We start from the raw sequence: 144,179 nt of genomic DNA, 5'->3' as shown, positions 1-144,179 counted from the left end.
ACCAGGGAACTCTCGAAATTGTTGCCACCCTCACAGCATAGCATGAGTGGCGATATAAAAAGAAAGAGATACATCATGATCCGGAGCCAGGGCTCGAAACTAAGATATATCTAAAAATAACTCAGAGTCGCCATCCATGGATGCGCCATGGAACCAAAACAAATGCTCTGTTTGCAATGGATAACCAGAGATACAAAATGTCCATGTCTGATGACGAATGGAGAAGGTCTGAAGAGCACCCCCAATTCGCCCGAGTGCGAACACTTGGTCTCTTATGCCATTTATTTATTAACTTCGAAGAGTTTTAGGTAAAATCATGTGAAATGGGAACAAAATATTCCCGGGAAGACGTCTACCTAATCATGCATGACCAGGGGATGAAATAATAAGCACATATAAAAAAAAAATGTGTCGCCTAATCACAACTAGGTTATGAGTGACATACCTAACTGGTGTCTAAGTTCTGGTGGACAAACACATGCATGCTACAACTACAGGTATAAGATCAGTACAAGAAAGTAAGAAAACAAAACAAAATATACAACAACACACCTAAGACTCTAAACGATTTAGCCCTAGTCCTCGGATGGTCTCATATTCATCCAAAGAAGCCTACGTATCCCCGCCTCCACGAGAATCAAGGCAACGTAGTTCTTCGCCCCTATTCTAAGCTATGATGCCTAAGACACCTAGACCTCTATCTTATACTCGATCTAAAAGACCGGACTAGTTATTAAAGCTTCTTGAACGGTTATTTAAATTCTAGTGGATTGTAGATTTTAGGACACCCTATATGCCCTAACTAAATGCAGGTTAGCCCTAAGCTAATGCAGGTGGTTCCTACAACCTATGTGTAACTAGGCTGTGCGTCCTAAGGAAAACAATGGGATCACTAATGCATCTTAGACCTAGTCATCAGTCGGCGATGTGAATCGCCAACTGACCGGACGGAGGCGCTCCTATAACTCTAGGACAGACCCCTAACTCTAAAACAAGCACATAACAAACAAAATAAAAAACCTATCAAAAGAAACCCCTAACTCTAAAACTCTCTATCTAGGAGAAACTCCTAACACTAGAGGAAGAGCTTTTTGAAAAAAACACGGTTTTAAAGAAAAAAAAGTTAAAGTATATTTATTTACAAAGTTTGGCTGGACCTGAGATAAGAATCTCAAGCTGCACTACGTACCTCTTAGAAGAGGATCAAGCCAACGTAGTTCGAAAATCGAACTCTCCTAATACGCTAAAAACTCAACACTTTAGATTTTTTTAAAGGTTTTTGATATTTTCAAATGCTTTTGATGTGTTTTTTTATATTTTTGACGATTAAAAATGTGTTAACACCCTTTCGGCTAAAGAGGATCCGATAGAAGAGCCTCCTTACCCACCATGTCGCGGTAGAGTAATTTAGAGGGAAACGGGATCCCTAAAGCTAAAAGGGGGAAGAAACCAAAACAGGGGGGACTAAAATTCCAAAGAAAAGAACAATCTCGAAGAGACGAAAACAAAACTAACGAGCCCTAATCAATCTCCAAAGGAGACGATATCTAACCTGCGAGGAAAAATCCTAAATAAACGAGAGATGAAAAAGCTTCTAACCCAAAGGGTAAACTTCTAAAAAAGGGGAAAGATAAAAACTCTACAAAAAGATCTACTAAACGATCAGCCACTTAGGAACAGTCCTAACTGGCTAAACACTCTAAGAGGAGAGAATCCCTTGACTTACGAAGACTCTAAGGCAGGAAGGGAAGAGGTTGGCTCAAGAAATGTTCCATCGTCGCCGCCTAAACCCGAGAGAAGTGTTCCCAAAATCGATGGCGATCATGAAACTCGAAAAAGGATCCTGAGGAACGTGCGAAGAATAGTCCCGGAAAGAAAGGAGACCCCTCAAACCTTGTGAAGACCCTACGATGGGAAAAATGATAAGAAGGGCAAGGGGTTGGCTCAAGAAATATTCCGTCATCGCCAGAACCCCAAGAGGAAAATTCTCAAAATTGATGGAAATGTCAAACACTTGTGAAAAACTTAAGCTCTAATGGAAAATCAATATGACAAGGGTTTGCTCAAGAAATCCCAAATAAACCCAAATATTGATATCAAAATCCACATAGTTAAAGAAAAAAAGAAAAAAAGGGGGGCTTCGAGTAGCTTCATCATAGCCCGCTCCATCTTATAGAAAAACAAAACCAGTCATGCCGGAGACATCATCTACTTAACACATGCCATTTTCAAATCAAAATATAGAAACCAAGGGTTAACTCAACCAGAGAAAGGTTCAGGAAATATATGAAAATGTCAAACTCCATGAATCTACAAATGCTCCAGAAATAAGTGAAAACATATCCATCCAGTAATACCCACAACATAGGGTAAAGAAATAAAAATCAAGTGATACACACAAACAAACCCTCGACATGGGGTCTCCTGTGAAATCAGATAGTACTCATACCCATGACATGGAGTAGAGTAATAACCTGATTTCCTATATCAGTCAAGCATACATCCCTCCACCATCCGTTCATCACAGAAAATAAGATTTGCCATCTTGCATTCAAGAGTCAAAATAACATCCAAAGCATAGCGTAAAAATGGGCCGCATAAATGATAAATTCAAATTAAAGAATTTGATTCGGATTCACATCAAAGATCTGATCCAGATCCAAATCATAAAGCCAAATGGGCTGCAAATACGAGAGATCTGATCTGGATCCAGATTATCACGCAAATGGGCTACGGATGTGAGAGATCCAAATTCAAGATTTTCTCGGCATCCAAATAGGCCTTAATGGTGAATAAATTTTTTTTTTAAACATGATCTGCAGAGAGGGTGATAAGATTACCTGTTGAAATGGTGACGATCAGAGGCAAGAATCAGATCTATGCGACGATTACGCTCTTCCCTTCTTGTTGCAATAAAATGAAAAACTTCCAAAGCCTGAGATGAAAAAACAGAGAGTGGATTTAAAGAGGGTTTGGGCGAGCGAAGATGATCGGGATCAAGGGGGTTTGGTCAGATTTTTAGGGGGGGTTTGAGAAAGGCACAGGGGATGAGAAATTAGAGAAGACGGGGTTAATGGAGGAATGGCCGGAGATGGGGTATTGGCCGGAGAAGATGGGTATCGGCCGGAGGAGAGGGTGGTGGCTGGAAGAAGAAAAAGAAGAAGAAGAAGAAAAGAAAAAGGTTTGGTTGAGTGGTGGTGGTTGGAGGTGGGAAGATGCGGTCGCCGACAAGGAGCCTGGTGGCTGGTGGCGACAAGGGTGCTCGGAGAAGGTGGGGTGGAGAAGGAGGTGGAGGTGAGGGCGGCTGGCCAGAGTTGGTTGATGGATGGCTTCGATGGAGAAGAAGATGGGGTGCGGAGGTGCGAACCAGATGCGGCTGCTCTTCTCCTTTTTCTCCTCTTTATCTCTCTCTGTTTTGGGAATTTTTTTAGCTAAAATGGAATCTCTCCCTCCTCTTCAAACCCTAACCGAGTGACCTTTATAAAGAAAGAAATGCTAACTTTAGCACCCCACAGCTTTGATAACTTCACCCATTCAAATAGCCCTTCTCCTCTTTTGCTTATATATGCATGAGCATTAGTATGGGCACACCCTCAATCCGATAATTCATCCCCTTTTACTTCTTTTAATTAAGCAAAAATGATATATTTAGCCCCTCTTTTCTTCCATCTCTTGTCCGATTTTTCTAAAAAATTACGGGGACACTCTCGGGGACATTAACCACTTCTGGGAAAATTTGTAGCAATTAGCGAACATTGCGGGCCAATAAAATTTTTGGGTTTCCTCTCATTTGGGCCCATTCCGTCAGGAATTCGAGGATTCGGTTCAGAACCTCAACTCATCTTCGGGATTTTATTCGATTTTGAGGGAAAATGGTCCGGTCAAAATGGGGTGTCTACAGGGTCAAATTACAGAAATGTTGATATTACGAATGCAGGACACCTGTAAAAATATTGATGAATTCTGGGCACCTTAAGAGGAACAACAATCATGGAAACCTCTATAGATTGGAGGGCTAGGATCAGCCTATGGAAATGATTTTACGGGCACAACCTATTGATGTTGTGTTCCATCACATGGACGGTTTAGATCAACCTATGATGTGGTATGTACAATTTTAAATGGATAGCATGTGCATTTTTACTAGTTTAAACAAAAGCAAAAAAAAATTACTTTTAAGAAAAACAAAAAACAATGCCCATAAACTAGGGAAGAAGCTGATAAGGTGATAAATAGTAGCAGAAGACGGCTAGGAAAAAAGGAAATCCTTTTTGTAAAATACAGATAGGATCCTCATTGACAACAAATGTGCAAAAAAACAAGGAAGAGAGCTTGAATCCCTGCCAAAAGCCAATGAAAATTTAAAAAGAAAAATTATTTTGCAACTGATTTAATTTTCTGCATTCTGTTTTGGAAGTGTTTTCCATAGTGGTGATTAGGGGTGCAACTTGGGTCGGATTCAACCCGAAAAAATGCCGAGTTAGATTGGGTGTCATTTGGGTTGGGGTTGGGGTTTCCTAACCCGGATGGAGTTTGGGTCGGGTTTGGGTCGAGGGCTTGGGCAGTCCGACCTGATTGAAACCCGACATTTTTTTATCATTTTTTTTAGTTTTAGTGATCTTAAAAACTCAGGTTGGAACTCAAGTTGGGTTGGGTTCGGGATGGAAAAAAGGGTTCCTCGGGTTGGGTCGGGCGGAACCTCATCGGGTCGGAACTCAGGTCGGGTCGGTTTCGAGTTGAGTAAGTGGTTCATCAGGTTGGGTTCTGGTTGGTGTCAACCCGACCCGAGTTGCACCGCTAGTTGTAATAGCGTTTACATTAGCAACCAGTTTCAACTTCCAATGCAACTTTAGTCCAACCCAAGGACCCAAAACCTCAGCCTTAGGAGGATCAACCCTATCCCAACCCACGTTTAAATATCACAACCCTACCAAATCCGTTTTACCTGATATTTTAAATCGGGCCGGGCTTGGTCGGATCGGATCGGACTAGGTTTGGGATCGGTCGGGTCATGTCAAGTTGCCGTATCCCTCAACCCTAACTCAACTCAAAATTAAATTGTGTTAGCATTTCCCAACCCTAACCCAATCCAACCCTAGGAATTGCCAACCCAACCCGAGCCAGGTTGAATCCGTTGAGTTCGAATTGAGGTGACCCGAGTTGCACCTATATTGTCCAAATCACCTCGAGTTGCACCTATATTGTCCAAATTAATTTGTACAAATATTATCACTGTAACCAAACTCTCCTATAAATGATTTATGTTCGGATTTCAATTATCGGGATTATGCCCATCCAAACTGATTTGATTTGAGCAATGGATTATCTAAACCATTGTTTGATGGGTCCCACATGTGACACCCACTAGTTCAAGTTCCATCTTGAAAGATTAGACTCATTTGAGCAACTAAAGTAATGGACTGGATCATTTGCAGCATTGTAAATTTTCTTCAAGTTTATTTCATGTGGGGACTATTCTCCATGGCATAATAGCCAACCACATCCCTCTTTATCCTTGTATAATAAACCTCAGATAAGATAATTCCAATGTTTAATTTTGTTCAAGCAGGATAGCCAATAACAGGAACAACTCATCCAAGAATTTCTAACAGTCCTCAATTGCATTCCCCTTCTGCAGAAGAATAGAAGATAAGCCTCTCTCTCTCTAGCCATGGCCTTTTCTCTGCAACCAATCTCCATCTTCCCCAAACCCTCCTCTTTCCTTAACCCACACCCCCACCCTCTTAACCTACACCCCACAACTCACAAAACCCACCTCAAACCCATCTCTGCAACTCCAACCCCAACCCCTCCACCCAACGAAGTCTACCAACCCTTCCGCCCTCCCCCTTCAAAACCCACCTCCCAAATTGATACAGACACCATCCTCGAAACCCTCCGAAACCGCCTCGGCCTCTGGTTTGAATATGCCCCTCTCATCTCCTCCCTCCTCCAACATGGTGGCTTCTCTCCTTCCTCCCTCGAAGAATCCACCGGCCTCTCCGGCGTCGAACAAAACCGCCTCGTAGTCGCCTCCAAAGTCCGCGACTCTCTCTCGGATCTCGACCCTGAGACCCTATCTTTTTTCGATCTCGGTGGGGCCGAGATCCTCTACGAGCTCCGGTTCCTTAATGCGGCCCAGCGGGCTGCTGCAGCCTGCTGGGTCGCGGTGAACAGGGCCGATGGCCGTGGCGCGGGCGAGCTCGCCCGCGCCATGAAGGACTTCCCCAGGAGGCGCCGGGAGAAGGGTTGGGAATCCTTCTCGGCCGCCCTACCTGGGGATTGCCTTGCTTTTATGCAATTCAGGCTGAGCCGCGAGCAGATGAACCAGGCAGAGAAGGTAGTGTGAAACAACCAATTACTCCAAAAGCTCAAGGCTATGTTCCTTTTAGATTATGACATAGAATTTTAAGTCCGAAACTAAAAATTACACTTAAAATTGAGTCCAATAATAGGTTTAGGGCAGAGCCTAAAGTTGTTAGACTTGGTGTTATCTAATCATTTATACTTTAACACTCCCCGTCGTGTGTGGGGGAAGGGCTGGCCATAAGGAATTGTTGGGTTTTGAACCCAAGACTGGCCGTGAGGCAATAGCTCTGATAGCATGTGAAACAACCAATGGAGTTGTTGGAAACAACCAATGGAGTTGTTGGGTTTTGAACCCAAGACTGGCCGAGAGGCATTAGCTCCGACACCATGTGAAACAATCAATTACTAAAAAAAAATTAAGTTTTAGATTTGGAGTTATTTAATCATTTGTATTTCAACAGGTGGCAGTGTTGGAACAGGCGATGGAGGTGGCTGAGACGGACGCGGCGAGGCAGAGGGTGGAAGGAGAATTGAGGAAGGTTTCAAAAGGGGAGCAAGAGGGTGGGGGTATCAAAAGTGGGGTGGAGGTGAAGGTTCCAGTGGTGAGGTTGAAGATGGGGGAGGTGGGGGAGGCGAAGAGAGTGGTGGTTTTGCCGGTGGTGGAGGCGGGGGAAGGCGAATTGGGCGTGGTGGAAGCGCCAAAATGGAGGGTGGAAGGGGAATTTGGGGTGGTGGTAGGGGAGAAAGGGTGGAGGAGGTGGGTGGTGTTGCCGGGGTGGGGCCCGGTGGTGGACGTGGGGCCGGGGGTGGTCGTGGTGGCGTTTGGGGATTCTAGGGTTTTGCCTTGGAAAGGGAAGAGGGGGTATGAGGGGGAGGGGATATTGGTGGTGGCTGATAGAGGGAGGAACGAGGTGGTGGAAGAAGAAGGGTTTTATTTGGTGTGGAGAGAAGATGTGGGTTTGGTGGTGGAGAGGGGAGGGAGGTTGATAGAGATGGGAGTTAGAGAAGGGTTGGGGAGTGTGGTTTTGGTGGTGAGGCCACCCAAGTTTGAAGAGGAAGGAGATCAGTTGGATGATGAAGATTGGGTGTGAGTGGAGTTTTTGGTCATTTTTGTAAGGAGTTGGGATTGATTTTGTGGGGGGGGGGGGGGGGGGGTTGTTTTGAGTCTTTAAGATCAGTAATTAGACAATGAAAAGTTTGGAATTGGAAGGGCAATAATTTGGTTCAAAACAAGCATTTGATTGTTTTGGGCTTATAAATTTTGTATACTCTGTTCAAGACAGGCATTGTTTTGGGGGCTTAAATTTTTTGTTGAAGAATAATGCTATATGGCAAGCAAAGACATCTTTTCACTCCTTTTTCTTCATCCATATTATCTTTGGTTGATGTTAATATTCATCTGCAAAAGATGTGTGTGATTTCCTGTACAATTTATGTTAACATTCATGACATGGTCAAGTAGTACTGGTACAGACAAAGCTTATATGCCTTAATAACCTTCTGACTTTTGGACATCAGGATAGTATCTTGGAAGGTTAGGGTATACCGTGCGGACATTTTTTAATTGCTAGAAGAAGAATAGGAAAATTGGACTTTCCACATTTTTTTTATTTTCATTTTTCACATTAGGTTTCTGATATAAATGCCATTTGCCTACTTTTTATCTACTAAATATCATGATGCCTCATTCATTATCATCCTTTTCCCATACTGGATTTTAGCTGTTAGAAATTGTTCAAGGAAGCATGGCTTATCATGTTTTCATTTTAGATGAACCAAGGGATTGCGTTAAAAAAAGCAGCATTGACCTAACACAAAAATAAAGGATTCAGATTCAACTATGATCCCACTCAAAAACACTATGATTATGCGTCAGGGTAACCTACTCAGCATGTGAATGTAGAAAGAAAAATGCAGGCATCACAAGTGTAATATCCCATCAGCTTTAGTAAACATGGTTCTGTATCTGTTTAGTATTTGCATCAATGCAGTGCATCTACTGGTATATGCAATGCATATTTCCACTTTTTTTTATTGAATAAAGGTATAAAAAATGTCAATCTCATTCGGAAGTCTTCCAAATCTATGGACCGCTATTAGTTAAGGCATTTTCAAATCTTGCTTCCCCATTCTCCCGAAAGTGCACGTTCTTTCTCCCCAACCAGAGTAGGGTGTAACCGGTATGAGACTGAAAATGAGCTTTGAATTGGCTTCAGACAACTATTTCGAGATTATTCAGTGGATTAGATAGGGAGGACGAGACAAGCATGCATAAAACTCCTTTTTCTCATGCAACGCTATAATGTAACCATACATCCCAGACGAGCCTCTCCTTGTTGAATCGAAGATCTTCACGATACGACCCATGAATCTCGAGAATTGAGCATGGGGATTTGATTTTCCCCAACCTTTCTGTCTTCTTTCACCAGTGAGCCGTATAGTTTCCTTTTTATCTAGCAAGGTAACTCTTGGATTCGGAGTTTGTTCCAACCTCTGTCACATGTGAGATCCTGATCGCATTCCTCCAAGTATTCTTGCCTGCTAAGGGACGGAAGGAAAGTAGGGTTTCCTTCAAGGACCGGAGAACATCAAACTCTGGGCGAGCTGCAAATTTTTGCCGACGCTAGTGTGACAACAAGGTTTTTTCGGTCTTTATGCACAATTTGGTTTCATTTTTCAATTTTCAAAACTCAATGCGAAAATGTCAATGTTACCAATAATCCCCACATGAGCAAACCCCATCCTCAAACTTATGGAACCTATTAGCATCTCTAACCAGCAACACTCTCTTTAATATCTTAGACAAGCCCTTTATAAATTCATGACAATCCCCACAAACCCTCAAATTCTTGAAGACCCTAATCACTCCTTCCTTCTCCAAGCCACCCTGAACCAACCCCAACCCAATAGCCAGCTTCTCACTATGCATTCTCAAGCTATCCTCCTTTGACTCCTCCTCTATATCATGCATAGAAAACCTCACCCCGAACTCATAACCCATGTCCTCCTTCATCCTTCTCTCCATCTCTCTCAAAATCCCACGAATTTTCTCAATAAGGGGGTGTGAATCATCCCCACCATAGAAAAAGTGCACCTCCTTGTCAATCTCAATCCAACTACATCCTCCCTCTTTCTTCAATCCCTTCCTCTTCATCAAACCTCTCATCCTCTCACACTCTCCCCACTCACCTCTATCTGCATAGAGGTTCGACATCATCACATAATTTACAGGGTTCTCCCCATCCAAACTCAATAGAACCTCTCCTACCTCTCTTCCCATTTCCAAATCTCCATGTATTCTACAAGCCCCTAACAATGTCTGCCATATACCCACACTTGCTTCTAATGGCATGTTCTCTATGAGATTCTTAGCTTCTTTTAAACGACCCAATCGGCCGAAGAGATCAACCATACATGCATAATGCTCTACTTTTGGTTTAATCTTATCATCTTTACACAATCTTGAGAAATACTTATTACTTTGTTCTAGCAAGCCAACATGACTACAAGCTGAGAGTACTGCCAAGTATGTCACTTCGTCTGGTTCAATATTTTCTGATTGCATCTCTTCAAATAGATGGATTGCCTCTTTGCCATGACCATGTTTTCCAAACCCAGTAATCATAACTGTCCAAGACACCACATTTTTTTGTGCTATTTCACCAAATCGCTGTTCAGCTTCTTCTGTTAATCCACACTTCAGATACATATCCACTATCGAATTAGCAACCGAAACATCTAAACCAGAAGGGACTTTAATGGTATAGGAATGAACTTGTTTTCCTTGCTCCACAAGAGCAAAATCTGCAAACATGCCCATCATACTCGAAAGAACAAATCCATCGATATGAATTCCACTTCCCCTCATCTGGCTAAACAAATCCATGGCCTCTTGTAAATTTCCTTCTTGAGCATAACCCGCGATTATTGCTGTCCAAGAGATTACATTCTTGTGCACAATCTTATCAAACACTCGTCGTGCTTCGACTAAACACCCACATTTTACATAGAGATCAACAAGCCCACTTGCCATAATGGTCTGACCTGAAACTGAAAACCCATTTCTGATCATAAAAGCATGGATCTGGTTTCCTTCATGAATTGCTCCTAAACCACTACATGCTTTTAATACACTCGACAATGTGAACTCATCAACTATCTCATCTTGTTCTTGCATTTTCTTGAACAAAGCCAAAGAGCTCCTCCAATGTCCACAATAAGTATACCCACCAATCATCGCATTCCAAGATATTAGATTTCTCATTGGCATTATATCAAACATTTGTGCTGCATCCTTAATTCTTCCACTTTTCGAGTACATATCAATGATTGAATTACCCACTACAGGGTACCATTCAAACCCAGTTTTGTTACAGAGAACATGGATTTGCTTTCCATACTCAAGGATGCCTATTAAGCTGCAAGCTTTTAGATTAGTTGAAAGGGTGAATTCATTTGGCTTAATTCCATAAAACCCCATTTGTGAGAAGAGAAATAAGGTTTCCTTGCTATTGCCTTGCTGTAAATACCCACCCATTAGAGCTGTCCAAGAAACAACATTTTTCTCAGGCATTCTATCAAATATAAGACGTGAAATATCAGTTCTACCACATTTTCCATACATGTCTATAAGATCATTATTTAAAATCAGATCAAATTCAAAGCCCATTTTCACCAAAGCTGCATGCAGCCGAATTCCATGATCCAAAATCACTTCTTTTGAACAGTTCCTTAGGGCCTTTGCAATTCTCTGTCGCTCTAACATTGAAGGGAATTCAGTCTGTTTAATTACAGTCGAAGTATAAATGATTAAATAACACCAACTCTAACAGCTTAAGCTTTTAGAATAGTAATTGATTGTTTAACATGGTATATTGCCTCGTGGCAGGGTTCAAAACCTAACAGCTCCTTAATAAAAAAATTCACATGTACGGCCAACCCAAACAATTTGATCTCTAATCATAAATTCCATAAGAATTTTTTTGCTCTCTCCTAGGCGCGTTTGGTTGCACAAAAGCTCAGCAGCTGTAGGAATTTGGCTTGGATTTGGCAAGCCATTCCACGTTTTGGACATCTTGTTTGGGTTGCTAGAATTATGTTCTTATTACATCCTAGATTTGAATCGAGTGGGCTGATGTATAAAAATACCCTTCATATTTTTCCGTTCATTTATGTCAAATAGTAACGGATATTTTTGTCACGTTTGGAAACCCGAGAAATTATATGATGCCCGACCGTGAAGGTGGTACTTCAAAAGTACCACCCTTGATATTTGATCCAATAGTAGCCTCTTAAAGAGTGGGCTGCTGTTGGATCAAATATCAAGGGTGGTACCGTTTTGATGGTACTTAGACGGTCGGGCACCATATAAAAACTCTAGAAACCCTACTCAAAATGGCAAATCCTTTACGTTTTGATGAAGATTCACCTCTCTCTCTCTCGGCAACAATTTATTATAGCTGTGAACGTGATACACCATTTGGGGACAAGGTGTCCCACTATTGTACTACAAATACAGCAAAAGCCAACAAATTACTTCATAAACCCGAACCTCACTTTATGGCACATTCCATAACAGAAGGTCCATCTAGTACACCGGCCACCCATAATGCATACCCGAACCCATTTCTTGGAATTGCTCACCCTAGTCACCTCATCAACTGAGGGTCTACAGTCCTTTACCACAGTTAAGCTACTGGAGTTTCTTGAACTGACATACTATGCCTCCTATCTTCCACGAGCAGCTGAGGACTTATTGGGGCAGCATAGATTCATAACCCAGAACTGTTTCATTGAGCTTTAATCTTCTCCCCGTCACTCTCGATCCTGTGTTGCAATAAAAACTATCTCATCTTCTTTCTCCATCCTCTCTTTAGCCAATTTGTCTGCACGTTCATTTGCCGACCTTTTTTGGTGTTGCATACGAGGCTCAAATCTACGGACCAAGTCTTGTATTTTAGAAATAATACTTGCTATCCTCCAGGGACCAGCAGCCTTACCATTGGCCCAAGAAATGACATTGGTCGAAATCGGTAATCAAAGGGCCAAGATTTGCTTTTATATACCATTTTAGCCCAAGGTCCTCTCTCTCTCTCTCCAGGGACCAGCAGCCTTACCATTGGCCCAAGAAATGACATTGGTCGAAATCGGTAATCAAAGGGCCAAGATTTGCTTTTATATACCATTTTAGCCCAAGGTCCTCTCTCTCTCTCTCTCTCTCTTCACACTTTCATCCCTAATCCTAATCCCAAACTCCACTTAAGGAAGTCCTAGGACACTTAGAAGGATAGCCTAATTTGAAACGGATTGTTGCTGGGGTTCCATGCAAAAGCAAAGATCCCACATCGGAAAAGTGAATGGATGTGGATGGGTACATGGTCGCCCTCCCCTTAACAGCTAGCTTTTAAGGGTGAGTTCTACCCTGGTCCCAACAAAGTGCCATCATAGCAGGAGCTTGGTAACCCTGGTTTACCCTCGAGGATGGAGAAAATCCCTCGAGGCGGATCTCGATAACCCTGGTGTACCCTCGAGGATGGAGAATAGATGGAGAATATCCCTGGAAGATCTCATAGTTCCCACGTTGCTCCCGTGTGGAGGGGTGAGATTGTTTGATGCGTGGAGCGGGAGATTATTGGGACACGAAAGTAAAGATCCCACATCGGATAAGTGACTGTATGTGGATGGACTTATAAGGACACGGGCACCCTCTCCTTAACGACTAGCTTTTAAGGGAGAGTTCCACCCGGGTCCAAACAATTGTGACCTAGACTAAGAAAGTAGGATAAAAAAAGCACTCCGAAAAAGGAATTGTCCAACAACAGATTCAAATGGATTGTAATCAAGACATAGCTAGATCCGATTCGAAGAAGCACAACACTCATAAAATAGAAAACTAATGCCCCATATTGGCTTGCCAATATTATATTTGTTTAGAAAAATAATATGAAGGATGTTTGAGCTAGGACGATCATTAGAGAGGAGTCCAACATCTGGGCTAGATCACGCAAATGGTCGAGCGGACATGTAGAATGTGGAAGGAATGTGTTTACCTCCTTGTGTTCAAGTAATGTCCGTATTCTTATTATGACCATAGAGTGTTCCGTCATTTCGGGATATTTTTCTGTTCGCTCTTTTCTCTACATGTTAGTTAGTGGCGACGGAGCTGGTACTTAGTCCTCAAGAATTTGAAACCTCTAGGTGACTTCTTTTGGGTAGACGGCAGCTAACTGGCGGATCAACAGTTGGGATTGTCTCAAGAGGCAAAAAGTAACTCTCATTAGTAGATAACAACCTGTGCAAGGAAGAAGAAGAATCCATAGACCAGGTCGTGCTACATTGCCCCTTTTCTTTTGGCCCATGGAGGGCTATCATGAGAAGCTTTGATATTTTCTTAGGCACTGTTCGTTTTGAATTTGAGAATCGATTTTGAGTGCAATAACCAGTTCTGGACACAAAATCGAAATATATTAGACTCAAAATTAAATGTTATTTTGAGTCCAATAATCAGTTTTGGAGTCAAAATCCATTCATATAAATCCAATAAAAATAGTGCATTGACCTCTCTCAGTGAAATCCTAAATGAGCCTTGATTGGCAGATCAAGGGCATAGGATCGTCCAATCGTGTGTCCTCAATGCCATTTGCCCAGCCTTATGTTTGCTTCAAAGCATGTCATCACATAAATGGGGCAGCAGTGGTGCCCAATACTCAATTACATTTTCCAACCTTTAAGGGCTATGTTGATACATGGATTCTAAAATCCAGGATTTTACAATCCTAAATTAAAAAATCCATGTATCCAAATCCAAATGGCCCGAGTGATGAGGCACTTGTAAAGGGATTTGTTGGAAAGGAGAGATAGTCCCACATCGGAATGGAAACAATAGTAGACGACTGGCTTCTAGTATAAGTGTAGTAGAGTGGGTAAAGCAATAGTTTAAAAGGGTCAGTTGGCTAAATATGCCACGCTCGCCCTAGTTGGTGAGTGCTGTATGGCTATCAAGACATATGGCTGACATAATTTGTGGGACTCCACAGGGTTGGCTCGCTCGGCCGACCCTCCATTAAATCTCCAACATTTGGTTTTAAGAATTCAAAGTGATTGCCATTAATCATCTTAAACACCACCTTATGAACAGTTATCTATCCAAACTCTCAAATTCACACCAAAAGAATCCCATAAAAAGATGTTCTACTTTGAAAGAGCTGAAAATCTATCATGCCACCATGATCAAGAACTACACCCACCAAGATTCCTTCTTCATAACCAACTTCATCACAGCCTGTTCGTCTTTTCGCCACATCGATTACGCGATTCGAGTCTTTGCACAAATGGAAGATCCCAATGTTGTTGTGTACAATGCCATGATCAGAGGTTTCATTCATTGTTTTTCCCCAATTCAAGCCCTTCCATTTTACTTACAAATGTTAAAATCTCGCGTTGTCCCTACCAGTTTTACCTTCACTTCTCTAGTCAAAGCATGTACTCAAGTATCGGCTTTTGAATTTGGCGAAACGGTTCATAGTCAGATTTGGAAAAGTGGGTTTGAATCTCAAGTCTTTGTTCAGACCGCATTGATAGATTTCTACTCGAATTTTGGCAAAGTCGTTGAATCTCGAAAAGTGTTTGATGAAATGCCTGAAAGAGATGTTGTGTCGTGGACAACTATGATTTCCGGTCATGCCCAATTCGGAGATTTGAATTCCGCGAGGAGATTGTTCGATGAAATGCCGGAGAGGAATGCTGTTTCTTGGAACACCTTGATTGCCGGCTATGCACGGTCCGGGGATGTAAAGACTGCCGCGTTGTTATTTGATCAAATGCCTTGTAAGGATTTGGTCTCGTGGACCACCATGATCTCGTGTTATTCTCAAAACAAGCAATTTAAGGAATCGTTGGGAGTTTTTGAAGGGATGAAGATTGCGGGGGTTACTCCTGATGAAGTAACCATGTCCATCGTGATTTCGGCTTGTGCTCATCTAGGAGCTCTAGACTTAGGGAAGGAGATTCATTTCTACGTGGTGCAAAGTAGGTTTGAGGTCGATGTTTATATCGGGTCAGCATTAATTGATATGTATGCAAAATGTGGGAGCATAGAAAGATCCCTTGTGGTTTTCTTCAAATTGAAAGAAAGAAATCTCTTTTGTTGGAATTCCATGATTGAAGGACTCGCAATTCATGGGTATGCTAAAGAGGCATTGGGTTTGTTTAGTAGGATGGAGAGGGATAGGATCAAGCCTGACGGGGTTACTTTTGTTAGCGTTCTTAGTGCTTGTACCCATGCGGGATTGGTCAAAGAAGGCCGACTTAGGTTTTCAAGTATGGCCAAGGACTACTTGATCTCCCCAGGAATAGAGCACTATGGATGTATGGTTGATCTTTTAGGGCGTGCTGGCCTACTCGAAGATGCATTGGATTTAATAAAAAGCATGAGAATCGAGCCGAACTCTGTCATTTGGGGAGCTCTCTTGGGTGGGTGTAAAATTCATGGAAATTTGGAGATCGGTGAAGTTGCGGTTCAGAAACTGATGGTTTTGGAACCTGATAATAGTGGGTATTATGTTCTTCTGATTAATATGTATGCAGAAGCGAATAGATGGAGTGAGGTTGCTATGATAAGGATGACAATGAAGGAGAGAAGGGTGTTAAAGAAGAATCCAGGATCTAGTTGGATTGAAATGGAAGGGAAGGTTCATGAGTTTGTAGCTTGTGATATGTCGCACCCCTTGTTTGATGAGATTTGTTTGTTGCTGGTTGAATTGGATGGGCAATTGAAGCTTTCAGGGTATGTCCCAAACTTTGGGTTAATATAAGGATACAATTTCTTATATGAAGAGAAGCAAGAGGGGAATAATATTTTTCATTATTCAAGGGTTTTCGAAGAATTTCATTATGAGGAATGGTTAAATTTAATCACTTGCACCAAATTCTGTGTTGAGAGAATATTGCAGTTCATTCCTACTTCATTCTTTGATTAGGGGATCATACAGGGCTTTAATTTTAGGTCTTTATTTCATGAGAAAAAAGTAGATCATATTTACAGCTACTTGTTCTAATGCCATAAACCCCTCTTTGTTCCAGATTCCTTTATTAGTTCACCCATCGCATTTTGAATTTTAACATCCAAAGAAAAGACTCTAGAGAGGGGGTGTATAGTACCAAAACGAGGTGTTGTAACTATCATCTGTCTTCGTGACAAAACACTTAGGGAAGGAATTGATGTAGTGACGATTCTAAATTATTTCAAGAATCTCTACTTCAGAGTGGTGATGTGATGCCCAAAGGTGAGGGATATGAGTTCAAGTTGTTAGCAAATGAGAGCAAGATTTGGAATTCAAATTTGAAGAGGAAATTTGGAAAACGGTTTTGGCATGAGGAATGGTAAGGCACCATCAAGATGGATTTCCAATGGCTTTCTAATAAGAGCATTGTGAGGCTATAAACTCTATGAAGTGGGAATTATTAAGGCCCTGTTTGTTTTGGATTTTGAGAACTGTTTGAAAGTCTTAGACTGATTATTAGACTAAGCAGCATTACATTGCTAAAGGGCTAGAGAATTAGAGAATGTCACTGCATCCTTCTTTGCTCCTTTTGCTAACTTGTCAGTATGAGCATATTGTGACCACTTCATGTGACTAAACTCCTCGCATACAATCATGCATTTATCAAGAATCTCCGATATAATGTCGGCCAACTTTCATGGACTAGGGGCCTTGTTCCTAGCCCGTGCGTGGAATTTACATACCATCTCAAGCCCCATAAAAGAGCTTTCACTTGTGCCCCATTAAAATCACATACCCTAGCTGGTCAAGAGAAGATTGAATTGTGTGACATACTGTCTTGAAACAATCTCCCAACTCCCGTTCGTCCTGGATTCTCTTTAGAACTACCGTCAAAATTAAACTTTTATATCTTGGAGTAACCTTCGACCAATAATAGTCTTAGTCCCTTTTTAAAAAAATGACCATTCTTCAATTCCGTAGAATGTCCTCCATGCAACAGGACGATCAAAAGTTGAAATAAGGGGTGCAACATCAACTGAAGAGCTGATGGTCTAGTATTAGCTTTACGCTATAGGGGTGTTTTGCCTCAACCCGAGCCTAGCCTCCTGTTGAGGTTGGACAACCCTAACCCACCCCCCTCTAATTCTCTCTCACCCCTAACCCAACCCATCTAACCTATTTTTTCCAAATCGGGTCTGGTTAAATCAGGTTGTGTTCGGGTCTAGGGCAAAATAAAAAAAATATAATCCTAAGAAATCATGACAAAATTAGCAGAGGTCGGTCAGGTTGCCCAAGGCCTCAACCCTAACCCAATCCAAAATAAAATCAGGCTGGCTTTTCCCAACCCAACCAAAGCCAAAATCAGGCTGAACCCACTGGGCTAGGTTTGAGCCCGATCCAAATTGCACCCCTAACAGCAGTTACAGCACTACCTTTTTAGTAGGAATTTCTTCATCTCACTCTTGAACCCATAAATGAAAAGTCCACCAAAATGATAAAAGATGAAATCTGGAATAAAAATCAGAGATGACCTGATTCATGATCTTATATTCTTCAACTAGACTAGACTTCAACTTGGTGATGCAAAGTCGAGCTTCATTTATTTTTCCTCTAAAATCCAATTCTTTGATTCTTATTATTACCATAAACCAACCAAAAAATTACAAGGAGACATATTTTGAAAGCTCTGATGGTTCTCATAAACCATAAAATTACAAAACTACATTTAGCTCCAATTCTGTAAAATCTGCATATTAAGTTTGAAGAAACTGTGAAGAACTGTCAACAAAAAACAATCCCTAAGCTCCTAAATTGAAGCAAACATCTCTAACCACAAATTTCATACACTAAAAAACTCCCTACTTACCTCCAGTAACATCATTCACTCCCATCTTCTTCACCCATATCCATAACATCATTTTCCAGTGAACAGCTCTCTGTTTATTCTCTGTTTTTTTTTCTGACAGATGATCAGCTACTCTCTGTTATCTGACCGCAATCTTCGATCACAACTGGTGACTTTGTCGTACCACTTTCCGAACCCACCTTCTCCATCGCGTAAACAACATTAAAACCATCAACAATCTGCCCAAAAACAACATGCTTGCCATCAAGCCATGAGGTCCTCTCAGTGCAAATAAAGAACTGCGACCCATTTGTGTTGGGTCCCGCATTTGCCATTGAAAGCACACCAGGCCCAGTGTGCTTCTTCTTGAAATTCTCATCCTCAAATTTCAGCCCATAAATTGATTCACCACCTGTTCCGTTGCCCTTTGTAAAATCCCCACCTTGGCACATGAAACCTGGAATGATCCGATGGAAAACCGAGCCCTTGTATTGTAAGGGCTTCCCGGACTTTCCGATCCCTTTCTCACCAGTGCAAAGGCATCGGAAGTTCTCGGCAGTTTTGGGGGTGACATCTGCAAATAATTCCATCACAACCCGGCCAGCTTTCGCCTTTCCGATCAGTATATCAAAGAATACTTTGGGGTTCGACATATTTTCTGTTTTCTGTAAGAAAAAAAAATGAGGGGATGATAAAGTTTTGGCAAATGGGTTTCTGTTAAATTGAAGAATTTCAGCCTTTTCTCTATCTTTGCCTAGAATTAGTAAAATTACTATTGGATTATGACAAGGGAAAGGATATAGATTTCATACTGACAACAACAAGAGAAAACCCAAGAGCTGTAATGTACATTCCTTTTTCCATTTCTTGTAATGATCAAACATTGGATCAAATGCAGTAAAGGAGTAACAACTTCTAATGAAAATTTATAAAGCTGCAGCATCAAATTACAGATACAATCAAACCGTTTCATACAATAAAACAAAATTTTCATATAATGCCTGGCAGAACATTAGAAAGGGATGGAGAAAAAGACTTAAAATAAAAGCAGAAATAGAGAAAAGAAGATGCCAAACATTTCAGAAACAATTTGAATGAAGAAAATCGGATTATTTCTAATTGAAACTTTCATAGATATTTCGGGAGCATAATAAATGAAGAAAAGAGTACATAATAGAGCTCCAGGAAAACAAGATGGATAACCAATTTATAAAGTACGAATTTCCATCTTCCAGAAGTCCTCTAAAAGTGCAAAATAATGTAAAGAGGATACTGATAGAAAGACAACTTGAATCTTGCACAGCTTTTGAGCTCAACAGGCTACAAGAAAAATGACCTGAAAGCCTTCGAATGTGCTTTTTTTTTCTCCTTTTGAAGTAAAATCAACTATAAAATTGTGAAAGCAAAGGTTTCTATAAAAAAAATACAAGAAAATTTAAGTAATTCATCGATAGAGTGATTGTAAGCCAAAAAAATAGATAAGGAAATAGCCCGATGGTGAAATTACACAAAATCCTCATAAAATTAGGAACGAAAAGATGAAAGGACTGATTATGGGATTTCGGAGGGCAAAAAGAAAGAGAAGAGAGAGGAGAAAAAAGATGAAGAAGAAGAAGATCCCATTGTAAGACCTATCTGTGGCTGAAACTAGGGTTATGGTTTTAGTCTTCAATTGATGAGCAGTCTGGATCTATGTTATAGAATGAGGGGGGATCCTATCTTACTTAGTAATATATAGGTTACTAGGGAATAAAGATTTGTATGCATATTAGAAAAGTATAATTCCAACCACTATTATATATTACAAACTATATATGTTATTAAGCATGAGTAATTATATATGCAAAATTTTACATACACTATAATATACTAATATACTTATAATATACCTATATATTATAAGGTTCGGAATTGTGTTAGATCGAACCCAAACCAGACATAACTACAGAATCGTTCAGAGCGTCCTATATTTGATTGGTGACTGCTAATGTACAAAAATACTGCTGATATTGTAAATGAAAACAGGAACTTATGGAGTATTTTTATCATGTAAAATCCCTAATCAAAACCATTTCCCGTCATTTCTAAAAAAATGAAGTCTCAAGTCAACTATCTTTCTCTCTAGTTTCTTTCTTCTCTTTCGCCTCCTCTTCTACCCCTCCTCCTCCCAAGTTTTGAATCCCTTACCTTCCCAAAATTCAATGATTTGGGGTATTCCAAGTCCCACATTGAAATCATATCAGTTTGTCGAAGCTAAATGGGATGAATGATGATCTCGTATCCCAACTCTTCCCAATGAGTCTAACAGATGATGCCGGGGATTGGTTCCTTAGTCTCCATAGGCGAAATGTGATCTTGGCTGAAAATTGCACAGGAGTTTGTAGGCCAACATAAGTTCAACGCCTAGTTTGAGCTCACCCTAAGGGTCCTCAAGATGACCATGCAGAAACCCGAGGAACATTTCACTGCCTTCATTTTTCAATGGAGGGAAAAGTTTGCCAAACTCAAAGTAAGGCCCAGTGAAGTAGAGCAAATCAAACTTGTAGTAAAGAGTCTGATGCCTCAATATTCAACGGCATGTACTCTCAAGTGTTCACATAACTTCAAAGGATTAATGCAAATGGGGGTGCAGATCAAAGATGTCGTCATGAATAATAGCATTGTGATGGAGACTTGAGTTAGAGAACAAGAAGCCAAATAATAGATATAAGAATGAATAAATGTGATGCAGTTAGTCTCTCCTAGTGTGGCAAAAGTACAATTGAAGGTGCCCTACTCAAGGGCAAATGCAGCACGCCACACCGGAAATAATTCACTTAGGGATGACCTTGAATCCTGAGTGCATGCACCTTCCTGAAAAGAGCGTCATATAACTTTCTCAAGCCCTTGTTGAGGAATTACAATGCCAACGAATTTTGTGGATTTTATTGGAATCGAGGTCACGCTACAAATCATTGCATTAGGTTAACACATACAAATCAAAACTTGTTTGGAAAAGTAGTCCTATTGGCAAAAACCCAAGGTTACTCGGAACCTTCTACCTCTCCATGTCACCCCCTCCACTAGCCAATCTCAAGATGGTAGAGCGAATCCAGAACCGCATACAATTATAGACCAAGTTTCCCTCATTACTCCCGTCCCAAAGCACAATGTTATAAAAATAAGCTTATAAACACCTTGCACACAAGATTAGAGTCATACCTTATGTATACAATCCAAATGCGGGAGTTAGGATCTTGGCTTGAAGTTATGAGCCCCGTTGATACTGCAACCAATCCGATGGTGATCTCGAATTGATTCTTTGCTTCCATGTACGCCATTGATCTCGTTGTATGTCGTAGGGGAGGCTACTAGAGTCGCTCTCTTGATCTTCACGATCACAAGTCCGTTAACTTATGGATGATGGCTCTAGATAGAATCTAGAGAGATAGACCTTGAGAGACAGAAACTTAGCAGATTGAACCTTTATTCTCTTATGTAGGAGGTGTATATAGACTAATATCCCACCAAAAATCTAGGAGTCCAGGAGTCCAAGGGTCACATAGAAATCTAGGAGTCAAGAGCCACATGGAAGGAGTCCAAGAGTCTCATTCAACTTAGGAGTCTAGAAGTCTTAGTCAAACACTCCTCATAATTAATCGAGATTAATCTCTTTAACTGTTGGGGCCATCCATCCAACCCATGTGGTTGGACCATGGGTTCGGGTCCAGATAACCCGGCCACCATATTCCAACATCTCCCACTTGCACACATAGGGCAAGGGATCTTTCTCGTAAAAAATCTCATCTACTCATCTCCTAAGTTCCTCTCTATCTCAAGAGCTATCTCTCTATACTCTCTCTAGAGCCATAATCCATAGGCTTACGAACTTGTGATCGTGAAGACCAAGGTAGTGACTCTAGTAGCCTTTCCTACGACATACAACGAGATCTAGGACGTACACAGAAACAAGCATCCCTTCGAGGTTATTACTGGATTGACTGTGGTATTAACGGGCTCATAACAGCAAGCCAAGATCCTAACTTCTACATTTAGGTTGCTTACATAAGGGATGACGGTATGACCCACTAAACGTTGTGTGCAAGGTGTTTATCAACTTATATTTACAACACACGGTATCTACTCCATATAAACTTTGAATACTGCCATCTTAGTCCGTTCAAAAAATGAACTTCAAATACAACCCTAGGCATCTATCACTCTTCAACCACTGCCGTCTCATCCCCATCCAATCATCCTTGAACATCATACTGCCCAGCCTATCACCCTAGCTCTACTAGAGGATGTAAATTGTAAACCATATGACCACTAACAGGATATTTACGCCAATTGAACCATGTGCTGAAAATCCTACAAATGCAGGCAAATCTTAGGCTCATCCGACCCCAATGGTCTAGGATTTAGAAGAAAAAGTAGAAGATCCCATTATCAAGCATCTCAAGAAAACAAAAGCTCATTTCTGTCTAGGGCTTGCTCAACACATCCAAGCAACGTTGTACTGAACAATCAGGCTAAAATCCATGTATCTATAGCAACAACTTCGGACCAGCTATTTGAGTTCATTACACATACTCATATTACTACAAGAGTTGCTTTCAAAGGGAAAGATTGGCCACCTCAAGGTCCAGCCACACCATATCCCTCCATATCATGGTAAATTGCAACAAGAAAAGAATACCTGCGGTTCCCATCAATATGGCTTTAGTGGAGTTGGTCTCCTACTAACACCTGAGGAGCATGACGGCCTAAGTGGTCTCTTAAGAGAATTTACAGATTTGTTTGCTTGGTCCAACAAGGATATGCTTGGTCCAAAAGCTTAAGCTATTAGAGTGTGTTATTTAATCATTTATACTTCAACACTCCCCCTCATGTGTGGCCCCTTTTGGGTTGGCCGTGCACGTGGATTTCTAATATCAAGGAGTTGTTGGGTTTTGAACCCAAGACCTGCCATGAGGCAATAGCTCTGATACCATGTGAAACAACCCATTACTCCAAAAGCTTAAGCTGTTGGAGTTGGTGCTATTTAATCATTTATACTTCAACAAGCACCAACATCATGCAACATAGAACCCCTATGTACTAACATTAACCTACAAAATAGAGACTTAAAGTTGAAACCAATTTGGGGATGAAAGATAAAGAAGTGGAGAAATGACCGAACGCTAGATTTCTAGCAGTAACAAAATATCCACAAAGTTGGCCACTATATTGATGGTGCCTAAAAAGGATGGAAGAGTAAGGACGTGTGTGAATTTCGACAATCTAAATAAAGCCAATCCAAAGATGACTTCCCTTTGACCCACATAGACATAGTGATGAACAATATTGCTGGCCACGCCCTGTTATCTTTTATAGACAAATTTTCAATATATAATCAATTAATGATGGCACTTGAGGCAAGTGTAAAAGAAAACCAACTTCTAATGAAAATTCATAAAGCTAAAGCACCATTTACATATATAAACGAACTGTTTCATACAATAAAACCAAAAATTAATACAATGTCATAAAGAACATTAGAAAGGGAAGGATGTAAAGACAAAGTAAAAGGAGAAGAGAGAAAAGAGAAAAGAAAATGCCACTTAAGATGGAAATAATTTGAAAAAAGAGAAGCTGATTATTATTAAATTAAAATCACTACATAGATATTTTTGGAACTTAGTGCCTAGATGGGTCCCACTTAAGATGGAATTAATAAATTAGTTTAGATATTTGTAGTTTGTGGAGATCTCTATCTAGTTGTTTGATATGTGAACGAGTCATAGAGATATGGGTTAAGGTGTCTAGACAAGCTTGAAAAGGAGTTTTAGAGGAAGTGGTGAGTGAGTTTTCTATTTGATATAAATAACATGATAGGAGGACTGACCCTTCCCTCTAAGTGGGTCAAGAAGCAGATCTTCCCTCTAAGAAGATCAATCACGTTGCGAACAGATTTGAGTCTGTAACACACAATAAATGAATAAGACATGACAGGACAGGCGAAAAACGAGAAATAAAACAGAAAATATAAATATAAAGTACAAATTTATGTCTTCCAGAAGTCCTCTAAAATTGGATAATAATGCAAAGAGAATACTGATAGAAAGACAACTTAAGATCTTGCACAGCTTTTGAGCTCAACAGGCTATGAGAAAAAATCACCTGAAAGCCTTCGAATGTGCTTTTTTTCCCTTCTTGTTTCAGTAAAATCAACTATAAATGTGAAAATTGATTGTTTCAACAAAAAAAAACACATGAAATTTTAAGTAAATCATCAATAAAGTGTTTGTCACCCAAAAAAATAAAGAATAAAATGACCCAGTAATGAAATTACACAAAACCCTCTTAGAAATATGAAAGAAAATACGATATTGGATTTCTGAGGGCAAAAAAAAGAAAAGAAGAGAGATTTTGTTAGTCTTGCTTTCTTTTTTTACTTTATAATGTTAGAAGTAGATGGCATTTTCTATACAAGATCAGATGAAAAGGAAATTTTGAAAAAATAATAGATAGAGATTTCGTACCTTGGGAGTAGCTTGGGATGCTAAAGGAATGCCCACAGGTTTGGGGTTTTAGGGGCATGTGTATTTATAAGGCAGCGTGACTGAAATTAGGGTTAGGGTTTTATAAGGTGAAGTAATAATACATTCGCTCCTTCTTCTTCCCTAGGCCACCCCACTCTAGTGTATCACGACTACTTTTTTTACATTCAAAGGTGCTGGCCGGAGGAAGAAAATGGGGAGAATATATCATATCCCATTACTAAAGTAAATGGTGCCCATTACTAAAGGGAAATGTTATCAGCACTACTGTAATTTGATGAGGGCACTCCTCACTTTATTAAAATTTAAAAGTAAGGTATGGACCGCATCATAGGATGATCCAAACCGTCCATTAGATGGGCCACAACCTAAATAGGTTGTGCCCCAAAAATAATTTCCGTAGGTTGGTCCTAACCCTCCGATCGATAGAGGGTTATGATCAAAATACAGTCTATTTAGATGGATCAACCCTCTAACATTCAACTTAGTGGGTTAGGATCAACCTATAGAAATTATTTTTTGGCACAGCCTATTGAGGCTGTGGCCCACATAATGGACGGTTTGGATCATCCTATGGTGCGGTCCATATCATACTTTTAATAAAGTGAGGAGTGCCCTCATCAAAATACAGCAGTGCTGATAACAATTCCCCTACTAAAAGGATGAATATGTGCAATTATGCCCTTCGAATTTTATATACATACTTATAAGGGATTTGCGGATGGTTTGTTGCGAGTCAGAGCAGCCCCTCATGAATGAAGACAAAATCTGCTGAAAAGTGAGCTTTGGTGGCTGCTCAGACATGCAAGAGACCATCCGCCCTATTAAGGAATGGTAAAAGTAAAGGGATGCATCTTGTAGTTGGTGAGACGGCCAAATAGGGGGCACCCTTGCACCTGATTTTTTACAAGGCCCTCTTCACTTTAACATTCCTCTTATAATTGGGATTTGCCCTCCATCGCAGAAGGCATTTTGCAGACCAGCTGTTGCATATGAGAGAAGCCACATAGGATAAATAAAATGAATAAGACAAAAAATGATCGTATGTGGCTGCTCTCTCATCCAACAGCCGGTTTGCGAAATGCCTTATGGGGTGGCCCCTAGCAAATACCCTTATAATATACCTATATATATATCATTAGGTTCGTGCTCATGTAAGATCGAACTCGGACGTAACTACATAATTTATTTAGAAATAATAGATTTTTCCTAAATTTGATTGGTGTTGCTAATGTCCGAGAATATCTATTATATTCTAAATAGAAAAAAATATTTTTGTTATATTAAATCCCTAATCAAAACTATTTCTCCTGGTCGAACTAATGGGTTTAAAACTTTTGAGACGGGTGGAAAGGGGGCTTCGATCGGCTATATGGGAGTCTTTTCTTGGAGATGATTTTTCCTAGATCATTACTGTATTGACACACCCATGATCTAAATTGTGCCAGCCTTGCTGCGCCCCGCACTTGCCGTAAGTTCCGCGGAAGTTACTCCCACTGCATTAAGACGATGCCATGTGGCCATCATCCCAACATCTCCCACTTGGCCACATTGGCCGAGTGAATTCCCTTTGGATGCGTTTTGTTCATCGGAATCGGAAATAGGAATTGGAACCTGATTCCAAATCAGGTGATACCGGCGTTTGGTTGTATTTAGTGAATGGAATACCGGATTCCTAACCGAATGTGAAGCGGAATAAATGGCATCATTTGTTACCCCCCGTGGGAGGTGGTATTCTGATTTGAGAAAAGTACGGAATGTGGGCTGATGTTTGGTGAAATTATGGATTGCGGGCACCTTTTAAAACAAGAACAAAAAACGGGCTAATCTTTAAAATCGGCTGGGAAAAAGACCCTAATACCCTTCTGACATCAACAGAAACGTTATTCAGCTTCCTTTTTCATTACTGCCCATTAAATTGGCGCGTTACACGAGGCTTCTTTTTGTTCGCCTGAATGTGTATTTGAACTGACAGAACCTTAGGTTCGTTTCTATATTGGCCGTTGGAAATAACTAGAGAAGGATGGATGCCTGACAGGTGTTGGAAAACTTTTTGGAACACTGACAACCCAAAGTCAATCATTATCTTTTTTCACTTCTCTTTTGGCTTAGAACGGTAACGTTATTGAATACGTCTCTTTTGGCTTATAAACTTTTCACATCTCTTTTGGCTTATAACGATAACGTTATTGAATACGTCTCTTTTGGCTTAGAACGGCGACATTATTGAATATTTTATTATTTCTCACGTCTCTTTTGGCTGAGAATGCCGCCGGATTCTAAAGTACGCCGCCGGAATATTAATGGGTACGCCGGCGGAAATAGGGTGTAAGTGGAAATAGGGTGTACGCCGGCGGAAGTCAGGGGTACGCCGGCGGAAGTCAGGGGTACGCCAGCGGAAATAATGGGTACGCCTGCGGAAATAATGTGGTGCGCCGGTGGAAATAGGGTGTAAGCGGAAATAGGGTGTACGCTGACGGAAATAATAGGTACGCAGACGTAAATAATGAGGACCAAAAGAGAAGGGAAAAGATTCTAAGCCAAAAGTGGATACGCCGGCGGCGTAAATAATGAGGACCAAAAGAGAAGGGAAAAGATTCAAAGCCAAAAGTGGGTACCCCGGCGGCGTAAATAATGAGGACCAAAAGAGAAGGGAAAAAGATTATAAGCCAAAAGTGGGTACGCTGGCGGCGTAAATAATGAGGACCAAAAGAGAAGGGAAAGATTCTAAGCCAAAAGTGGGTACGCAGGCGGCGTAAATAATGAAGACCAAAAGAGAAGGGAAAAGATTCTAAGCCAAAAGTGGGTACGCCGACGGAAATAATAGGTACGCCAGCGCATAAATAATGAGGACCAAAAGAGAAGGGAAAAAATTTCAAGCTAAAAGTGGGTACGCCGGCGGAAATAATGAGCACGCCGGCATAAATAATGAGGAACAAAAGAGAAGGGAAAAGATTCTAAGCCAAAAGTGGGTACGCCAGAAAAAATAATGGGTACGCCGGCAGCGTAAATAATGAGAACCAAAAGAGAAGTATTCAATAACGTTACCAAGAGAAGTGAGAAAAGATAACGGCAGCATTCCAAAAAGTATTCAATAACGTCAGCGTTCCAAATTTTTTTTCCAAAACGTGTCAAGCATCCATTCGTCTCTAGTTATTTCCGACGGTCAAGATAGAAACGAACCCAAGGTTCTGTCGGTTCAAATACACATTCAAACAAATCAAAAGAAGCCTCGTGAAGCGCGCCAATTTAATAGACAGTAATGAAAAAGGAGGACTATGTCGATGTTAAAAGGGTATCAGGGTCTTTTTCCCACCCGACTTTGAAGATTAGCCTGTTTTTTGTTCTTGTGTTAAAAGCTGTCCGCAATCCGTAATTTTGCCAAACATCAGCCTGCAATCCGTACTTTTCTCTTCTTATTCCCATAATCAGAGCCAAATGACACTGGCTCGTAACACGAAAAAGTTCTTTTACCGTCTTAGCAGCTTTTCCTGGAAGTCTTTTCATCTTTTTAACAAGTATAAAAAAAGATGAGGTCGGCAACTGATTTCTCTCTCTCTCTCTCTCTCTCTCTCATGTATGGATTTCCAGTGTTTCTGCAATGCTTGGTTAGGGTATCGTAGAGATTCAACTTTTTTGCCTTAGTTCTCATTCTTATTTCTGAAATGTATTTTCGTTAATATTGAGAAAATAAAAGAGAAAACTCTTTCTGAACTTGTTAGGGAGGAAGTTTGGGCTGACTTAGGGCTTTGTTATGATTGAATGGGTTTTTCCTCACCATTACGAAATTGACACAGAGAAGCCTGAGAAGACGTTCCAACATGAGAGCTCGTTGGTGAATTTTTTTTTCAAATGCTCATTTCTTTTCTTGTTCTTCCCATTCTTACGTTGTTGTCTTGCAAGTGGATACTTTTTCTCCTCCAAAATATTATTATACTCATTTGGTTCTTATGATCACTTCTTTTCCTTAGAGGCAAATGAAGGATTGAACCCATGTCTAACTAATCTATTAGCTAAGAGGCAAGCGATGGATACCCTAGCAGTTGCCCTAATTAGTTTAACAAGTTACTTTGAATCCCAATCAATATTTCTAATAAACGTCAAAAAACTAAGTTTTAGGTTCTACTAATCTTATTAATGCTTAATTAGCCAAAAAAAAAGAAAGTCTTATTGATTGGAGATAATATGAAAAGTTCATTGAAAATTTGATTCCATTCCGACATTGGTTTTTATTGTACCAAATGCTAGATTTAAAATCATGACTAGTTCCCTTTGATGAATTCCAATGCAATCCAAACACTAGAAAGGGAAGTGCCATTCCGTTTACAGGTGGAATTGGAATGCGATGTCCATACCGATTCTTGATTCCGGCAATCCAAACGCACCCTTTGTGTTTCCTTTGATTACGCTTAGGATTTTGCTCACAAACTTTTTTCCCAACTCGGATATTTCCAAGTCCAATCAAGCTCATTGGCTTGATAAAATTTCTGCAGGAACTCCTCTTATCTAAGGATCGGCAATGTTACCAAAAAATTTTGTCTAGGATATTCTCCCATACAATTTTCCTTTTGACTCAAATATCCCCGGGTCCCATCAAACTATATGCTTAATGAATTTCCGCATGGACTCTCTTAAACCAAGGATCAACAATTATTTTGTCTGAATATTCTCTCAAATAATTTTCTTTAACTCAAATATCCTTGAGTCCCATCAAGCTCAATGCTTGATAAAAGTTTCTGATCATAAATTATACCGTTTGAGATATTCTCCCAAATAATTTTCCTTGACTTGGACACTCAGGATGTGTTCTTTAACCATTTTCGGGAGCAATTTTTTGATTTTTTTAGCATAAGAATAGCGAGAATGTCGTTCTTTATGTATTTTCTAACTCATATGAAGATGCAATCCTAATTTTTTGGCTATTTTTTCTGGAGCGATTTTTTCTTGCTGTAGACACCCCATTTTGACCGGGCCTTGAACCTCCCGTTTTTTAGCAAAACCCTATCAAATCAATGAGTTAGGATCCCAAACTGCACCCTAGGTTAGCTTAGGGTCCCAACTAGGTCCCTGCAAAATTTCGTCAGAATCTGAGCAAAATTACCAATGAAGATGAGCGAAATAAGAAGCGCAGTCTTATCTAAGCTTCACCCCAAAATTCCATGTATTTGAGGGAAATCCAGGTCAACCTAAGCCTCTAGGTGCCCATGACCACATTTTTGAAAACCTTAGAATCTTAGGAATCTCCCTGCAAAATCTCAGAAAATTCCGCGAAGAAATTGCACTAAAAGACAGAGCAAGTTGGTGCAGTTATCAAGCGGTAGGGGCGGGGGGTGAATTAGCTTGTCAGAATCGCGCATTTGTGCCGATATCAAATGGTAGTGCCAATATCCGCATCATCCTTTGCCTATAAATAGCAGGTTAACCCTCATTTTTCTTTGAATCTAGATTTTCTTAATCGAGAGAGAGAGAGAGAGAGAGAGAGAGAGAGAGAGAGAGAGAGAGAGAGGAAAGGGGCGATTCACAAACCCTTATATTTTCATTTTCCGATCGAAATCTTGTTCTCCGGTCAAGATTCCGGTTAAGATCAGGCAAATCTCTTGCCAGTAGCAGTATTGCTCTTGTCTGCTTCCTCTTTTTCTTCTTAACCTAGCATGTTATCCCTCTTTCTGAAACCCTAACCATTTTTACCTTCTTCTCCGGCGATCATTGCCGAAATTCGGAGCTCCGGCCGGTCAAATTTAGTTTGCTGTTTTGTTTTCCCTTTGCTATTGTTGTCTGCTTCACTGATTTCAAGCTAAAGTCTGTTATTAAGTCAATAGATCTAGAGCTTTCTTCTTTAGGAACCCTAGTTTTCTACTTTGTTTCTCCCACCATCTTCTCCGACCGAATTCCGGCAAGCTTTCGAAGCTAAACCTTTAGCTGAACTTCAAACCTTGAATCAGAGCTTAAAAATCTCAACTTAAGGAGAAGCAAGGAAAGGATGAAGAAGGAGAAGTGAATTTATTTTCCACATAGTATTAAATTTATAGCAATTTGTCTTCAGTTTAGGTATGTTTCATTACTGTTTTGGTAAGAATGCAAGTGCTTTTGAATCTGTGGTTCTAATTTTAGGGTAAATGTCTTGATTTCTGCACACACACACACACACACACACACACACACACACACACCGGTATTTGATCCCAGAGGGAAGTTCATGCCAAATTGGTCTGGTCCTTATATGGTTGATGAAGTTCTGCCTGGAAAAGCCGTTAGACTCCTCGATGAAAATGAAAAAAATTAACAGAACCTACAAACCTAGACCAACTAAAGAAGTACTATGCTTAGATACACCTGGAGGCTGTCTTTGGTCGATCAGAGCTTAAAAGCCAACAACCTCAAAGTCAAAAACCATTTGCAAACCCTTTGGGCCTAAAAAAAAATACCTTCTTTCTTTGATAAACTCAATCCAGGGGCATCTTTTATGACTTGCGTCATAAAAGATATTGAACCTGAACTACGTCATGAAAAAGAAAGAAACAAAACAAACAATCTTTGAAACCCCAAATGGGCGAACTACGCGGACCTGATTTCCATTTTCTTTGGGGATACGTAAACAGTCTGGAAGGCCAGATTCGGTCAAATACAAGAAAACAAACCAAAGGTTAACCTGTTTGAACCCAAGCCTACCTAAAAGTCCTTCTGGTGTATTTAGGCTCAGGTTTGTAGAGAAAAAAAATGATGGAGTCTTAGACCCGCTAGACTAAAAACCCACAAGGGCGGTGTAGGCAAAAGTTAGGGTTATTTGCTCGCTAAGATGAAAACCCGAAAGGGCGGCTTAGGCAAAAATCAGGGTGCTGAGTCTGCTGAATAGAAAATCTGCAAGGGCAGACAGTCCAGGCAAAATATAAGGCATGCGGTCCGCCAAATCGAAAACCTGAAAAGGCGATCTGGTCATGGCAGTGACCTCATAAAGGACAAAACCTCTGAAAGCCAGCAAGACTTTCATTTCTTCTGAGGCATTACTCCAAAGTCTGAGTGAGTGCCAGCAGAGATTTTTCTGACACTCTCTAAACTAGGGGGTTAAGACTAAGCAATACAACGGGATAGTAACCATGATGAAAATACTGGAAAGATGAATGAAACACCTTTAAATACGACTTTCAAAAGATTCTAAGAGTGGTAGACTGTACTATTTTAAAATACTTATCAGACTAAGAAACAGATTCAGTTTCTCTTCGAGTCTAAGTCATTGTGTCCGTCGAAGTCCTCGTTTGTTGGTAGTTAAAGTCTTTTCTTCGTCAAGTCAAGGGCAAGTTCCAGAGTTTTGTGTGGGGAAGCCTGTGTAGTCCTATATCCCTCCCAAAGCTAGAGTAACGAAAAGCAAGAAAGCCAAAGTGAAAAATGATGAAGTTGTGTTTCTTCAAGGGTGATACACAGCAGAACGGAGTTTAGAAGATGACGAACCCTCTAGTCCATCTGGCTGGCTTTCAAGCCCATCTGAGACGGTAGAGATCATCGGAAATGAAAGGAGATTGTCAGGCAGATACAGTCTGTTGTAAACCTCAAATCCTTGTAACTTTGAACATTCATGAAATGAAAGCCTTCTATTGTTCCTTAATGCTTTTTACTCTCTTATGAATTTGTCATGGAAGTAAAATCAAACTAGGGGCATCTTTTATGCCCTGAGCAATCAGGTCATAAAAGATATCAAATGAGCAATAATGATTGATATGGCTATTCTCAACAAATGGAAATAGGTGGAGCTTGAACACAGTCTTTGAATTCAATTCCTCAGTCAAAGTCCTTTGAGAGTCTGTCTCAGCAATCCTTTGAGAGTTTGTTTCACCATTCCACTGAGAGTCAATCTCATCATTTCATTGAGAGTCTGCATCATTATCCCCAGCACGAAATTTGTGATCAAATCAAGCATTCAAACCTAACCAGACTCTCCCTGAGAGCATCCACCCCGAGTGAAGAAACCGAATTATCCCAGAAAGCATCTGCCCCGAGCAAAATACCATATTCTCCCTGAGAGGATTCGCTCCAAGCATAGAACCAAATTTCTCCCTGAGAGCATTCACTCCAAGCGTAGAATCAAATTTTTTCCTGAGAGCATTCGCTCCAAGCGTAGAACTCATTTTTTCCCTGAAAGCATTCGCTCTAAGCGTAAAATCCAAATTCTCTTTGAAAGCATTCGCTCCAAGCGTAAAACTGTGGACCCCGATCCGAGAGAGAGGCGGCGGGGGACGGGCCCCACGTGCGAACAGTCTCAGGATCATTCACGTGAATGGAGAGCTCTACCAAGGAACTCTTGAAAGAAGAATGCCTCTCACAGCATGAGTGACGATATAAGGTGAGATACCTCTCGATTCGGAGACTAGCCCAGATTCGAGGCGTACCTTAAACAAAGAAGAGTCGCCATCCAAGGAAGTGGGCCAAGGATCCCATACTATGCTCCGTTGCAACGGATAACCAGAGATTATAAAAAGAGGGTTCGTGCCTGGTTACGAATTTGGAAGGTCTAAAGAGCACCTCATCCGCCCAAGTGTAAGCACCTGGTCTCTTATGTCATTTATTATTGATTTTGAAGAGTTTTGGGCGAAAGTCATATGAAATAGGAACGCATATCTCCGAGAAGACGTCTATCTAATCATACATGTCTCGGAGATGAAAAATAAGCATACATAAAAAGAAATGAAAGAAGTGTCACCTAAGAATAACTAGGTTATGAGTGTCATACCTAATTGGTGTCTGAGTTCTGGTGTGCAAACACATGCATGCTACAGCTAAAGGTATAGGATCTGTACATGAAAATAAGAAAACACAGCAAAACACACAACACAATTCAATTCTATACATGACTGGACAAAATGAGTCCTAACTCTAATACGACCTGACTCGGACCAAGATGGCCGTCCATCCCAGCTGCTCTACGTATCCCGGCCTCGGGAAGAATCGGAGTCAACGTAGTTCGATGCCCTATTCTAAACTACTATGCCTAACCATCTAGAACCGCTATCCTAGACTCGATTCCACTAGACTCGACTAATTTTTAAAGCTTTTTTGTACAATTGCTTGAGTTCATGTAAATTGTAATTTTTAGGACTCTATATGCCCTAACTAATGCAAGTTGGTTAGCCTTAAGCTAATGCAGGTGGGCCCTACATCCTATGTGTAACTAGGCTATGCATCCTAATGAAAACCAAGGGCTAACTATATGCTTCCTAGTCTAGCCATCGGTTTGACTGAATGTCTAACCGATCAACTTGATGCCTCCTAACTCTAGGGACACTCACACGACTGGACACACCATATCAATACAAATCAAGACAGACTCCTAACTCTAAAACAACCAAACGGCTTGAACAGACTCCTAACTCTAGGGAAGATCTTTTTGAAAAGGTTTTGAAGAATTTTTGTATTTTTTTTAGGGTTTAAAATGTTTATTTTGAAAGGTTTGGTTGGACTTGGGATATGAATCCCAAGCTGGACTACGTACCCTGTTGAAAGGGATCAAGCCAACGTAGTTCGGAAACAGAATTTTCTATCTACTCTCTTACTAACTCAAGATTTTTAAGATTTTTGGTTTTTTAGATGTTTTTGATGTTTTGGTTGTTTTATAGTGTTTTTTTTTTTTGAGTTTTTGACACAAGAGGATTGAATCCTATCATCATAATGGGAGGATAGACTCCTGGAATCCCGCAAAGGTCGGACAACATCCTATGCTTTGCGGGAGAAAAAGACAGAAACACGACTCTGCGAGGGTTGGACAGCATCCTATACCTTGTAAGAGCGGATAGAAAAACATGATATGATGAGAGGTTGGAAAGAAATCTAACCCCTATGATGATAGGACTGACTCCCTAGACTAAGGACGGATTCCTATGCTAGTGGACTATCAAACTAAGATAAAGCTCACAAGTAATAAGGAAAAAGAGACCTTGTACATATTTGGTAAAGGTAAAACACCCAGCCGGGCCGGACAGCTACCTAGCCCTAGGGTGTAACAAATGTGCAACCCAATACCCATAAGAGTAGGGGTATGTTGCCAAGCCGAGTAAGGTGTTCTCCCAAAACCTAACGACACACAAAGAGGAGGTTTAGCAAGAGAATGAGACTGAGTAAGTCCCTTAGACACAGAGGTAGGATAGAGAAAAATGCTAGCAAGATTGGGCAAGTCTCCCAAGCACAAGGATGGGCTCCAAGTAACCTTATCATTGCCCTACAAGAAAAGGGCTAAGAAGTCTCTATAGAAAGAAAAGAGAAGGGAGAGGGTATTACTGAGACTTAGTAATTCTCCCCTTTAAGATGGGCTTGGGCTATCGCCTTCATCGCCCTTGCAATGAACAAGGACAAGTTCTAAGGGTTTCTAAAGACTATGCAAGTCTATAGAGAGAGAAGAAGAAAGAAGGGGGTACTACCACGACCAGGTAAATCCCTCTAAAGATGGGCTTGGGCTAGCGCCTTCATCGCCCTTGCAATGAGAGGGGATTCTAGTATCTAAAGAAATTTAACAGAAATCTATAAGACTGTGTTAGTCTATCAAAGAGAGAAGAAAAGGCTACCAGATAATCGCAAATTCCATTCTATTCTTATAAAAATAAATCAAGTGCTAAGCAAAGAAGAATTTTCAATAAAATAAAAAAATCTATAGCAACCATAAAATGATAAACAACATTAATTAGTCCAGACCAGCCGCTGGATAGCCTAATAAAGTAAAAGAAAACAATATCAAACACTTCTATACCCAACCACAAACACCACCCCAATATGGGGATGAAATCAGATGATGCTAAAGTAATCATCTGATATCATATACACATGATAATATTTCTATATCCCGCCTTGAAATCAGACAGTACTCATGTCGATAATATCGAATAGAGTAGTCATCTGATCTCATTCTTCCTATTAAACAATTTATTTAAATAAAAAGGAATGAGTATAATAAACTTTGAGATAATCTTACCTGAACAATTCATTTATTACCGTCTTCGAACCCTAACTCAAAGCTTAGTATGAAAGAGAAATATTAAATTTATAAATACTGGACTATAGGCTTAATTTTGGAAATCCTTATCGAAATCTTCTCAAATTTTATTTCAAAGTACTCTTTATTCGGTTTTTTTTATATATATTTATCAAGACAGAGAAAAATGATTTTCTCATTTAAAGTTATTGGATAGCCAAAAATCTGCTTGCGGATAAATTATCTCAACTCCTTAAATAAACTTACTGTCATGTCATTATATCATCAGATAAACACTAAAAATGATAGCATGAATGCAAATCATAACATCATGACTATACTTCCACAAATTATAAAAGGAACATAGCAAAGGCCTAGCAGGAATAGTTACTATATATCATCAATCAAATACTAAAGGAGAATAACTCCAAATATTGAAGGGATTATCATAGGTTTGAAGCTAGAATTAAAGCTCTAATGCATGCTTTTATTTTATACTGAGATCAAATCTGCACACAACATAATCCTTTTCTTTGAATTGATCGACTGAAAATCGTAGTATCTAGAGAAATGCTAAACCAGTGATAAAATTTGTAAATTTCTGCTAAGAAGATGAGGAAATAAAATCAGGTTCAACCAAAGCAACGACATAAAATGCACAAGAAAAACCTATAATGATGTTCTAAAAATCACAATTTTCACAATAAAAAAAAATTATTCACAGGTTCTCCTCTTTTCTTCCAAACTCAAAATTCTACTCAATCAACAAAAGCAATGCAACAAAGAAGCAGGATTATAAATTTAGAAAAACATATTTTTGCAATCAAACAAAGAATTCATAATTCTTATCATCACAGGCATGAAGATCATCTCAAAATAGACATCATATTACCTGATGAAACAACAAATTCTGCACCTTCAATTTCTTTGTTTTTGCCTCTGATTTTAGTAATCAATCTACTAATATATGTCTTCCTCTTCACTAGTTGAAAGAACAAAAGATCAAGGTATTGACTGGCCGGAGCTTGTTAGAGTATGACCAGAACTTGATCGGAGAAGAAAATAGGCAAAACGAGTTAGGGTTTGGATCTGAAAACGGCAAACTAGGAAGATGAAGAAGATAATGACGAATCAAACAGATCTGGAGTGAAATACAGCAGTGGAAACGAAACCGGAGTTCCGACGAGCTTGCCGGGAAGTCTGGCCGGAGAAGAAAAGGTACGGTTTGGGTTTAGTGGTGGGAAATGAGGGTAGAAGAAGATGTGGATTGAGGTAATGGTGAAGAAATGAAAGGGAGAGAAGAAAGTAGGGTCGGATTTTGAGACAACAGCCGGACTCCGGTAAGGAGTTTGCCGGAAGAGATGATCGAACAAATCTCTCTCTCTCTCTGTGCGAATTTCTCTCCTCTCCCTGTGTGTGTGTGTGTGTGTGTGCAGATCCGATTTCTAAAAAGAGAGAAGAACTGGAGCTTTACCGGAGGCTTGCCGTTGATCGATCGGAGAAGATGATATCGATCGGGTAAAAAAAAAATGGGGGAAAAGCTTGGATTTAAAAATTTCTAGGGTTTGCAACAGAGATGAGAAGAAGTTAACAAATAAGAAAAACAAAGTCGTAGCTGGCCGGGGTTTGGCCGGAACTTGACCGGAGAAGGTGATCGGAAGAGGAGGGTTTCGGCAAGATCTGTTTTCTCTCACCTCAGATTTTCTCTCTCTAAAAAAATAGAAAAAACCTTGATTTTCTGAAAATGAGAGCTTAAGCTGATATTTATATAAATTTGGGCAGTTGATATCGGCACTCCCATTTGATAAGCGCACACATGCGCGACCCCAGCTGGCTAATGCACCCTCCCCACGCTTGATAACTGTACTAACTCCACTTGTCTTTTTCGAATTTCTTCGTCGGATCTTTCTGGAATTTTGCAGGGATTTTTCTGGGGTCTTAAGGTTTCCAAAAATGTATTCATGGGTACTTAGGATCTTTGGATAACTTGAATTTTCCCTAAAATACAAGGTTTTTTTAGGGTAAAATGAAAACCTAGTGGGCCACCCCCCATTACACTACACACACCAATTCAGCCCGTTTGCTGGGCAAACGCGCTCAGATCATGATGAAATTTTGCAGGGGGTTAGAAGAGACCCGAATCCAGCCTATGGTGAAGTTTGGGACCCTAATGTTGAGATTCGGATGGATTTGGTATGAGCCGGGAAGATTTAGGGCTTAGTCAAAATGGGGTGTCTACAAGAACCCAAATTTTCTGTGAGAGCATTCGCCCCGAGCGTAGAAACCATTTTCTCTTGAAAAGCATTCGCTCCAAGCGTAGAACCCAAATTCTTTTTGAAAGCATTAGCTCTAAGCGTAGAACCCAATTTTTTCCTGAGAACATTCGCCCCGAGTGTAAAATCAGATTTTCCCTGAGAGCATTCGCCCCTAGCGTAGAAACCATTTTATCTTAAAAAGCATTCCCCCGAGCGTAGAACCAAAATTTCCCCTGAGAGCATTTGCCCCGAGTGTAAAATCAAATTATCCTTCAGAGCATTCGCCCCGAGCGTAGAAAGAAGAAAATTTTCTTCCTTGAAAGCATTCGTCTCAAGAGTAAAACCAATTTCTCTCTGAGAGCATTCGCTCTAAGCGTTGAACCCATTTTTTCTTTGAAAGTATTCGACCTAAGCGTATAATCAATTTTTTTCCTGTGAGCATTCGCCTCGACCGTAGAAAGAAGAAAATTCTCTAGAGCGTAGAAAGAACCAAAGTCTCTTTGAGAGCATCTCTGAGAGCATCAAGCAAGCAATCCAAAATCCATTACATATCAAGACCCCTGAGGTATCTAATCCTTCCACAAATTCAATCTTCACAAAAATCATTTTCTTCATTCTTCATTCTCTCCAGTATATTTTGGGCCAGTCAAAATGTGATGTCTGTTCAGCTTTGACATTTGCGCGATAAGCACGCTTTGCCAAAGAGGGGCATCTATAGACATCCCATTTTGACTGTGCCTTAAACCTCCAGTTTTTTAGCAAAATCCCATCAAATCAATGAGTTAGGGTCCCAAACTGCACCCTAGGTTAGCTTAAGGTCCCAACTAGGTCCCTGCAAAATTTCGTCAGAATCCGAGCAAAATTACCAATTAAGATGAGCGAAATAAGAAGCGCAGTCTTATCTAAGCTTCACCCCAAATTTTCATGTATTTGAGGGAAATAAAGGTCAACCTAAGCCTCTAGGTGCCCATGACCACATTTTTGAAAACCTTAGAATCTCAGGAATCTCCCTGCAAAATCTTAGAAAATTCTGCGAAGAAATTGCACTAAAAGACAGAGCAAGTTGGTGCAGTTATCAAGCGGTAGGGGGTGAATTAGCCTGTCAGAATCGCACATTTGTGCCTATATCAAATGGTAGTGCCAATATCTGCATCATCCTTTGCTTATAAATAGCAGGTTAACCTTCATTTTCTTTGAATCTAGATTTTCTTAATCAAGAGAGAGAGAGAGAGAGAGAGAGAGAGAGAGAGAGAGAGAGGAAAGGGACGATTCACAAACCCTTGTATTTTCATTTTCTGATCGAAATCTTGTTCTCCGGTCAAGATTCCGGTTAAGATCGGGCAAATCTCTTGCCAGTAGCAGTATTGCTCTTGTCTGCTTCCTCTTTTTCTTCTTCACCTAGCATGTTATCCCTCTTTCTGAAACCCTAACCATTTTTACCTTCTTCTCCGGCGATCATTGCCGGAATTCGGAGCTCCGGCTGGTCAAATTTAGTTTGCTGTTTTGTTTTCCCTTTGCTATTGCTGTCTGCTTCACTGCTTTCAAGCTAAAGTCTGTTATTAAGTCAATAGATCTAGAGCTTTCTTCTTTAGGAACCCTAGTTTTCTACTTTGTTTCTCCGATCATCTTCTCCGACCGAATTCCGGCAAGCTTCCGAAGCTAAACCTTTAGCTGAACTTCAAACCTCGAATTAGAGCTTAAAAATCTCAACTTAAGGAGAAGCAAGGAAAGGATGAAGAAGGAGAAGTGAATTCTTTTTCCACAAAGTATTAAATTTATAGTAATTTGTCTTCAGTTCAGGTAAGTTTCATTACTGTTTTGGTAAGAAAGCAAGTGCTTTTGATTCTGTGGTTCTAATTTTAGGGTAAATGTCTTGATTTCTGCACACATACACTCACACACACAGGTTTAACTCGTCATTTAGTCTTATCCAAATCTCAATTAGTGTGCCTGTTAGGATACAAAAAAATGTGTTATTCAGGTTGAATTGCTATTCTTTAAAGGGGAGAACTCATTGATAGTCTTATTTTCAAAAACTTAAATTAGGAGCTGAATTGGTTTGATCATGAAATTAGTAAATGAACTTTCAATGGTTTGGTTTATCAAGCTGATAAATTTTTATATGTGAAGATTGGATCAATAACTTACCTTTTAAGTTCTGTTTGATTTGAAAACTAGGCTTTGGTATATAGAGAATTGGTTTGGAATTGTGTTCGTGTCATGTTTCTACAAAATTTTCCCCAATGAAGCATGACATGGGTTCTCCTTTGAGTCATTGGATTTCATCTTTACAGTGAGGTTTTCAACAATAGAATCAGGAGACTTGTGTCTCTTGTTTTATACTCTTGATTATGTTGAAGATAAGATTTATTAATGCATTTTTTTTTGGGAGGTGTAGACACCCCATTTTGACCGACCCCTAAATCCTTGTTTTGAATCAAAATTCCATTAAGCAAGTGAATTAGGATCCCAGGTTTCATCGCGAAGTAAGTTAGGATCGCCAGTAGCCTCCTATAAAGTTTTGTCGAAATCTGCTGAAAATGCCAAATTGGACGAACTAATTTGTGCGGAGTTGTATTTATATCATTAATAGAGGGCGGTGATTTAGAAATGAGATGGAGTGCCCAAGGAAGAATAAATGGGTACAAGTATATCATTCCCTATAAAAGAAGGGGCTAATTATCTGAGAGGGGTTTGTTCGTGTGAGAAATAAGGCCAGTATGTCATTTTCTTTTTGTAGGGGGGTTAATTAACTGCATAGGGGGTTGTCCCAAGGGGAAACAAAGGCACGAATTTTTCACCTCCCTATATAACCCAACGAATTAGGGCTAGAAAGGGGCTCTTCATTTTCTTCTCCTAACAGAGGAGCTGGATTTTGGGGTAGCCGCAAGAAAAAAAAGACATTTGTAGAGAGAGAGAGAGAGAGAGAGAGAGAGAGAGAGAGGATTCTCGATCAAAACACAGCAGAGAAGAGAAAGAATAAGGAGAAAACCCATCTCCTCCACCCATCTTCTACCTCCGACCACCCACCGGCTGGAATCCGCCAACACCATTTCAGCCACCACCTCCATCTATCTCCACCACCACGAACCACTACTCTCACCATCCTCCTTCCCCTCTGCAAACCCCATTTCATTTTTATTTTTTATTTTTCTCTTCAAACTCGCCGGAGCTCCACTCGAAGCTCCATCACCACCACCACCGAGCCACCATCTCCTTCTTCTTCTTCTTCCACCGCCATCTCATCTCACCTTCACCTTCAGCCACCCATCTAAGCCACCATCACCATCTCCACCGTCCATCTGCACCTCATCCATTACCCTCATCCAAACCCATCTCTATCTTAACCCATCTCTGTAACTCCAGCCGCACCACCCCTTTCTTCTCCGGTCGGATTCTCACTGGAATCTGACCATCCACCCATCTAAGCCGCCATCGCCACCCTCAGCCACCTCCTAACCTAAGCCACCGACCCAAACCCATTTTTATTTCCACTCACTTCAAAACCCATTAAACCCACTTCAAAACCCATCAAACCCACTTCAATCTCCTCAATTTATTCCGGCCACCACCCGAAGCTCCGATCACTCCACCCTTCAACCCCAACTCCGGTCACCCTCTTCGATCATCCCACCGCAATACGGCACCCGCAATCCGGCTATCCCATTTAAATCCGACCACTCCACCCTCGTCGTCTCAACCCCCAAACCCACTTCATTTCTTTGCCAAGCCATAAAAAGAAAACAGAGGGAGGAGGAGGAAGAGAAAAAAGGGGAAAGCAGAGAGAGAGGTAGAGAAAGCAAGAGGAGATCGAGTCCTCTTCTCCGATCGTTCGTCTTCCACCTTCGCTCAACCACCTCAGCCACCACCACTTCAAGCCGGAATCTGGCGAGGTCTCCTCCATCACCGGAGCAAATCTCCACCAAGCCACCTCCCATCACCGGTCCACCTCTCCACCATCATTTTAAAACCCATCTCATTTTTTATTTTTCCTTCCCCAATCACCACCACCTACCACCGAGCCACCGTCATCCACACTCCAGCCCCTTTATTTTCATCGAATCCCCATGGGAATTCCTCCTTATTCCATTAAATTCATCCTCTACAATCCTTAATTCCACTCATTGCCAGTTATCACTTTTCTACCCATTTTTTCCATCTCTTAACACCATTTCCATGGATCCCGGCGATTTAGCCTAGCTCCGACTATTTCTTTTGCCCTCTGTTTCGGATCCTAAATCCATACCCCATACCCTACCTCGAATCTGACTACCCAAACCCACATTAATTTCACCCCATCTCTCCCAATATTTCCGCCCCCCATTTGCAAGCGCTGCAGATTTTGGGCGAAATTTCGTGGCATTTTCGCGGATCTCGGGATGTGCAGAAGCAACCCCCGCTCGGCTCTTGATCCCTGCAATCAGGTAATCTTATCACCCTCTCTGCAGATCATGTTTGAAAAAGAATTTTATTCACCATTAAGGCCTGTTTGGATGCCGAGAAAATCTTGATTTGGACCTCTCACATCCGTTGCCCATTGGCATGGTGATCTGGATCCAGATCAGATCTCTTGATTTAGATCTCTCATATTTGCAACCCTTTTTACACTGTGATTTGGATGCTGATTTGATCTTTGAATGCGAGATGAAAATATAAGATTCTGCGGTGAATGGATTGTAAAGTGATGTATGCATAATTGATGTAGGAAATCAGATGATACAAGTATCATCTGATTTCACAGGAGACCCCGTGTCGGGGGTTTGATTGTGTGCTTTATTTGATCTCGTTTCTTTACCTCATGTCGAGGGTGCGGGAGTAGGAATTATTTGATCCCATTGTTTTTCTTTTTTCTTTAGAACATTCTTGGGTTTATTCAAGTTTGATATTGTTACAGTTAGATTGGTCATTTCCTTGCAAAATTTCTAGATCTGATTGATAAATCTTTTTAAAATTACATCTGTGATTGCATGATAGCTGATTTGTTGAGTGAAATGCCTGTGATTTCGGTCCTCTGATGGAGTTGATTTTCGAATCATACTTTAGTAATTGTTATGTCTGAGAATGCTATGCTCAGGAATGAATCAATTGTGCTTGGTCTATGCAACTTTATGATTAGTTTCCAAAACATTTTAGCCCCCAGGGTTTTGAGCTTAGATATGTTATCTTGATATAGTCGTTGAGTGTCTTAACGTTCTCAGAGTCTCGTGCATGTATGCTTGAAGATATGTTCATTCAAAGTTTTAAGATCATCTTCTCCGTTCGCGTTCTGTTCCTTTTATTCGGGATCACCCCTGTCATCCATGATTTACTTCATTTCTTCGGGTCTACTCTTTGTACGTTCCTCGGGATCCTTTTTGAGTTGCGGGATTCTCTCGATTTTGGGAACACTTTGTCGGGTCAGGCTACGACGGAATTTTCTTGAGCCAACCCCTTCCCTCCCTATTTTAGAGTTTTCGCAAGTTAAGGGATTCCCCCTTCTTAGAGTTGTTAGTCATATTTTGATTTACTTGCACCTCTTTTAGTGTTGTTTGTGTTGTTCATTTAGTAGTCTATGTTATAGACTATTAGTTTGTCCTCTAGTTTAGGAGTTTGTCTGTTAGAGTTGTTTCTCCTTTATTCAAGACTAACTCAGTCTTATTAGAGCCTTCCCTGCTTGGGATCTTAGATTGTTTTCTCTGTTCTTGGGACACTATCTTTCTTGTTGTGGTTTGTCTCTTTGAGACGCTAGTTGCTTATTTGGGGTTTCCCCCTTTAGATTTAGGGCTTTGCCCTAGTTTGTGGTGTTACTTGCGTGTTCCCTATAAGATTGAAAACATTTAAAGGTTCAGAGCATTGGAAAAGCTTTAAAATCCAAAAACATTAGAAATTTGAAACTCAAAAATATTTGAAAACTTTAAAAATATCAAAAACATTTGAAAAATATTAAAACCCTTAAATCATTTGAAGTGTTAGGTTTTAGTTATGAGAGTTCGATTTTCGAACTACGTTGGCTTGATCCTCTTTCACGAGGTACGTAGTGCAGCTTGAGATTCTTATCTCAGGTCCAGCCAAACTTTGTAAATAAATCATTTACCCTTTTTCTTCAAAACTTTGTTTTCAACAAGATCTTCCTTTAGAGTTAGGAGTTTGTCCTAGATAAGGAGTTTTAGAGTTATGAGTTTGTCTTTGATGTGTTGTGTGGTTTGTTTGTGTTTGTGTTAGAGTTAGGAGTTTGTTGCGCCTCCGTCCGATCAGTTGGCGATTCACATTGCCGACTGATGACTAGGTCTAAGATGCGTTAGCAATCCTATTGTTTTCCTTAGGGCACACAGCCTAGTTACACATAGGTTGTAGGAACCACCTGCATTAGCTTAGGGCTAACCTGCATTTAGCTAGGGCATATAGGGTGTCCTAAAATCCACAATCCACTGGATTTTAAATAATCGTACAAGAAGCTTTAATAACTAGTCCGGTCTTTTAGATCGAGTCTAAGATAGAGGTCTATGTGTCTTAGGCATCATAGCTTAGAATAGGCGCGAAGAACTACGTTGCCTTGATTCTCGTGGAGGCGGAGATACGTAGGCTTCTTTAGATGAACATCAGACCATCCGAGGACTCGGGCTAAATCGTTTAGAGTCTTAGGATTTGTTGTTTTGTTATGTTGTGTGTTTTGCTATGTTTTCTTACTTTCATGCGCAGACCTTATACCTGTAGCTGTAGCATGCATGTGTTTGTCCACCAGAACTTAGACACCAGTTAGGTATGTCACTCACAACCTAACAATATTTAGGTGGCACCTCTTTCATTTATTTTTTATGTGTTTATTATTTCTATTCTCAGGAAATGCATGTTTAGATAGACGACTCCTGAGGATTGTTCCCATTTCACATGATTTTTGCCCAAAACTCTTCGAGGTTAATAATAAATGGCATAAGAGACCAAGTGTTCGCACTCGGGCGAATTGGGGGCGCTCTTCGGACCTTCTCCATTCGTCATCAGGCACGGACCTTTTGTATCTCTGGTTATCCATTGCAAACAGAGCATTTGTTTTGGTTCCATGGCGTGTCCATGGATGGCAACTCTGAGTTATTTTTAAATATATCTTGGTTTCGAGCCATGGCTCCGGATCAGGATGTATCTCTTTCTTTTTATATCGCCACTCATGCTATGCTCTGAGTGTGGCATCCGTTTCGAGAGTTCCTTGGTAGAGCTCTCCTTCACTTTGTGGAGATCTTAGAGGATTGCAGGAGGGATCTCGCGTCCCTCGGCACCGTCCTCGGATCGGGGTCCACAGGAGGCCTGATGCTATTTTTGTTATTAGAGAACTTCTTTTCTCAGTCTTTCCCATTTGGCTTCCCTGCTTTAACTCTCCTTCAAAATAGTAGTGTTTTAGTCTATTTTGAAGACTAGCTCTTGCATTGTCCTGTATTGGTAGGGACACTACTATGTTGCCTGCACTATTTTAATGGATTATTGTTTGGTCATATTTTGTTTTGATACTTGTACAAAATCACCTCATCTCCCTTGCATTAAAATAGTATTTTCCAATGGACTATGCTTGTCTGTAGTCATGCTATAGGAATGGTTCCTTTAGAATAACCTATGGACACCAGTTGTAAAGGGGTGGGGAGGGCTTTAAAAATTATTTACTTTAATGGAATAGCTCGTTTTTGTTCTGACCCATACAAGATAAGGATTAGTTACCTTTATGTGTTTGATAAAATCCCAAGACCAATTTTCTTATTCCTGAAAATTGAACTTTATTTGTGTATCTTTGATTGAATTGAGATAATCCCGGGGGTGGTCTAGCAATTGAGATCAAAGTGGGTTTATTACCATTGAGGAAATGGATCGAGAGTCCTAAAGTCATGTTGATTTATCCACCCCAATGTGTGTGTCATTAGAGGGACAGAGAGATGTTTTAAGCCTTTGGATCCATGTCAGGTATTAATGTTGGTCTTTCATATTGCAATCTAGAACTCGGTAATTAGGTTTTGGTCTTGCCTTTAAGTCCATACTGTTTTTGCATGAATATGTACTTTCGAGTAATATAGGAGAAGAAGGGTTTTTAAAATAGAATTTACTAGTGGAATATGGGTTGCATTTTTGTCTTTATCCAAAAAGGGTTCGGGTATTATTCATTTGGATGTTCTAGATATTGGTTCTTATCAGAAATGTGAAATTTGCCATGTTAAGAATACCTGAAACATCTGCAATACATCAGTGGATATCTCATTATTAATAACACTTGGTTCATTCGTGCAATTATATTTACTTTGTAAATCATCTTGTAGTTTATGTGTGTGTTGAATTTTCTTTTATTTCAATTCCATAGGTAGTAACGAATTATCCTTATTTCGACATCTCGATAATTCTCATTTTTTCTGTTCATGAAAGTTAAAGGTCTCACATAGGCTCTGTGTACCCATCTTGAATATGATTGTAAGTCTTGCTTCCCCAAATTTTCTTCTTGATTAGATCACACTATCTTAATAGGAAGAGTCTGCTACTTGGTCATTCATTCTAAGTCAGTTTGGACGTAGAATTATCAATGCTTTTGATGTTGGCATTATGTTATGACTCGATAACCCCTTATTAGTGTCATGGATAATTTGTATCGGATATGCTATCATAATTGAGTGATTCCATCAGATTCAGTGGTTTGAAGCTAGTCAGTAGTTAAATGAAGTTGTGTATGCACCAGATTTTTAAAAAAAATGTCTTCATATTTTCACAAGTTATACATGATTGATGACTGGGTTGCTCATTCTTAGTTACAATTAGAATCTGGATGTTCCAATTCTTTTCTCATTTTTCTTAGGAGAGTTTCTCTAATTTTCTTTAGTTGATTACTTTAATGATTAGAGGCTAATTAATTTTCCTTCAGCTAATTCCAATTCATTGCAAGGGCAATGATAAGGTTACTTGGAGCCCACTTCTGTGTCTAGGAGACTTACCCAGTCTCACTAGCACCCTCATTTATCTCATTTTCTTTTAGGAGACTAGTCTAGTCTCATTAGCACTCCCCTCTTAGGGTTGTGCACTAGGAGTCAGTCCTTTCATATACAAGTCAATCTTTAGCTAGAGAGTCCGTCCTTAGTTAGAGAGTCATTCTTTAGCATAGGAGTTAGTTCTTTAGTCATTCAGGAGTCTGTCCTATCATCATAGGGGTTAGGATTCTGTCCAACCTCTCATCAAATCATTTGTTTTTTTATCCACTCGTACAAGGTATAGGATGCTGTCCAACCCTTGCAGAGATGTGATTCTATCCAATTCCCCCGCAAAGCATAGGATGTTGTCCAACCTTTGCGGGATATCAGGAGTCTATCCTACTCTTATGATGATAGGATTCTGTCCTCTTGTATCAAAAACAGCAAAACTACTTGAAAAATATCTGAAAAATAAAAAAACCTCAGAAATCTTGAGTCATTGTGAGAGTAATTAGGAAATTATGTTCCGAACTACGTTGGCTTGATCCTCTTCCACGAGGAACGTAGCGCAACTTGGAATTTTTATCCCAGGTCCAGCCAAACCTTTAAAAATAAACATTTCAAACTTTTCAAAAATACAAAACTTCTTCAAAACCTTTTTTTGAAAAGATCTTCCCCTAGAGTTAGGAGTCTGTCCTAGATATTTGGGGTGTTTTAGAGTCAGGAGTCTGTCCTATTTGTGTTGATATGGTGTGTCTTGTCATGTGAGTGTCCCTAGAGTTAGGAGGCCTCGAGTCCTGGTCGGTTAGACACCTAGTCGAACCGATGGCTAGACTAGGAAGCATTTAGTCAACCCATGGTTTTCATTAGGATGCACAGCCTAGTTACACATAGGATGTAGGGCCCACCTGCATTAGCTTAAGGCTAATACACTTGCATTAGTTAGGACATATAGAGAGTCCTAAAAATTACAATTCACTTGAACTTAAATAATCGTACAAAATGCTTTAAAAACCAGTCGAGTCTAGTGGATCGAGTCTAGGATAGCGGTTCTAGATGGTTAGGCATCGTAGTTTAGAATAGGTCATCAAACTACGTTGATTTTGATTCTTCCCAAGGCCGGGATACATAGAGTAGCCAGGGTGGATGGCCATTCTAGTCCGAGTCAAGTATTGCATTAGAGTTTTAGGGTTTGTCGTGTCGAGTCGTGTGTTGAACTAGGTTGTGATGTGTGTTTTGCTATGTTTTCTTACTTTCTTGTGTAGGCCTTATACCTTTAGCTGTAGCATGCATATGTTTGTACACCAGAACTTAGACACCAATTAGGCATGACATACATAACTTAGCTACTCTCAGGTGACACTTATTTTATTTCTTCTAAGCGTGCTTATTAATCATCTCCGAGACATGCATGATTAGGTAGACATCTTCTTGGAGATATATGTTCCCATTTCGTATGACTTTCGCCCAAAACTCTTCAAAATCAATAAATAAATGGCATAAGAGACCAGGTGTTTGCACTTAGGCGGATGAGGTGCTCTTCTGACCTTCCAAATTCGAAACCAGGCACGAACCTTATTTTATATCTCTGGTTATCTGTTGCAACAGAACATAGTATGGGATCCAGGGCCCACTTCCTTGGATGTCGACTCTTCTTTGTTTTAGGTACGTCTCGAATCTGGATTAGTCCCCGAATCAAGAGGTATCTCACCTTATATCGTCACTCATGCTGTGAGGGGCACATTCTTTCGAGGGTTCCTTGGTAGAGCTCTCCACTCACGTGGATGATCCAAAGAGAGAGAGAGACTTTCGGAGGGCTCGTCCCCCGCCTCTCTCGGATCGGGGTCCACACTTGCTCCAGAGAAATAAATCCAAAAGCAACATTTATCGAGGGCACGTTTTCTCATCTCTCCCTGTCTTCACGTTTTCTCCACGTCTCTCTTTTCACGATTTCCCCTACCTAGACCTCTTCGATTTCCCCCATTTCTCTTCCAATATCCTCTCTCCTGATCTCAAATCACCCTCCCAAAACCTATCCAATGTTGTAGCACTTGAGAGGATAACTGTCGCAACGCTAACCCCACACATACTCTGATTTGATCTCTTCAATGCTTGGTTAGCATCTTCATCTCCGAGACAATGATGTGCTCCAGGTAATTGTAGAAGCATAGGGTTCAAGAAGAGAAGCCGCATTTTGATTGAAAATTGCTAGAATCATGATGTTTCGTGAGATGTTCTGATGCAATCCCCTTCTCAACCATAGTCTCTGAACAGAAGTTGATTAGTCTTCTAATTTGATTACGGGTGTGAATCTATTTTGTAATTATTCTTATAAAAAACCATGTAAGATCTAAGTGCCTCTCCGGAAAAATGCGCATGCATGCCATTTGATGAAACCCTTCAAAGAAGCTGAGTACGCATACACTGAACAATCTATGTGGTTGTTAGTTGAATGGAAAATTATAGAAAATTATTGCTTCTATTCTGTAAAGCGCCAATTGTATGGAAAAGTGCGAGCTCAGCCCCTTAAGTTCCTCATTTGGACCCCATTCATAACTCCTAGACTATGGCTTTCGGTGTCGGGTTCAATTGGAAGATGATTTGGAAGGATTCAGTCTGTTGAGTAGTGTTGGGGTTCTATGCAAAAGCAAATAATCCCACATCGGATAAGTGAAATGGATGAGGATGGGTTATAAGGGAATGGGCACCCTCCCTCTAATGGCTAGGTTTTAGGGGTGAGTTCTACCCGGTTAAATTCCCTAACAAATGGTATCAGAGCTCAGGGCGTGGTAACCCTGGTTTGTCTCCGAGGGCGCGAATGTCCCTCGGGCAAGATCTTAGAAACCCTGATGTAGTATCTCGTGGTTTCCACGTTGCCTCCGCGTGGAGGGACGAGATTGTCCATGTTGCTTCCGCGTGGAGGGGGAGATTGTTGGGGTTCCACGCAAACACAAATAGTCCTACATCGGATAAGTGAAAAGGATGCGGATGGGTTATAAGGGAATGTGCACCCTCTCTCTAATGTCTAGCTTTTAGGGGTGAGTTCTACCCGGTTAAATTCCCTAACAAGTGGCAGCAATTTCATTTGGATGATTAGGAATTGTTTGATATGGCACTTGAGTGTAATAGTATGGATGGTCTTGATTCCTTATTAGCTTTATAAAACTTACCCTTCATTCTTTCTAAGGCTTTTGGGAATTATTAAACACAAGTAGAATGGTGCTGTCAAATTCAGTTTGGCCATGTTTGGATATTCACATTATTTTGATTTGGATTTCTCACATTTGCAGTTGAGATTTGGACATGGATCAGATCCTTAGATTTCCAAATCAGCTACAACAGTGAAAAAAATCCAAAATCTGTTCTACAAGACATTATTGGAAATCAATCTTTGTGGCAATTACCTTCAGCCTTGATGCTCTTCGACCTTGCTGCAAAAGCAGCCAGACCTCCCTCCCTCTCTCTCTCTCTCTCTCTCTCTCTCTCTCTCTCTCTCTCTCTCTCTCTCTCTCTCTCTCTCGTACAACGTGACCATCAGGTTGATTGATGTATTTTATATCCAAAACTCAAATCCAAATCCAAATACAAAAACATGAGGTATCCAAACGTGGCCCTTCAGGGCCTGAATTTTTATAGCATTAGAATATGCTATTTAACCCTTGAAATATTCCTCTTGTTTCATCAGATACAGCTTTCTATACAAGTTTGATCATACACTGTAAATGTGATTGATATCTAAACTAAAGATATTGCAATAACATAATTTCTCTTATAATGTTTTCTATGCCAATACTTTTTACAGTATATTTTCTCTTTATAAATTATGTCTATGCTGTAGGTTGTGTTGGGGGTTTTGAAAAAGTCAATGGACGTGGATTTGCTTATAAGGGATGGACACCCTCCCTCTAACGGCTAGCTTTTAGGGGCGAGTTCTACCCTGTTAAGAGTCCCTACAAGTGGTATCAAAGCCAGGCATGTGGTAACCTTGGTTTAGCCTCCGAGGATGGAAATACCCTCATAGAAGATCTTGGAAACCCCGGTATGCCTCCGAGGGCGGGAATGTTCCTCGGGGAAGATCTCGGAAACCCAGGTGTAGTATCTCGTGGTTCCCACGTTTGCCACCACGTGGAGGCCATTGTCCACGTTGCCACCATGGAGGGGGAGATTGTCCACTCGCCCCTAAAAACTTTTAATAGGTGTGGACCCCGATCCGAGATAGGCGGCGAGGGAACGGGTCCCTAACACCATCTGGATCATCCACGTGTGAAGGAGAGCTCTACCAAGGAACTCTCAAAACGGATGCCACCCTCATAGCATAGCACGAGTGGCGATATAAAAGAAAGAGATATGTCTCGATCCGGAACCGAGGTTCGAAACCGAGACATACCTGAAATAAACTCAGAGTCGCCATCCATGGATATGCCATGGAACCCTAAAATCAAATCCTCTGTATAATGGATAACCAGAAATATATATGGGTTCGTGCCTGGTTACGAATGGGGAAGGTCTGAGAGCACCCCCGATTCGTCCGAGTGCAAGCACTTGGTCTCTTATGCCATTTATTATTAACTCCAAAGAAGTTTGGGTAAAAATCATCTGAAATGGGAACAGTCCTCAAGAATCGTCTACCTAAGCATGCATTTCCTGAGGATAAAGATAATAAACACATATAAAATAAAATGAAAGATGTGCCACCTAAGCATAGCTAGGTTATGAGTGACAAACCTAATGGGTGTCTAAGTTCTGATGTGCAAACACATGCAAGCTACAGCAAAAGGTATAGGATCAGTACGAGAAAGTAAGAAAACACATCAAAACATACAATAACAACATAATAAATCCTAAGACTCTAAATTATTAGCCCGAGTCCTCGGATGGTCTGGTATTCATCCAAAGAAGCCTACGTATCCCCGCCTCCACGAGAATCAAGGCAACGTAGTTCTTCGCGCCTATTCTAAGCTATGATGCCTAAGACACCTAGCCCTCTATCCTAAACTCGATCTAAAAGACCGGACCAATTATTAAAGTTTATTGTACGATTATTTAAATTCCAGTGAATTGTGAATTTTAGGACACCCTATATGCCCTAACTAAATGCAGATTAGCCCTAGGCTAATGCAGGTGATTCCTACAACCTATGTGTGACTAGGCTGTATTTCCTAAGGAAAACCAAGGGTGGACTAGCGTATCCTGCTCTAGTCATCACTCGGCGATGTGGATCGCCGACTGACCGGACGGAGGCACTCCTATAACTCTAGGACAGACCCCTAACTCTAAAACAAGCACACAGCAAACAAACAACATATCAAAAGACACAACCTAACTCTAAAACTCTCTATCTAGGAGAAACTCTTAACTCTAGAGGAAGATCTTTTGAAAATGAAGGTTTTAAAGGTTGCTTATTCGAAAAGATTTAAAATGCTATCTACAAAAGTTTGGCTGGACTTGGGATGTGGATCCCAAGCTGCGCTACGTACCTCAGAAGAGGATCAAGCCAACGTAGTTCGAAACGAACTCTCCTAATACTACCTAACAATCCAAAAGATTTAAGTTTTTTAATGTTTTTCAAATGTTTTTGACATTTTTAAAGTTTTCAAATGTTTTTTGAAGTTTAAAGAGTTTTCACCCTTTTGGTCAAAGACCTAAGGGAATATACAAAGCAAAACCTTAGGGCTAAACCCTAGGGCAAATAGGGGAAACCCCTAAACAAATAACACTATCAAAAGCAAAGGTAAACGAATCAAAGATTCTCTAATAACATTCCTAAAAGGACAAATGAGTCAAAGACTCTCTAATAGCACCGCTAAGAAAGACAAAAGAGTCAAAGACTTTCTAATAAAACTACTAAAAGGACGAATGAGTCAAAGACTCTCTAATAAAATCATCCAAAGGACGAAAGAGTCAAAGACTCCCCGACAAGACCAATAAAGATAACTAGGTCAAAGACTCTAATAACACTATCTAAAGGACGAGCGAGTCAAAGACTCTCCAGCAAAATCAACCAAAGGACGAATGAGTCAAAGACTCTCTGAAAGAAACGGAAACACGATTCAAAGACGCTCTAAGAGAGAAAACACGAGTGAAAGACTCCACTGACAACAACTAAAAGATATACGAGTCAAAGACTCTCTAAAAGATGGAAACACGAGCCAAAGACTCCAAAAACACCGACTAAAGGATATACGAGTCAAAGACTCTCTAAGAGATAGAATCACGAGTCAAAGACTCCAAAAACACCGACTAAATGATATACGAGTCAAAGACTCTCTAAGAGATAGAATCACGAGTCAAAGACTCCAAAAACACCGACTAAAGGATAAATAAGTCAAAGACTCTCTAAAAGAGAAAGATTGAGTCAGGACTCTTTAATAACAACACCTGAAAGACAAATGAATCCAAGACTCTCCTACAACACTCCTGAAAAGACAAATGAATCAAAGACTCTCTAATAACGCCACCCAAAAGGCGAATGAGTCAAAGACTCTCTAATAACACTATCTAAAGGATGAATGAGTCAAAGACTCTCTAATCAAGGCTGACTCCTATGCGAATGGACTATCGACTAAGGAGAAGCTTACAAGCAAAAGGAAGAAGAGACCTTGTGCATATTTGGCAAAGGTAAAAAACATCCAGCCGGGCCGGACAGCTACCTAGCCCTCAGGGTGCAACAAATGTGCAACCCAATACCCATAAGGGTAGGGGTATGAAGCCAAGCCGAGTAGGGTGTTCTTCCAAAACCAAACGGCGCACTAAGAGGAGGTTTAGCAAGGGAATGAGACCGGGCGGGTCTAAAAGGAAATAAGAGACTTTGTGCATATTTGGCAAAGGTAAAACACATCCAGCCGGGCCAGACAGCTACCTAGCCCTCAGGGTGCAACAAATGTGCAACCCAATACCCATAAGGGTAGGGGTATGAAGCCAAGCCGAGTAGGGTGTTCTTCCAAAACCAAACGGCGCACTAAGAGGAGGTTTAGCAAGGGAATGAGACCGGGCGGGTCTAAAAGGAAATAAGAGACTTTGTGCATATTTGGCAAAGGTAAAACACATCCAGCCGGGCCAGACAGCTACCTAGCCCTCAGGGTGCAACAAATGTGCAACCCAATACCCATAAGGGTAGGGGTATGAAGCCAAGCCGAGTAGGGTGTTCTTCCAAAACCAAACGGCGCACTAAGAGGAGGTTTAGCAAGGGAATGAGACCGGGCGGGTCTAAAAGGAAATAAGAGACTTTGTGCATATTTGGCAAAGGTAAAACACATCCAGCCGGGCCAGACAGCTACCTAGCCCTCAGGGTGCAACAAATGTGCAACCCAATACCCATAAGGGTAGGGGTATGAAGCCAAGCCGAGTAGGGTGTTCTTCCAAAACCAAACGGCGCACTAAGAGGAGGTTTAGCAAGGGAATGAGACCGGGCGGGTCTAAAAGGAAATAAGAGACTTTGTGCATATTTGGCAAAGGTAAAACACATCCAGCCGGGCCAGACAGCTACCTAGCCCTCAGGGTGCAACAAATGTGCAACCCAATACCCATAAGGGTAGGGGTATGAAGCCAAGCCGAGTAGGGTGTTCTTCCAAAACCAAACGGCGCACTAAGAGGAGGTTTAGCAAGGGAATGAGACCGGGCGGGTCTAAAAGGAAATAAGAGACTTTGTGCATATTTGGCAAAGGTAAAACACATCCAGCCGGGCCAGACAGCTACCTAGCCCTCAGGGTGCAACAAATGTGCAACCCAATACCCATAAGGGTAGGGGTATGAAGCCAAGCCGAGTAGGGTGTTCTTCCAAAACCAAACGGCGCACTAAGAGGAGGTTTAGCAAGGGAATGAGACCGGGCGGGTCTAAAAGGAAATAAGAGACTTTGTGCATATTTGGCAAAGGTAAAACACATCCAGCCGGGCCAGACAGCTACCTAGCCCTCAGGGTGCAACAAATGTGCAACCCAATACCCATAAGGGTAGGGGTATGAAGCCAAGCCGAGTAGGGTGTTCTTCCAAAACCAAACGGCGCACTAAGAGGAGGTTTAGCAAGGGAATGAGACCGGGCGGGTCTAAAAGGAAATAAGAGACTTTGTGCATATTTGGCAAAGGTAAAACACATCCAGCCGGGCCAGACAGCTACCTAGCCCTCAGGGTGCAACAAATGTGCAACCCAATACCCATAAGGGTAGGGGTATGAAGCCAAGCCGAGTAGGGTGTTCTTCCAAAACCAAACGGCGCACTAAGAGGAGGTTTAGCAAGGGAATGAGACCGGGCGGGTCTAAAAGGAAATAAGAGACTTTGTGCATATTTGGCAAAGGTAAAACACCCAACCGGGCCGGACAGCTACCTAGCCCTCAGGGTGCAACAAATGTGCAACCCAATACCCATAAGGGTAGGGGTATGAAGCCAAGCCGAGTAGGGTGTTCTTCCAAAACCAAACGGCGCACAAAGAGGATTTACGAGAGAATGAGACCGGACGGGTCTCCCAAACACACAAAGATGGGCTCTAAGCAACCTTATCATTGCCCTTGCAAAGGGGGAAGCAAGGCTAAGACAACTAATTGACCAAATTGGTCTCTAATTAACAAATGAACAAACTGAGGTGTAATCTCAGAGAGGATTCTACAAATGAGCCTTGCCTCCAAAGGAGGATTGCCTAACGAGACAGAGTATGTCTCCTAGTACAGGTTATAGTATCTAAAGAAATCTAACAGAAATCTAAAAGACTATGCTAGTCTAATCAAAGAGAGAGGAAAACGCTACCAGATAATCGTAAATTCCAATCAATTATTATAAAAACAAATCAAATATCAGCAAAATATGATCTACAACTAAAGAGTGCACAATCTGTAATAATAGCAATCATACAACGATAAACAACATTAATTAGTCCAGACCAGCCGCTGGATAGCCTGATAAAGCAAGAAACAACATTAAACACTTCTATGCCCAACCACAAGTACCACTGCCCCGATATGGGGGTGAAAATGTGAAATCAGATGATGCTAAAGTAATCATCTGATATCACAAATACACAGGATAATATTTCTATGCCCGCCTTGAGATCAGACAGTACTCATGTCGATAATATCGAATAGAGTAGTCATCTGATCTCCTTCTTTCCTAAAACAATTTATTTAAATAAAAGACAAGTGTATGAACTTTAAGAGAGTCTCACCTGAGCAGTCCATTTATTATCATCTTCAAAACTTAACTCAAAGATTAGCACAAGAGAAGAATATATATAAAAAAGAAATCAAAATATTATGATAATTCTAATTTATACAAATTGTAGTGCGTAACAGGGGCATATCTGAAAGGTTGAGTAGGCCTACTAAACAAGAGAGGGGAGCGCTACTTAGATTGAGCGAGTCCCCTAAAGATGGGCTTGGGCTAGCGCCTTCATCGCCCTAATTGAAGTGATCTAAACCTATAGATCTAAACAAAAAAAAACTGATTTTCATTTTTTTAATAGAATAAAAATAAAGTTTACTTTGTCCAAAATCCATTCAATTATAACAACCCATAACAAAAAATCAAGCTATAACATACATATGTCCAATCCTCTAAATAAATAACTCAAGAGTAATTATTACAGGTATTATCCTATATACTCACACAAATGCACATACACATTATCATCAAGGTCAGTTTGCACATGATACTTATTTATTTTTATATTTTTTTTATATTTTTACCAATAACCTGATAATTCTTTCAGATATGAATTAAAGGGCTGCTATACTAGAAGAAAGAGCTGCTATGTGTTAAAACAGTGACATGAACTATGCACAACAGGGACTGAACTTGGAATTACATTTATAGGCAGAATTTATGTGCAAATCTGTGACAGATTTATGTACTTTTCATGTGTAAACTTGCACTATGATAGTGCAGAGAAGGATATCACAGATCACAGGGATTCTTGCACTAATTTTAACCCAGAATGGCTATATAACATCGAATACTTCAGCCAAAGCAAAATAATCATAGATCTTGGAAAGAATATCATTATTCTTAACAAAACATAACCATTGCACACACAAAGATACACACAAGAAAGTTCACTGTAAATCTTGAAAGAATTGCTATGAATTCCAGATAGAATCACGGTCACACACCATTAAATGAATATTGGGAAGAGATTAACAAAAACTAGCTTAAGCTAAGCGAGATTTAAGACAAGAAAAATCAATTACCTGCTTGAGCTTGGATTTCTCTGCAGATTTTGAAGTTGCCGGAGATTCTCAAAAGGTACCGGAGATGAAGGCCTCAAGAATACGATCAGATGATCTCAATTAATCAGATCTGTTGTAAGAACAATCGGATCAAGGCTAAAAATTACCATTAGATCTGCAGATCTGCAGATCTACAAATTAATCCACTAAATTTCGAGATTGTCGGAAAAATTGAAGATCAGAATATGAGATATTGCAGGAGGATCGGAGAAGAAGGAGATGGGGGTTTTGAAGGTGATCGGAGGTCCGATGATTCCGATTGGAGAAGACAAGATTGGATCAGAGAAGGAGAAGGATTATAAGGGAATCGGATTTGCAGAGAAAAGGGATGTTCGGTGGTGGAGAGAAACGGAGGTTCGTCGGAGATGATCGGAGAAGATGGGGGCTGCCGGAGAAGGTTGATGAGTTGGCCGGAGAAGGAGGAGTTGGAGGATGCGGCTGCCGGAGAAGGATCAGATCCGATCGAAAAATTCGATCGGATAAGATGATTGGCGAAGGGAGAAACCCGATTCCCTCTCTTTCTCTCTCTCTCTCTCTCTCTCTCTCTCTCTCGGATCTCTCTCTTTGCAATCTCAGATCTGAGATTTTAGATCTCAGATCTGAGAATCCAACAACGAATGGCCGGCTTGTGGAGGTGGATCGGAGTACAGATCGGATGGTGGATCCGGTGGATCTGCAGAGGAGGATGATGGGCGGTGGAGCCGGTGATTGTGCAGAGGAGGAGGATTGGAGGTTGCCGGAAAAAGAAGCTACCGAAGAAGGTGAAGGAGATGGCCGGTAGAGGAAGGCTGGAGGAGGAGAAGCTTGGTCGGAGGAGGAGGTTGCCGGAGATATTGAACGGCAATCTCCCTCTCCTTCTCTCTCTGTTTTTTTCGGATTTTTCACGAAGGATGAACAGTACCCTCTCTTCTCGATTTTTTTTTTTATATATTAAAAATATATGCTGATATTCGCACCCCCTTTTTGATAAAGCGCGCGAACTACTAGTTGCACTCTTCCCGCTTTGTCCTATTAGCGAAAGACAATCGGAATTTCGCACCTCAAAGGCGCACCCCCTCTGCAGATAATCCACCCCCCTTACAGATTTGCACTACGCTCACTACTTCGATCCGTTCACTGATCAAACATGCTCGGATTTTGACAAAATTTTACAGGGACCTATGGGGGACCCTAACCTAGCTTAGGGTTCAATTTGGGACCCCAGCTCACTAGTTTGGCGAGGTTTCGCACCAGCAACACGAACTTGGGTCCGATCAAAATGGGGTGTCTACAATAGGGTACAACCTGTAGGGACTCTTGATATCGTATAGGAGTGGAACTAATTCCTTCTTGGCCTGTTCCTAGCTGATTATGGTAACATCAAGATGAAAACCATTGAGATAGACACTGTCTCCTACTGACTTTCCATTAGGATCTGACAAGATAGCGCCTACTTCTAAGTCTTCGTCACATCGGATAGTGATAACTTTGTTACCTTTCATGAATTTAAGCTTCTGATGTAAACAAGAGGGCACAACTCCAACTTTGTGTAGCCAGGGTCGTCCTAACAGCAGGTTGAAGGATGATTTGATATCAGGTACTTGAAATTCAACATAAATTTTTTTGCCGCCCATAGAGATGGCAGTAGAAAGAGATCCGACCATATCTCGTCAGGAGTTGTCGTAGGCCATGATGCCTTGATTAGATGAGGAGAAATCACTGGGACCAAATCTGATGGCTGTGGCCGTGCTCAGCAGATAGATGTTCAAGGCAGAACCATTGTCCACGAGTAACAAGGAGAGGGTTGGAGTGATTCTTTCCTTCAGGGGTCAGATCGTGATCTGAAAATGAGAGGGCTGTAGAGGGTCTGACTGCTGCAACCAGATTCATAAACTGCTCGGGTGTAGTATCCTTCGACACTTGGGAAGTCTGCAAACTTTTGAGGAGAACTTCTCAATGTTTAAGAGATACCTTTGAGGTGCTTTGTACCTTTGATATATTTCAATATTCTTTTCATTGCTGCCCAATGAGCAGGACTGGGATTAGTTTGATATCTACTTACTAAGCCCATCGGATAGGCCAAATCTGGCGTAGTACACAACATTGCATAGACCAAGCTGTCAACTATTTGAGTTTACAGAACATTGAATCTCTATCTTGTCCTTCATGTGGACACTAACTCAAAGAAAATTTCTTATCTACCACTAGGGGTGTTTGCACATAATTATAAATCTGCATTTCAAAACATTTAAGTAATGTATTTAAGTACATTTCTTAGCTTAAACACAACATTTTATTATTCCTGTCCATAGTGGTTTTAATCTTGAGTACATAGGATGCTTCTCCCATGTCTTTCATCCCAAACCTTAGGCTGAGTTCCGACATAGTTTTATTAATCATTTCTATGTCATTTCTCACTATAAATATATCATCCACATATAGGGATAAGATTGCAAACTTGCTCCCACTTTTCTGCATATATACATAATAGTCTAGCTTGTAAACAACAAAGCCAAGTTCTAGAATAAATTGGTGAGATATCAAATACCATTGATGTGAGGATTGTTTCAGACCTTGTAAAGATTTCTTCAATCTATATACCTTTTCCTCCTATCCCTTCACCTAAAAACCCTCAGGTTGGTTCATACAAATTATTTCTCTCAATTCTCCAATGCTAGTATGATCCATAATGAGGAAAAGTTGACAACTGGTGAGTAAGTTTTTTGATAATTTACGTATTTTCTTTATGTGAACCCCTTGGCAACTAACCAGGCCTTGAACTTGTCAATAGACCCATTGGACTTGTATTTCTTCCTCAGCCCCCTTTACACCCTACGTCATTTCAGCCCTCAAGTAAGTCACATAGTTCCCATACCTGATTCTTTTCAATAGATTTAATTTCTTCTTTCATGGAATTAAGCCATTTTTCCTATTCTCACAATTTTATTGCATTGTCAAAGTTCATGGGATCTATAATTTCATTTGTGTATATCTTTGCTGAATAATCATTCAAACAGGAAGGTGGTACTCCAAGTCTCTTGTTGGCAGACAACTTTAGTTCTTTTTTGGGAATTTCTAATTTTATGGGTACATATGGGTGTACCAGGGTAATAGGTCCTTCCGACCTATCATTATCAACCCCCACTATTATCAAAGGTTCTTCATTCTCTAATTGTAGTTTTTTCATCTCTAGATCCTCTAGAAATTCAACTTTCTTACTTTCTATCACCCCACTATTACCAGAGGTTCTTCACTCTCTTATTATCAAGGTTTTAAATTTCGACCAAAATCCGAAATTTTGGGTTTCGGTCGAGACCGAAACCGAAATTGTTAATACCCGAAACGGTCGTTTATTTCGGTTGAAATTTTGAAATTTCATCCGAAATTTAAGCAATTTCACCCAAAATTCCCGATTTTTTATAATTATTTAATATTTTCCGAAATATCGGCTGAAATTTTGATAATTTCGGTCGACATTTTGTACGAGATAAAATAGTCATTATTTGATTTCGGCCGAAATTTCGGTTTCGGTCCTCACCGAAACGCATTCCGAAATTTGAAACCATGCTTATTATGGTTCATCAAGTGTATCAGGGTGATCTAGTTTTCTTTCAATCCATAGTTCATATCCATAGTTCATAGGGGGTAACACTATAGTAGTTCATGACTTTTGTTCTTCTAAAAGCAATCCTGTTCGAATGAAAGCCTTGGTTGAAGCTCTATATCAATGTTGGTTACGCAGCACATAAGTGTCACACCAACTATATCAATAAGTGAGACAAGCTTCAAGTTAGTGGCCACTTGATTTTGTTTTTTGAAAATTTCAATTCCCACTTGTCTTTAACCATTAAGTGATCGATCACGATGTCCACTTTCTTCATAATGCAAGTGTTATACATAAGGAGCAGCTGGACAACGATTTATGATGTGATATCAATGAACGAAGGTTTTCTCGTTCGGTAAAGGCTGTGTCTTTATGGTGTCTTTTCTCGCTCGGAAGAGATGAGAAAACAATGTTCCCTGTTTTCTTTTTCTTTTCTGCAACCATTGCCACTGGTTCTAGCCGTTTTCTGACAAAAAACGCACCCTAGAACCAGTGTAGAATTTGTAGCGGGTACAACCCTGTTTTAAAACTCCAGCATAGTCACGATCAGCACTCTTGAACTAGCTTGTGCCAAAGTGTCATCCGCTACAGCACGACAACGAAATTCAGATATGAATATCCACAGCCATGCGGAGTGGCTCGACCAAAGGATATCAAATGACAAACCGTTCAACGTCACCGTCAAAATTATTCCCCGGGCCGATTTAGGAGACATGTGGAAAACAAGAACAAACCCATGTTCGTTCTCACAACAGCACAAACTCCCCTTTTGTTTTATCAGAACTCTCATCAAAGGACTCTTCCACATCCTTTTTTTAGTATAAATCTACCTATGTTACTACCTCTTTCTTTATATATTCCATATTTGACAAACAAATAAAGCTACTTGCTTTGAGTTTCTTTATCCCAAGACAACCCTTCCTTTTTAATATTATGTCTCCTCTGCTAAGGAATTGAGATAATGAGTGACCAGAGAAGCCTACGGAAGAATAAGGGTGCGTTTTTTCATAGACCATTGTAGACGTACACCCCATTTTGTCAAGATCGGACTAATGGTAGGTAGCCGCGAGGATGACTCCTATGATGACTGCCACAGCTTAGATTAGTCATAGATAATAGATTAATAAAATTGAATGAACTGCATAGACACGCACTAATGGTAGACAAAATATTTTTAACAAAAGTCTAATCGTTTACAACGCAAGAGCTTACGACACTCTAATGGACATTTTGATTCAAAATGAATCATGTTTTGAAAACTGAAAGTCTGATTCAAAGAAGATTCTGAATAAGATTTGACAGATCAGTGATCCATATGGATCGTGACCTAAGCATAGGTGAATCCAATCTAAAATGGTTCCGCTGACACCCCTACATGCACGCCCTTCTTGGATAATATTCCTCCCTCTCCTCCTTAAAAACATGTGGCGCACACATACATTTCTCATCTCCCTAATATCTTGTGAATGTCATATTATGCGATTCAGAATGAAAAAAAAGTGCAAATGGGATTGTGCAATCCAGAATATGAAGCATGAGGGTTTGGCTTTTTAGTAACAGTAATAAGGACCAATATTAAGTGGTGGACTTACTTTGTTTTATCCGAGTTACTCATCTAATAAGCCCTTCCAATGTATTGGGAAGGTTTCCTTGTTTCCATGCCACTTTCCCTCCGGTTGGAAACTAAAACATGAAAGAGTGTCTTTTATACATTTTGGAAAACCTAAGTATAAAAACACATATCACGGGCTCATGGTTTGGGCGGCTAAGACCAGTAAGATAAAAATTGTGGGTTTCGCCTCTCAGGGCTTTTTCTTGGTTTTCCCTTGTGAATTTTCATAGGTTTCTCTTGTATACGGTCTTGGGTAGATGACAAGGAAAAGGTTTGAGGGTTTGCGGGTGGTTCGATGGTTTATCCTGCTGTAATCCTGTTGTAATCACTGTCTTTTGTTTTCTCATAGTGGAAGATCATGTTCTAGCCCGTGGATATGGCATCCTTGTCAAACCAAGTAAAATCTCAGTGTTTATATTGTGGCTTGTTTTACTTTATACATTTCGGTTTATTTGTGCACGATCAAATCAGATTTTACCTGTCGGGTTTTCCCAATATCCAACGTTGGATCTCCAATGACCCTAAGGTTGTGGAAATAGACAATATTAAACGTCCCATACAATGTATTTATGGTTGGTGCATGTGTGAAGGCAACACAACAGGTTATGAAAAAAGAGAAATACTTTTTTCATAGAATTAAATGATAAATCACACCTTCTTTCTTGTTCACAATTTCCTCACTTAAGAAAAGAAGTTAAGCATACATGAGATGGTGAGAGAGAGAGAGAGAGCTTTTAACCTCAATCCCCTATTTCTAGAGTCACCACTTGGATTGCGGTCGAGTACCTAATATTGGGCCTTAAGAAAAAGCATACTTTCTTAGTTTTAGATATCCGAGATTGCTACATTGACTCGAAAAATCGGCTTGAGTACCTGCGTGTTAGTCTTTTCAAAAATATCGAGCCGTAATCTGTCTTTTAGACTGACGATGAGGAGGAATCTTTTTTTGATGATTATGAGGAGGAATCTAACATTATCTTTGACCTTCCTTTTCTCGACTCATCTAAAATATTCTAGAAAAAGACGCTGTTGCCCTTCACTTTGGCCGCTTGACAAAGACAATCTCTGTTTTTTTTTTTCGGAAAACACTTTAAAAACGGGATTACGTTTGGAAAATAAAAACGGGACTGAAATAACCGTTGATTTGACCTTTTTAAACAATATATTGCTTTTATGGGGATTTGAGCTCTCCTATTGTCTTTTAGCATACGTGGCTCCAATCTTGATGCCCGTTTTTCTCGTCAAAACGGAATCCCTTTTTGCTAGCAAATCTCTTCTTCTTTTTTTCTGTGGGTACAAAAATCAGGAACCAGCGGCAAATTTTAAAGGTCCAAAGTCAAAGACGTGGCACGTTAGTCCTCCATCCCAAGAAGATATCTAAAACCACGTGGTCAAATGCCACCCATCCGATTTGACCAACCAAACGAAATCTGTGAGAAAGATCAATGGGAAGATCTATGGTCTCTAATCAACCACGTGTCGCATTACAGAGGTGATTAAGAGGACACGTGTTATGATCGTCGTAAGTCATTACCGTCCAAGTCGGACACGTCATTAGTTAACGGCGATTAACGCCCGTTAATATTGACGGATACGTCCGTCATAAAACTGGAGGTATGATATGAAGGAGAGAACATGGTTTTGGGAGTTATGTTGCCGTTGAGAAAGGCGTCATGTGGTCAGACCCGTACGAAACGTTTCTTTGACTGTAATCGCAATTAATCGGCTTGCGAGTTTGTAACGGGCTCGGCTTCAATCGGCTCTTACTATCTCGTGCCGATTGAAGCATCTTGTCTTGAACCAATTGACGAAAATGCCCCTGATTAAAGGGAGAGTTGAGCTAAGATAATTTGAGCTAAACATTTGATAAAGAAAGAAAAGTGTGAAGTGCTAAAGATATGTTAGGCTATTAGGCTTAGTTCCTAATATATATTTTATGGGTCGACTTGAGCAAAGTCTACCTGATCGCATCCATTGATCCAATGAGCAACCACAAGCCCAGCCAAATGCTATTGAGAACACCTCCATTGGATGAATACATGTTTTCAAATTTCATTTGAAATCCAAAATTTTGGATTTCGGTTGGAACGGAAACCAAAATTTGGTGAAATCCCACATTTTGGCCTAAATTTCTGAAAATTCGATTCAAATTTCGGAAAATTGATTTTTTTTTAAATAATGTTATTCTAAAATTTCGGAATGAATAAAATAATACTTTTTTTTAATTACAGGATTTCGGCCAAAATTTCTATTTAGCTGAAGCCGAAATTTAAAAACATGGATGAAACTAGGTCTTAATATTTTATGCCACTTTTTCAAGGTTTTGTGGATTTTTGTATTATGTATCTTACCCAAGAGATGTCCAATTAGCATAGGACTATGATCACATTGGTCACCTGGTTGGACCTTGTGACCCACCTGGAATTGATCACCACCATTGCAGTGTCTACTTAGGTCCCGTTCAATTTGGATTTTTAGAATTGATTTTGAGTCCAAAGTTGATTACTTAGACTCAAAATTAAGGCCCTATTTGTTTTGGATTTTAAGAAACGATTGTGATTCCAAAATTGATTATTGAACTCAAAACTAGTTTTGGACAAGGCTTAATTTTGAGTCCAGTAATCAATTTTGGACAAATAATCAATTCTCAAAATCAAATAGAACCGGTACATAATTTTAAGTCCCATTAATAATCAGTTTTGGACTCGAAATCAAGTCTCAAAGTCCTAATGAACGGAGCCTTAGTGGTTCTTGATATAGACTTCCATGACAACAGCATAAAAATCATGAGTCAACCCGTGTGGTCTTACTCTCATTCTAAATAGACATCCCATTCATAAAATAAAAGTGCTAAAAAATCAACAGTCTATATTTTGTTAGTAGAACCTTATAAGAAGCTTGATGGTCCCATACTAAATAATCACCCAAAGCATATGATAAAAAGGACTATAGAGCCAACTATCTAGGGTTTCTTGGTGAGATCATCCAATTCTTATCAATGGTCCAGACTTTTTGCTGCTGGTCCTCCCTAAAGGGAGAAGACCCTTCTCCTGGAGATGATAAAGATGAAGGCTCCCAAAAGAAAGACGGAGGAAAATCCCTTTAGAGAATCTCTCTCTGAAGGTCCCTTTAAGATCTCTTCTCAGAGACTCCCTACAGGGAGAAAACCTTTCTCCTCGATCAACGAACCCGATCAAGCTCATGTGGCATGAGTGGGCCCAAAAACTTACTTAAAAAACTGACTTTTAGCAAAAAAAAAATGTTTAACAGCATACCGTAACTATAGCATTTCCCAACTTTCCCAAAATAATTAAAGAGGGTTTTTTGGTCAACATAAGAAAGTTGAGACACATATCTTGTAAGGAACTTTAGCCGAGCCATTATTACAAGTTTACAACAGCCGGTTTTTAGACTTCTTCAAAGTTTCCAAACCCGCGACCGCACGTGCCGACCACACGCTCTCTCCGCTTTTCCGATTCAGCTATCTATATAATATCTTCATTTTCCCCCATACAATTCCTATCTCCTTTCATATAAACTTTCCTACACACAGGCTTTTGTTCTCTCTATTTTGTCTATCGATCTATGGCTGAGACCTCAAAAAATTCCGGCGAGGCGTCGAAAAATTCCGGCGAGCTCCGGCAAATTCCGAGCAGATTACAAAGGCGGGCCCCAGCATCCATAGAGGTGAAATTAGGATCCGATTGGAATATAGCTATCCCTCTATTGTCACCCTTAGTTGTCACATCACCACCCCCTTTGTTTGATGATCGGACGGTTGAGATTCCCAAAGAGGAATTGGGAGTGGATCGTCAACCGTCGATCAATCAGAAGCCGAATTTCCGATCTTGGCAACATCCCGCCGCTCCGTTTTACGCCGAGCCCGCTCCGGCAATGCCCCAGTTTGTCCCCCAGTGTACATAATTTTGCATTTTGTATCATGAAATAGAATGATATTTGTGTATAGCAAGTCTTCTTGTTTTTTCAATTTTTTTTATGATCATGAGATTCATGACTAGAAGAAACTGATATTGGCACCACTTTCTCTAATAGATACACCCCCTATCTCTTCTTCTTCTTACAAATATTAGGGGTGTCAATGGGGACCCAAAAGGTCCGAAGGAACGTTAATAGATAGGATTTGCGCACATGAATTGGATCCGATTGTGTCCATTGGATCCATATCCTAAGGTCTGAATATATTTTGGAAATACCCTTCATATTTTCCTTCATTTTTGTCTATTCAAGAGCGATAATTGTGTTACATTAAAAAACCTACCAAGAATAACAGTTAGCATTTTAGATTTTCTTTTATTTTTTCGCCTCATTGACACTCTAGGGTTGATTCTCCTCTTTTTCTCTTGAGTTTCTTCCCTCTTCCCTCCCTTAACCTGAGACCTAATTACCCTAATTACCAACAATGTAAGTAGGACCTAGGACACTCCAATTAGGGGTGGAATTTGGGTGGAGTTTGGGTTGGGTTGGGTTGGGTTGAGCTTTTGCTAAAAAATGAATTGGAACTAACCCTATTGTGACTTGATTTTATAGTAATAGCTCAACCCCAATTCCCAACTATAGACCTGAGCTGCACCCCTAACAACAATGGACGGTCAGATTCGAAATGGATCGTGATCTTGACTCATAAAGTAGGATGCGAGAAGCGCACCAAAATGGATCTAACCGATAAGTGATCTTAACGGATCCTGACCAAGACAGAGGTGGATCCTATCCGAATTGGATCCCTTAACAACCCTACTTAAATTAGAAATTTTATTGGTAAAAAAAGGGTGTGTCTATAAAAATCAAGGGTTGAGAATATCAGCCTCATTTTCCGGTCAAGGCACGGTAGTTGAAAGATGCCTTTCGCATTGGATGAGGGGTCTTTTTGAATACCACAAATTGTCGGTTCTTATTTGTAATATTCTTATAATAATAATAATAATAATAAATACTGTAAGGGGAGTGATATCTAGGATATTTTGACAAGGGCCACTACAGAATTTGTTTAAAATCTTTTCTGACTAGATGTCGATAGCATCTTCTGTATTTTAACATCTTTGAAAAGCTAATTAAAAATGTTTGATGTTGATAAAGTATTGTAATAGGCCTGAAAAGGGGTAATTTAAAAATGTAAAACAAAATTAGTAGTGTCATTATCAAAATATGGTACTACAGATATTAGTCCCCTTAATTTATGCAAATGAGGTCTTATCTAAATAATTTTTTATGGTGTCAATAGAGAGTTCTAGCTAGTTAACCCATCTTGGGATCAACCATGAAATTTTTGATTTCATATCACATTCGACAATTCGGTTGGCCAACATGAGATATAAGACTTAATTGGGCGAAAATTATGGATCAACCTGCGCAACCAAAATTATGGCAACTATTATCATTTATCAGCCTGTTTTTTTATTTGTGAGCCAATTTCCTACCTAAAATTTTAAATAATTTAATGCCAGTGCCATTGTGAGGTTTACGGGTGCAACTCGGGTCGGGTTGGATCGGGTTGAGGCCAACCCTAACCCAACCCGATCGAGATAGCATTCTGTCAACCCTAAGCCGACCTAACCCGAGCATTGGGTTGAGGGTGGTCAACCCTAACCCAACCCGCTTCCAAATCGGGCCGGGTTGAATCGGGTTGGGTTCGGGTTCATCTAGGGGCAAAGTCGGGTTGGGTTCGGGTTTATCTAGGGCCAAGTAGAAAAAACAAGAAAAAGAAATAACCCTAAGGGGACGTTCGGATATGCGGATTTTAGAATCCGAGGTTTCTTCAAAATTGTAGATGAGAGACAAGAGAAGAAACAGACCGGCCATCGTTTTCTGATTTCTCACCCTTCTTTCCATCAGCAAGAGGGTAGCAGATCATCCCATGTTTCCAGGTTCTTAGAAATCTCATGATACGGGAGAGATTTCTAAAACCTGGTTTTCTAACTTAAAATCCAAGAAACGATGTCATGACAGCATACATCAGCTTGATCATGAACCCTGTTTTACACTGTTTTCAAACTAAAACCTAGATTCTGAAATCCGCGTATCCAAACGGCCCCTAGGTAAACCATGATAAAACCGAGGGATGGAGGTAGGGTTCGGGTCTGGTCGGTTTGCTAAGGCCTCAATCCTAAGCCAACCCAAATTTAAATCGTGTTGGCTTTTCCCAACCCCTAACCCAACCTGAGAAAATACCAACCCAATCCAAGCCAAAATCGGGTTGAACTTGTCGGGTTCGGGTTGAGCCCAACCCAATTTGCAGCCCTAATCAAGTGGGAGTCCGCTGCTGTAGCTGTGCCTGCATCTATCATTGGTTCCGCTGTCACTATCATGCCAGAGTCATGGCATGGTTACTGCAATCACCACTATGAATTGCACCGAAGTGATTGAAGAACATTTCCTATGTACCTACATACATAATTTACTTACGTACATTATATACTTTAAACTACATTATTGTTTACTTGTATGTACTTTGGGGGAGCGGTTCGTGAGCTAGAGCTCAGCCTGCGCTAGAGCTTAGAATACCCCATCTCCCATAGTTGTTTGACTCATCCAACCCATCCATTCTATAAGTCCTCATATAGATAGGATCTTTCTAAGAAATCATCTCCATACCATGATCCTAACCATTCGATCTATAGAAGCATAATTTCTAGCCATCCATTTTAAACCTCCACAAATCATAACCCTAACCATAACCCATAACCCTAACTATAATCTATAAAGTGAATCAGTTGGATGACATCCATGTACCAAGAAGATACTCTCGTATATCTTATATTGTTGGATTTTTGTATTAATTATTAGAAATAAGAGAGCATAGATTTTCGACATAGGAACAATGATAGTACCTAATATGAGCAATAAGACATAAAAGAAAATAAATTTATGGAGCATTAATTATTAGAACCCCAACAGTTTGTGTTTGTTTGGTGTTTGCTCTTTTTTCAGTGACTATTTGGCTGGTCGCCTAACTAAACCAAGTAAACCATGAGCGTATAGAGGCTCATTGTATATGGGAAATCATTACCCCTAAAGTGCACATGTAATCCGTTCTTACTAATTGGGCCCTGTTCGGTTTGGATTTTGAGAACCAATCGAGTCAAAAACTAATTATTGGACTCACAATCCGTCCTCAAAATCTAAGACAAACCGGACCTGATTAAAATGATATCTAACGAATATAAAATGAAGTTTAGAAGAAAGAAGGTGTGGATATCAATTAGAAAATTAAAACTGAATTTTTTCTTGCTTATCAACTCTAGCATGGATCCCTAAGATGGTTTCTGACCCTCACACTTCAATCAATTAGTATGACATCTGCAACCCAAACTCCACCTGCCCTTGTATTGCTTTTATCAATTGCCTTTGGAATGTGGTCTTTGTCGTTGAGTAGCTCCTATCTTGTCTTCACGTGAATGCGCTGAGTATTCTTCTCATTGGGTCATTTTCTTCTTGCGTCACGGCTACGATTGCTAAGACTTCCCACTCATCTTTTTTCTAACGTCTTCTTTTGTCTCGTAAAGATTCCTTCCTTCGCCAATCAGCATCCTTATCATTATTGTAGTCACCCATTACGCATCTCCCCAGATGAAAACCACCTAGGTATTAAGCTTCTTTTACCTCCACACAAATACAACCTCGTCATAATAGTTATCCAATCCAACTAATTTTAAGTAAAACCATAAAATAAAAACTCTAAACACCTAAGTAACTAATAAAGGGAGATTTTACATGATTTGTGACTGTATAAACAACCATATTTTTTTAAGAAAAGATAAGGCACAGCTCACTCCATAGGATGATCCAAACCGTCCATTTGTTGGGCCACAGCGTAAATAGGTTTGCCCCAAAAATCATTTCCGTAGGATCCTAATCCTTCGATCTTTAGAAGTCTCCATAATGTGCAGTCCCTCTAGGGGTGTCAATGGATCCAGACGGTCCGATGGATCGTCCGAATCCGAATGTTAATGAACGGGATCTAAATATATGAATAGGATCCATGGGCATATTTCAGATCATCAAATCTGGGATCTGAAAAATTTCAGATTATGTATGGGCACGCCACAGATGCCCATTGGATAGTCACGATCCGAAATGTTTTACAAAAATACCCTCCAAATTTTGTTAATGCTAAGCGTTCTATGAAGGGCATTTTGGTAAAAACCTCTCTTATCACCCATTGAATTGGGTGGGAATGCGATTTCACTCTTTTCATTTCATACTTTCACGAAGGAAAAGAGAGAGGGGTTTTAGGGTAATTTATTCGTTGATAATAGTTATAAATTATATTCGTGTATGTAAGTTTGATTAGTTTTATTGTTTACAAGCATTATTTTACACATAGATTAAACATAGATAAAATTTTAATTTAGTTGAAGAAAATGCATAAAGACACACTAATAGTGGACTGTCATTCTAACTCTATAAAAAAAACATAATCGTTTACTTAGCTTAGTGGGACATAATAGGACACTCCGATGGATGGTCCGAATTAAAATGGATCGTGATCATGATGTGGAAAGTAGGTTCCGAAGAACAATCCGACTCCAACCCGACCGATAAGGAATTTGAATGGATTGTGATAGTGACATAGGTGGATCCGACCCGAAGTTGATCCGTTGACACCCCTAAGTCCCTCTATAGATCGGATTGTTAGGATTAGGCCTACAACTTGGGTCGGGTATTGCCGACCCACATCGTCCCGACTTGAAAATAGCATGGGTTGGGTTTAGAAATCATGGGCCTTGGGTAGGGTCGGGTTTTAAATTGGAAAACCCGACTCAAACTTGGGTAAGGCCGGGTTTGAAGAAAAGAAAAGCCCGAAACCTAACCCGTCTCATATGCAGTCCCTCTAAACAAATGAAAACCCGACCCGACCTGACCCAACCCGAGAAACTATCTTGGTAGGGCCCCGGGTTTATTAATCTTAGATTTTCCTATGAAAAATTAGAGCCAACCCAACCCGAGATAATTCTTGGGTAGGGTTGGGTTTTGGAAAACCAGACCTACCCGACTCAAGTTGCAACCCTAGTTAGTATTATTCTCCTGTGAAAAATTAGAGCCAACCCGACCCGAGATAATTCTTGGGTAGGGTAGGGTTTTGGAAAACCCGACCTGCTCGACTCAAGTTGCAACCCTAGTTAGTATTATTCTTTGGAATGATTTTTGTGGCACGACCTATTTATGTTGTGGCCCAACAAATTATGGTGAGTTTGGACCATCCTATGGAGTGGGCCGATATTTGAAAAATACAAATACATACTGCCACGCATCATAAAATATCTCCTAATAAAGGATAGCAACGAAAATGATTGGTGACGATCTTCACAGGTGTTCCAAGAAACGGTATTCCTCCGGCATTTCGTTGAACAATTTACTTGCGGATTTCAAATCTCCAAATTGGGCATGGCCCGAAATCGTCGTAGTCCATGACACAACATCCCTTTCAGGCATTTCATCAAACACTCTTCGAGATTCAACGATTTTGCCATAATTGGAATAGAAATCTATTAATGTGGTTTGAATAAAGACCACTTTTTCCAAATCCTACTATGAACAGTTTCACCAATTACACAGCAGAAACTTTGACATATGACTAATAAAGTGAATGTAAACTTGTAGAGACAACACCAGATTTTAACATTTATACGTAAAATCAAAGGGCTTGATTTCGGGGAAAACAATGACTGAATCCTCTGATCATGGCATTGTACACAAAAGTATTGGGATCATCCATTTGTTCAAAGTCTAGAATTGCATAATATATTAGACGAAAAGACAAACAGGTTGTGATCAAGTTGCTTATGAAGAAGGAATCTTGGTGGGTGGGGTTCTTAATCATGGTGGCATTGGTGAGTTTCGGATCTTTCAAAGTATAGAATTTTTTAGAAGTGGATTTGAGTGTTTGGATAGTTAATTGTTAATAAGGGGTGTTTAAGATTAATGGCAATCACTTCGAAATCGCAATCTTTTGAAAAACGAAATGGAGGGTCGACCGAGGAAGCCAACCCTATAGAGTCCCACAAGTTATGTCGGCCATATGTCTTGATAGCCATACAGCACTCACCAACTAGGGCGAGCATGGCATATTTAGCCAACCGACCCTTTTAAAATTTTACTTTGCCCCCTCAGCTACTCTTATACTCGAAGCCAATCTTGTTGAACACCGTAATATGTTCTAGAAGATTCCCGCTTTCCTGCATCTTCATCTCGTACAACTGCCATTTCAAATACAAATGGTTGGCTAATCTTTTTGACATGTAATGTTTTTCCAACTTCTCCCATAATTTAAGCTCTTCATCTTCTTCCATAACGTTAAACAAAATGTTATCTGCCAGACATAGCCGAATCGTGCTGACCGCCTTCGGCTCTATGTCTTCCTACTCGGCATCCGTCATCTTCTTTGTCTTGACATCCTTTCCCTTCAATGCCTTGGCCAATCCGTGTTGAGCTAGGAAGTCATTCACCCTCATCTTTCTTGGACAATCTTTCTACTCCCAAAGAGCGCTCTAATTACGATCCAAACACAACACCCACGATCACCCCACCCGGCCTGACGATCGCTCCAACTACAACTCCAATACCACTTGTTGAGAAAATTTGGTGGGCAAATCTGATCCAATCGTGCACAAATTAAACAGAAAAATAAAATAAAATAAAGCCATAAGATGAACTCCAAGATTTTACGTGGTTCGACCAAGCCTACTTCCTCGGACGAGAAGCACGATCTGCCACTATGAGAAAAATAATATACAAGGATTACAATGGATTAAACCCAAAAACCATAGCTCGCAACCCTTTCGTTGCCCTCTTAACGAAGATCATACACAAAAGATAACCCGAGAAAAAACCAAGAGAAAACCCCGAACAGAACCCCAAGAGGAACCTAAGGAGAAACCCAAAGAAGAAACCCACTTCATCGCTCTCTTTTTATCTCTCTCCTTGAGGTAGCTGACACACCTCAAAACCCTCTTGCCACTCACAGCTAGAGAAAACACGTTCTTAGTGCTTTTGTAACTTAGGTTTTCCAAAACTTTAAAAATACTTTCTATATTTGCATTTTTGCCTTCCAACACCATCGTGGAAATATGGCAACTTTCGCTGCACAAGCAATGCAAGGAAAGAATCACTCTGATACCAATTGATGCAGTCCGAAAACCCAAAAGGTTCTATGTTGCGCAGCAACGGAGCAAAAAAGATAATATAAAGAATAAAAGGGGCCCTTCGATCACCATCGTAGGGAATAGATTACATCGATCATCGTCGAAGGGGATGAGATTTACTTTGATCCCTTCGAAGTCGAGTTTCTCAGAGTGAAATGGGAAAATACTGAAAAAGTCTCAAAGAAAGGCAAATTTCCATTCAATAATTCAAGAAGTCACTTACAATGCTTTGATAATGTCTATTTATAAGAGTAAGAAACTCTAAAAGTTAACTTAAGGCCTAAGCAACTAATCCCATCCGCACATCTAAAGTAACTTAAATAAAAGCTAAAAGCATGACTAAAATAACTATAAAAATAGAAATCCCGTAATATACCTATACTATGCTCGTAAATTAGCCATAACTTCCTCAAACAAGTACAAATTGTGTGATCTTGGCTCGTTAGATAAGTAATTAAAAAACCTTTCTAATAATACCAAATCATGCCAAACAGACAATATTAGATGCCTGAAAAGTAAGCTACAAATAAAATGACAAAAATAGAAATTAATGAATATGAGACTTGTTCCACACCATATGTTCTTAGTAGTTTTCGTCCTCATCACTCATGATGTTCTACAAGATCAACAATCTTGATTGCACATACATATACGTGATACCTTAGGATTGATCGTCTATGTTGATCCTATACCTAGTCATTCTCAAAATTAAAATGTGCTTGTTAAGGATGAGAAGTGCTTGGAAGGTGCTAAGGTAGGAGATCGAGATCAGGAACGACCACTCTGTTCGCACCATGCATGAAGGTCTGACACATACGCATTCTAACCCACATGAAGTATACCTCAGCAGTGGTTCTTCGTACTCTAGCATCCTTTCTGGGCGTCTTCTTATCATTTTACGAAAAAAGCATATGATTGGCCATTCTATTTGAGGCAATATGTCTATCTATAATATATATTGACCATGTTTCTTTACTTTTTCATCCGCCTTTTCTCCAAGAAATATTTTTACTGTTAAAGGTTTTAAAATTTGTTTTTCACGCAACTATATTTAGAAATAGGGTTTCATCAAACCCTCGAAAAGATGGTTTTCATTCCCTATCACCGACTTCCGCCCAGATACCGCCATCAACAACCTTCGGCCGATCCTCCGCCCAACCCTCTCCGTTCAAACGAAAGATGAGGGTTTATTGTAGGTGATCATAAAGTTTGCTTAAAAGGGGACAAGGACACCATAAGTCATTTTAATTTTAATTTTAATTTTTTGTATTTTCTTATCTTTTTCTTCTTTTCACTCTCTTTTACCCCCAAACAAATGGTGGAAACCTTTCCAAATCCTGTCTCCTCCCTAAAAACTACCTATCCTTGTGATATAACTGCATCCAAATAGAGGCGTAGAAAATTGGTTTTGCGATTACTAAATTTGTTTCCCGCTATTAATTATATTTAAGTTTCAATTTACCAGTTACAAATTCCCACTAACATTTTGTTACGAACCCGAATATGTTCACAACATGATTGATCTTCTTAGAGGGAAGATCGACCTCTTGATCCACTTCGAGGGAAGGATCAGTCATCCTTTGTGCAAAAAGACACAATTTCTAAGATGATTTCTTCATTCCTTCATTTCCATTACAGTAGCATGTGCTTATATAAAGCACTCCAAGATAAACATAGAAAGATCTTATGATAAATATAAAAATAACTAAATAAAGATTATACTAATCTAAATTAGTATTCTAATCTATCAAGCTACTAAATATATCAGATCTAGCAAGATCTGATCTTATTCTCTAAAATAACAAAGTAATTTATTCCATTCTAAATGAGACCCATCTAGGCACATATCATTCCACCCCTGTGTCCCTTTCTTCCTCTCTTCGTCTTGTAATTAGTCATCATTGCGCATGTCATCATCAGAGTTTAGGCGGCTCTATTTTAAAACTGATATCATAGGGCCTTTTGTCAAAGCTCTTTCGTTGCATTTTTTTGGAATGATATGGATGGTGATGCACAGATGGTTGTGGGCGATGATCTTTACGTTGGCGTTGGACGGGCCGAGATGATTGACAGACTTTCTAGCGGCAAACTCGTCGAACTCGACTACGTTGAAAATCAACGGCGGTTTTCTTTTATGGCTTCTTCGATTTTTCTTCTATCTGCTTTCTTTCTCCTCTTTTTCTGTTTCGTCGTTTCTTTTTCACCGTGCAAGCCTTTTCGACCGTTGTGCCGATTTTGTTCAAGCCCTTCAACCTTCGACGTCCTTCCATCATTTCCAAAAGAAGTGCTTTAATCTCCTGCAGATCTTTACGTATTGATTCCCAAATCTCCAAAGACGTAGTCATGACTCATGATCAACTGCTCTGATACCAATTGTTACGAACCCGAATCGGTTTGCAACATGATTGATCTTCTTAGAGGGAAGATCGACCTCTTGATCCACTGCAAGGGAAGGATCAATCCTCCTTTGTGCAAAAAGACACAATTTCTAAGATGATTTCTTCATTCCTTCCTTTCCATTGCAGTAGCATGTGCTTATATAAAGCACTCTAAGATAAACATAGAAAGATCTTATGATAAATATAAAAATAACTAAATAAAGATCATACTAATCTAAATTAGTATTCTAATCTATCAAGCTACTAAATATATCAGATCTAGCAAGATCTGATCTTAATCTCTAAAATAACAAAGTAATTTACTCCATTCTAAATGGGACCATCTAGGCATGTATCACATTTAGTTTTCCAATTAATTGTCGGTGTTGCCAAAAATGTATTCACACATTTATCGATCTCCCCCAAAACACGTAAATCATACGAAATAAATAGCACATAATCAACTAAATGGAGATTTTGTATCCTCCCAAATCTGGGAAAATCGATTGTTATTCAGATTTTTCTCTCACCGTTGAGATGAAGGAACGAGCCTTTTGATAGATTCGCAAGATTTGATTTATCACATTCCTTTCTCTCTTTCAGATGAAAAATCCTTTTCTCTTCAGATTTTGAATGTTTTTTTTGTTTTTTATCCATTGCATAGAAGACGTAGCGATTGATCTTGAAGTCACATTATGTTTCTGTTATTGTGGTTATGGTTTAAGGACTTTTAGGTTTCAGGTTTTGGTTTCGGGTTTTTTCTCTTTTTTCATCCACGATGAATGAATTTAGTTTTTTCTCATATCCCTCTCTGCCTATCTTTCAGATGAAAAATCCATTGATCTGTGGATTTTGAATGCTTTTTTTCTCTCTATTCTCTATTACAGAGGAAGTTGGAATGGTGGATCTTGAATTTTGGGGTTTCCCCCCTTTTCATTCATGGTGAATCGCTTTAGTTTTTCCTCATATCCCTTCATTTCTTTCTTTCTAATGAAAAATCAGTTGAACTCTGGATTTTAAATATTCTTTTCTTTTCTCTTTTATGTTGCAAAGGATGATGGAGCAGTATATCTGAAGGGACAGTGAATTGCTTCAGAGTTCATATTTAGAGGCAGGTTTCTATTTCAGCTCTATATTTCTCACCATTACTTTTTTTCTTTTCACCTTTGGGGGGTTGTTTTTGTTTATCTTTCTACAATTAGTAATTTTAAATTTGGCTTTCATGGATATATTTTGCTACATGATGTATTTCTTGCTACAATATCAAGAAATATCAAATAAATGATTTGGAACAACAGGTCCCATTAAATTTGGTATTGTAAAATATAGTATCAAAAGATATTCAACAGTGGGTTCTGGTACCTTTTGGGTCCGTTTCAAAAGATGTACAACACTTGTTCCTAGTACCTTCCGGTTCCCATTAAATATGACACCAAAAGCAGTTCAACAGTGGGTCCTAGTACCTTCTGGGTAGACCTGGCAAACGGGTGGGCTGGGCCGACTTTCACCCCCGACCCGTACGGGTTTAGGTCAAACGGGCCTGGTAAAAAATGACCCGAAAATTTATGGGTCACTAATTGGTTGACCCGGACCCCACCCGTACAGGCTGGGTGGACCCGCAGGTCACCCATTTTTTTAATGATTTTTTGTTTTTTTTTGTTTTTTAAGATTTTTGTAGGGATTTGCTAGCCACCTTCGCCAAAGGCTACTTCGCGCCCATCCTTTGCAATTGCATGTGATCATGTGATGATAGCCATTTATGTTGACTTTTTAGCATGTGCAAACTGCAAAGGATGGGCGAAAGTGCTTTTCTGCAAAGGTGGCTAGCAATAATAATCATGCGGTGCTAAGTTTTGGAGAAACATTACGGTAAAAAGGCTTCAAATTGAAAAAACTATGGGAAAAATACCAAAAGAAGGTACCTCTATAGAGAGAGAAAAAATTGCTAATGGGGGACATCAAATACGAGAATTGCCAACGAGGGACACACTTTTGAAAAATTGTTAGAGAGGGACGAAATGGGGGTTATCAAGTCTCTAAAAGGGGGTTATCAACCCTCTAAATGGGGTTATCAAAACTCTCAAAAGGGGGTAATCAACCCTCTTTAACAATTTTTCAAAATTGTGTCCCCTGTTCACAATTCTTGTATTTTGGTGTCCCCCATTGGCAATTTTTCCATAGGAAAATTACAGAAAAAACTACGAAAAAATGCATCAAAATATGAAAACTATTCGAAAAAGGCCAAAACCGTTGTTTCACTTCTTCTCTACGTGCACCAGTGGGTCCACCTGGACTGGCCCAATTTTTACGGGCCGGGTGGACCCGCTGGTCGTTTTCAAACTGGTCATAAATGAGTGACCCGGACCCGGAAAATACGAGCGGGCCGGGTCTACCTGCGGGTCCGGGTCACTTCTTGCCAGGTCTACTTCCGGGTCCCATTCATGGCACTGTTACTTATTTTTTGCACCTTTTTTGTACTCCAAGTTTTGTTTTGATAGGGTGGGGCACACTGTTAAACACCTAGGATTTTCTATGGGTGGGGCCCACCTTTTTACACCTCATGTATTGATGCTGTGGGGCCCACCATTCTACACCATGCATAGCATGGACTCAGAATACCAGTAGTATATACACAACATGTTTCTTTCTGTTGTCATTCACTTTTATCCAGGAAATATTTTCAGTGGAAAAGCTTTGCCCCTAGAAAATTGGTTTTGCGATTACTAAATCTATTTTTTGCTATTAATTATATTTAATTTTCAATTTTCCCCACTGCTAATTGCCACTAACATTCAGTTTTCCTTTTCAATGTTTCCAATAATGCATTCTCGCATTTATCCCCCTCCCCAAAAATGAGATAATCGTACAAAATGAATAGCACATAATCAACTAAATATAGATTTTATTTCCTTTCAAATCTGGGAAAATTGATTGTAATTCGGATTTTTCTCTCCCACCACCAAGACGAAGGAAGAAGACACCATTTTATAGATTTGCATGGTTTGATTTACCATACCTTTCGTTCTTTCTTTCTAATGAAAATTCTATTTTCTACTAATTTTGAATGCTTTTTGTTTTCTTTTGTCTGTTGCATAGGAAGGCGAAGCTATGAATCTTAAAGTGACATTATATTTCTGTTATTTAGATTATGGCTTTAGAAGTTTTAGGTATCAGGTTTTGGATTCTGGTTTTTCCCCTTATTCATTCACGGTGAGTCGCTTTAGTTTTATTCTTATATCCCTCCCTGTCTTTCTAATGAAAATCAATTGATGTGTAGATTTTGAATGTTTTTTCTTTCCATTCTCTCTAATGCAAAAGAAGATGGAGCGGTAGATCTTGGATTATGGGGTTTTCCTCTTTTTTCATTCACGTTAAGTCACTTAAGGTTTTTTTTTCTCATATCCCTTCCTTTATTTCTTTCTGGTGAAAAATCTATTTTTCTGTAGATTTTGTATGTTTTTTCTCTTTTCGTTTCTCCATTGCAGAGAGGAAGATGGTGCGGTAGATCTAGAAGAAACAGTGAATTGCTTCAGAGTTTGTATTTGGAGGTAGGTTTCTATTTCACCTCTATGTTTTTCACCGTTACTCTTTTCCTTCGACCTTCGGCAGTTATTTTTGCTTGTTGTTATGTAATTGGTAATTTTAAATTTGGCATTCATGGATATGTTCTGCTATATACTGTATATCTTGCTACCATATCAAGAAATATCACATAGACGGATTGGAACATGGGACCCATTAAATTTGGCACCATTAAATATGGGGTGATGATATTTTCAACCCCCCTCGCATTACTTGCACGCTCCCCTTATAATGTGATTTGACAAAAAGTTGCCCACTGTTCACGTCAAATCAGGTTATAAGGGGAGCGTGCATGTAATGCAAGGGGAGTGAAAATATCATCAAATATGGCATCAAAAGATATTCAATAGTGTGTCCAAGTAACTTCCGGGTCCCATTCAAAAGTTGTTCAACCATGGGTCCCAGTACCCAAAAGCTGTTCAACAGTGGGTCCCAGTACCTTTCGAGTCCCATTCATGGTACCAATACTCTTTTCCTTTCACCTTTTCTTTATACTTCAGGGTTTGTTTTGATAGACGGGGGCCAAATGTTTTACACCTCAGGTTTTTCTATGGTGTGGGACCCCCATTCCGGAGTACTAGTAATCATGGTTTTAAATTTCGACCGATTTCGGTAGGGACAGAAACCGAAATTTACCGAAATTTCATTTTTGGCCGTTTACCAAAATTCGGACCGAAATTTTGATTAAATGCCATTATTTATTTATTTTAAAAAGTGTTACAAAATTTAGGAATTTCGGTCTTGAATTTCGAACCAAATTACCAAATTTCGGACCGAAATTTTGGTTTTCGGTGGGGTCCGAAACGGTTACCGAAACCGAAATTTTAAACCATGCTAGTAATATAGTTTTGCTAACGAGTGCCCTAAGGCTTCGTTTGGTTGCAAGTAAAAAAAAATTGATTGAATTTTTGTGGAAAAAGGGAGGAGACAAGGGAGGGGACAAGCATTTATTAGACAAGGGTGTCATTATGAGTGGAGAGAGAGGGTAGAGAGAGAGAGAAAGAGAGAGAGCACCATTCCCTAGAAAATTACATGGGAGACTTCCAAGGTAATGTTGATGTCACCTCCCTTTTACTAGCAACCAAACGAAGCAAAGGGCACCCGTTAAGGTGCATTGGGAAAGAAAAATTACACATGTTTTTTGGAAGAAATCTCAAAACGAGTGTAAAAGTTTGAATGTATGTGAAAAATGATTGGAAATTTTCTTTTCCAATGCACCTTAACGAGGATTTTATCCATCAAGGGGGGGGGGATATCATTTCCCAAAAAATATTTCCGAAAAATTGATTTTCGTGCCACTAATTATGTTTTCTCCTATTTTTTCATAATTAGCATGGAAAGTAGATGTTATAAAATTTAATACCCTCTACCATTACCCTACTATCTTGGCTTTTCCACTAATTTCGTGGAACTTTTTCCTCTAAAATTTGGTAGCCATTTTTCTATGTTGTGGGACCACCATTTTACATCAATGCATTGAATGGGCCGGAATACTAGTAATATATCTGAACCATGATTCTTTCCTTTGTCATTCATTTTTTTTTCAAACAAAAAATTTATTCGAAAAGTTTTTTGCAAAAATATTGGTTTTGAAATTTGATTTTTGCCCCACTAATTCTGTTTTCTCCTATTATTTCAGTTTTTTTTTTCTAATTTGCATGGAAAGTAGACGTGAGAGATTTTAACACCCCCTTCCCTCAACTTTGTTTCCCTTTTTGTCCTCCCATTGATAATTTTGCAACTCCATAACCTCTAAACATTTGGTAGACACTCCCTCTCCCACTTCTTTCTCTCTCAACTTCATGTTTCCCCGACTCCATGTGGTGGGCCCATCATTTTGCATCTCATGCTATGACATGTGGGCCCAACATTTAATAATTATGCCTAGTGTTAGGGGTAAAATTGGTATTCACGGTACCGACCCTCAAAACCGTTCCCTGCCACTTGACCGGGTCAAGTCAACCGCCATGAACAACGCCTGTTATCGAATCATGCCAAAACGTCCACAACATTCCCCCTTGTTCAGTATCGAACATCAAGAGATGCCAAATACGATTGCGGGAATCTCGCCATTATGCAACCAATCCGGACAACCGTTACACGTTAGGCGCTGTATTCAAATTCAAAACATCCAGCCTAGGCCACTGTCCAAGATCTCCGCCCGAAATCACAGGAAATCATATCTCCACGATCTTATCCTCCATCCATCACGCCCCACGTGGGCTAAATTAAAGGCTTAATTAGTATCTTCAAGATCATGGGCCTCCTCTCCTATAAATAGGAGTCTATGCACTCAAGCAAAGGCAATCAAAAATCAATTCTCCTTCTCCTCCTTTGGTCTGGTAACTTGTCTTGGCCCTCCCCCTATCCATCGTCCATTGTTTGTGATTGCCTATCTCGGACTTGAGTGTCGAAGTGGCCGTCCGGAGGCACAACTCTGGGCCCGCTGACGCTTTTTCTGTGAGAGCAGGATTACAGGTTCTGCCAGGCTAGTACGTGAAGTCAGATTTCGAGCGTAATCAGATTGGCGCAATCCATGGGACCCAATGCCAAAATCGAAAGCTCCCTCTCAACCTAACGGTGGAATGGTCACGAGTAGCCAAGCAAGCCAACGAGACCAAGAACAACCAATGGAGCCAGGAGAAATGGTTATCTCCGATGATGCTTCAATCACCATGACAGCCTTCAACCAGTTTATGCGGCGACTCGGAGACGTTGCAAGCCCCCTCCAACAAGTGCTTCAAAGGCTCCCTTCGCAACCAGTGGCACCACCCTCACCTGTGGTCCCGCCTATTGAAGGAGTTCCTCTCATCAAAATTTTAGAAGAGAAAGAATCCTCTGAAGGATGAAATCCCCAGAATTGGAGATCTTGCCAACACCAGCAAGGATCTGCATCAATCACTAGTCCGCCACCCAACCACCGTCATATTAATCGCCAGCGGGGACACAACAATCCGATGGCGGAGCCAACGCTGGCGAACTTGACTCATCAGATTGGTGATGAGATACCTCCACACGCCAGATAAGAGAACTTCAGCAACAGATGAAGGCACCGTACGGCCCGGACCTCTTGGCGGAGTGGGACAACGAGGTTACCTCCCCATTCATCTCGAGGATCGCCGACGCTGTCATCACTACAAACTCCGACATGCCTCGTCTGGACCTCTACGATGGATCATCCGACCCTCTGGAATTTCTACAGGCCTATCACCGCGCATTGGTGCTCCGGAACGCGTCAGACGCCACGATGTGCAAGGCTTTCTCTACATACTTAAAGAAAGATGCGAGCAACTGGTATAGTTGACTGAAACCCAACTCCATCGAGTAGTTCCACAAACTTGGAAAAGAATTCGTCGCATATTTCGTGAACAGTCGACCCCAAAGGAAGCCCATCGACGCTCTTTTGGCTTTACGACAAGGAAAGGATGAAACGCTCTGGAAATTTATCGGTCGGTTCCGCACTGAGCTTCACCAAATCAAGAAACCCAACTTCGATATGGTCTGTGCCACGCCATTAGGGATCGTGACATGAAGGTATCCCTGAATGTTAACCCTCCTCGAGACCTCCAAGAACTCATGGCCACCGCAAACCGATATATCAACAATGAAGAGTCATTTGCCATGGAAAGAGATCTGGAGAACGCCCGAGGAAGTGAAAAATGGAAAGACGATTTTAGGGCGGGGCCGAGTCAGAAACAAGCACGACACAACGACCGACAGAGTCGTCCGGCCCCAATTCCCCAGTTCGAAAGGACCAATTACACTCCGCTAAAGACAACTGTGTCCAATATCCTGTATGAAATCCTCGACAGAGAGCCCTTACATTGGCCCGGAAGGATGAGGAACACGGGAAAAAAGAAAAATTCTGATAAGTACTGTCATTTCCACCAGGATCACGGACACACCACCGACAACTGCCACCAACTCAAAAACGAAGTTGAAAGGCTTGCGGGACTCGGTCGGGTTGACCGCTACCTCCAAAACCCCCCAAGAAATCAGCAGTGACCCAGATCTGAAATTCACCGACTAGTAGACGAATACAGTTACCTCGCTCGCCAACGCTCGCCTGGTCACCAAACAGAAAGCAGTCGCCGAAGAGCCTCAGACCAGGAAGAAGCACCAAAGATAACTGGAAACATCGATACCATTTACGGTGGTCCCTACGGAGGACAAATTAACTCTGTGGAAACCCCCTTGAAGAAACCAAGGCCAGACCCGACCGACAATGTTCCCATCACCTTTACGGAAGAGGACTACAGAAAGATAGAGCGGCCATCACCAACTTCAACGTAAGCAGGTTCCTAGTTGACACTGGAAGCTCTGTCAATGTTCTCCACCAAGATGCCTTCACCAAAATGCACATCAACAAAGATAGATTAGAACCCATCGACTAGTCCATCTTTGGATTCTCCGGAGGAGAGATCAAGGTGCGGGGGAATATTAAACTCCTCATGACGTTCGGAACTCACCCCGCCCAGCGAACCATCATGCAAACCTTCATGATATTCGCGTTCCTTCTACTTATAATGGGATCATTGAAAGACCAGCGCTGAACGAACTGGGGGCAGTGGTTTCCACTACCCACTTGAAAATGAAGTTCCCCACAAAACGCGGTGTTGGGGAAGTCAAAGGCGATCAGGAGAAGGCTCGTGTATGCTACGCCACCCTGTTGAAGAAGAAGAAAGCTGCCAAGGAAACGTTCTCCATCGGAGGCCCCGACCCGCGGGTCGAAGTAAAGCGAGGAGAACTGGTCGAGGAGCTCACGAAAATCCCTCTCTTTCCTGGGACTGAGGAACAGACCGTTCAAATAGGTTCCCTCCTTTCAAGTAAGTCCAAGTCCGACCATGTCGAATTCCTAAAAACTAACTCGGATGTCTTTGCCTGGTCTACTTCCGACATGCAGGGAATCCCCTCTGACATAGCGGTCCATAAATTGAACGTGGACCGAAACTCCAAGCTGATTAAGCAGAAGAAACACAATTTAGCCGTCGAGAGGAAGAAACACATCAAGGAAGAAGTGGACAAACTCCTTGATGCCAAGTTCATAAGGAAGATTTGTTACCCAGAGTGGCTCACCAATGTGGTGATGGTCAAGAAGTCTAACGGGAAATGGCGAATCTGTATAGACTTTACTGACCTCAACAAAGCATGCCCCAAGGATTGCTACCCGCTGCAGAGGATCGACCATCTCAATGATGCCACCGCCGGACATGAGATGTTAAGCTTCATGGACGCCATCTCCGACTACAACCAGATCCAGATGTACGGGCCCGATATTCTAAAAACCGCCTTCGTCACCGACCAAGGATTGTTTTGTTACGAGGTCATGCCCTTTGGCCTCAAGAACGCCGGCGCCACATACCAGCGTCTTGTCAATAAGATTTTCGCCGAGCAGATTGGAAGAAACATGGAAGTATACGTCGACGACATGCTCGTCAAGAGCCTCGAAGCCCGGGACCACATAGCTGACCTCGAAGAAGCCTTTGTTGTACTTCGCCGTAACGAAATGAAATCAAACCCCGCTAAATGCGCCTTTGGGGTTACGTCTGGAAAAGTTTTAGGCTTTATGGTCAATCAACGAGGAATTGAAGTGAATCCCGAAAAGATAAAAGCACTCCTTGAAATGTCTCCTCCGAAAGAAGTTAGAGAAATTCAAAGACTCACGGGTTGGATCGCGGCCCTCAGCAGATTTATGTCTAAGTCCGCAGAAAGATGCTCACCTTTCTTCAAGACACTGAGGAATGTTAAGGATTTTCAGTGGACAGAGGAATGTCAGACAGCCTTCGACCAGCTGAAGGCGAACCTCCAAACTCCTCTGTTACTCTCCAAGTCAGTACCGGGTGAAGATTTGTACATGTACCTGGCCATTGGACCCGCCGCGGTAAGCTCTGTACTTATGCGGCAAGAAGAAAAGAAGGAGCACCCCATTTATTATGTCAGTAGAGTACTTTATGATGCAGGGACTCGGTATCAAGAGATTGAGAAATTCGCCTTTGCGGCTGTCACCTCCGCGAGAAAACTCTGCCCGTATTTCCAAGCTCACCCAATCACGGTCCTCATCGACCAACCCCTACAGAAAATTCCGCAGAAACCCAACACCTCTAGGCGACTGATCAACTGGGTGATTGAGTTGGGAGAGTTCGACATTCAGATAAAACCACGCCCAGTGATCAAGTCTCAAGTACTGGCAGATTTTATAGTTGAGCGTACGGTGCCGACAAATGAGCCTGAAGAACTAGCCAACTCGAACGAAGAATCAGCCCCAGACCCACCGACCTAGGATCCACTTTGGATGTTGTACATCGATGGTTCCGCCACCGTTGGGGGCAGTGGTGCTAGATTAGTTTTGACGGGGCCGGATAACTTCCTCACAGAGGACGCCTTGAAGCTAGACTTGAAGGCCTCCAACAATGAAGCAGAGTATGACCCTCTGATTGCTGGAATAGTGCTCGCCACTAAATTGCATGCTAACCGTGTCAGAGCCCATAGTGACTCACAACTGGTAGTGGGACAAGTCAACAGTTTCAGTGAAGCGAAGGAGGAGCGGATGCTTAAATACCTAGAAAAGGGCGGAGCGAGATCTCTGCCTTTGACGTATTCTAGATAGTACAAATCCCCCGAACTATGAATGCCAAGGCTAATGCCCTCTCCAAAACGGCATCATCCGGAATCGTCGAACCAGGAAACGTCTACACGGAAATCCTATCCCGACCCAGCATCGAAAGGGAAGAAATCCCACAAATCGAAGAAGAGCCCAGTTGGATGGACCCAATAATACAATACTTGAAATACGACGCTCTACCCCCGGATAGGAAAGAAGCTCGGCGTCTGATTGCCAAAGCCGCTCACTACATCTTTGATGGGCAAACGTTGTATAAGCAGTCCTTCTCTTGGCCACTGTTGAAATGTCTCCAACCCTCAGCCGCAGAACTTGCAATGAGGGAGGTCCACGAAGGGATCTGTGGTGATCACTCAGGGGAAAAAGTCCTAGCCCACAAGATCCTCCGCCGAGGCTTCTTCTGGCCAACTCTCCAACAAGATGCTTCAGATTTCATCAGGAAATGCGAACAGTGCCAGAAATTTGCTACAGTGCCTTGCCTTCCTGCGGTCCCCTACAAACCCATCTCCAATCCCGTCCCGTTTGCAATGTGGGGGATGGACTTGTTGGGACCTTTCCCAAATTCAACCAAAGGACATCGAATGATGTATGTGGCTATTTACTTTTCACCAAGTGGGTTGAAGCCAAGGCAGTGAAGAAAGTCACCTCTAAGGAAATAGAGAACTTCATTTACCATGATATCGTTTGCAAATTTGGAATACCATGGGTCCTAGTAACTGACAATGAGACTCAGTTCGCAAGCAGACAATCCAAGGATTTCTGTAGAAAACTCGGTATTGAGCAAAGGTTCACGTCGGTTGGTCATCCCCAAGCCAACGGACAAGTTGAGGTGACCAACGGGACACTCTTATAGGGATTGAAGAAACGAGTGGAAAACACTAGAGGCTTATGAGCTGAAGAATTACTGAATCTACTCTGGGCTTACAGAACTACCCCCAGGACAGCAATGAGAGAATCGCCATTCAACCTCACCTTCGGTGTGGGCGCTGTCATACCAGTAGAAATCAGAGCCCACTCTCCGAGGCTAGAAGCGTATAAGGAACGGGCCAACTCAAAACTCATGAGAAGCAGCCTTGACCTCGTTGAAGAGACTCACGAAAAAGCCAAGGTTCGAATGGTAGCGTATCAACAGAGGGTCGCCTGATATTACAACTCCAAGATGAAGGAGAGGGCAGTCAGAACAAGCGATCTAGTCTTATGCAGAGCCGAAGTATCGAACCCTCGTAACATGGGAAAGCTAGCTCCCACCTGGAAAGGACCCTACCGCATCTCCCGTACCCTCCGTCCAGGCTCGTATCAGCTGGAAAGTCTAGAAGGTGACACTATTCCCCGTGCATGGCACATGTCCAATCTGAAGAAATTCTATAAGTAGGCAAGAATGTAATCTTTTCTTTTCTGTCTGATTATAATAAATCTACGTGTTTGTCTTTGTCTTTTGGTCTTGCAGACATGTAACCGTCACTTCAAATAATGAAATCTCCTTTTCGATTCTCCACTCGTTGAGCAATTACTCCTCAAAATTTAATAAATCTCCAGGCCGGACGAACCGGCAGTTAACCTATGTAAAGAAGTTAACACCCAGAGGATGGGCCTCCAAGCCATTCGAATAAAAGGGTTCCCAGAGATGATACGAGCGTGACCGAGTCTGATCCCCCAGAAATCACCACAAAACATCATGGGTAAAAGTCCAGTTCTAAGTCAAGGCGAGCGGGTCTGTTAGCTTCGAATTGATCACTTGAGAGAACAACGGCCGACTTACTAGAGCAAAGGTGAGACAAAAAACCGACGCCCGAGAGGCTCGGTAGAGGGTCTACCATCTCCAAAAATCTCCAACGAAAGGTGAGACAAAAAACCGACGCCCCTTGAGGCTCGGTAAAGGGTTTACCTCAACCAAATTCTCCAACGAAAGGTGAGACCAAAAACCGATGCCTCGAGAGGCTCGGTAGAGGGTCTACCATCTACAAAAATCTCCAACGAAAGGTGAGACAAAAAACCGATGCCCCTTGAGGCTCGGTAAAGGGTCTACCTCTGCCAAAATCTCCAACGAAAGGTGAGACCAAAAACCGACGCCCCTTGAGGCTCGATAAAGGGTCTACCTCCACCAAATTCTCCAATGAAAGGTGAGACAAAAAACCGACGCCCCGAGACGCTCGGTAGAGGGTCTACCATCTCAAAAAATCTCCAATGAAAGGTGGGACCAAAAACCGACGCCCCTTGAGGCTCGGTAAAGGCTACCTTTGCCAAGTTTTCCAAAGAAAGGTAGGACAAAAAACTGACGCCCCGAGAGGCTTGATAGAGGGTCTATCATCTCCAAAAATCTCCGACGGAAAGCTACACTCTAATATTGACGTCCTATGAGGCTAGGTAGGGTGTCAACTCTCTCCAATCACACTAAATTCTCCGATATTAAGTATGGCCATCACGAAGACTTGTTAAAGCAACAAGTACAACAAGAGGCATACACATAGCACAAACCAAAAATTTCTCATTGATGCTACCATAAATAAGTTCATTACATAATGAGGTCTACAAAGATTACAAAAAGAAATCAAAAGGGCCCGGCCCTCAAACATCCTTCTCTAAATTTTCTCCCACCAGGAGCTCAACAACGGATGGCGCAGAAGATTCCTCTTTAGAAGTCGCGACCATAGGGTCAACATTGTCCAGTTCAGTCACTTTGGAATCTTCTCCTTCAAATAGTTTGATACCGGGCGGTCCCTTCAGTTTTTCGATCGGGAATTTAGAGTCCAACAATCAACAAACCCCTTAGCTTCATAATACAGGGCGTACAGGGCCATGTCCGTCTCATAGTCCAGGGACAACTTAAAGTTCGCTATCGCCTTGGCCCGAATCTCCTCCTCTTGCTGGGCCTCCTCAGTCAGCTTTTCCTCAAGGCTCGCGTAGACCTCTCTTTCCTTTTCAAGTTCGTCCTTGGTCTTCTAAAGTTAGGCATAGGTGGCAGCATGGAGTTCCCCAACGTTCGCCAAGGACTCCTCAAACACTTTCCTATCCTTCGCTTGCATCTCCGCAAAGTTCTTCACCTGTTTGGACGCCTGGGCAGGAAGACTGATATTTCTCCATGCGCCCCGAGGAATAGGAGCAAATATCAGATAACTGCGAACACAAAAAGAAAAAGTGAATTTCTTCAGTCCTTGAGAAACATCAAAAACTAAAAGGAAGTTATGCACCTTCTTGGCAAGAGCGACCATGTCCCGGCCTAGAGCGTGGTGCGAACACTTCTCCATTTCTGCCAAATCATTCGGAAGGATGCTCGACATCGACATCGCCATCTCCACTACCACCCTCGGATTATGGAGGGCCGAATCTTCAATGCCAACTTTCCAACCAGGAGTATAGCAGGGCCCTTGTTGAAGTGCCTGCTCCTTCACAAGGGTTACCAGACGAAAAAGAACCCGAGTCCCCTCACAACCCTCTATAGGGATGAACTCCGAGGGTGCAACAGGGGCTTTGCCCTTGGAGCCCTGGCCCTCCAAAGATCTGCCCTTTTTACTTGGACTCTTTTTGGCAAATCTATCTGCCGTTTCCCATGCATGTCCTTCTCTGAAGGTTGAGAAGTAGACACCACCTCCTTGGGTTTAACGGCCGGGACCGCTCCCTGCCTTGCCTTGCTCGCCTGCCGGCTAATGGCCTTTTCCTCTTTCGCCTTGGCCACTCTCTTGGTTCTCTCCTCCAAGGCCCTTTCCATTGCTGAGGCAGAGATATTCGTGCCCGAACCTTGCACTGTCATCCCTACAACAAAAGAAGAAAACATCTTACACTAGAACACAAGGAGAAAGCGAACAAGAAAGCTTGAGACATGAAGGGAAAAAAGAGCAGAAAAGCGAGTCACCAGCTTGACCCTCTCTGACACTTGTCTCTTCGTCCTTATCGTCTTCCTCTCCACCACCCTGAACCTCCTCATCCGAGTCTAGTACTACATTACTCAAACCAAACTTAACTAGTACCCGTTCAGACTCGAACTCTTGAACGTCGCACCGCACTTTCCCTATTTCTATCCCCCTGCCCACGACATCATTAAACACCAGTTTGCCGAGATTCCCTAAGTCAAGTTTCAACCCTATCCTTTCGTCGTTAGTCTCCCGCCAATCGAAGGGGAACCTCCAACCAGCTAACTGAGGAGGCTTAACGAAGAAAAATTCATTCTTCCACTGTTTGATAGAAGACGGAGCCCCGGTAGCGATCATCAACGTCCGTCGCTGACCCACATCCACCCAACAGCCGCTCTTATGAATGAGGAAACACTTCCGGATCACGTCTAGAGACAGCGGGGCCTTCACCGTTTTACTTTTGGCCATGTAGGCCACAAGACTCCTCCATCCGTTGAGATAAATCTGAGACGAGGCCAAACTGAAGAAATCAAAGAAATCTATCAAGATGGGATGAAGAGGGAATAGGACGCCCGCCTCCATGACCTCCCTGTAAAAGGTTGTCTCCCCCTCCACGTTGCTACAGCAGGCCCGCTCGTCGGAAGTTGGGAGCCGAACGTGATAATCCTTCGGAATATGGAACTTCTCTCATAAGTGTGTAAGGTCTGAAGGTTTGAGTACGCCAGTCGAACCCATGACTTCTTTAGGCCTATAGGCCACCCCATGGGGCGCCGGAGGCTCATGAAGCTCCGCAGACTCCTAAGCGAGCATCCTGGCATGAACTTCCATCGGTTCTGAACGTGAGTTGCTCTTGTCCGCCGATAGTGCTGCAATCACGGGGGCATCGCTCGACACCGACTCTGCTGCCTACGGGGGTTCTATGGGAAGGATTGAATCCACCACCTTCCTTGGACGCGGTGCTATCTTCTTTTGAGAACCCCCTCTTTTCTCGATCGCCAAGAAATCACCGATTTTCTTAGCCCTAATCTTGCGCTTCCTCGCCGGCGATTGCATCGGTGTGCTCACTACTTTATCCTCCGGTTGAATATGGGGGGAAGAAGAAGATTCATCCATTCCTCCATGTTTCAGGGACAAATTTTGCGAGTCGGTGTTCTCCGACATGATTATTCAAAATAAAATTAAATGCAAGGTCGAAATAAGAAACACACCGGAGTGAAAGAAGAAAATCGCCGGAGGACTCACCAGAGAAGACGAACCAATGCCGGAATTCCCGCTGGAAAAGGAGAGAATCCGACCGGAAAACTCGGAACTTTGCAAAACTTCGGTGAAAGCAAGGAAGCGACGAACAAGAGAAAGTTTTGGCAAGAAAAGGAGAAATGATTCACCGGGAAACGTAGAAAAAACCGCACGAGCAAGGGAAGGCGAAGAGGAAGAAGAAGAGAAAAAGAGGAATAAAGATAAAAATGAAATGGATGGGATTTTATAGGCCCGCGCGTGGGAAACCCAAAACTTGTGTCTCACTGACATCGACCGCCACGTGGCACCCCGTAACTCACGCACGGTGATTAAGACCATAAATGGGCCGTTCTGTCATCATTACTTGAAGCGCCAAACCGCCGTTACGACGAAATCGAAGAGTCACGACCCTCCCACGTGTCCCCTCAAGAGACCTCCTCGAAACACGTTGGTTCACACTCCAAGGCAAGATATCATTCGGCACTGACAATCATCTAAAAACACCCAAAGAGTATGACACACGCATATTATGCAGGACCAAAGCTCGTGAAACGACGATGTCAAAGTCATGAGAATATCGGGACCGAATGATAGACAACAAACCTCATATTATAACTCTCCAACTAGACGTTTGCATCACTCAGTACATAACTACTCTAAAACTACTATGAAGACAATTAAGGTTGCGCGAAACAGTCTTTTATTCACACGTAAAGAACCTGGGCCTCTAGGCTGGTTACAGAAAAACAGAAACAAATCTAAAATGCTTGACACTCCACTAAGCTACAGCTAATTACAAAGATCAAAAGAAATCTACTGCGCCTAAGGTTCCACCGAGCTTCGCCTAAAGTTGAACCTCACCATCTCCACCCAGCTCCCTCATGCCACGGCACCCACTTGGCACAATCTTCTTTGCTCCGGAAGGAAGCTTGATCCTTGTGGTTCCGTTATCAAGGTTGTGGCTAGCAACAGTGGCTGTCACTCTGCCGGGTCCTCCTCAGGGTCTTTTTCAAGATCCTCTTCCAACGGACCTTCCTCTGACCTTCGTATCGCCTTCAGATGCCCCTTGTAACTAGGCCTTTAGAGCTTCGTTCTCCTCTTCCAGCTCCCCCACTCTGGCCCTCAGTCAAAGAACCTTCGCACCCAATTGGAGGAGTTGATCCGCCAACCTGCGTCCCCTCTCCATCGCGTGCTTCAAAGACCGTTTGTAGTTAGCGGCGAAGCTGGGGACGTCACCAGGAGCAAGGCTACTCCCAGCGAGTGAAGAACCCGAACTGCCACTGGGCTCAACCTTTCGCTTCTTCTCGTTTTGGAAACCGCGACTTGCCTCCCTCTCTCCAACTGCCAGGGAAGCCTCCGACAGGATCATCGCCATCGGAGTCACCATTTCTGGCGATCCAGACTCCATCGTCGGCGCCCTTTTCACCCTTTGTTACCCTCGTGTTCTCCGGGCCACCGGCTCTCCGACACGGATCGGTTGCTCTTCGTCTCCATCCGACGGTGAATTCACTTCCACCACCAGAACCTCCACCGCCATCTGATCTCTGACAAACTCTTGAGACATTCCCAGTGCGAGAAAAACACCAAGGAGGGAGAAAGAAGAAGGAAAAGGAAAGAGAAAAAGGGATGTGGATGATGACGAATAATTACCCCCTCGTCCCTCTTATAGATCTCGCGTGGGCAGGAAAATCGAGACGGGATTCAATAATCCCACCAGTTTTCAAAATCACATTGAAGCGGGAATTAATGGTCCCACCCATTTTTTAGGTTGTCGCTTGGGAAAACCGGGCAGGAATTTAACTTATTTGCCGCTTCTCGAAGTTCATAATGATACAAATGAATAAAAGTTCCGCGGGAAAACACGCCACAAGGAGCCATCCCATCGGAATCCGCCCCCATCAAGTGACATGACATATCGAATTCACCTGCCAATTCCCGCCAAGGACGCTTCAACTCCGCCATTGTCAAAGAGTCTGCATCGGTCCACCGCTCAAAAATTTAGCTACTTCCTTGACCCTTACAAAGGGACAAGAAAGTAGGGGGCAGTATGTTAGGGGTAAAATCGATATACACGGTACCGATTCTCAAAACCGTTCCCCGCTACTCGACCGGGTCAAGTCAAGTGCCACGAACAACGCCCGTTATCTCATGCCAAAACGTCCACAACATTCCCCCTTGTTCTGTATCGAACATCAAGAGATGCCAGTTATGATTGCGGGAATCTCGCCATTATGTAACCAATCCAGACAACCGTTACACGTAAGGCGCTGTATTCAAATTCAAAACATCCCTCCTAGGCCACCGTCCAAGATCTCCACCCGGAATCACAGGAAATTATATCTCCACGATCTTATCCTCCATCCATCATGCCCCACGTGGGCTAAATCAAAGGCTTAATTATTATCTTCAAGATCATGGGCCTCCTCTCCTATAAATAGGTCTATGCACTCAAGCAACGACAATCAGAAATCAATTCTCCTTATCCTCCTTTGGTCTAGTAACTTATCTTGGCCCTCCCCCCTATCCATCGTCCATTGTATGTGATTGGCTATCTCAGACTTGAGTGTCGAAGTGGCCGTCCAGAGCCACAACTCCGGGCCTGCTGACGCTTTTTCTGTGAGCGCAGGATTACAGGTTCTGTCAGGTTAGTACGTGCATTCAGATTTCGGGCGTCATCACCTAGCATGAGTGGGGGCCGCCATTTTACACCTCATGTTTTCATTGTTTTGATTTCTTGTGCCCACCATCTCCACACTAGCCATGCAGAGGGTGAGGCCCACCAATTTTCAACTCATGTTATTGATGGTATGTGCCACCCTTCACACCTCATGTTTTTTACGGGATGGGGACCTCAAGTTGAGTCCCACAATGTCTACCCAAATCTATGGATTAGGGTGGGGCCGCCATCTGCACCGCATGTCTTGATGGGGTGAGCCCCACCATTTTAGAGCCATGCGCATGGGCCTGAAATTCTAGTAATATATACTAAACATGTTTCTTTCCATTGATTTGAAAACCTTTTCCATTACAAGAATATTTAGAAAACTTTTTTGAATGATTATAGCCGTGTAAAAGCTGAGCCTCTGAAATAGGTTTCCGTGAGGTTGACTGGCAAATCCCCTAACAATGCAGGGAATTTTATGGCCTTGGAAAGTATCAGTCAGCCAATGTGACCAATTGGTAGAAGTTAGGATGATGCCCACATGGCCTCATTGGATTCGAAGGTGAGCAACAAACACTGTAATGGTATGAAAAACACTATCCTCCAACTCCATTTACTAGGCAATTTCGCAGAAAGCCAATTCACTGCTCACTTTTGCAAGAGAGAACATCCACCTCAGATGAGTTAAATGAACAAGACAATCGTTTCCTGCAAAAGTAAGCTGTGTAATGGCTTTCCGTGAAATTGCCTAGCCAATCCCCTCCAACAATGCATATAAGCAATAGAAAGGGTAACGATTATCTATCCTGAGAAAGTTGTACCATAATTCATTAGTCAAGTTGGATTTTAGCCTGTGCTAAAAATGAAAATATTTGAATCTTTGTGCAAGAGAAGGGAACGTTCGATTTGTTTGGGAAACCTCCAAATCCAAGGCTTTTGTAAGCAGTTTTAGGAGAACACTATCATGTCCCTTACGTCTTAAAATCACACAGTAACCTTTCTCTGCTTTGTTTTCACATTTGGTCCAAGTCCAATAGCAAATAAGTAAAATGCCAATTTAAATAAGATCTCAATGTTTTTTTAAATCATCCTAAGCAAAATTATAGTATAACTGTCTACAAGAAAACACTAGTGGTCTATCGAATACTAGTAACAGGAAAAGAATAAAAAAACATTTCAAGTCAAGTAAAGCTGTAAAGCTAAGCTCATGGCAGCTCAGAACTCAAACTCCCCAGTTGCCTGCAATGTTGGACATCAAAAGTTAGAAAATGAAAAGAAACCATTTAAGTCTTAGTCTCATCTGTCAAAAAACCATTAAAAATGAAACTAATCTTTTACAAATATGAGGAAAGATCCAGGTTATATAGTGTATAGAACGGATATTGTGTAAGAAGGGATTCAGAAATTTGCTGGTCAGTTTGATAGTAATAAGGAAAATGAAGGTCTGAACTCAGCAGTATAGTAGGTCCATTCATGATGATATTATTATTAATAATGGTAGAATAAACAAGATAATTGGAAAGAATATCATTATAGAGGCGAAGGCCCACCTTTGTGAAGAGAATATCCTTATTGTTCAAGTGCACTATTCCGTCCTTGAGGATACATCTCCATTTGCTCTTGGTTCTAGTTACCTGAGAAAGGCCATCAATTTTAGAGACACATAAATTTAAAAAGAAAATTAAGGGCATAGCTATAACATAGTCTGACTTAACTGCTGTAATGATCTCACTTAATTTGTGATCTATGACCCTAAGAGTGTGTTTGGTTGTGGCATGGTTTTAAATTTCAGTTTTGGCTAAATTTCGGACTCATCCGAAACCAAAATTTCAGCTGAAATCCCGAAATTTCGGGCGAAATTCCATACTCCCTATCGAAATGCCGTTTTTTTTTATGAAATTTCGACTGAAATTACTACTGCTGAAATTTTGGCAATTCCGTACAAAATTTTGTAACCGAATAAAAAATTAATATTTTATAGCAAATTTCGCCGAAATTTACCAAATTTCGTTGTTTTCGGTCCTCACCGAAATCCGAAATTTCATTCGAAATTTAAAACCATGGGTTGTGGATACACACACAAAACACACCATAAAACAACAAAAGATTTTTATTCAATTACCTTTTCAAATTGAGCTAATACCAAATGATTGGTATTGAGTTCTTCATCTTCCTGCCCCAGATCATCCAAATCTTCATCATCATCTTCGTTTAGAGGAGGCTCATCATCGTCCAATGCTTCGCTTTTTGTAGGTTTTGGGGTTCCCATGTTATGAGGAGTAAGCGGATTATGAGGAGTAAGCGGATCTGTAAGAAAAAAGGTTCTCAGTTACCCACCTCTCATCATGCCATTCCCAACTGTGTCATTTCAAAGTAATTGCAATCCAACTGTGTTAAGGAAAAACAAATATGTCCATCTAAAGCTTTACCGTAGTATGGTTGCACATTGTAGTCTCCATTGTTGACACCCTTTCCAATAATCAAAAATGAAAAAAACTCATCAGAAAATAGATCCATGTCAACTAATATAATATAAGCATCATTGGTCAATTCACTTACATTCTCATAAACATCATTGAAGCCATCTAGCTGTGGAATTGAACCAGCAGACTGCTTCATTTTAACCATTTCAGCAATCACAGCATCAGCATTAATTCTGTCTTGAAGCCTTAAACTGTGATGATGGGTCTCAGTATGTTCTTTATTTAAGAAGTTCCTTCCTAGAGGGACCTGAAATACGAGGGTGCGGCATTGTGTTATTTTATTAAAAAAAGTGTGTCATTGCATTTTTAAAATTCTCCTTCCAGAATTACAGGATAGTTAATTTAGGAAGTGGAAATATGTAAGTTTCCATGTAACTTGGACACTGACACAGTGCCAGACATAGCAATCATTGAAAACCTGATCACGAACGCATTCACACAGCTATTGATAATGTCGAAAGACTACAGATAATAATAACTGAACACAAAAGAAAGAGAAAAATAGGAGTATATCCACCAGAAAAGACCATGAAATGATAGGGTTATAATCAAGGCAGACTAACAGTGTAGGCCTTTTAAAAAAACAATGTAGGTCTTTCAGCAAGATAAAGAGGTAGGGTTCCTATCCATCCACACTAGAAAACTGACAAAAAAATAAAGAAAGAAAGGGAACAGTTTGCATAGGATTTCATTTCACTGATTCCAGCGGATTTTCCTAGCACCAGGTTGAGGTCATGAAAGTTAATATCGTTCCATCATATTTTGGTTTTCCGAGGTAGTATATGCTTCCAGAAAAACGAAAACCTTCTACTGCTCTGATCAACCAAATCAGAAATAAGGTAATATATTGTTTACCTCATGCTGTTAAGTAAAAACAAATACTCATCATCATCGGATATAAATCAACAGAGAAAAATTAGAAGTGGACTTTACAAGCTCCTCTGATGGATAAGAAATGCTCATTGTTTTCCGGGGACCAACCTCCTCTGGCATAACAAGCCTTCTATTTTAACTTTTCTGGTACGCCTGGCATGAGTGCATAACAAGTCTTGCACCATATTAAATACATCAGCACATTTGCCCCTCTGATGGATTTAAGCCTATAATATCCACATCCTTCACATTAGTTGGATTATTTAGTCATTAGGAGACTCCATGGATAGGACACTAGTATATAGTACTCGTTTGATCTTCCCAGCCATTTGCAAACTGGTGAATGTGGATGTAAATCCAAGGATAGTCAGTCTCCACCTGCACTTAACGCGTAGGATCACAATGTCAGCCAAGATGGCAATATAAATACCATTTTTTAAAGTTAAATTAAACTCAGAGTGCAGATTTCAACGAAAGCAAATGGATAGTCAACGGAGATCCTAGGCAAACTACCACGGTGACGGCATGAGAAGGTGCAAGGCACTCAATCCATCTCTTCAGAGAGTGTTTTCTAATAGACTAGAGTATGTTAGTAGTCTACTGAGTTACATGAGGATAGTCTAGTCTTTTCTCATATAGTGCAACCATAACCCTATTCATGTTTATATATATGTTAAGAGAGAGTCTGTCGGTAAGTTAAGTCCAACAGTTCTCCTTTTTCTCCTCCTTATTCTTTCCATCTCTCACTTTTTCATGGTATTAGAGCCTAGGGTTCTTACGTTCTCATCCTCGTCGTCTTCGTCTAATGAGGATCCGATGCGGGGTTTTGTGCCAGTATCCTCTTCTTCCTCTGTGGCTTTTCGATGAGGGTTTTCTCAAATCAATTTGTGTTTTTGTTTGGCCATGTCTTCATCGATTGGGCTTGTGCTCTACTCTAGGAGGGTCGGTTTGGTGGTATGCAGATCCCCTATCAGTCGTGGAGCATTTTCATTTGGTTTAGATGGGTTCCTACCCATTTCTAGGTTCGGCCTGTTTGGCTCCATAATTCTCTTTATTTGGTCGGTGAAGGTTGGAGAAGGGAGGTTGTAGGTTGATTGTTGCTCTCATGCCTTTGTACTGACTGGGTGTGCTAAGGGGCCGTGAGGCTATTCTACTGTGGCTGGTTGGTTTGGATTGGCTGCCCTCGTCGTGTATGCTTGTTTCTCTTACCGGCTGTTGCTATAGTTGTAGTATTTTGGTAGTATTACCTGCTGGTTGCTGGTTGTAGGGGCTGCTGCTGTTTGATTGTTGTTGGTTGAATGTGGGACTGCTTGTTGGTTGTTTATTGTTGGAATTCGTGATTAGAATGAGTATTGTCTTACCATGGCTTCTTTGAAGCCTTCATTATACATGTCGACTTTGCAAATGCCTTCCATTAAGCTCAATGGAAGTAATTACCTAGCGTGGTCAAGAGCAATTGAGATTTTTCTAGAGGCCAAAGAAAAACCTCAATATATTGTTGGTTGGTATTTTACGATCGCCCAGAACTCCTGAAGCATGCTTCCACTTCAACCAACCTGCTCTTATTCTGTGGTTAACATCCTATTCAATCTCTCCTTCCACTTCAACAAACCACCATAAATTCAAGGACGGGATCTCTGGTCAGATTAGAAGATAGAATTAAAGTACTTGACTAATTAAAAATTTTGTTCATTAAATGAAGATTCTTGTGACCTTTTCAAAACAAAAAGATTATTTCTTCCCCCATATCCCTTTTGGCTTCAAATTCCTACATGTTAGCATTCAACTTGCTCATTAGATTTCCTACATCTAAAAGAAGCAGTGGGATGGAAGAAGCAAGAGTTACAATCACCCATCGTGAGCATAAAGCCCTAGAACGTTGTCTCCAAAATATCAACTCTTGTTCATTATTTCTTAACCACAAATTCTTTAATTTATTTCGAGAGGCGTGGTCAGCTTCATGTAGAGGGGAGTCTTCCTCTAGTCGGCCATCCTCATTTATCTTCATCTTGCTCTGCTTTTCCTTTTTTTCCAGAATGCTTACTCTGGGATTTATTCCATTTGCAGATCTCTCCTATTAAGGCTTGCAGCTTATGTAAGAGATGCATCCCAAGGCTGCTCTTAAACTGGATAGAAGAGAACCAATTATGGACAAAAAGTTTGAATAAGGGTGTGTATGTCATACTTGTTCAAACACAATAGAATCAGGGCACCTCAGATCATTTTCTGTGTCCAATAGGATAGGGACATGGTACCAAATCAGACGGGGAAAGGTTCTATAGTTGGAACGAGGAAACAATTCTTCCCAATTCGAGGAGAGCGGAAATCTATAAGGTGACATAAAATAGGGTTGGAGATCTGCAAATGGGAGCAGATAGAAGAGGCACTGTATTTTTCTTCCAGCCAACGACCATAGAGAGCAAGTTTCGCTACCAAGTGTCTAATGAGGAAACAATTCTTCATGGGAGCAGATAGAAGAGGCACTATAAAAGACCATCTCCTTCACTATCTCTTCTTTATCCTGCGTTATCTGAACACCCACCCTGAAGAGTGCTAATTCGATTCCCTCTTCTTCTCGCACTAGCTATCCCATGGAAATATGTTGTATTCTTATCTCCCCTGCCTCCAGGAAATCTCTTTCTGCACCACCAGGCACTTATGTTATCCCCTTCAAACCCCCAGCTCTTCCACCTCCAACAAACTGGCTTGACCCTCCTCATCTGCCTTTGATATTTCCTTAATTCTAAATATCAGTCATTCCTTTCTCTCGCTCCTTTTTTCTGTTTTTGCTGGTTCCATTCCTTAAACTTGTTTTTTTCATAAAAACGTGTATTTCCAAATGCAACATCCGTTAGGCCTAAGGGAATTTCATTCCACCATCCTCCCAACCTCACCTCCATCTGAGTTTCCCTCCAACCAAGTGAGTTCAAACCTAAAAGGTGAGTGTGCCCATGACTCAAGCCTAGGGTCCAGTAAATATAGGTCCACATTCCACTTTGTTTTGAAGATCCACTTCGAAGTGAGTGGAAGATTCCAAAATGTGCTTTCAGTAATCTTCGGGTCATTCCACCTTAACCGAACCTTAAGGGATCCTTCCACTTGAACCGAATGCTGCCGGGATCTTCTTGGAAATGGGAAGATCTAGGATAGGCGGCCAACCTCCTGGAGAGAGCGATGTGCATGCACCAGGTGAGTAGGGATGCAGCTCCATGGACCGCTCGTCAATCATTTTTTTCTTCCTTATTGTAGAACTGTTGAAGTGGTAGATCTTCTTGTAACATTTCACTTTGGTTATTCTGAATTGTGTCATTGATAGAGTGCATTACAACTTCCCGTATGTTGCTGGTTTCTTTCAGTCCTCCCACCGCGTTGGCACGTCTCAGAGCAGACAAAGCATGCCCAAGCACCCCAGTAAGCAAACTTCTCCTCTCCGACCTCCATAGTAGAGTCACTTCAGGCTCACTTACAAAAAAATCAAAAACACTAATCTAGAAGCCTAACCGTAGCAGGTGTCGAGACCCTTCTAACTAGATTGGGTTCAAAACAAAACGTGAATAGAGTAGTACCTTCACCCGTTGTTGTCTCGGGATCTTGAGTCCTCTATTGCATATCCTTGACTTGTTTAGTAGAGTGAGAGTCAGAAACATCCGAATAACCAAGATCCGAATCGGCAGCCTCCGAAGAAGCTGAGCCTATTGAGTTGATCCAGACCCTCATGCAGCTTTTCCAGTCTAGTAGGGAATGGATCCATGCGAAAAAGCCTTTAGTTTAGACTCGACCAAAGTCCGTCAGTTGCACGTACTCTTAACGTTTTGTTTTGAACCCAATCCAGTTAGAAGGGTCTCGACGCCCGCTACGGTCAGGCTCGCACGTGATGCTAAGCCCTTGCCCGTATCCTACCCCTCCAACAAAGAAAGGAAAGGCTCTTCCTAGCTGATCGAACATATCCGCAATGAGAGGGATTGAGTACATGTTCTTGATCGTTACCTTGTTGAGGGCTCTATCGTCGATGCAAAGTCGAAGACTACTCGCTTTCCTTATGTAGCTATTTCCCTACGACGATGGTAGGATATCCGGAGTATAGTGAAAGTGGAAGGGCTGGCTTACTTGAAACTGGTACCAGAGAACGTATGCACCAATATGTTTTAATGGGCCGATCTTCGCTCAAGTGGAAGCTTCAGCAATAGCATCAGTAACGACCGGAGTAGAGGCAGATCCAGAGATGGGAACAGCGGTTCGAGCTCCCAGCTTTCAAAGGATAGTTTTGGAAGAGAATGCATTGGGAATGGTGATGCCGGAAGATATGGACTTGGAGACGGGGAGTACGCAGCCGAACAACCGCAGGGGCTTCCAGCAGTGATAGCTGAACTAACCAAATGGGCCGCCCAAAACCTGGATCTGACATTGAAATCGGAAATCAACGTCGGATCCCGGCTATCCGAAAAACACTGCTATAATGATTTTCACGGGTAGATCAATGGAATCCATTCCTTCTTATGAGATATCACTTTTTTATTTCCTTTGTAACCTCCTTTCTTTCATCCGCAGACTGATTCCAGGGATGATAGCCGGATTGAGCTGCCATGGTCAGCCCAACAACAAATGACATGCATCCATGGGCGACCCACATCACACCACACCTGCATACTGATGTTCCGGTGTTACGATTTGATTCGAAGCAAACCTGCTCCGCTTCCAATAATGGAGAGGTCGGTTAGGTCTACAATTGACGTAGTAAGTATTCTAATTGGTCTAGGGCATATCAGTGGTGAACCCTACCTTTATTTATTGGGATTTTCTATCGATCAACCGGGTGGGTTGTCTTTTTGGTTGAAATGGGATGGTGTTCAAACTCCCGAGCGACGGCCCTTCCACTCGGCACCGTCGGATCACTAAGGCCGACTTTCGTCCCTGCTCGACGGGTGGGTCTTGCAGTCAAGCTCCCTTCTGCCTTTGCACTCGAGGGCCAATCTCCGTCCGGCCCGAGGAAACCTTTGCACGCCTCCGTTACCTTTTGGGTGGACAATTAGCTAGATCAGCAGGTGCTGTAGCGAAACTGATTGCAAAAGAGGGTAAATCGGCGATAAATAGATATATATATAGAGAGAGAAAGAGATCGGGATAAATATGATATGGGAAAAAAAATAAATCCACTTGGTTTCCGACTTGGTGCAAACCAAAGTCATCGTTCCCTTTGGTTCGCACAACCCAAAAAGTCTAGACTGCGAGCCGTCCCCTTTCTGACTGGTCCACTGTAGAAAGATCTGAGACATTTCAATATTCGTTTTCTGACCTAGACCCCTCACCTTATACGAAAAGGCCGTTCGGTCCCTCGCCCGGGGACCTCACTTGCACACACGACTCTCGAACGCTCAAACGCAAGCACGGAGTAAGAGGGCAGAGCTGATTCATCAAGCTGTTCTTGTAAGGCTTCCCATTGTCCATGGTGATGAAGCGAGGGATGCCATATCTGAAGATAATGTTGGTCTTGAGGAAATGGTGAGAACAGACTGCTTGCTATTGGCTGCGTTGCCTATCTATTCTATTTTGGTCGGCTTGGAGACATCAGAGGAAGACCATCATCTCTATCCGGATACGATCATAGCTTCATTCATTCGTTGAGCCTTGGGGATAACCATTAGCATTGAGAGCAATCACCACACCACCTCTATCATACATACATATACAATGAGGAAAAGTACAATATGGAAATATGAGTATAGACACTAAGAATGGTACATAAACATATCTTAACACTAACCACATCCCTAAGTTTCAGAATTTATCTCCAGCTCCCAAAGCAGTCATGGGGAGGATTAACATCTCAAAAACTTCTACCCTTCTATCAATCCGACTATCTTGCTTCTCCCGCAAACTATCTGGGTCATGTCATCGACTAGTGCGAACCCTAAGTCAAAGCTTGGGGTACCTACACCCTTCCATTCATTGGAGGGCTAAGTCCTGTGTTACCAAGAAGCATCCCTATCGTCAGCTACCTATGCCTTACCACTTCGCTATGTTAGAGCGCGATCAATTGCAGTTTCAACATAAAGAAAGCTAGCTCTAATATTGACGATTGAAACCAAATCCCAATGGTTACGTCCACCTGGGAAAATAAGAACGAAATCGATTAGGTGGGGGAGTGTCACGGGGACGCGGTTGGAATGAAAAACGGAAGTGCTCTCCTCGATTTCACAGAGAATTGGGTGGTCGATTTCATCACAAGCAAATAAGTGCCTTTTTCGCTCTTTCCAATACGTTTTGGTTGGCACTGAACCGATGAACCAGATGCATATGGGGTCTTTCCAAAGGAATTCTAAAAAAAATAGCACATTAGCTATTCTTCCTCTTCATCATTTCTATCACCTATCGATTGGTGGAAGCCAGTCCATGAAGATTCTCCCTTTTCTTACGTGCAATTCCCCTCTTTCGGTAAGCATCCAGTATCTCAGCAAATGAACATAGCGGCATGTCCGGACAGCACTGGGTAGCTAGCCTGCCCTGCCTTCGAGGGCATGTGGGAGACGTTGACAATTGAGTAGATACAGTGGGGTACGAGGTTTCATGGTAGAGAAGCAATGTGGTAACAATGCTTGGTAACGAGTTAGGCCAACGACCACACGGAGAGATCTCTATACCAAGTCATGAGCGATAGCGAAGCCAAGCCGCCGCCTATAGGCGAAGGGACGAAAGCCCGGCGAAATCGATGGTTTTTGGAATTCGAAATCAGCAAGTGTTTTCACACCATTGACCGACGTAGAAAACCTTCAACAGATTTACAGTCTGCCGCTTTTGACCACTCGATCACTCTCCCCTTCCCGGGCCGAGGCCCCCCGCCAAATGGGTTCCTGAATAAGGAGCCTTTTTTTTTTGCGGCATGCTCCTCAGAATTACGGATTCGCAGGGGGTTGTTCGCCCTAGTAGTCAATCAAGATGGGTGCCGGGCATTCAAAGAAGGCCCGGCCCCTTCTTCTTCTCGGCAGCAAACGGGTGGGCTCTGCTCTAAACTTACTCGGATAGGGGCCCTCCATTAATCAAGCGGAATGGCTGGAGCTGGGCTAGAGAAGGCCGGATTTAATGGTGAAAGGGCCGGATCTAGTTAGGTTGATAAAGAAAATGGATGGGGGAGTTGTTGGAGGCTATGGAAGGGGCCGATGTAAGGACAAGGGTGTTCGGTTTCAGGGGAAAATGAGGAGGTTGGATATGGAGGTAAGGGAGGTTGTGGATAGCGGCAATGAACCTTGTAGGGTTAAAGGTTTGACGGAGGAGGAAGAGGAGGGGAGTTTTAGGGTTGTTAAGGTTGATTGGGGAAGGAGGTGGGGGAGTAGTATAGTCTTTAGGGTTACGGTTTAAGGTTAGGGCTAGGAGTATACTTTTGGATGGGATGATTTTTGGGTTAGTGGAAGTAGGTTTTGGAGAAGATGGTGGAAGAATTTAATATATTTTTAATGGGGAGCCGTCGGTGTTTGGTGGTGGTTCGAGGTGGACGCCGCCTGAGATCAGATGATGATGTTGGGTGGTTGGCTATCGTGCACGGTAAGGGGCGCACAATAGCTCTGGGTCTTTGAGCGAGATTTTTGAAAATCAAATTTGCTAGCGGATGGCAGTGGAGAAATTTGTGTGACGTGGCATGTCATGATCTTGACTTGGGGGTCCCACAAATGCTGGATTCGATTCAATAGAGGCTATTGGGTAATGTAAGGGGTAATGGGTTTTTCTTTTGGGCCAAGGAGAATGCTCCTCGGCAATTCATACTATGTAAATCTTGTGGGACTACTGGTCCCCATTGTAATTTTGCTGGTATAAATATATTTGTCAATTTTTTTAAAAAAAGGGGTTGTGCTATCTGGCATACATCCAACAGGGACTAGCCACCGATGACAATTGAGGAATCTGTCAATCCTACTCCTACTAGAGATTCTTGCCCAGGTATATTGAGCTCCACTCAAAGGGAGATCAAAGAGCTCGTTTCTACCTATAAAGTCTGAGAAAGCTTAAATATACTGCCTTATTCTTGTGCACACCGCTCTTTTCTCTACCCTTCTAATTTCAATGGAACCCACCCTACACAACACAGGTAGGACCACTTACCTCTCAATTCATCCAACTCTGCCCATAAAAACCGTCGCTCTACTCACTGAATTGGCTCATACACCCGTGTAGGCCCAAATAGATCGGTCATCTTGACTACAATGAACAAAGAGAACCTTCCCCTGAAACTATCAACAATGTCTAATACTACAGTATCTCATGTTATTAGAACTCCTCCAGCTGAAGTCTTTGGGGATGGGAATCCAGAGGAGGCTACTGGAAAGAAAAATCAAAAGAAAGCGGAAATGAGCTGCACGGGAAGGACCCCCAAACCCTTCCCATTCAACGAAACTGTTTTGAAACCTGGGAAGGGTGGATCTCCCTCACAGGCCCCACCGCCCGTGTGAAGTCCTCGGTTAAGAGGACGGTAAAGCCATTGGGAGTTCCAGTTCCCGCTCCTAATGAAGCTAGGGTTTTGGAATATTAGGGGATTGGGGGAAGAGAGGAAAATTCAGGCGGTGAAGGACTTAGTCTATCAACGAAAGCTAGATTTGGTGGCAGTTGTTGAATCCAAGATAACGAGGGTAACGGATAACATCATCAATAAAATATGGGGAAGAAACCATCAGTAATGGGTTGCAAAAGAAGCGGTGGGATCGGCAGGAGGGATTATCGTAATCTGGAAAGAAGGAAAATTCCTTAGGGAAGAAGTACAAATGGGGAGATTCTCGATCTCAGTAGTCTTCACCTCATCTGACTGGGATAAAAATGGATGCTCACGGTTATCTATGGACCGTTCAGGGCTCGTGAGAGACGTGAATTGTGGCTTGATTTAATAAGTATTCGAGCTGGCTGGCTGGGGGCGTGGATTATTGGTGGTGACTTCAATACGATTTGCTTCCCTTCTGAAAAGAACTCATACACCAGAATTACAACTAGTATGAGAAAATTTTCAAATTTCATTTTGGATCATGAATTGATAGATCTACCATTAAATGGAGCAAGGTTCACGTGGCCTAACAACCAGGATCGGTTGATAATGAGCAGAATTGACCGGATACTTATAACCCGAGAATGGGAAGAGTACTTTCCCCTAATCTCTCAGAAGGCCTTCCCTAGAGTTCTGTTGGACCACAACCCAATTGTGCAGGAAATTTCTAATTTCTCCGGGGGATCGCGACCTTTCATATTTGATCTGGATCTCTTGGAGGTCCAAGGTTTCGGTGACAAAGTCAAACAATGGTGGGAGGAAATTGAAATTAATGGATGGAAGGGGTATGTTTTATGTCAAAAATTGAAGGTGTTAAAATTAATATAAAAAAAATGGCAAATATTATTGGATGAGGAGGTCAGGCGAAGGATGAAATCTCTGCCACCTTAGTATTTCTTAAAGGAAAAGAGGCCGATGGCCCACTTTCAGTTGATGAAAAACTGGAACGACAAACTCTTGGAGGAAAATGAGGAAATTTGTGAAGAGAAGAAATCATGTGGAGGCAAAAATCTTGAGCCCTTTGGCTCAAAAAATGAGATATGAATTCGAAATTCTTTCACCGAGTTGCAAACTCAAGACGGAGAATCAATTCTATCAATTGTCTGAGAGATGGGGATTCAGTGATTGAGGAACCAAATCTGATCAAAGGAAAAATCGTGGAATTCTACTCAGCACTCTACTCAAAGTCAACTGAATGGCGGCTGAAGTTGGCAGGAATACAATTCAGGAATATTACCCTTGGTCAAAGAATTTTGTTGGATCGCAATTTTACTGAGATAAAGCAGGTCCCGATGGCTTTTTCCAAAAGTTTTGAGGCATTTTAAAGGAAGACATCATGGCTTTCTTCCATGAATTTCAAGAGAGGGGAATCATCAGTGAAGCAACAAAAGTCACCTTCATTGCGTTAATTCCAAAAAAGGAAGGGGTAATTGGGATCAAGGACTTTCGTCCAATTAGCCTAATGCATAGCATCCCTAAGATCGTATCTAAGCTGGTGGCTCGAAGGGTGAAAAGTATTATGGGGGGTGTTATATCCCAATTTCAGGGAGCTTTCGTTGATTCAAGGCAAATTCTGGATGGGGTGCTCAATGGCAATGAAATTACCGACTCTGTTAAGAGAAGTGGAAGTTCCGGTTTAGTGCTTAAAATAGATATCAAGAAAGCCTATGACCATATTGATTGGGAGGTTCTTGATTTTATACAAGAACAGATGGGTTTTGGCTCAAAGTGGAGGATCTAGACCAGGTCGCTCATATCCTTTAATAATTGTTATTATTAATGGTTATGTGGAGGGATTTTTCAAGGGCTCAAGGGGCATCCGACAGAGGTACCCTTTAGCCCCTTACCTATTCACAATGGTGGTGGAAGCTCTCAGCCAAATGTTGACGAAGATGAATAGCTCGCTCGGGTCTGATCCATGGGTTGCAAGCCGGCCCCAATGGTGACGAAATAACGCACCTTCAATTCGCTGCCGACACACTCGTCTTCTTGCAAAGAAACTCCCAGGCTGTCCCTAACATCATAAAGATCTTTAAATGGTTTGAGGTTACTTCTGGCCTTAAAATCAATTTCAGCAAAAGCATGCTTTTGGGCATCAACATGGACCAACGGGTAGTTCAAAACCTTGCGCAAGTTGTTGGTTGCCTCGCCAGAACTTTTCCGGTTAACTTACTTGGGATTACCTTTAGGCTTTGGAATCCCATCGGCTGCTCAATGGGACCCTGTGTTGGAGAGAGTAGAAGGGAAATTAGCCATTTGGAAGAAAAATATACATATCTCTTGGGGGAAGAATTACCCTAATAAAAGCGGCGCTCTCAAACATGCCGGTCTACTTTATGTCTCTCTTCAAAATACTAGTGAAGGTAGCGTTGACAATTGAAAGATTGCAGGAACTTCCTGTGGGATGGAAATGGTCAAACGAAGAAGATAAGACACTAAATCAATTGGGAGAGGGTCACCATGTCAAAGAGGGATGGAGGTTTGGAGACTGGGAAATTAAGATTGTAAAATAAATCTTTGTTTGGCAAGTGGCTATGGAGATATGGTTTGGAAAAAATGGCCCTTTGGCATCGGGTAGTTGGATCCAAATATGGATCGGGATGGGGGGATTGGAATATCAAAAAACCGCCGGCCGGGAAGGACTAAGGAGCCTGGAAGTCTATCTGCTCGGCTAAGGAAGATTTTGAACAAGAAATACATTACAAAGTTGGCAAAGGCACGGAGGTAAGATTCTTGCTAGATCTTTGGTGCGGCAAAACACTACTGAGTGTGGAATTCCCACAGTTATTCAGAATTGCAACAAGGCCAGAAGCTACAGTGTCAGATTATCTGGTAAGAGAAGGGCAGAGGGGCAGAGGTTTACGGGACATACATTTACGTAGGGATCTTAAAGAGCTGGAAATACAAGATCTTCAAAGGCTTCTTACTCTAATGGAGTCGACATACTGTTCAATTTCTAAGGAAGATGAGAGGGTATCGATTCCGGGACCCAATGGAAAATTCACAGCAAAATCCTTCTCTACGATCTTAAATGATGGCCAGCCAACAGCGACTAGGCGCATATGGAAATCTTTGGCACCCCCAAGAGTGGTGGCCTTTGGATGGACGTTGGTACACATGAAAATGAACACTTGTGACCGCCTGAAGAAAAGACATTTCAGTCTGGCAAACGTGTGTCCTCTGCCAGAAAAATGAGGAAACATTGCATCACCTTATGCTGCATTGCCCATATTCATATCATTTGTGGTTAAGGGCGGTTGGAGCTTTTGGAATGTCTTGGGTATGTCCTCGCTCAATTAGTTCTCTTGTTCTTAGCTGGCAAAGTGGACCTTTCAGTGAAATAGGTAGGGCATTATGGTCGACCTTCCCCTATGCTATAACCTGGAATATCTGGAAATAACGAAATAGACGAATTTTTGAGGAGAAAAGCAAAACATATGGGCGCCTTGCAACGGATATCAAGGTGGAAATAGTCTCATGGGCTAAGGGTAAGAAACGAATCCCTTATGGGATGGGAGATCTCACAAGGAATTGGTGGTTAATTATAGGGACAGAGCAATCAGAACCAAACCCAAACCAAAATGGGTGGCACCGCCAAATGTGTGGTTGAAACTCAATTTTGACGACTGCTCTCTTGGCAATCCAGGAAGGGCGAGTATTGGGGGAATTACTAGAAACAATATAGAATCTACAGTTATGACTTTCTCCGGACCGGCTGGAATTTGCGATGCAAACAAAGCTGAAATCAGGGCACTTCTCTTCGGTTTGAGGTCGGCATACGAGGACAATCAGCGTCCATTAATTGCTGAGGGAGATTCCACAAACGCAGTAGCGTGGGCTTTTGGATCTTCAAAGGGACCTTGGAAATTGCAGGAACTGATAGCGGAAGTATTGGACTTGATAAGACTCCTGGATCCTTGGATTGAGCATCGTAGGAGATCGGCAAATGAGGCGGCCGACAACCTAGCAAAGGCTGGAGCCCAAAGGGAAGAAATATTGGTCGTATCTTTTTTGTAAATCCTACTGGGACCTAAGGACTATGATCCTATTTTTAATCACGGTGGGACACCTTGTCCCAACCATATTATAATAAATTGTCAATTTTCAAAAAAAAAAAAAAAACTCCTCCAGCTGACCCAACTATTAGAACTCTTCCCCCAGATTCCAAACTTTGCATTTGGGATTGTTTGTAGGACTGTAGATATAAGGGTGTCCCTCTCATCTGGTTGTATGCTTGAATCCCTGGTTAGACTTTAGATTAGCTGAAGGAAGTTCATCCGCTTTTGATTAGCGCCATAGCCTCTCGGCTGAATGACCTGCCCCTGCATTTGAATGCGGGACGCGGACTTTTTGGTTTGGGAGGTTCTGGTCGGCTACCAATCAGATATTGTTGCTTCTCCAGCAAGCTATCATGTGTTTGAAGTTAACCAGTTTACATCCGTACCACCTCCCAGTGACCTAGCCTTCTACCTCTTCTCTCATTGGCAGCCTTCTCAAATCGTTTGGATCGCCGACTTCGAGCAACTTCCCATATCCTCACTTGTTCCACTTTCGTTGCCTGCTTCTATTCCTCTCAGCAAGTCTCTGCAAGTGGTCTTCCTCACTAAATCTTCTTCCATCGACTGTTAGTAGCATGGTCACTAGCCTACACCGCAAGCCTCCATAACTATTTAACAAAGATGAACATCTTTTCGACTTTGAATGTTTCATTTACTCTCCGAGGGACCATGAAACTAAACTTCAATTTTTATAACCAATTCTCACTATGTACAACTCTCCATGATCACTCTTCTTCCCTAGTACCTTAAGAATATCAGAAGTTTGGCTTTATAAGTACGAGGGTGCTAATAAGGGATGTTTCTTTAATCTAAAAGTACATGGATGGTTTATGATAGATGTTTTCACTACTTTATTTTCAATATTTATAAGTTCAGTGTTTAAAGTCCTTTTCCTCATTGTGGATGTTCTAACATGCAATTTTTTTTTCTTTTAATAGCATTCCGTTCATTAGTCATACAAATTCTTTTTTTTTTTTAGCTAAAATCAATACATAAGACATATGTTGGGGGTTCCACGCAAAAGCAAAAAGATCCCACATCGGTAAAGACAAATGGATGTGGATGGGTTATAAGGGAATGGGCACCCTCCCCTTAACAGCTAGCTTTTGAGGATGGGTTCTACCCGGGTCCCGACAACATATACTATGAAGGTAGGTTTTGACTGTCCTCACTCTCACAGCAACCTCAAATCTATGAAATTTTAGTTCCACTGTAGCACAAGCAAGCTACTTTAGATTGTTGACATACAATTTACTTAAGATTGTAGCACACCAAGCAGCCTAACATCGAAATTATCATACAAAATAAGTACGAAATTTCCCAACATCAAATTATCGTACAAAATAAGTAGGATATTTCTCAACATATTAGTCAATCATGACATCATTGTCCACAAAATATAGGAACCAAAAAAAAAACTAGTAATTAAAGGATTTTTAAAAAAATCATGTCAACAAAAGATACAGCAATTGGATCAAGGAATCAGCAAATGCAAGTGCATGAGTTTTAATGTCCTTTCATAAATCCTTGAAATTAACTGGGGTTTTTCAAGATCATGTATAAAATCTCAATGGCATAATAACCATCTCAAAAGAAAGAAGGTACAGAACAAACAAGTGACAGATTTCCTTAACAAGAAGTAATTGGTACAAAATATTGTATCTAAGTTTAACCTTCTCTTGCAGAGAATCTTGAAGAGCATGATCCAAGGTATCATCTCCTGAGCCATCTTGCTGAGGAATATATCCACCAGGAATAAAATTTGGAGGGTAATCATCTCGTTTACGTTTGCCAGAAGCTAACATGAAAAAATCCTGAACAAAATGGCCACAATGAGGGATATTGAACCTAATGATGAGAAGTTCTTATTATATTTTATTCATAATATGAAATTTCAAGAATTATTTTACAGTTGATAGAAGAGGTCAGATATCACCAAAGCATAACATCTCCTTAACAGGGAACACATATGCTAATCATTTGAAAAAATTTCCAAAATTTAAAGAACAATATTTTCTGCTAAGTCGGTTCTGAATGATGCTATCATTCGCTATGTAAGGGCAGCCTAAAAGAGACGCATTTGATCCTTCTGACTTGTACTTTATATGGACCTTTTTTCCTTTTGATAGATAGGTAATAGAGATTGAATCCTAAAATCAATTGAAGAGCAAATTTAGAGTAAGCTATTTTCGGCTAAAAGACACCACATAACAATGCATAGTCCCATGAATAAAACATTCAGCTTAGTATAAAGGCAACTGAGAGAGAATTAATATGAAGAAACACCTAAACATTTGACCTAATTGATCGAATGTATAGGAACCAATTTTATTTATTTATTTGGTTTCGATAGGCAATCATGCAGTCTGATCTCAATGTTATACCTTTGATGCCATCACAACTTGTGGAAGGACTCAACTACTATAATGATAAATGTTGATTTTAGGCAATCATGCAGTCTGATCTTAATGTTATACCCTTGATGACAATCACAACTTGTGGAAGGACTCAACTACTATAATGATAAATGTTGATTTTGGCTTTCTCCGTTCATATTGGCATTGCCTACTCAAATTAGATGTGAGGAAGCTTCTTACCTGCTATGTCACAAATATCATTCTAGGGAATTTCTCAGCAAGGGAAAATTTCAGGATATATTATTATTTTTAGGTTTATATCGGGAAAAGACGATAAGAATAAAATTATTTAAAAATATATAAATATATAAAATTTAAGAAAATATATAAATTAAAAATATTGTAAAAAATGGGATAATATCATGATATTTTCTGATAAAAATTAAAATATTACTAGATTTTTAAAATCTAGGGATTGTTCGGGATTTTTTCGCTTTATTAAAATGTCGAGATAAAAACGCAATATATTGAAAATATCGGAGATATTTGTGACGTAGCTTACCAGTCCTCTATTTGTCCACAGATTCAAGGTAATCTAGAAGCGGAAGGCAATTCTAAGAATTCTTTTACATGGCCTATGATCAAAAGTAGGGGCCGGGCCCATGGAAGCTTGGAAGATCATTTAATGAGATTGCTCACTTATGTAAGCAAAGGGATTTTTCTTTTAGACATCTATTTAGGGAAGCTAATAATGTTGCCAACTCCTTGGCCCAAGGAAGGGGTTATCAGGGATGTTTTAGTTGAGGGGCAATCTCTGCTCCTGAAACAAGAGATCAAAGTAAGATTGAGAGTTACAAATACCTTTGATAGAAGAGAAAGGGTGATAGATTAAGGCATCACAAAAAGGTCTACCTAAGACATCGCACCATTAGGGTTATCGAGGCATCACACCAAGACGAAGGGGTTTTTGAATCCAAGGTTGCAAAGGCAAAGGGGTCATTTAATAAATCATATCAAAAGTGCAATGGCCCTAAAGACTTACAAACGCACACACACTCAACTCAACAACTTCTAGAGTCTTCCTTCCCATGACTTAAAAGACTAGCAGGCAGACCCTCTTATAAATAAAAACCTAATTCTTGAAACTTCACCAAAATAAACAATAATAATATCTGACTGAATAGTGACATGAACAACATCATGTAAATAGGGACGCATGAATAGTGACTTGAATAATGAAGTCTACATGACCCTAACTAAAATAAACTACTAACTCATCCCAAATAGTTTGAAATTGAAAAACCCTAATATGACAAATATATACCCACAAAAACACAAGACAAGTGTAACCCTACAAATAACGAAAAATCTTAATGAATGCCTGATGGGATTAGGATTAACATGCTAGAACTATAAGGCAATTATCCATGTACGAGTAGAGAACAAATATAATTTACATTAAACAAGATATTTATGGCAACAACTTAATCTAGTAGATAATCTGATCGTTGAGCACATCTTCTATTTCTTTTTCTTCTTCTTCCTTTTTTTTTTGAATGGTACATCTTCTATTTCTTCTTTAAGCCTCCCGAATTGTGGTAGAAGGAAAGCTTGCTCATCGCTCTCTGTAGCATTATCAAAATAGTCTTTTTTTCTTTTTGACTATATAGTAGGAATACAGAGGTTGCTCTTCCAATTCTGGATAGAAAATTTTTGTAACACTAGTCTTCCCACTGTTAGGTGATTTCAAATGCTTTGGCCACTCATAAGACCTTCTTACAGACTAGTCCACATACAGTACTCCCACCAACTACCTAGTCCCTTTGAAAACCTCTGAACACTGCTGCCCTATCTAGCATTATCAAATCCATCGTTTTATATTTAATTATCAGGGTATCCTCGTTGAAGATTGGCTACCCCTACAAGAGAGCATTCACTTACAGAATGTTGCTATTCCAATAGGACAGGAATAGTCTTGATAATTTCAACCATTACATTTCTATATACCACACAATTCCAGCAGATAAAAGGTTACCATACAAGCTTCCAGCAAGTTGAGTTTAATGGTATTAGGGGGTGGAGGAGACCATTTAGGTTCCAATATAGATATAGGAACTTTTTTCACCACCAAGAATGTCCTTAACAAAAACAAAACATTAGCCATTGGCAATGAATTAGGCTGCATGATACTTTTCCTTGATGACCACCAAAGACATGCATTTGCGGCACTATATTCACAGATCAAGTGTTTCAAGAAATAACATTTATTGCACACTGGGAAAGCATCGCCTTAAGATATATTCGACTCGCCCTAAATTATTTACAAAGATTAAATTTATTCTTTCGAGTTTTCATGACAGAAACTCTAAAAGCTATCAAGTCTGTGGATTCACTGTTTTAAAAAAAATACGGGATGAAGGAATCAGCAGTTGGGGCCTGAATGGAGGATAAGAGCGGGGACATAGAAGTCTGGAAAGAGCAATATACCACTAGAGAAAGTGAATGCCGGGGCCAATCAAGCTACTAGCTAATGAGCGATTATCAAATGTGGTGATTGAAGGAGACTCCCTCAATGTTATTCAGCGGCTCAATGGGTCTGTTTCCCATCCTGGGAGATTTGACGATCTTTTCAACGAAATGCTAGATTGGATGGGATCCTCATCATTCCTATTTAGGCACATTCGTTGGTCTGCTAATTCGATGGCAGATGCCATGGGTAGAGATGGTGTTACTTTGGAGCTATGATTCAGCCGACACTTCGAATTTATTGTTGACACACATGTCTCGTGTCCACACGTGTCGACACTCCATTAGACACTTTTAAATGTACTACTAGAAGTGTCAGTAACTTTTGTAACTTTATATGTATGTACGTGTATGAGTGTGTTACTGTTTCTTGATTTTTAGGGGTTGCCATTTCAGATACCTTGATCTATCTCGAAACTTGGCACACGAATCCGTGTCCACAAATCATGATTATATGTACTTTCAATTTTAACCATGTCCCCATTTCTAAATTTTGGGAGTTTGCCGTGTCCGACACTCCGTGTCCGTGTCTACAAATCATAGCTTTGGAGGATTTTGCCTTTCGTGATTCCCTTCCTCCTTAAAGCTCTAATTATTTTTTTAAAAGGATAAAAAGTGACAGGGGTGCAACACGAGGACTTCCCTGGAGGTCACCCATCCTAGTACTACTCTCGCCCAAGCACGCTTAACTTCGGAGTTCTGATGGGATCCAGTGCATTTGTGCTGGTATGATCGCACCCTTAAAGCTCTGATTATTGCAGTCTCTTGTATTACTCATCATTTCTTTTTCTTTCTTTGTGCTAGCTTTCTGTATTTTGACCATCTCGGTCTTTCTGTAATGAAATTGGCTACCACTCAAGTATACAGGAGTTAATGAAAAAGCTAGTTTTGTAATATAGCATATTTACGATCACTCAATAACCATAATCTAGACTATATAAGAGAAACAGGGAAAAAAAAGATCGAGACTACAGAGAATCACTTGCTAGGCAATTTTGCAGAAAGCCATTTCAGGGCTCCCATTTTCAGGAGAGAACCACCACATAGAAGCAGATTCTCTTATTAATCTAATTCATCATCTGAGGTGTTTGTTCCAAGGTTGCCATAGCGGGAAGCGAAAGCAGGACGCAGGAAGCAGGAAGCGGGCAGCGAAAGCAGGAAGCGGGAAGCGAAGGCTCTCAGGAAGGTGGGAAGCGGGAAGCAGGAAGGGTAAGAGAATTTTTTTAATAGTTAAATATTTTTAAAAAATAAAAAAAATACTAAAATAATATAAGAAATAATTATATGAACCAAATATTTAAAAAATATTTTTTATTAAAAGATCCAACATTTACTTAAAGGAAAAACACTATCAACTGAAATGCCTGTGTTGACCAGTGCGTTGACCAATGCCTGACAAGATGAAAAATTTTAGAAACCAAATTATGAGTTTTTTTTTACCGGACTTTTGAGATTTAATAATGTCTGGACATGATAGAATTTATGAATTTTTTAAATTGGAAAAATACCGCATCGTTTGGAAGTTAAGATTTGACCCGACCGACTTTTTTTGAATTGTGTACTAGAACTGGAAAGTTGACTTTTTATCCTTTTAGATTTGGGTCGTGAAAATATTTTTAATAGATTCAAATGGGGGTTATTCCCTTATTTACATGTAAATCGTAAGTACTTAAATGACTTTACATGTAAATACTAATAAGAGGAAGAGAAGAGGACTAGCAAGAGAAGAGGAGGGTAGATAGGAAACACGCAAAAGAGTGGGATATGCGTTTCCCATATAGTGGGAATCGAGTTTCCTATAGAGTAGGAATCGCGTTTCCCACGTTTCCGAAACGAGATTCCCAAAAATCGGGGAATCGAGAAGATTCCCTTTTCCGAATCGATTTTCAAGGAATCGAGATTCCCCAATCTGAGTAGAGATTCCTGCTTCCTTGGTCTGTTCTAAAAAAGCGATCCACAAAAGGACTATGTAAAATTGCCTAGAAAGTACCATATATACTGTGAAATTATGTCGTGTGCACATACATGCATGTAATGGGCATACAAAAAAGTGCTGCCCTTGATATTTGATCCATCAGCAGCCTCCTATAAAGTCGGCTGTTGTTGGATCAAGTATCAAGGGTGGCACCTTGATTACGAGTGGTGTGCCTAGACACCATATTAAAACACTATAAATACATACATACAAATACATATATACATATACATATATATGGTATTGTTGGACTCGAAATTTTACAACAAGGGCAAAATAGTAAATCCCTTATTAAAATGAGAAGAGAGAGAAAAAGGGTGGTTACGCATCACCCTATCCCTAAAGTAAAAATGGATAGATATAAAAAGTTAAATCCCTAAATTTTAGGAAATAAAAATGACTCACAAAAAAAGAAGTGAGTCGCCCACTTCTCAAAAAATAGAGTTACGTAACTCCCCACAAAAGGGGAAGTGATCGTGGAATCTTGGATAAGGGATGAGGTGGCACCCACAACGGCTCCAAAAAGAGAAAGTGGAAATCGTGAAATTAAAGATAAGGGATGAGTTGGTAGTAACCAACTAGTCTAAGTAATCTCTATAAATAGAAGAAATGTCACTTTGAGAAAGGATCATGAGATGGATCCAATCTTGACGAGAAAAAAACTACGCAAAGAGGATCGGGATCCATTCCTGGAGAGAAAAAGCTACGCGGATCGAATCTTTGCGAAAGAAAAGCGACGTAAAGAAAAGAAGAAGGCGAAGAAAGAAAGGTGAGAAGAGGTTGATGGCTAACAGTATTTTCCTTTTGTTTCTCTTTGCAGGCTTCTCCCAAAAGGTTCCAGAAAGGAGACCAGGAAGAAGACCTTTCTCCTTCGGGAGAAAGAAGAAAATCCCTTTAGAGAATTTCTCTCTAATGGTCCCTTTAGGATCTCTTTCCAGAGACTCCCTAAAGGGAGAAAACCTTTCTCTTCTAAGAGAAAGATGATAAAGACGGCGGTTCCCCCAGAAGAAATAAGACATTTCTCCTACGGGAGAAAGAAGAAAATCCCTTTAGAATCTCTTTTCAGAGATTCTCTAAAGATCCCTTTAAGATCTCTTCTTAGAGACTCCCTAAAGGGAGAATACCTTCCTCTTTCAGGAGAAAGATGATAAAGACGGCATTTTCCCCCCAAAAGATAAAGGCGGCGGTTCCCCAAAAAGAAAGAAGACCTTTCTCTTTCAGGAGAAAGAAGAAAATCTCTTTAGAATCTCTTTACAGAGACTCTCTAAAGGTCCCTTTAGGATCTCTTCCCAGAGACTCCCTAAAGGGAGAAGACCTTTCTCCTCCATGAGAAGGATGATAAAGATGATGGCTTCCCAAAGGAAAGATGAAGAAAGTTTGGAGAATTAAAGAAAGTTACCAAGACAAAGAAATTCCACCAGAAAGGATCTGTTAACAAAAATCAGATCTTTCTAGCGGATAATTAACAAAAGTTATATTTAGATAGGGAACCTCTTGATGAATAATCAGAGGTATTTTTTTTCTTCAAGAAATGTAATTAATGGCCAAATAAAGCCGGAAGTGTACGATCCCTACCAAAATTAATAAAAACCTCCTCTTGCAAGAGGGAAATTTGATCCCAATTTATTTTATGTGTGATTCTTTTTCATGCCTGTGAAATTTGTTGCGAACGGGTATTTGCTAGAGACATCCCAGAAGGCATTTCACGAACCGGCTATTGCATGACAGAGCAGCCACATCAGATGAATTAAATGAATAGGACAAAATTTGAGCCTATGTGGCTGCTCTGTCATGCAACAGCCGGCCAGCGAAATGCCTTCTGCGATGGTCCTTAGAAAACCTCTCTCTCTCTCTCTCTCTCTCTCTCTCTCTCTCTCTCTCTCTCTCTCTCTCTCTCTCTCAGAGATAGAGAGATGTATGAGTGTAGACCCACACGTGTGTGTGGGTGGGTGCCTGTGTAAAGTACAAGTATGAGATGGCAACAACAGAAGGATGCCAGATGAGGTAATAATAACACTAGGAATTATTACTATACAAATGAATTAGAAGGTAGTGAAAGGGCCAACAAATAAAATCACCTTCATCGGTGGCTGAGATATTCCCCCTCCTCCCTGCTCCTCCTCCCTTGCTTCCTCATATGCTAAAATACCAAGGGCAATTTATTTAAACACAAAAAGTATTTGCAAGTACATCTATTTAAACTGTATTTGATGAAGGCAGAATACATGCAACTATAATCATGTAAAATGTATCATTAAACGACTCACCAACATTGACATCAACTCCAACAGGTCTTTGAATCATCCAAGGAGTTGGTGGATGCTGCAATCAAAAAAAAAAAAAAGTTGCTTTCAAGTGCACAATAAATCCATTCCACAAGTTTTATTTTACCAGATTACAATGGCTGACCACACATCTCCAAAAAGTGGATAAACACCAAAAGAATATCACAATTTTTAATGCACTAGTTCCCCGTATGAATCCTTCGAAATTACACCCTAAACCCTATAATGACAAGCAATTCAGTATTTAAAAGAATGATAGATAACAAACATCCAATCCACCTACCATATAAGAAGCAGGCCTTCCAGTCTTCGCTTCTCCAGCAGTCCCTGTGTCTGGTATCATGCCATATTCACTGGGAGTGGGACCAGAAGGGAAGTATTGATACACTACAGGATCCACAGGCAGAGGCGTCTGTATGGGTGTTTGTAAAGGTGTCTGAGAAGCATAAGAGGCAATGTATCAAGACATTGAACCACAACACAACAGATAAAAACAGAATGAATCAACGACAACTAGGTTGGCACCTCAAACTGAAGTGAAATGCTCCTTTCTGTGTTGACATTTACATAAATAGGCATGATTTATTACTTATACAGATGGAATATCTGACGCACTTGAGTCGTGAAAAGTGAAAACTGGGAGAGCCTCAGAGGTGTAATAGCACTGATAGAGAAAAAGGGAGTGGTTCATTGAGTCCAACATCTCGGCAACATAAAGATAAAAATGGCATATTTAACGCTTTGACTTATTTCAACAGGAGAGGTGATTTGACATAGGCTTCATTAAGTAAAATAGGAAGAAAAACCACAGAAATAAAATCTTAGTCAAGCAAAACTGATATTTCTTGCGTAGTGTTACTGGTGTATAAAGTTTTGGATAGAAATCTGACAAATTAGGATTTAAGAGCAAAACATTCAGTTTCAAAAAAAATTTTAAAAAAATGAAATCAGGTTACTTCCCATGCATAGAGAATTTAGGGGCAGTTTGGATACGTGGATTTTAGAATCCAGGTTTTAGTTTGAAAGCGGGGTAAAATTCTGGATTTTACAATCCATTATCCTGGATTTTAAGTAACAAATCCAGGTTTTAGAAATCTCTGGAGGTTTTAAAAATCTCTCCCCCATCCAGAGATTTTTAAAACCTAGAACACGGGACGATCTCCTACTCTCGCTCGACAGAAAGAAGGCGAGATTTCAAAAAACGACGGATGGCCTCCTTCTCTCGTCTCCCATCCAGGATTTTGAGGAAATCCAAGATTCCAAAATCCGCCTATCCAAACGACCCTTTAAAGTTCAGAAAAAAGGTGTGCATACCAACATGGCAACAATCTGAATAGAATAAAGCTCACCGGCGGGAAGAGCATCTCGGCAGTTGGAGTTTCATATTCTTCGGGTCCTTCATAAGGTACATTCAGATCATGGACTGGAGTTGGAAGGGCAGCTCTTGGAGCAGCATTTCTTTCTACTGAACCTTCTATAGCTCCACATTGCAACATTTTTAGCTCCCATAGCTGGTATATAAGACGTGTGTCAGAAAAGCATTTAGAATGACAAGAAAATGGCACTCTATATGCTTGAATAATATTCATACAAAAAACATTTGCCTTAATGATTAAATTTTAATGAGTTACATATAGAACAAGAGCTTAAAAAGGTAAGGTAGTTAATAGCTATAAAGAAATTTACATTACCAGGTATTAATAGCTATAGAGAAATTTACTTCTGCAAGATATTTAATAGGGGCAACCTGATGTGTGAGGTTGTGCGTATGCTTGTGCGTCGACTAGTCAGCATGCATGGTTGCTTGACTGCCTTTGGAAGCTAGGATGAGCTTCAGGGCTCAAGTAGTTTTTAAAAAAGGTGTTTTGGTCCTAAAGACATTAGTTTTAGAGTGATGCTTAGGTCTGGATTTTTTTAGTGTTCCACGAGCCCATAAGATACTTTAATCCTTCCAAAAATACGCCTTTATCATCGGGTTCACCGCCACTGGTTGTCTACAGTCGGCCGCATATCTCCATCTTCAACTTTGGGATCTAGATAAGAGTCTCGCTCAAAGGGAAGCATGGATTCTTTATATCTAAAGATCTAATACAGCAAGCAGCATACAGCTTTGAAGCCCCCTATCACGCCCTTATTAGTATAGTATGCTAGAGAAGCATATGGTTTTGAAGCCCCGTAACACCCCCTTATTAGTATAGTACACTGTGATGGTTTGGATATTCCTTTCTATCAAAAAGGAGTCAGCTGTCTACGAGAGTCACCTTCTTCTAAGCTCTACAGGACAACATGGCATTCTCGTTCAAAATAGGCCAGCCATACTTGTGATGGTTCCCCATGATCCAATATTACAATTAGGTCTACACTGCCACGATATTGTTCTATGGAATCGAGCGGGCTGCTTTTTACAAGTTTGGCCCGGCCTTTTTTCGTAGGGGAGGGTTTGACATTTCTAACGCATATTCTGTCATACCGGCATGGCCCCCACTGATTTTTTTTTAATCTCCCGTAGTATAAAGCCTAACATAAAACCTTTCTAGATAAAAAAACTCAAAAAAAAAAAAAAAAAATTGATCTGTAGACAATGTAGAAGAAGTCTTAAAACTGAAATCCAAACCCAATCCTGGTTCCAGAAGTAACGCTGCTAAAAAGTAGGGATATGCCCATAAAAGTCAAATCTTAAAAAACTAAATAACAACCATCAATTGTCCGAATAATTAGAAACTACCATTCTTTTCAAACTTCAGCCTACACAAAGACTAAACGGGACATAAAAATCAATTTAGAAACAAAAAAATAATCTTCTTTTATTAATGGACCAAAACTTTGGGGTTATAGTCCTATCTTTTGCAAGCCATCTCGCTGAGACAGCCATGGATACACCTTCCACCCAATTATCCTATATATATATAGAAAGCAGAATCCTATAACCGTAGTGCTGCCACATGGCACCCCCTCTATAACAGCCATAATCTGAAAGGGAGATCTGCCTCACAACTCTGTTGATTGTTTGTCTACGGTACAATAATTAGGCTCATCTTTATTCTTGACCAATATATTTTTCTAGTCAAAGAATAATGAAAACATTCTAGTTAACTAGATAGCAATATATGAATTTCATTAAATATTCAGATCCTAAAATTTCCACTACCCAAATATAAATAACCATAAAACATGCAGTAAGAAACTGCAATATCAACCCCAAACGAATCGATGCAAAAACAGATTGAAGCTATTATTTTCTCTTTCCATTTGAAAGCAAACAATGCATAAACAAAAATAGAAACGAATAACTATAGAATATAAGTGTATTTGGTCTTCTTTTTGAGCCGCTAGAAGGCTCTGAATGTAGAAGTCAAGAACTAGATCTACAACAACAGTCAAGATTCAAAAGCCAAATAAATATCAAACATCCAAATAAAACTCACAAAACCCATCAAGAAAGATCCTTTATAACAAAACAAAAACAAGAATATTCCAATGTCATGGAAAATTAGAATACAAATTTTTCTACTACCTACACATAAAATAATGGATCCAACATACACCAATCGTAGAACTATAGACGGCATCACCAAGAGTAAACACTTACTAAAAGGAACACAGAAAACACATCCACTTGCAAAAAAAACAACATTTCCACATAACCAACAGAAGCACAAGTTGACGAACAAACGAGAACTTAAAAAAAAAAACAGGATTGCCAAAAATCCGCTTCCGCGGAAAATCCTAAATTCCCATAAACACCCTAACTTCTACGCAAACGAAAACTCCTAAACGCCCAATCAGAGTACAATCAAATCAGGGGAAAAGAAAGAAAAGGGAAATATGAGAAACAGCATTCCCACATAACCAACAGAAGCACAAGTCAACGAGCACCCAAAAAAAAAATTCAGCTTCCGCCGAAAACCCTAAATTTCCATAAATACCCAAACAAAAACCACTAAAAACCCAAGAAGAACACAATCAAATCAGAAAAAAAAAAGAAAAAAGAAGAAGAAGAGCAAGATAAAAACAGGAGCAAATCCACGAACAAACGAGCACCCAAAAAAAGAGTTCCAAAAGAAATCAGATTCCACCTAAAACCCTAAATTGGCATAAAAACCCTAACTTCTACCAAAACAAAAACTAGTAAAATCCCAAGAAAAACACAATTAAATCAGGAAAAAAGAAAAAGAAAAGAAAAATACACCCGAAAGAAGAAAAAAAAAATACCCCTTGAAGCTCGCTGAGAACGGAATCATCAACGCCCTCATTAACAAACTCTTCTCTCAATTTACCAACAACTGCATCAACAACATGAAGATAAACGGCTGAAACACTCGTCCCCATATCATGAAATTAGGGTTTCTTTTTTGTTCAAATTAGGGTTAGAGATTGCATAGATAGATCAGAAAAAGAGGTAGGGAGAGAAAATTTGAGAGATTTCAATTGGGATTAGGGTTCTTAAAAGGGTTTGAGAGAGAGAGAGAGGGGATTTTGGATTTTGGATTTTGAAAGTGAGGGTATATAAATAGGTTTGGTTCTGGGTTGAGCGGAAAGATTGCGGAATGAATGTGGTTCTCTTTCAGACCGTGCAGGTTAAAAACAAGGGTTGAGTGGGGCCCACTTTGATACGTGGCGGACGATAAACGTGCTGTGAGGATCTGATTGGGTATGGGTATCTGATATTGGCACGATTTTTTTTATAAAGAGGCGAACTCGCCTTATTTTATATTCTTCAATCCACCGGCATTCTTGGCCCTGGTCCGAGGCATGTTAGAATATATGTGATCTTGACCTTTAATTGTAAGGAATCTTGACCGTTGATTGTTATGGTGGTAGATTAGGTAATTCGTTGGATTAGGCAACTAATGCGAGATATGGTAGCATTAGTTGCATAATCCAACGAATTACCTAATCTACCACCATAACAGTCAATGGTCGAGATTCCCTTACAATCAAGAGTTAAGATATCTATTCTAACATGCCGGGCATTTGTCGGGGGGGGGGGGGGGGGGGGAGAAAACTTAAGAAAAAAAAAACTTAAGCCAAATTTATCTAGGAATTTGAGTCCAGAGAAGTCTTATAAGCATGTGTTGCTCAAACATTGGTGAATAGAATCGAACAACCAAAAAAATTCCTAAAAAATGAAAACGAGAAGAAAAAGAAAGCACAAAATTGTCGATCGATTTCACAAATTTTTTACTGAAAATGAGTATAGGACCTGTTTTCAAACATTTACTTTTACAGCAAACGTATTTAAAATATGAGACTGTTACATGTTTATTTGGGTCCCACATTGGCTGAAATAAGTTAGTTAATTGTGATATTTGTTATTTTTAGATTTGCTTTGTAGTTATTTAGATAGTTAGGAGTTTTAGAGATAGGGCTTATCTAGATTATGAATTTTTAATAAATAACGTGTAACCAGTCTTTTAGAGGGAAGGAAGAAAGTTATCCCAAATTTGTGTTTTTTGCACAGAAATTAGGAACGACCCTTCCGTCGAAGTGGGTCAAGAGGCTGATCTTCCCTCCGAGAAGATCAAATCCGTTGCGATCCGATATAGGTTCGCAACAAGTGGTATCAAAGCGGTCGATCCTGCGTCATGGCTACGTCTTCGAAAATTTGGGAATCAATACGTAGAGATCTGCAGGAGATTAAAGCACTTCTTTTGGAAATGATGGAAGAACATCGACGATTTGCGGAAGGCTTGAACAAAACCGGCACAACGGTCGAAAAAGCTTGTACGATGAAAAAGAAACGTCGAAACAGAAAAAGAGGAGAAACGAAGAAGGGAGAAAAAACCAGCTAGAAGAAAAGGCGAAAAAGCCACAAAAGAAAGTTCGTCGTTGAAGAGTCTGTACTCAAACTGTTCGACGTCCCCACAGCCATCCGTGCGTCAATATCCAAATCGTTTTAGAAAAACACACCGCAGGAGCTTTGATGAACGCCACGATGAGATCGGTTTGAAGATGGAGTTGTCTCAACCATTGATGTCAACTATGTTTTTCGTGAAGATGATGCCCAATTAGATTTGGGACCCCGACGGCATAAATTATCTGCTCCAATGATCCAACCTTGAGAACAAGGTGATTTAAGGGGGGAGAAATGTTACGTGCTTATTTGGGTCCCACCTTGGCTGAAATAAGTTAGTTGTAATATTTGTTATTTTCATATTTGCCTCGTAGTTATTTAGTTAGTTAGGAGTCTTAGAGATAAGGCTTATCTAGATTATGGATTTTTAATAAATAACATGTAACCAGTCTTTTGGAGGGAAGGAAGAAAGTTATCCCAAATTTGTATTTTTTGCACAAAAAGGAGGAACGACCCTTCTCTCGAAGTGGGTCAAGAGGCTGATCTTCCCTCCAAGAAGATCAAATCCATTGCAATCCGATATAGGTTCGTAACAGAGACATCTTGCTATTGGATTGGATTGAGTTGAGATTCACCATTAGATAATATTGGTGGTATATTAGGCAAGTTGGTTAAATGAGGCAACCTGGCTAGACTAGGAAGATAGATTAAATAAGTAATTAGACAAGAATAGCTTCCTAGTCTAGCTAGGTTACCTCATTTAATCAACTTTCCTAATATACCACCAAGATGGTCCAACGATGAATCCCAATCGAATCCAACAGTAAGATGTCAAATATTCTAAGAAAACAAGCATAATTTATTCTCAAGCATTTACTATATAAAAAATCACAAAGTCCAAAAAAATCAAAGGGAAAAATATGAACGGCGACAACTCTTCAGCAAATTTAGTATACTTTCAGTATATTTCATCTACAAATAGAAAACTCCCACAATCACCATTTTTTAGAAGAGTTTCTTTAATTCTTAAATGTGTAGAAAATGAAAAATTGCCTGAGGAACATCGAAGTGCTTGGAAATAATGCTTCAGTATATTGAAGTTCTCAATAGTCTATTAAATGAAAGACTATCGACAAAGGAGCATATTAAAGTTCTCAACACAATCAAATAAATGTAGAATAGTTGAATAAAATAACCCGACTATCTTCCTTTCTTGTAATCATAGTAAATCTCATGCCATGAGCATAATTCAAGTATAAAATAACAGTAGGAATCTACCAAAAAAATAAAATAACAGTAGTAATCATTTATCTTCATGACCACAAATCTATTAGACTATCAAAATGATGTATTTTTAATGTTAAGCATTCATAAACAACAATAAATGATCCCTTGAAAGCAGAAGTACTACTCATTTTCACCAAAAGAAGCAGAGACAGAGATCACTCCAATGGGAGGATAGAGAGACGTTGAGAGATAGATAGATAGATAGAGAGAGAGAGAGAGATTGAGGGATGGCGTTATAGAGAAGTGGAGTTTACGGAGAGATAGATTGAGATAGATAGAGGAACGAGAGGGATAGATTAGGTGAGAACGAGAGAGAGAGAGAGAGAGAGAGAGAGAGAGAGAGATTTGTCTAGTGTGAGGGAGATTGAGAGGGAGAAAAAGAGAGATTTTGATGGAGAGACGCAAAGAAGGATTAGAGAGTGGCCGAATAATCGAGAGAGATTTAGAGACGATGAGAGGGAGAGAGAGTACCTCCTACGGTTACGCAGAAGGGAGGAAAATCCCAAAAATTTCTCCGAGATTGGAGAGAATTGAGTCGGAGACATTTTTTCCCCTCTTTGACTCCTATAAAAGGAAATCTAATAATATATAAGTAAAACGGAATCCTGCACTCTGTGAGTGCGCCACATGACACGCCTTCTATACCCCTTATATTAGCAAAGCCTTTGCTCCTAAAAATCTGCCCATTCAAGCAACTCTCTCTCCTTGCCCTTTACTAATTCGTTTCTTATTCGTTTTGTTTCCTTCCAATTCACTCAACTCTCTCTCTCTCTCTCTCTCTCTCTCTCTCTCATTGCCTTTAATAATTCGTTTCTTATTCATTTTGTTTCCTACCCATTCATGCAACTCTCTCTCTCTCTCTCTCTCTCCTTGCCTTTAATAAATCGTTTTGTTTTCCAAAATTCATGGCATTGGGGTTTCCAAACTCATACTATCCATAATCAATTTAGCAACATAATCTCAAGGATATCTTGCTGATTCCATTCCAAACGTCTGTATGCCTCCCAGATGCTCTTCTTATTCTTCCTTCTTCTTTTATGTGTAACCAGTTTTGATGTTAGCATTTTATCTGTTTTATATTGGTTTTCAGGTTTGTAGGAAGATTTTTGGCTTGGGTCGTTCAGGAACGGGAAGAAGCAACATCTGTTTGCCGACAGGGTATGTTGGGGCTTGATGTTAGTATTTGAATTAGTATCTATTTTAATTTTCTTGATAACTTTTAGAAATCATATTGGCCGCTGATTTTCTTGATTTTTCACATTTTTTTTACAGATCTTTTAACACATAATCTACATTTTTAAATTGCATCTTTTTAAGAAAAATATTTCAAGATCATAATTTTTTCATCTCCCCGTGCATCACAGGGGTATGCAACTAGTTTAAGAAATACTCAATAAGGGCATTGCTCCTCTTCAAAATAAATTAAAAATTGAAGGAGGAAAGGCAATGTTTGAAATTTGACATCTTAACTAATATCCTCAAGGTTTTTTATGGCTTTTCAGGGTGAGCAATTTCCCCTCTAATGTTGTTAGAGTAGATGAGATCTTGACCCTTGATTGTAAGGGAATCTTAACCATTGATTCTTAGGGTGGTAGATTAGGCAATTGGTTGGACTAAGTAACTATGCCAGACATGGTAATTAGATTAGATTGATGTTTCTATCTTTATCTTATTCTAAAATAAATCTTTATCTTTCCATGTTATCCCTTGAGTGTTGTATATTAACACCATTAGGCAACTAGACTAAATTAGCAGCTATGTGAGAATAAGATATTCTATTCTTATCTCTTTCCATAGTTATCTTGATTTCATTCTATTTTTTTCATGTAAGTGCTATGCTTTGACTCTGATACCAAATGTTATTCTAAACATTAACTTAATGATCCCTTTGGATCTTTGGCAATGAAAAACAATGAAAAACTTGAATTTAATGAGATGGGTTTGACGTACCTTTCATTATGATCGCCACTTTGAAGCTTGAAATCCAACGAGTCTTCGATCTTTTCTAAGCATAATGAAGGCCTAAAGACGCCCCTTGTTCTTCTCTTACCTTACACACCAATAGATCTATGGGAAACCTCTCAAAAGTGAACTCTCTCTCTCTTAATGAGTTCTAGTGTTGTGGTGTGTGGCAAGAGGGACCATGGGTCTTTTTTATAGGCAAAAGCTCTCATAGAGCTTTCCTAAAGTGCCCAAATTCGTTTGGCAATTAAACCCTAATTAGAAAGTGCAATTAAAGGCATCTTTCCCTTCCCAAACGTTTCCAAATTCAAGTAATTTACCTTTGAACATGAGGTTTCTAAATATGCAAGGCCATACAACTTTAGTAACTCTAAACATGGCAATCCATGTTTTAGAGAATCCAAATCAAAGGAAACTTTTAAGTTTAAAAACCCTAAACTTTTAGAAACTTTCCAACAATCTCCCACTTGGCTTACATGGGCTTTTTACATTTCATATCAACAACTTTATATTCCGTTCAATAAGTGTACTAACAATGGATTGTGTAATCATTGGAAAGTTAAATTACCCAATGACCTCCAATGTCACAATGCTAGCAAACTCATCAACATGAATTAAGCATGGTCCACTTTATGTCATTACCGACATTCTGCTTTCAAAATATCGATTCAATGTGCACAAAACAAATAATGGTGCAGCAGAAAACTTTATTTATCAGGATCAAAATCTCTAAAGTGACCATATTACAATATCTATAACCTTTATGCAGACCCCCACCAATCAACGTAATCGACCTTACCCACCAACCTTATGCGCATTTTATGGTCATTAATGACCTCAAATGGTAAGCATTTCATTATTGGATCTGCTAACATAAGTGCGGTACTTATGTACTCAATAGTCATTAATTGATCCTGAATTAGCTTCCTCACGACAATATGTCAACACATTGACTCCTTACTTTATTTGTCATTCTTGGAAAAGTAAAACCGCAACGGAGTTATCACAATATCAGTAACTTGTTGATTATCAACAACGTAACACCCTAAGAAAAAATTCTGCAACTTCAAGGCATAGCTTAAGGCCTTGTAATAAACCATGAATTCCAAACCCAAGGTGCAAGCAACTAATGGTGTATATCTTACGTTCTTCCACGATTCAAGATTTTTCTGGCAAAATATCCTTAAGCAGAACTCTAGGTGTCCGATAATTACAAAGTCAGAATCAGATCAACTAATTTTCTTAGGTTCATCTGATCTACTATACGTGAGAGCCTTCAGTCCCTTACAAAACCTTCTTGGTAGCTTTACAATGATCCATTCATAAGATCACATTGGTACTTTCTAAGCTGGCCCACCACATAGGTTATGCCTAAACAGTTGCAAACTCAAACATTTATGAGATTTCCAAATGCGAAACTATAGGGGATTCTCTTTATCTTCTCCTGTCAGATCCTGGGACCTACAAACTTGACTGAATATATCATCACTAACCACAAGAGGAACCACTATTGGGGCACTTATGTATGTTGATAATTTAAGGACCTTTATCATTATAGGCTTTTCGAGGTAATCACAGTAACCTTAAGTCCTAACTAGGTGAAAATAGATTTCTTTCATACAGAATGTTCCACATAAATCTTTTATACCAAGATTCCTTCCAAGACATAGTCAACATGACACTAGAGTAATTCACCACCTTTGGGCAGAAGAATTACCTAGGCTAGGAGCTTGCGCTTGCTTTGTCTCAATACAACATGGACAAAATAATACTACTAGAGAGTAGTATACCATGAACTCACAAATACCAAAATGATGGTAGCACTCCCACTGTCCCTAAGATATATTTATCCATGCTATTTTTGTTGAATCCAAATGTTATGATTAATATGTAAAACTTTAAGTACCACTACTGAGACATCTTGTGCGACTCTAGAACACAAAAGCCATGACTATACATAGTGTCTTTCCTTAAAACTGGAGAGAAAGTCTCCTTATACTGTATCCCTCTCTTCTGAGTACAACCTTTTGCAATCACTTTTTATGCATCTCATTGTCATCATTGGAGTCAAACATTGATCTTAAAGATCCACCTATAACCAACTGTCTTGACTCCATTTGGCAACTTGACGACTTTCCAAATCTAGTTCCTTTTATCGAGAGCAGCTCTTCTTTCATGGCATCAAGCCACTGAGCCAAGTGATCATCCATTATGGCTGGATGGGAAAAGATGGGATTATGGCACTCCCACTAAGGTCGCCATTATTCCAAACTCGGCGTATCTAATATTTAAGATACAAGTACTATTGTAGACACCCCATTTTGACCGAACCCATTTCCCCAAAGTCGAATAAAACCCCAGTATCAAATAAATGTCCCGAGACCGGATGCAATCCCGAAACCCGAATCCTAAGAAATTTAACCCAAGTTGCACCCCAACCCTTTATTATCTCAAAACCAATCAAAAAAGGTGTGAAATATCAGGACAAGGTGTACCCATATCAATCTAAAAAGGAAGAGAGGGTGAGCATATATACACTCAGTTTTAGGAGTCTTTTGCTAAGCAGGATCATCCCTTTGGCGATGGAAAATGAGACGAATTACACTAGGAAAAGGGCTGTCCAAGGGAATAAATGGGAGCTATATTTAGTCTTTTTGTTAGGGCCCTTTTCCATCTCGAGCCACCCCTGTAGAAAAAGTCATAAATATGCCACATAGGGGTGTCCATGGAGCAAGGAGGGGGCTAATTTTATCATTTTGCTTGTTCTTTAAGCAACCGAATTAGGGCAGAATATACCATTTCTTGTTGGCAAGAGGGCATTTTTGGAACCTTCTATTGCTTCCTCTACAAGTAATAAGCAAGGGCCATAGGATCAAGAAGGGAATGAAATGGATGGCTGAGATTAGAGGAGGGTGGCAACCCTAGCTATAAAAATGGCAAATCTTGTGGGTATGAAGAGTTCAGATTTTTCTAAAAAAAAAGGCAGAATAGCAGAGGGAGGAGAGAATACACAGAGAGGAAGGCCAATCATCATCCATCCAACCTCCCCATCGCCTCCACCCGGAATCCGACCGGCCAATCTTCACCCTCACCTCTGATTGCTACCTCCTCCACCACCTCAGCCATCATCATCCAACCTCTTCTTCTCCACTCTACCATCCTCAACTCTATCACCACCATTACCCGCCACCTTCACCTTGCTCTGCAACTCCGACAACCACCACCACCACCATCGCCTCTATTCACCATCCTTCTCAACCCTTTTGCAGATTTTCAAAACCCTCTTCCCTCAGCCACCGCACTCCAACTCCGGCCAATCACTCCACCTTCACTTCCAACAGCAAAACCCACCATCATCTCCAACAGCCACGCCCAACCTCCATCTCTTCTCCTCCATACAACCACCATCAAACCCTTTTTTTTTATTTTATTTTTTTCCATTTGCAGCCACCTCCTACCTCCACCACTGACCACCATCCTCCACCATCACCATCACTCTCTCCACCTCCTACCTCCCCTCACGGCCACCATCAATTATCCCGTCAAACCCCTCTTCCAACCTCGACCACCGGAGTTCGACCACCGGAATCCGGCACTGCCACCACCAAACCCTCTGCCATCTCATAAAAAAGAGAGAGAGAGAAAAAGAACAACAGAAAGAGAGAGAGAGAGAGGGGTTTGCCGAAAAATCCGCAGGATCTCCGGCCCAACTCCACCTTCTCCGGCAAAAATTGTGCCGGAATCCGGCCTCCTTCCCATGAGCCATCTCTGTTACCCACATCTCCATTGTTTTCCACCATCATCTACCCCCTCTCTTCATCTCCACCACTAGCCTTCACCCCCATCTCCATTGATTCCGGCAAGCTTGCCGGAATCCGACCAAACCAACTCCTACCCTATTTCGCCCAAACCCTGCCACCATCATCCCTTTAAGCCCGTCATCTCCATCTTATTCCCATAGCCACCATCACCTTTATAGCAAAGCCACCCTTCCCCTCATCCCCTTTTGCTCGGCCACAAACCCATTTTTGTCTTCCCTACACCCCAATTTCACTACCATCAGACCCCACTCTCAACAAAACCTATCTCAAACCCACATCAATTTCACCCCATCTCCCCTCCAAGATTCCCACCATTTCACAGACCCTAGAAACCCATTCCCAATAGCCTATATTATTCCCAACATCCCAACAATCAAACCCATATCATTTCCATAATCTTATTCTAAAAGAACCAATCCATTTTCATCTAATTTCTACCCATCATAGCCTGTCCAATACGGGCAAATTTCGATACGCGCCATTTCATTCATCTCTTTCCTCCTTGGCAACTGGATTCGAGGGTTCCAAATGGGTGTCATAGTCTAAGAAGGAGAAGAAATTCAGAGAAGACGAGTGATTAACTTTGGATTTCACCAACAATGCTTTGCCCAACAACAACGACGACAATGGACATCCAAGAGCACTCACCTGGTATAGGTAATTTCCTACCCTTTCAAATATCATGACCTCAAATCTATAGTAGAAGTTGACGAGTCATTTAATGCTTGAATCCTCTAAAATTTCTGGTTGGATCTTCTCAAATCTGCTCTTAGTTAACTGAGTATTTGGGATGGGTTTTCTAAAAATGCTTAGGGAAATTTTGTGGTGTATGAGAATAAAGGGTCGGTTGGTCACTTCCATTTCTATAGTTCATTTGTCAAACACTGATGAGTAGTGATGGGGCAAGCAAATCTTGGGAAGTGGCATGTTCGTCCCAAGCTTTTCCTTGGTCATAGGCTTTAGACTTTCTCTGTATGTCTTCATGGCATGAGTGCATTGAAATGGCAAGGGAGTAGGGGTTTGATTATCAGCCTTAGTGTTGTTTTTGTTGTGGCTCTCCATGTCTTTGATTCTAACAGTGCAAATTTAACTTTGGATTGCCTAGTCCCGTTTCTTTCGTGATTTTCGAGCTCGGAGCCCCTAGTTCTTTTCTCCTTCTCTCATCTAGGTTTTAAGCGTATGCTTGGGTTTCACTTCTCCTTTCTAGGGCTTCTTCTTATCTTGAGATCTTCATGGGTATTTGGGGATTATCACTAGCGTTTGACCTTGCCGTTGATTTTTCGGGATCTTCCTTTCATGATCGTTGATGACAGAATGTTTCTTGAGCCACCCCTTTGTCCTTCATATCCCTTTTCCTATCTCATGGGCTTAGGGGTTTCCCCTTCTTTGAGGTCATCTTTTCTTACAGGGCTTAACGGGGTTCCCTTTTCTTCGAGATCATTACCTCTCATAGGGTTCAGGGGTTCTATCTTGTCTTCTTTTGGGTTCATTCTCCTCACGTTCTTAGAGATCCTACTCGAGCTTCGGGATTCTTTCGACTATATGGACATTTCCTTGGGTTTCTTCTTCATTCAGAGTCATTCTCCGTATGTTTCTCGGGATCCTTTTCGAGCTTCATGATTCCCTCGATTACAGGAACACTTTATCGGGTTTAGGCGACGACGGACGACAACCTCCTGAGCCAAAACCCCCTTTCTATCAAAAGGGATAAAAAATACATAAAAATCCAAAAACAACAAAAACATAAAAAAAAAACAAAAGCATTTTTCGAAAAGCTGTTTCGAACTACGTTGGCTTGATCCCTTTCCACAGGGTACGTAGGCAGCTTGGGATTTTCGTCCCAAGTTCAGTCAAACTTTTTCAATAAAATCATTTAAACCCTTCAAAAAATCATTCAAACATCCAAAAAATCTTTCAAACCTTTCACAAAAAGAATCAAAATGGGCAAGGATGATGATTGCCAGGTCACTCGGAGCTTTCCTTTCATTTCATTTCCGATTTTGATCGTGGTTTTTCGGTTTTATCGGTTTTCCGACGTTTTATCGGATTTTGGGACGGGCGACGACGTAGCGTGGTCCCTTCACAGGGATTGTCCTCGCTGAGCCCAACGAGAGGCTATGACGATCATGAGACTTATCCGATCTTTAGGGGATCAGGATCGCTGAGCTTGATTCATTGGAATCGCTCCCTGAGCCTATCGTACGCTCCCCTTTCTTTTCCCTGGCATTCTTGGTCCTCATGTACCGTTGATTTTCCAATTCATTTCTTCCCCTGTATCTTTTAGCTCATTGTGTGTTTATCTTTAACTTCTTATGTGCTACTGTTAGCTTGCTTACTTTCCTAGCATGAGATTGATTATTATTTTCTTAGCATTATCTCTTACATAGGCTCGCATGCTAGTGTGTTTATTCTATTGCTTTGGTAGTTTACTGCTGTGCTTATCTGTCCTCTCACCTGCTTAGTTGTAGCATTTATTCATCTTATCTTGATTATCTGCTTAGCTGTAGCTGTGTGTGCGGATGTTACTGCTTTCCTAGATGTGATGGGTTAGGATTAGATGCAGTGAGTTAGGATTTGGATGTTTATTTTCTTTCGCCCATCCCCGGGTCATGCATGCTAGATAGATGTTTTCTCGGGGATACTCATTCCCATTTCACATGATTTTAGCCCAAAACTCTTCAAAATTAATTAAAAATGGCATAAGAGACCAGGTGCTTGCACTTGGGCCAATTGGGGGCGCTTAACACCTTCCCCATTCGTCATCAGGCACAGACTTTTGTATCTCTAGTTATCCGTTGCAACAGAGTATTTCATGGGATCCAGGGCCCATTTCCTTGGATGACGACTCTTCTTTGTTATAGGTACATCTTGGTTCCGGGCTGGTCCTTGAATCGAGAGGTATCTCATTTATATCGCCACCCATGCTGTGAGTGGCATCATTTCGAAAGTTCCTTGGTAGAGCTCTCCTTCACATTGTGGAGATCTTAGAGGACTGATGGGGGAACTCGTGTCCCTCGCCCACCTTCCTCGGGATCTGGGTCCACAACTATCTGTAGGACAAGAAAACTAAAACCCCTTAAACCTCTTAAGATAACCACGTAAATATCAACTCCTTAATTTAGGGTCGAATTTTCCTTATTTGGGAATTGTAGACTTTAAACTCGGCCAATAAATCCTCATATGTGCAAAAATTTCACCCGGAAAAGTGGGGATCCGACCCGCCCCGCCTCGCTTGGGGAGGGGATTCCCCGATTTGAGTGAGGAAGGGGAAGGGGATTTAAAAAATTCCCCGGTGCGGGGAAGAGGAGAAGGGGATGGAGTTGGCCCCGCCCCGCCCCGCATTAATGCCATTTTTTTCTTGTATTTTTTAAGTGTTTTTTTTTTGTTGGGAAAACTACAAGAAACCCCTTGGATAAAAACATATCTACAAGATTCTCCCAAAATTTTCATAATTTCCATTAGTACAGTTTTGTCCATGATATAGCTTTTTATGTTTTCTTTTACCCATAATCTATTGGGCATTGTCCCTCATTATATTAGTATATTACCCTTAGAAATCCCTAAAATCTCTCCCTCGAACCATCACTGCAAGGCAACATTAAATTCTTTGAAAATCTCTCTCCCCCAAATAAAGGCAACATCTCTCTGATGAGTGATGAGAATTTATATGGCGTGCGCTCGTATAGTCCATTATTTTCAAAAAGTAATGTATGGGCTACGCCATAGGATGATCCAAACCGTCCATTTGATAGGCTACAATTTAAAAGTACTTTACAGGCCACACCATAGATCATCCAAACCGTCCATTTGATGGGCCACAACGTAAATAGATTGCGGCCCAAAAATCATTTCCATAGGATGATTGCAACCCTCCGATCTATAGAAGGTACCATAATATGCAATTCCTCTATAGATCAGAGGGTTGGGATTATCCTATGGAAATGATTTTTGGGCCACAACCTATTTACGTTGTGGCCCATCAAATGGACAGTTTGGATCATCCTACAATGTGCCCATCAAGTGGAAGGTTTGGATCATCCTATGCCTATGGTAGTATGGTGTGCCCATCAAATGGACGGTTTGGATCTTCCTATGGTGTGGCACGTATAGTACTTTTTGGCAAGTGGGATTGGGAATTAGGGATCTGCTAGGGACTAGTGATCAATTAAATGAATTTGAGAGCAACCACCTTTGTCCCCAGGTTAATAAAATGAATAAGACAAAATCTTAGCCTATGTGGGTTGTGTGGCTACTCTCACATGCAACAGCCAAGCCGCAACATGCCTGAAGTGATTGTCCCTAGCAAATCTTTAGTTTTAAACCTAACATTTAACAAAGTAAAGTGATTGTCCCCGAATGATACGGGACGGGGAAGGGGAGGGGATGGGGATTAGATATTCCCCGTGGGAAGGGCAGGGGGATTCCCCACCATCCCCGCAGTGGGGAGGGGAAGGGGAGGGGGAAAATTCCCCGTAGAGGGGAAGGAGTAGGGGACCCCAACATCCGGCCCCGACCCGCCCCGTTGCCAGCCCTAAAATACCCTAACACTGGTTTCATACTGAGACTAAAAGGGTCTCAAGTGTAACTATACTAGGAAATTTGAGCTAGGATTTGCACCGCTATCTTTAAGGCATCTCCTAAAGATGATTAGCACAGCATGCTCATCATCTTGTACATAAAAGTACGGTCTCGCTTTTGAGCAATACTATTCTCTTACAGATGTAAACCAAAACCCTCAGACCACAGCTTCTATCCATCATTTAAAGAGACAAACAACAACAGCTGAAAAAATTAAACTATAAGGATTAGAGATTAATGATCTCTTTCACTAACCTTCAGAGTCAGAAAATGTCTATTGATCTTATCATAAATGATCTTTAGTGGACCGATACTCTGAGTGACACCCTTAGATCCTTACCTCTATATGTTTTCCTTTAATGTACTCCAAACAAAACACTGGAATCAGTAAAATCAAATGAATTTGGAACTTTCCTTTCAACCAACCATCAAACAGATATGTGGCCTAATGTTTGAGCCACTGATTTAATAAGCTCTTATCCACTTGATTTGCTTATTTTCAACATTACTGACTGTCTCATTCTCATATAAGGTAATTCGAGTTTGGTCATAAGAAGAAATCAATCTGAATCTTCATGGATTGTCTTGAAAAAAAATCACTTACATACTGAATGAGAATGAAAGATTAGAAAGAACTCGCCATGCTTTTTAACTATGACTCATAGTTGAAAGAACCAAGTTCCCTGAAATAAATTTTCTGAAACTAATGAAACTCATATTCAGAAATTAACAGAAAATAGTAACGGCCTCAATCTATACTTTATTCTCATTCCTTAATGTATTGATACAATTTTCCTCTACATAGAATCTACTCATAAGAATCCTCACATGAAATTTAAATATGGATAGTAAGATCCGAATCTATCCATCAATTTATTTCTTGGAGTACTTGGAAAAATAGGGTCCTATCACATTTTTACAGCCATCACAAACTCAAGGTATAGATACTTAATGTGTCATCCATCTACCACAAAACGAAACTAAATACCAAATCTTAGTCTCTTACCAATTAACCTTGCTCTTCTTCTGCAAAAGGTGGAACCTTGCAGATGAACTTGCTATTTCAGTCAAAATTGATTCAACCACCAACTTAAATTGGTTTAATCCTCCATGTTACGCCCAAAATCGGTAACAGATGAGGCAGTGATGAAAGAGCTGATCTGGTGAGTCCTAGATGTTCGAATTGGCTAAGGAACTCTGTCCTGCACAGGAGAACATGAGGTCAGAAGACCAACCCAGAGTTGTAGCTTCTGATGGGCCCTTCGACACTCAAGTCAGTAATGGGCCCAGAAAAAGAGGAAACCAAAGCTAGGGAAGATGATTCTTTTGGATTCGGTCCCTTACCTTTGAGCCTTAGGAGGCCTTTTACAGTGGAGTTTTGGATATTGGATTTTCCTTTTGCCCTTGGGGACAGGTGTCAGCCTATTAGTGGATCAAACTTTACCCTTTCCTTCATGCCCTTGGAGAGGTGCAAGATTGTGCTTGGGCAAGGTTTACATTTGCTCTTCCCTTTTTTAGGCTGTGAAGAGCATGTGGGCTTGCCTTGGTGCCACGTGTTTATCTATGAATGGGGGATTTTTTGACCCCATCAGTTGGCCCCCGATTCCGCAAGTCATTTTGATAACTTGGGGAAGTAGAAGAGGTTGTGCATGGGATAACTAGGGGATGGAACAAGTGGAATTTCAGGACCACTTTTCAGTTAGGCTGGAGACAATCTAAACTGCTAGACGAACTGGATTTTGAGACCAAATATCTTGTTCGGCCAGAAACATTCTGAACGGCTTGAAGAACTGGATTTTGAGGCCAAATATCTTGTTCAGCCGCGAGGTTCTGAATGGCTTGAAGAACTGGATTTTGAGGCCAGATATCCTGTTCGGCCGAAAATGTTCTGAATGGCTTGAAGAACTGGATTTTGAGGCCAAATATCTTGTTCGGCTGGAGATGTTCTGAATGGCATGAAGAACTAGATTTTGAGGCCAAATATCCTGTTTGGCCGGAGATGTTTTGAACGGCTTGAAGAATTGGATTTTGAGGCCAAATATCTTGTTCGGCCAGAAACGTTCTGAACGGCTTGAAGAACTGGATTTTGAGGTCAAATGTTCTGTTCGGCCAGAGATGTTCTGAATGGCTTGAAGAACTAGATTTTAGGGCCAAATATCCTGTACGGCCGGAGATGTTCTGAACAGCTTATAGAACTGGATTTTGATGCCAAATATCCTGTTCGGCTAGAGACGTTCTGAACGGCTTGAAGAACTGGATTTTGAGGCCAAATATCCTGTTCGGCCGGAGATGTTCTGAACGGCTTGAAGAATTGGATTTTGAGGCCAAATATTATATTCGGCCGGAGATGTTCTGAACGGCTTGAAGAACTGGATTTTGAGGACAAATATCATGTTCGGCCGAAACGTTCTGAACGGCTTGAAGAACTGGATTTTGAGGCCAGATATCCTATTCGCCCAGAAATGTTCTGAATGGCTTGAAGAACTGGATTTTGAGGCAAAATATCCTATCCGGCCGAAACGTTCTGAACGGCTTGAAGAACTGGGTTTTGAGGCCAAATATCCTGTTTAGCCGGAGATGCTCTGAACGGCTTGAAGAACTGGATTTTGAGGCCAGAAGTCTTATTCGGCCGGAAACGTTCCGAACGGCTTAAAGAACTAGATTTTGAGGCCGGATACCCTATTCGGCCGGAAACATTCTGATCGACTTGGAGAACTGGATTTTGAGGCCAAATATCCTGTTCGACCGGAGATGTTCTAAACGGCTTGAAGAACTGGATTTTATGCCGAAAATCATGTTCGGTAGGAGATAATCTGAACGACTTGAAGAACTGGATTTCGAGGCCAGATGTCCTATTTGGCCGGAAACATTCTGAACAGCTTGAAGAACTGGATTTTGAGGCCAGATATCCTGTTCGGCCGGAAACATTCTGAACGGCTTGAAGAACTGGATTTTGAGGCCAGATATCCTGTTCGGCCGGAAACGTTCTGAATGGCTTGAAGAAGTGAATTTTGAGGCCAGATATCATGTCCGGTCGGAGATGTTCTGAACGTCTTGAAGAACTGGATTTTGAGGCCAGATATCCTGTTCGGCCGGAAACGATCTGAACGGCTTGAAGAACTGGATTTTGAGGCAAGATATCCTGTTGGGCCAGAGATGTTCTGAACGGCTTGAAGAATTGGATTTTGAGGCCAAATATACGGAGATGTTCTGAATGGCTTTAAGAACTGGATTTTGAGGCCAGATATCCTGTTCAGCTTGAGTTATTCTGAACAGCTTGAAGAACGGGATTTTGAGGCAAAATATCTTGTTTGGTCAGAGACGTTCTGGACGACTTGAAGAGCTGGATTTTGAGGCCAAATATCCTCTTCGGCCGGAGATGTTCTGAACGGCTTGAAGAACTGGATTTTGAGGCCAAATAACCTATTCAGCTAGAGACGATCTGAATTTTGTCGTCTTGAGGATCGCGCTATATTCTAAATGGCTTCTGAAGAATAGGATTTTGTCGTTTTCTGTAACGCATTACATCCTGAATGGCTTGAGATGACTAAATTTTCTTCTTTTAGCAGATTGCGCTATATCCTGGTCGGCTTGAGATGACCGGAATTTTGTCTTGTAGCGAATCGCGCTATACCCCAGTCGGCTTGAGATGACCAAAATTTTGTCTTATAGCTAATCGCGCTATATTCTGGTCGGCTTGAGATGACCAGAATTTTATCTTGTATCGAATCACGCTATATCCTGGTCGGCCTGAGATGACCAGATTTTTATCTTTTAGTAGATTGCACTATATCCTGGTCGGCTTGAGATGACCAGAATTTTGTCTTGTAGTGAATCACGCTATACCCTGGTCGGCTTGAGATGACCAGAATTTTGTCTTGTAGAGAATTGCGCTATACCCTGGTCGGCTTGAGATGACCAGAATTTTGTTTTGTAGCGAATAACGCTATATCCTGATCAGCTTGAGATGACCATAATTTTATCTTGTAGGGAATCACGCTATACCCTGGTCGGCTTGAGAAACAGATGAACTGGGAACTGATTTAGGTCAGCCGATTCAGGTCGTCTGCCTCAGGTCGGCCAAAAAATAGATGAGCTACAATTAGGCTTCTTCAGATTAAGTTTTACCCACGCGTTATATCTAGTTCGTCCGAGTTGAGATTGTATTGGATTCCGGAAGAGCTACTAATCATCCACTGTGGGACAAGTGTAGAAGTTGCGTTATATCCAGGTCGGCAAAATTGTAGATGACATGGATTTCAGAACATGGATTTCGGATGAGCTGCCACTTGCTCTCTGTGGGCAAGTGTGAAAGGTTGTGTTGTATCCTGATCGACTGAATTTTGGATGACTTGGATTTCAGACGAGTTGCCACATGCTCTCAGTGGGCAAGTTTGAAAGGCTGCGTTGTATCCAGGTCGGTCAAATTCTGGATGAACTGGTCATCAAGGCGAGCTTCAACTAATCCTTTTTTGGATAGGTTTAATCGTTGCATTAGTAACGACTCGATCTTTGACCTAGCTCGAGGCAGGCTTTTGGTCCGGAGTGAGCACGTTCAAATCGAGTTAGGAATTAGCATTTTAAAGTTTCAACCGAATGGGTCAGTTTCAGGCCCAACCCGAGGTGTACCTCAGGCTTTAGGCATGTCCAACCCGAGCTGAGAGTCAGGTTTTTGGACTTATGTTTATTCTAACCGAATGGGACGGTTTCAGGCCTAACCCGAGGTGGACCTCAGGCTTTTGGGATGTCCAACCCGAGCTAGGACTCAGGTTTTTTGACTTGTGTTTATTCTAACCGAACGGGTCGGTTTCAGGCCCAACCCGAGGTGGACCTCAGGCTTTAAGCATGTCCAACCCGAGCTGGGACTCAGGTTTTTGGACTTGTATTTATTCTAACCAAATGGGTCGGTTTCAGGCCCAACCCGAGGTGGACCTCAGGCTTTAGGCATGTCCAACCCGAGCTGGGACTCAGGTTTTTGGACTTGAGTTTATTCTAACCGAATGGGTTGATTTCAGGCCAACCCGAGGGTGTTTTGACCACAAGGAAATTCACCATAGCAGGGGCTTGGTAAAGTTGTGGGTCCTACCAGCACCAATAACTCTATGGACACTTATACGCGAATGGCATTTCCAGGGAACCTATATAGGTCCGAATTGACGGGTTGGAGGCGACTTTCCGGCAAGAGCTTTTGTTTGGAGGCGTGGTAGTACAAAATGTAGGCGGAGCTTCCGTTGTCCACCAATATCTTGTGTACTTCAAAATTGATGATGAGCATGGTGATTATCATGGCGTCGTCATGGGCGAGAAGCACTCCTCCGAGTCCTTGTCGGAGAAAGAGATGAATTAATTTGTTTTCTGCTATTTACCAGGGAGATGCACCGAGCTGATCTGCCTTGCGTAAGCTTCCTGCGCAGAGGACGAGATTCCTCCTGCCGTTAGGTCGCCGATTATGGTTTTAATGACCCCAACAAGTTGGTGTTCTTCTCTTCTTGGGCTACTCTATTCCTGTGGTCTTCGGTAACTTCTGGGGCTTGGAGATCGGTTTGGAATTTAGCGTTCTAGTGTTCTATGAGGACGGGCTCCCCTTTCTACAAACTCTCTGAGGTGCCCTCTTCTAATCAAATTCTCTATCTCCTCTTTCAAGTGTCGGCACTCGTCAGTGTCATGCCCGATTTATATGGTATCGACAATATTTCAACTCATCTCTTTTACTCCCTTTTATCAGCAACTTCAACGGCCATTTGAGGTACTGCTCATCTCGGATAGTCATGAGTATCTGACTTCTAGGAGCATTGAGAGGAGTGTAGTATTCTTCTCTTATTTGTGGGCTCCTATCCGGATCGGCTTCTTCCAGTTCATTCTTGTTCAGATGTATTTCTTCTTGTCTTTGCCTCCGAGTGGAGTTGTATTCTCCCCACGTGGTGGTTGAATCGTTCCTTCCTGGCTTTGCCCTCCCGGGTGTAATTGTAATCTCTCCACCCGGAAGTTGAATTGTCTCATCTGCTTTTGAGGTGGCATTTTGTGCGGGTAAGGTACATTCAACAACGAAGTTTGCCGGTACTTGGGCCTTTATTGCTGGCCTTGGTAAGTACCGGATATCAAACTCATTGAGTTCTACTGCCCACCTCACGAGTCGTTCTGAAGTGTTCGGCCTGTGGAGGATCTGTCTGGGCGGTTGATTGGTCATGACCTTGATCGTGTGTGCTTGAAAATATGGCCTCAACTTTGGAGCCGCCATGATTAGAGCATATGCCAACTTTTCCACCTTCTGGTATCTAGTTTCAGCTTCATATAAAACCTTACTGACATAATAGATTGGTCTCTGTTAATTGTGTTCTTCTCGAACCAATACTGCTGCCAGCGCTAGCGGACTCATTGATAGGTACAAGACTAACTCTAGGTTGCTGACGAGGTTACCAATCTCCCACAGCCCCTGTTAGGGTAGTTGGAAAAGCTCTGTAAAGGAAGCAATCCGAAGCGTCGTGAGGGAGCATCACGGTTCTGAACATCTCCAAATGGTCTATTGGATCGGTGCTTCCATCGTACCGCGGAATTGGAGGCATCTTGAACCCTCTAGGTGTTGGTGCATGTAGCAATCTGTCCGTGAAGGGAGGCTTGCTGGAGAATGGCCTTAGAGTAGGTCGGTTGTGATCTTTGGCTAGCTCTTCAACTCAATGGTCTATCTCTTCAAATTTTCGCAGCACCTGATCAGTTCTTTTCTCCATTTGGTTAGTTTGTTTATTTCTCCTTTCAACAGTGGAACTTGCTGCTGAATCCGAGTGACTTTGTGAGTTCTTTCCATGGTGTCGAGATTTTGCTTGGTCGGCACGGTCATCCTTAGCTCGGTGCCTGTGCGTCGAACGCGATCGGGACCGATGACGGTGATGAGGCTCTGTTCGTGCATGTCTTGTTTTGGAGTGATGGACCCGTCTAGAAGAGGAGTGGTGGATCTGATCACGACGGAGAGGTACAGGTTCTTCCGCTGGGTGATTGAACCTTTCTTGTGGAGGTTGAGAAACCTCTGGGGGACGCTGTTGAGGGACTTATCGACGAGGGTTGTCATCTGCTGAAAGAGGGTTTGAATTTGCTGGGGTGTAAGAGCTGAAGTGGGAGTAGGATGCACTGCGCGAGCTGGGTTTCGCTTTGCTGGCGTTGGGGGGACAACCACTTGCGATGCGTCCACTTTGAGGGGTGTGATGCGATGCTGGTTGTACCGCTCGACCAAAGGGTACTCGAGCACTCTTCCATCCTGCCATTTTTCTTGAGACCTAGAACGGCTTTTAGTTCAGGGTCCCATGGATGGCGCCAATCTGTTACGCCCAAAATCGGTAACAGATGAGGCAGTGACGAAAGAGCTGATCTAGCGAGTCCTAGGTGTCTGAACTGGCTAAGAAGCTGTGTCCTGGATAGGAGAACACAAGGTCAGAAGACCAACCCGGAGTTGTAGCTCCGGATGGGCCCTTCGACAGTCAAGTCAGTAATGGGCTAAGAAAAAGAGGAAACCAAAGCTAGGGATGATGATTCTTTTGGATTCGGTCCCTTACCTTTGAGCTTTAGGAGGCCTTTTATGGTGGAGTTTTGGGTATTGGATTACCTTTTTGCCCTTGAGGACAGGTGTCAGCCTATTAGTGGATCAAACTTTACCCTTTCCTTCATGCCCTTGGACAGGTGCAAGATTGTTGTTGGGCAAGGTTTACACTTGCTCTTTCCCTTTTTAGGCTGTGATGACCTTATTACCCCTTCTTGGGTGATGAGCATGTGGGCTTGCCTTGGTGCCACGTGTTTATCTATGAATGGGGGATCTTTTTGACCCCATCACTCCACATGTTATAATCATAATTACAATTTTGGATAGGTAATATCTATTGATGAAAACATTTGAAATTTTTTGGGAAATGTTTGGGGTGAATAGAAAAGATGCATATATTTTCTATTTTAGGATTATATTTTGGTTCTAACCTATTGTTTTCATTGTCA

The 144,179-nt window shown here is 41.1% G+C and overlaps 7 protein-coding genes and 3 non-coding genes across 12 annotated transcripts; 5 read left to right on the top strand and 5 right to left on the bottom strand.

Annotated features, from left to right (window-relative positions):
• The first annotated feature begins 5,551 nt into the window (after window positions 1-5,551).
• LOC143881192 (rubisco accumulation factor 1, chloroplastic-like) lies at window positions 5,552-7,661 on the top strand. Its single transcript, XM_077384176.1, has 2 exons — window positions 5,552-6,340; window positions 6,771-7,661. The coding sequence occupies exons 1-2, from the start codon at window positions 5,672-5,674 to the stop codon at window positions 7,398-7,400; spliced, it is 1,299 nt and encodes a 432-aa protein (XP_077240291.1). The 5' UTR covers window positions 5,552-5,671; the 3' UTR covers window positions 7,401-7,661.
• A 464-nt stretch (window positions 7,662-8,125) lies between these two features.
• LOC143881191 (putative pentatricopeptide repeat-containing protein At3g15130) lies at window positions 8,126-11,161 on the bottom strand. The gene has a single exon (XM_077384175.1). The coding sequence runs from the start codon at window positions 11,072-11,074 to the stop codon at window positions 9,020-9,022; it is 2,055 nt and encodes a 684-aa protein (XP_077240290.1). The 5' UTR covers window positions 11,075-11,161; the 3' UTR covers window positions 8,126-9,019.
• Window positions 11,162-14,245: 3,084 nt separating this feature from the next.
• Window positions 14,246-14,371, top strand: LOC143882391 (U11 spliceosomal RNA). The gene has a single exon (XR_013252230.1). It is a non-coding gene; the product is annotated as a U11 spliceosomal RNA (small nuclear RNA).
• LOC143882333 (basic helix loop helix DNA-binding superfamily protein) lies at window positions 14,249-16,795 on the top strand. Its single transcript, XM_077385875.1, has one exon. It carries the CDS (start codon window positions 14,439-14,441, stop codon window positions 16,119-16,121), a length of 1,683 nt encoding a protein of 560 aa, XP_077241990.1. The 5' UTR covers window positions 14,249-14,438; the 3' UTR covers window positions 16,122-16,795.
• A 1,189-nt stretch (window positions 16,796-17,984) lies between these two features.
• On the bottom strand, window positions 17,985-24,815 carry ROC2 (rotamase cyclophilin 2). Of its 2 annotated transcripts, XM_077385876.1 has the most exons (3): window positions 24,660-24,742; window positions 24,023-24,095; window positions 17,985-18,821 (listed from the first exon to the last, which is right to left on the bottom strand). In XM_077385876.1, exon 3 carries the CDS (start codon window positions 18,807-18,809, stop codon window positions 18,282-18,284), a length of 528 nt encoding a protein of 175 aa, XP_077241991.1. In that variant the 5' UTR covers window positions 18,810-18,821; window positions 24,023-24,095; window positions 24,660-24,742; the 3' UTR covers window positions 17,985-18,281. The 2 variants fall into 2 exon arrangements, with proteins under 2 accessions (XP_077241991.1, XP_077241992.1); XM_077385877.1 differs by lacking the exon at window positions 24,023-24,095 and having other exon boundaries at window positions 24,660-24,815.
• A 40,892-nt stretch (window positions 24,816-65,707) lies between these two features.
• On the top strand, window positions 65,708-66,238 carry LOC143881190 (uncharacterized protein At4g14450, chloroplastic-like). Its single transcript, XM_077384173.1, has one exon. The coding sequence runs from the start codon at window positions 65,784-65,786 to the stop codon at window positions 66,120-66,122; it is 339 nt and encodes a 112-aa protein (XP_077240288.1). The 5' UTR covers window positions 65,708-65,783; the 3' UTR covers window positions 66,123-66,238.
• A 5,940-nt stretch (window positions 66,239-72,178) lies between these two features.
• On the bottom strand, window positions 72,179-72,304 carry LOC143882392 (U11 spliceosomal RNA). Its single transcript, XR_013252231.1, has one exon. It is a non-coding gene; the product is annotated as a U11 spliceosomal RNA (small nuclear RNA).
• A 13,637-nt stretch (window positions 72,305-85,941) lies between these two features.
• On the top strand, window positions 85,942-86,571 carry LOC143880713 (uncharacterized). Its single transcript, XM_077383689.1, has one exon. The coding sequence runs from the start codon at window positions 85,942-85,944 to the stop codon at window positions 86,569-86,571; it is 630 nt and encodes a 209-aa protein (XP_077239804.1).
• Window positions 86,572-94,709: 8,138 nt separating this feature from the next.
• LOC143881189 (uncharacterized) lies at window positions 94,710-123,325 on the bottom strand. Of its 2 annotated transcripts, XM_077384171.1 has the most exons (11): window positions 122,973-123,325; window positions 120,110-120,271; window positions 119,044-119,196; window positions 118,743-118,797; window positions 118,554-118,615; window positions 111,291-111,431; window positions 96,242-96,412; window positions 96,112-96,151; window positions 95,805-95,989; window positions 95,233-95,316; window positions 94,710-94,921 (listed from the first exon to the last, which is right to left on the bottom strand). In XM_077384171.1, the coding sequence occupies exons 1-11, from the start codon at window positions 123,087-123,089 to the stop codon at window positions 94,898-94,900; spliced, it is 1,194 nt and encodes a 397-aa protein (XP_077240286.1). In that variant the 5' UTR covers window positions 123,090-123,325; the 3' UTR covers window positions 94,710-94,897. The 2 variants fall into 2 exon arrangements, with proteins under 2 accessions (XP_077240286.1, XP_077240287.1); XM_077384172.1 differs by lacking the exon at window positions 111,291-111,431.
• Window positions 115,122-115,240, bottom strand: LOC143882360 (5S ribosomal RNA). The gene has a single exon (XR_013252203.1). It is a non-coding gene; the product is annotated as a 5S ribosomal RNA (ribosomal RNA).
• Window positions 123,326-144,179: the final 20,854 nt, after the last annotated feature.

The sequence above is a fragment of the Tasmannia lanceolata genome, unplaced genomic scaffold (assembly GCF_043159265.1).
Source record: "Tasmannia lanceolata isolate RefF3 unplaced genomic scaffold, GAP_Taslan_0.1 ptg000007l, whole genome shotgun sequence".
Classification (NCBI taxonomy): Eukaryota; Viridiplantae; Streptophyta; class Magnoliopsida; order Canellales; family Winteraceae; genus Tasmannia; species Tasmannia lanceolata.
The sequence above is the reverse complement of the archived record's forward strand: the minus strand, read 5'-3'. Positions and strand labels throughout refer to the sequence as shown.

Coding starts and splice junctions, on each gene's coding strand:
- LOC143881191 (XM_077384175.1), bottom strand. CDS start 11,074: ATGTTAGAGCGACAGAGAATTGCAAAGGCCCTAAGGAACTGTTCAAAA.
- ROC2 (XM_077385877.1), bottom strand. CDS start 18,809: ATGTCGAACCCCAAAGTATTCTTTGATATACTGATCGGAAAGGCGAAA.
- LOC143882333 (XM_077385875.1), top strand. CDS start 14,439: ATGAACAGTTATCTATCCAAACTCTCAAATTCACACCAAAAGAATCCC.
- LOC143881192 (XM_077384176.1), top strand. CDS start 5,672: ATGGCCTTTTCTCTGCAACCAATCTCCATCTTCCCCAAACCCTCCTCT. Junction 6,341..6,770: donor AGATGAACCAGGCAGAGAAG/GTAGTGTGAAAC, acceptor GTATTTCAACAG/GTGGCAGTGTTGGAACAGGC.
- LOC143881189 (XM_077384171.1), bottom strand. CDS start 123,089: ATGGGGACGAGTGTTTCAGCCGTTTATCTTCATGTTGTTGATGCAGTT. Junction 96,413..111,290: donor AAGATTCTCTGCAAGAGAAG/GTTAAACTTAGA, acceptor CTCGTATTTCAG/GTCCCTCTAGGAAGGAACTT. Junction 95,990..96,111: donor CAATGTGCAACCATACTACG/GTAAAGCTTTAG, acceptor TTTTTCTTACAG/ATCCGCTTACTCCTCATAAT.
- LOC143880713 (XM_077383689.1), top strand. CDS start 85,942: ATGAATGCCAAGGCTAATGCCCTCTCCAAAACGGCATCATCCGGAATC.
- LOC143881190 (XM_077384173.1), top strand. CDS start 65,784: ATGGCTGAGACCTCAAAAAATTCCGGCGAGGCGTCGAAAAATTCCGGC.